The 144179-nt window shown below is 37.3% G+C and overlaps 4 protein-coding genes across 4 annotated transcripts; 2 read left to right on the top strand and 2 right to left on the bottom strand.

Moving 5' to 3' along the window:
• The first annotated feature begins 17239 nt into the window (after positions 1-17239).
• LOC140243988 (receptor-type tyrosine-protein phosphatase kappa-like) lies at positions 17240-28651 on the top strand. Its single transcript, XM_072323673.1, has 13 exons — positions 17240-17283; positions 18229-18292; positions 18671-18707; positions 22165-22264; positions 22836-22971; positions 23145-23294; positions 23635-23734; positions 24394-24474; positions 24927-25081; positions 25723-25848; positions 26885-27033; positions 27912-28047; positions 28547-28651. Exons 1-13 carry the CDS (start codon positions 17240-17242, stop codon positions 28649-28651), a joined length of 1383 nt encoding a protein of 460 aa, XP_072179774.1.
• A 5975-nt stretch (positions 28652-34626) lies between these two features.
• LOC140243878 (uncharacterized) lies at positions 34627-37983 on the bottom strand. Its single transcript, XM_072323586.1, has one exon. The coding sequence runs from the start codon at positions 37981-37983 to the stop codon at positions 34627-34629; it is 3357 nt and encodes a 1118-aa protein (XP_072179687.1).
• A 16459-nt stretch (positions 37984-54442) lies between these two features.
• Positions 54443-132134, bottom strand: LOC140243777 (receptor-type tyrosine-protein phosphatase T-like). The gene is made up of 28 exons (XM_072323478.1): positions 132116-132134; positions 130803-131108; positions 128576-128842; positions 127063-127197; positions 108647-108808; positions 107417-107551; positions 106327-106482; positions 104592-104876; positions 103267-103575; positions 101779-101846; positions 96251-96485; positions 94628-94849; positions 86578-87011; positions 79529-79616; positions 78689-78765; positions 78264-78300; positions 76870-76967; positions 76356-76478; positions 75732-75901; positions 72419-72554; positions 71444-71593; positions 71012-71111; positions 69524-69600; positions 64989-65123; positions 63173-63298; positions 56797-56945; positions 55471-55606; positions 54443-54547 (listed from the first exon to the last, which is right to left on the bottom strand). Exons 1-28 carry the CDS (start codon positions 132132-132134, stop codon positions 54443-54445), a joined length of 4440 nt encoding a protein of 1479 aa, XP_072179579.1.
• An 8620-nt stretch (positions 132135-140754) lies between these two features.
• LOC140243674 (uncharacterized) lies at positions 140755-141486 on the top strand. Its single transcript, XM_072323371.1, has one exon. It carries the CDS (start codon positions 140755-140757, stop codon positions 141484-141486), a length of 732 nt encoding a protein of 243 aa, XP_072179472.1.
• The last annotated feature ends 2693 nt before the right edge of the window (positions 141487-144179 follow it).

Below are 144179 nucleotides of genomic sequence, written 5' to 3'. Positions count from 1 at the left end.
AACTAAAAGTGTCATGACTGGCATCCAAACCATGCCAACCTGAAGAGCGTCAGTCAATTGAAAGCAATCAATTGTCATAATCAATTAATCAATATCTGATGCTACGTACTAGCAGCTTAATAGATTCATCCATTTTCAGCCCCTCAAATTGCAAATTATGTACATGAGTCATTTGTCCGAATTAATTTCACCTGAAACACAATAAATCAACCTTGCAGGCATCAGTGCCAATTTTCTCCACTAAGTAAGTTTAACATGATTATGATAATCTGCAAGTCCTTTGATGGCTGTTACAAACTATGCACCTATCAAGTAACTTTAAATATTTTGTTGACTTGTTGCCGAATGAAGTAAGGTTCTGTCTAGTATCTACACATGTACGTTTTATCATAAGGCATGGCCACAGCATGATTTGGCATGAATTAGCTGACCCAAGTCGTTCTGCTATATGTTGATTGAGTAGCAAGGTTCCATGACATTTGCCAGTTTGCTCCTGCGAAAAAGTACTCCCATGAAGTATCTGCACGCTAGCTAAACATAAATTCTACCCACAAACATAAGCCTAACCCTATGGATATCCTAATCTTCACGTCAAGCGAAACCTAAAACCCTATCACAACCCTTACCTTAACCCTATAAAAGTCCTTCGAGAAATTAAGACCGGAGCAATTGTTGCAGGAAGAGACGTCGCGTCACCGAGTGGCAATACTTGGAGATCTCCAGACTGGCTAGTGTAGAGAAAAAAATAAGTCTGATATAGCTTGCTCAAGCTTTTGATATAGAGATAATCTCGTAACTCAGAAGCCTTTTTAGACATGATTAATGATTAAATTGCTATTGTGTCTCAAGTGTTCTCAGACTATTTTTCTAAATAAAGTTGCCACCATGTAGATGATACTTCATGTTCACATTTAGTATATCATTCCCCCCCCAAAAAAAAAAAAAAAAATCTGAAGATTATGTTTATGAGTTGTACCCTTGTGTATTATTTTTTTCCATGTCAAATCATTGTCATATGTAATTCTTAATAATTTGATCCTTCTAATAATTTTCCAGGCACGCCCCAATGGAACAAAAAAGTGCAGCACTGGCTATACCAACTACACATTCCATTACACAACAGAAAACACACACTTCTCTGGATCAGAAATGCTGAATAATTCTGAGGTCACCCAGACAGAACTAGAACCATATCTACGGTACACCTTGACAGACCTAGAACCATATCTACAATACACCATCACCGTGACTGCTGTCAGAAACGATTAAGAAAGTGCAGCAAGCAGTGATGTAACTGTGAGGACACTAGAAGAAGGTAAGAAATGTTTATGGTTTTGTTTGTTATAATATGCCTAATGTCTTACAACATCCATGTATTCCAGCAGAATAAACCAAACATCATAACTTTGAATGCTCTCGTACATTTTCGCACTATTATAACATGTAAACTAAAACAAACAACACCGATGTATACAGCGCCCAGATAATGAACAAAAAAAAAATCTTACCCGTTACGTAACATGCTGTTCCTTTTTACATTCGCTTGAACGCAAATTGAAAGAATTCTTATTGAATAGATTTACACAGTATTGTTTCATATGACATTGTCGTATATTCAATGCTTGTCAACACGCTGATGCGCTCCAAAAGCACTGTAGCGTTGTAGCTAGAGTTTAAAAGGTTGTATAGTTTTGGTTGAGACCTAACTTTATGTTTCTAACACTTTTTGGTGAGAAAATGAGAAACCTAGTAAAATATGAAATGTATGTTATTTTTAAATGGCCGAGATATCCAAAACAGAGCAATCCATATAAAGGTGGGACCCACTTTTTTATTAGATCGCTTTATTTTACTTTATTTTAGGATGTCTCAGCCATTCCAAAACCGATTTTCATTCAATAAACTTTGAATTGGATGGCATACTCTACATATTTCATGGGTGGTTTGTCGGCATCTCGCCAAAATCCCACTCCTCATCTCCACTATTATACCAAAACGTCGGGCGCCTAATGGCTCCATAGTTGCCCATTCAACTGTGTGTGTGTGTGTGTGCGTGTACGCGCGCGAGCGCGCGTTTATGCTGAATACTTGTAGGTTCAGTAACAGTCCTTTGCAAGTCAAAGTAGACAGATATTACAAAAATCACATCCTATTTTGTATGCAAATGAAAATTTTCACAGTCGTTGTTCACCTTAAGTTTGAATTATTGGGATATTCCTCATTCTCTTTATATGGTACTACTATTTGCTCTGATCTAAACTTTCTTATATAATTATGCTCTGTTTTTATTCAAAACCACTGATAAGGGCAGGGCTCACAGCCAAACAAACTTGCGCCCCTAAAACTTCTTTAAATTGTAAATATGAACCAATATTGACCAGTATTATCAAAACTATTTCAATTTGTGAATACACGCACCGCGTACACACACATGTGTACATTATTATCTATACACACACATTCACACAGATATATAAATGTATATGAAGGTTTTGTTCAGTAACTATTGACAAAATACGACAATTAGCAGATTAGTTCTCACAATTTTCAATGTATAACCTGATATGAAGTATTAAGTAAATAAAAAATGAACTTGAATTGTGACATGCCATGCACTGTAAAGTTGAGACCACTATGCATAGTCTTCACCCTCACCTTGCTTTTAAATATCTACCCAGTATTTTCTACCTGGGTGTATTAAATTTCTTTTAAGACACTCTGAATATCTTTACTTGTTGTTTCTATCAGCTCCACCTGTACCAGTTAATGTAGATATATTCAACAGTACCCAGGATTCTCTCATTGTGACGTGGTCTGCAGCCACTCCTATACACCGTAATGGAGAAATTCGGGCGTACAAGCTGCAGTATCGCCGTACGGCACCAGAAATGGATGATTACTACATTCTCGCCAATGTCACTGAAGTACAGTTTGATATGAAGTATCAGATTCTTGATCTCTCAGCTGAGAGTATGTATTCAGTACAGGTATGTTTCGTGCCTAATTATTTGATTTTACTTGTCATAAACTCAAACAGAGAGAGCCTTCGTTCATTGTTTCACTCATAACAATCACAGATACAACCATGACTTTGTGAATTTGTCAAATGACCCTTTCTGAAAATGTTTTTAATATTGTACGAGCTAATACGGAATGGTACCACACTAAATACACAACGTCATTCATAAAGGCCTGAAATTATGTATTTTGGACTATTCATCGATATTTTGTGTTGGGTAATTTCATTTTATTTACAATGTTTTACTCTATTTCTAAATTCAGAATTTCAGTTAGAGATACGTTCACATGAATCAAGACAAGTACTGATTCAGTTTGTGTGTACTGTGCTTGTAGGTTTCATTCGATCCAATATGGCATTATGATTATGACACATTATGGTCTCGACATTAAAGGACAAAAAAGGGGGGATCGTTTCTCACCGTTAAGTTATTATAAGATTTCAAACACAACTCAACCGTATTTCTAAATACATGCATACTTTTAAAGTCAGTTTTTCTTCTTTGTAGATTTCGTTTTTTTTTTTCATTGTTAGATAGTGTGACAATAGCAATAAAACCCTCATAAAGTTTTAAGACAGTTGGCAACATCAATTTGATTTTGTGGGATAGCAACATCCGATTTTTATATGTTAGATTGTTATTGGTGTTGCTATGAGGTGTTGAACTGAATAATTTGTTTTACTCCTTGTTCCCACATGCGTTAACTCTGCCACTGCAGTGCCACAAATTAAATCATCTATGTTTGCAGGAGTGAAGCTTATAGAGCAATCAGATATCACGGACTCTGTATGAAGTCTATAAAACGGTAAGACAATATGTTGGCCTAGGAAACCAAGAAAAAATCGTAAGAAGTCCCAAGACTGTACTGTTCTACTGCAAGTAAGAATTCTGAAAACGATGAAGCAATGTAACAAGTTTTCATTCAGTAACAAACATAAGGAAATGGAAAGAATGGACCACTTATCGAGGCTTGTATGTCTCCTATAAACATGTACATTTCGTATTTATAAACTTTCTATTCCACAGGTTCGCACTGTCAATCGTGCCGGTGAAAGCGACTGGTCACCTATCGCCACTGGTGAAACAAAAAGTACGTTGCTAACAAACTTGCAGTTGGATTGATTTACATTGTAATATTATATTGATGTTTTTGTGCTGATTCATAGTGGATGCAGATGATAACACTGACACTTCATGACAATATGAAGGCAATTTATAATTTCTTGGAATTACACCCTGGTTTGGGAACTTTTAACACACAAAGTGCAATGTGCCAACGTCCTTTACCACAATGGCAATGAATTGTGCGTGCCTGTAATGTTTCAAACCTCGCATCACTAAGGTAGATTGCCATGAATACAGAGATTTACAGTAGAAAGTAAAGGCCCATATTATCATATAGTAACACATCAAGGAGACTTGTAAGGGATGTTTATTATATGTGTACTCGTAACCGTGTGGTTGTTGCAACTGTCTGCACAGAAGTACATTCCTGTATGCATAATGCATGCAAAGGGTTCATGGTGTAGTGTGAATGTGTGCATTATTCCCCTTGCACAAACTTACCTGCCACTTTGCAGTTATGTATACATGTATGTAATTGGTCCCATGTACATCACATCTCACTCTATTCTGTGTGTTAAATACAGGAGCACCTGCTGCGATTGGTGTTTTAGCTGGTGGTGTCGCTGCTGGTGGTGGTTTCATCATCATTATTGTGGGTGTGGTTGCAGGCTTCTTTTTCTGCAGAAGGTATGTTTTATCAGGAGTATGTTTTATGAAAGCCATCAATGCATTTTGCTTACTGCTGTAAAGTTGTGTGTTCTTCACATTATTTAACAGAGTAGACTCAGAGTGAAAGTATGCAACCAGTAATTTGATAACCATGCCACTTCAGAGTTAAGGTTTGCCAACCTAAAATTGCCTCTTAGCAACCAACACAACAGCATTAGGCACATTGTCACCAGTTAACTGTTCAATAAGTCTACAAACTTTCCGGACTACTTGTTTGTTGTTTATTTTTGAATGGTATATACAATTTCATATTTGTTCTTTAAATTTCAAGACATGTCATTATTGGTGCATTGATTAATAACAAATGATAACCACCAGGGTGTCTCATAATACGAATTGGCAATGAGTGATTGATTAAGGATTTGTAATTTTACAGTGAATTGTATTGTATTCTATTAAATTTTATTTCCCATCATACAAAAGATATACATACAAAGAAAGATATATTAGATGAAAATGGATACTTCGTTTAACCAAGGAGGTTTAAGAATTGGAGTTCCAACTGGCTGTAATTATTCAAACAGTTGTCAGATTTCTATTGATGTACAAAAGAATTTCACAGGTGCATTTGTGCCTTTGATGATCGATGTTCGAAGCCGCCGTCTTGCTGAGCAATCTGAAGATTCATTTTGAACGTTAACATAATATTGGCCATACTTTGCTTATTTATCTATTAAATGAAATGAAATTTCACTTAATGATAAAAGCATGTAAAACAAAAATCAATCCCGTGCAGAAATTTGTGCAAAAGTGTAAATCAGAGCTGTATCATGTGAAAATGTTTAAAACTGTACCATCCTGGAAAGCCGGTTTTATCACTTTTCCGCTTAATTCCGACAAATAAAACTGACCTGGAATAATCTTCAAATATAATTCTTTATTGATAGATATATCAAATTAGTGCCCGGGTATGCCCAGTCGAGTAATTTTCATCTTTATTTCAGCATTTTTTGCGCAATTTCTATTCGCACATCCTCGTGTCTGTACCACCTACCCCTTCAAGATATGTCGGTTCAAGTTACTGAGAATTGTACTGCTACTTTAAGGGAATTTGATGTTGTTACTGATGACACAGTGCTGGAAACTATCAAATTAACATCAAACTCTACATGTAATCTGGACCCTATCCCGACGTCTTTATTGAAAAGGTGTTCATCAGCCCTGCTTCCTATCTTAACAAATATGGTAAACGGTAGTCTCCAGGCAGGAGTTGTGCCAGAGAGCATGAAGCAGGCAATTGTAACACCCAGGCTGAAGAAGGACAACCTTCCTCGTAATGAACTCAGGAGTTACCGTCCCATATCGAACTTGAGCTTTGTCGCAAAGTTGGTTGAGAGAATAGCTGCAAGCCAGATCAAGGACTATCTGGCTATCAATAACCTTCTGCCAGATGTACAGTCAGCATACAGAGCCAATCATTCCGTGGAAACAGCTCTGATAAGGGTCCAGAATGACATTCTTCTGGCGCTGGACGGCCACCAGGAAGTTGTGCTTGTTCTCTTAGACTATAGTGCGGCTTTCGATACTATCGACCATCAAATCTTGCTCCGGAGGTTGGCTGAACGCTATGGATTTGGCGGTACAGTCCTCAACTGGTTTCAGTCATACCTGGCTAACAGATCCCATGTCGTGATGATCAACGGTTCATCTTCAAGCGTTTACAGCGACACGTGTGGTGTAGCACAGGGATCTGTAATGGGTCCACTTACCTACACACTCTATAGTGCTCCGATATATGATATTGTTAAAGCGCATGGATTGGATGTGATGATGTACGCTGACGACACCCGAATTTATTTGACTTTCCGATCAAGTGACAGGGCTCAATCACTCTCTCTTGTCAGTGAATGCCTTGCAGATGTCAAAGCTTGGTCTCACGAGAACATGCTTACACTGAATGATGCAAAAACTGAAATCGTTCATTTCTCATCGCGATTTCGGCATACAAAGTGTATGCCTGAACAGTTGTCCGTTGGAGTTGGAGATCTGGTGGTGGAAGCATCCCCATTCGGAAGGAATCTTGGTTGCATCATGGATCAACATCTCACAATGAAAGAACATGTCAGCTCTATCTGCCGTTCTGCCATGATAGCAATCCGAAGGATAGGACAGATTATACAGTATCTCACTACTCCAGCGACGTCGGCTTTAGTTCATGCATTTATAACCAGTAGACTTGATAACAATAACAGCCTCTTGTTTGGACTCCCACAATCCCTGATCAGCCAACTTCAGCGAATCCAGAACACTGCAGCCAGGATTATCCAGAGGGTTCCTAGGAAACATGATGTATCTAATACTCTTCAACAACTACACTGGTTACCCATCGATAAGCGCATTCTGTTCAAGATCCTAGTTATCACATTTAAGAGTCTTCAAGGAAAATCTCCCACATATATCTCTAGCATGATTTCTCCATATCAACCATCCCGCTCTCTACGATCAGCTGAACAGAATCTCCTAAAAGTCCCTAAGGTAGTCTCCCACACCCATGGTGACAGAGCCTTTTCAGTCGCCGCCCCTTCACTCTGGAATTCACTCCCCTTGAGCTTAAGAAATCAGCCATCCCTCAACAGTTTCAAAACTGCACTTAAGGCTTATCTTTTCCGTAATTAGTTGCTCAGGTAAATGTGACCAGCCTGTTGAGGGTATTGTGCTTTCATTGTAGTGTAAACCACCGTGTACTTATGCAATTATTATTATCATTGAAGTGATTAATTATTTGTGTTAATTGTAGTATTTTGGATCATGCAGTAGTTTATGTTTAGGTATATAGTATGTAAAGCGCTTAGAGAATTTCATTGATAAGCGCTATATAAATACTGAGTTATTATTATTATTATTATTATAAGAAGGGATAGCGAAAAGTAATTACCTTCACAAAGACATATCTTCCTTAGAAAGTGGCTGGTGATTATGCAATGAGACACGAGTCAATAGTCTTCCTATCTGCGTGGCAGATCCTGTTTGGCACATGCTTCAAATGTTTCTGAGCGGCGGCATCGAACATCTAGTAAAGGAAATAAGACAGTTGTGACTCTATTCTCTTGAACCTCCTTGGCTTAACGGACGTATAGCCCAACTATTACCCTGCTATCACAGAGCTGTTTTACAAAGTGGTCCCTCAGATGAGAAATATAAAGAAACAGAATATACATGATATATGATACATGATACATGATATGATAAAAAGGTACATACATTAAGATTTATATTTCAGATGAAAATTAAATACAATAATAATAATAAACGTCAATCATTAAAAGTAGCATATAAACCTACACAAACAAAAATACTCAGGAATACAGAAAGAAAATAAAAGCGGAATGTACTATTGTTACACAAACATTTACAAAATATCAGAAATACTATAACCGATCAATCTAAATACGAATGCGTTTTAATGCTTCCTATACGCCTAGACTCAAGGGATGTCTAATCTAACACAGAATGGATTTGTCAGTTACACACGATATTCGTAAGGATTTATTTTCATGATAACCTCCTAGCGGAATTTTGAAGAATTTGAATGGATTTGTATAGTTCTTATCACTTGAATCAAGTATATCAGTATAAGAGAAACAAAAATGGCGAGACAATGGACTGGTAGATTGCTTTTAGATTACTTTCATTGATTAATTGTTGAAATCTGCCTAAATATTTCACTAACTTCCCATTTTTTTTTTTTTTGCGTAGATTCTCGATAGGTGCTTTAACCCATTTCAGTTTGTTATCAACAATAAAGCCGAGGTATTTGATAAAATTCACCTGTTTCATTTAAATTTCACCACTTTTGAGTTATTTTGCAAACAGACAAATCAACACCGATGATCACTAACCTTCCTTATTTGGCGGAGGTAATATCACAGTCTAAAGACAGTAAATAAAATAGAATTACAAGGATTACATATGAATACATACCTTTAAAACCAAAATGCATGCGTCAAATGTATTCTAAAATGTAGGAGGCTCGAGTGGTCTGACTATGTATAGTTTCCTGTTTGCTTGGACAAATATATGCCAAGAACTTTCACTAATTGAAAAACAAGAGGCAAATGTCTATATCTACCGAACAGTCTAGATTTTGTTTTGTTTTGTTTCGGATCTTTCGATCTTCGTATGGTTCTGTTCATATCAACTGTTATGTTCTTCAAGGCTTCTCTGAAAACAGCCTGTCGACTGACCGAGCGCTTTTTAACACCGTGATTAAAATTAATAAAACAAACAAACAAACAAACAAACAAACAAACAAACAGCCACAGAAGAACATCTAGCATGTAGGGTCTACACTATTTTAGCTAGACTTTGAAATTTGTCAAGACTGAAAGTCTGGTGATCCGTTTAATTCGTAATATTATTCATAATATAGAGGGCAATTCAGCATTTCCTTTTTGAGATGTCCATGTTAATCGAAAAACAGTTTATATGAAGTTTTGATAGAACAGACTGGCAAAAAAAAAAAAAAACTCCATTGGCAGGCATTTAAGGCTTAGCTTAGATTAGGATGTTTGAGAACACACATACATTCACATACAAATATGACCAGGAAAATGTTGCACAAAAAATAGCAATACTCCATATCTATTTCTCCATTCCAGTTTTGCATATCGTCACACATCAATGTACTTTGATGTGTATAATTTATGTTTATGTGTTCAGGAACCAGGACCAAAAGCAGCTTAATGGCACAGATGGTGAGAAATATCTTCAACACAACTCTTCGTAGACGTATAATGCTTATTTCGTTGTACCAAAACGAAGTGTCTAAAAAGATAGATTTACCCCTGTACTAGTAAATTAAGCATACAAAAACAAAACAAAAACCCAAGTCATGTCAAGAAATCTGAAAAGGGGTATATAGCTGAAATGTAACAAAGTCGTAAAAGAGAAATAAATGAATAAAAACTATGCAACCTCACATTAGAAGGGGATGATTTTCCACAAATGTGGCATCAGTAACACAAATGACAGCTGATGAGTGAAAACCAAATTCGCAAATTTGCAAATGGTATTGTTTATCATATACTAATGATAATTTGTTTTACACTGTATTCCTGTTATCAAGTGGATGTTCAATACCATATCAAAGTTTGATACCAATATTGATTGTTAATCTGTCTAATCATTTCAGGAGGCAATTAGGCATAATTCCTTTTAATCAGCTTGACCAGTAGAACTGTCTTCGTGGCAATTTATGGTGATGACAGAATTTTAAAATGAACGGGTATCTGTTTCATTATTATTTTGAAAATTAGAGAAACATTTAGACACATAATTCACCCTAGAAATATTCTTTAACACAGCAGGAAACTAAAATTGATTGTAGATACAAGATAGCTTATCATCGAAGAACAGTGCCTTTCATTCCCGCCACTCCGTAAAGACGCTGACTTCATTTGTTATCTGACTTGAATTATATTGTAAGTAATATTCTGTGATGGAAATACTCAAGGATGACCCCTCCAATGTCTATCTATTCACCTGTTTTTTTTTTTTTTTTTTTTTTTTCTGTGTAACAGGCTATACATCTCCAAAATTGGAGATCAAACAATATAAGAATTCCACATCGGGCGATGTACATTTAAACGCTAACGTTCGAGACACAAGACTACAGATGAAATCAAACTTTGCTCCTTGACCACTTTTCTCAAATCGGAATTCTATCGTTTTTGGCCTTTCCATTACTTATTTTGGTGAACTGGAAACACCCCATTCTGATCAGTAAGTATCACTATTTACAAGATTTTGTCGATCTCCTTATTCTACTTTTGATTTTTAACTAAAAATCTTTTTGGGGACATTTTTTTTTTAATGTAAGGTCACAACTGTGATACATATTCTGTATTTGTTAATCCTGGTGTTCTCATCCATTTTTTAATCCTGTAATTATAGGTTCTGCCACAGATCAAGGCCAATATATTGTTTTGCGTGAAAATGTTAATGCTGGTGTACCAGAAGAACACCTGTATGAAGGATTTAAAGATGTTCCAGTCATTGAACTGACTGCAGCCTTCTCTAACCCGGAACGCAAAGAATCTCTGAATCCCAGGTACTACCCCAGCTACCGGATGTTTCAGAAGGATGAGGGTGGGAATAGAGAGATGAGTACCTTCAAGGGGTGTGGCTCCCCCAGTTGTAGCAAGAAATGCAGTGGTAGTCATGACAACCTTTATGAAGAGCCAATGATGAAGGAAAATAATGAGGATAATATCTACCAGGATCTTGCAGTTCCTGGTCCTATTGACCGATTCTGTGACGCGCTATGTGTATTTTTGGCATGGGCAGCGCCATTACTGCGGTGTCTCAGCCGACCCCCCCTCCTCTCTCCCCACCCCTCTTACGCGCGCAGAATGAAAAACTGATGCGTGGTTGTTTTAGCCAATGGGCATCTCGTACTGAGTGCGCGAATGCTTGCTTAGTGCGCGAACCTTTGTTACAAGTGCGCGATAAACATGTTGCCCGTGGGGTGGGGGAGAGCAGGGGGGGTCGGCTGAGACACCGCAATTTGAGCTCATGGCTGCGCCCAGTGCCATAAAATGTCTGCTGCCCTCAACGAACCCGAATCGGTCAATACCTGTCCATGAGCTCCAGGCGTACATTGAGCACAAAAAGGCAAAGGAAGGCAATGGACTCGTCCAGGAATACCAGGTAAATATTGCCATTGTGTGCACTTTATTTCCTCAACCGATGAACAATGTGTTTTTACAAGCCCTTCAGTACAGAAATCAATAGGCACCCTACTAGTACACTATATTTGCATACAAATTCAAGAAACAAACCGACTGTGGATAATTGATTGTACAAAGCAGACTATGCGCTCAATTAAAAGAAGATCGCTGAATAAAATGCCTGTGTGAATGAAGTATTATGAAATATAAATTACTGACATCCATTATCAAATTTGATCCAAAATTCTCATAAGTATCATATTTATATTGTATCAAGTTATGATCGCTGAATGATTTGTAAATATAAGATACATTGTATATCTGACTCTTTGTGGACTTCAAATTCTTTTTTTTCACACCAATTCTTTCAACCATTTTTTCTGTCCTAATTGTATTTTCGTTTACTTTAAAACTTTTTGTTGTTGCATTGATGCCGATTTTACCGATATGTTCATCGATTTTTTTTTTATTTATTTTTTTTTAGTGGGAGCACAAATGGATTATACATTGCATCTTAAAAAAAAAAAAAAAAAAAACCTGATGCTTAAGAGCAGCCAGCTCCACCCATGGAATATAGCATCAAAGGAACGGAACAAGGCCAAGAATCGCTTCAAGACCATCATAGCATGTGAGTCTCTCAAACAATTTCATGCTAATTAGCTAAAAATGTTCTATCTTTCATAGAAAGGATGATTATTTATAAAAGAATAGGCCTAGGCTGTTAGTGCATTTTTTCACTATTTAGATGCTAATTTGCTTGGACCTAAATTTGACTAAGCGTTTAGATCTTGCACTTGAGCATAGATTAATTTCCATGTGTTTCACATACATGTCTGATCTCGGTTACTGAAAGTATCAAGGTATTGGAATTAGTTACGAGTCTAGTTTGGTCAATGTAATGTCTATGTCTTAAGTGCCTCTAACTCCGGTACGGTTGAACACAACATGTTGACTTCCGCATACACTTGTTGTTTTGCAGCTACTTTTGAATTCAGAGATATTAACATTTGTTCAAAATGTGCCAAAACATTTTGAAATATTTGGCAGTTTATGTGAAATCACATGACATATAACACGAATTTTTTGTAAGTCTTGTTTGTTGTGCACTTGCATAAGTAGCGCCATTACGAGAAGAAAACACCGGACGATTCCAGGTACGGTTGTGGTGTACATTTATTACCGCAGCCAAGACGCTTAACACGATTGCCCACCGGAGGGCGTTAACATTATAAACAACAATGATAATAACATTAACAACAAACAAACATGCTGGCGTGACTACTTCTTTTCTCCTTTGCTTACAAAGCTCAATACAATACTTCTCTCTGAAAATCCAATTCGGCATGTCAAACAAGATTCTAAGTAATTCTTGGCAACATGTCTACTACACTGTATAAACAACATCAGTTTATACCTCCAATAAAATGGAGCAAACTATCCTACTCAAACACAAAGAGAGGAAGCTTTATTTATAACATCAACTGACCCTTAACCTAATAAAATATCATCACAATTGAGTAACACTTATAACGCATCATCTCTTTTGGCACTGTCAGCTTGATGTTACACATCAACTATCAAAGTCTGTCAAACTGCTGAGCAAGTCAAAAACCAGCTTGTAACAACGAAAAAAAGGAACCTATATACATACATAAGTCATAACATTCCCAAACAGGTATTACGAAAGGTCAAACAACAAATAACTTACATATCTACTTATCCTGCAAATATGCAAACATTACAATACTTTTATGCCCTTTTACATAACACATGAGCACTAAGATAAATCATAATAAATTTGTAACAATCACTTCAAACTCTATTAAACTTTTGTATCAAAATTAAACAACTGTACCACACCATCATTTAACATACATGTACATACCATCTTCACCACCTTCTCTCTTCAATTCCTTTATGAGAGTGTGAGATAATCGAGACAAAAAAACATAACAACCGCCAGAAGATGTGTTCTTCCATCCCTATAAAAATATCTATCTAACGCTTTAAATCATAGTACGTAGAGACTAAAATCTCCATTGACACACATCAAACACAATCAAACACAGTATACTTAAAATCCACCATCTTGTAGTTTTCAAAAATAAACATGATACACGTATGCATGGAAAGAATACACGAAGCTATGACATATGCATGCACTTCATATTACCCATAATACACATCAAAATCACTTCATTAAGCAATTATACACAGACAGCTCCCTGCATAAATGATACAATACTTATGCATATAAAAAATTTGCAATAACTACTTTATACTTCTACTACAGCATGGTATACTGTTAGTAAAAACACAGAGTCACACGTGGGAATGCTGGACAAGCATAAACACAGGGTCTATAACTATACTCATATATCAAACCAAATAATGGGTGACTTTAGCAAACTGTAACATAAGGATTGTTTTAAAAACCAAACCTAAAAATCTACACTCAAACAGTGACTTACTTGACTGTTGCATAGATATTATCTTCAAAATTATGCATATAACATTTGGAATACAATTACATGTAATATCAAACACAGAGCATATTTATGTAACAAGTGCTGCCCAGATCACTTCTTTCTGTTCACTGCAAATTGTAAACTAGAAGCACTCGCAATCGAGCACATGTATCCCCCGAACCCATCTCCCATACTCCATCTGGATTACTTTGTAGGCCACAATTTTGTACATGGCAACTGTTGCAGGATACAATAAAATCCAAATAGATGTAGGTGTATAAATTTGACTAAGATACATGTACATAAAATTTTTTTTAAAAGATCAGTCAAAAAACAAGGTAGGGTCGCACACACAAGCGGACCCTGTAGAATTTACCTTTTCATGTATAAAGACAGAACAAACGAAGGTGCCACCACCAAAAAAATATGAGCATCTTCATTTCACTATAAAGCACCTTTTTACCAAATTTGAAAAAAATCTTATAAAAAATGTGGCTGATAGAGCACACACAAGAAATAAGCATTGGCATCCAAAGTTGGAACACTGAGGGCGCCATTACCACAAACTGTTGTGTCCTTCATGTGGAATGATCACCCATACTTCTCCCTAGCAAGTCTGAATGAAATCTGTTGGGTAATAATCAAGTTACAGCAACAGAAGAGGCAATAATAAATCATAATATACACAATACTTTATCGACAAAAGGTATAAAACCTGTATAATCTGAAACTAAAACAAGTATTATACAGATCTTGCAGATCAAAATAATTATAGAGATCTGCATAAAACCTATGTAAAAAAATCCCATATGAGGAATCACTCAGATCTCAAATTTGAACAGAAAGTACAAATACCCGAATGAGGGTAAAGTGTAAGAAGTATAAAAACAGATTTGGTTTCCCATCCAAAACAGAGAAATGAAATTGGCTTTACCCAATGATGTAAAACCACACATCTTATAAAAGATAGAGAACCCTCTAAGAACACAACACACTTACATATGTACAAAGAGGACAGAGTCCAAAGGCTTGAGTATGACAGGGACAAACTTGCATTGCAGCAATGAAAGCGATCATAACACATGAGTACACCAACTACATTGGTGAAAAGCAAACAATAAGCTGAGGACATTACTGATAAACAGCAGTACAGTACAATTGTATCTATTCTCTCTCTTGTCTTTATTTGTTTGTTTTTTTTTAATGAAAACACAAAAATAATCAGGAAGACGTGTATCTATAAAAAGGGGGTACACCTGGTACAAATACTGACAACTGAAACATTACATTTACTTTCTGATGAAAAAACAAACAAACCAACAACCGTAAATGTTTAGAAAGAATGAAATACAATCGTACATGTATACCCGATAAAAAGGCATGTTAAACATCTTATTCATCTGTACATAAAAACACAAAAGAATGAGTTACTGCATGATTAACATGTCCATCAAAGTCTATTGTCTATACTCAATATACACAAAACAAAATGGGCCACACTATCCAGGTGCATAGGCAGCACAGATAGAAGAGGGGCATGACTTGGGGTAGGGAGTCATCAGGGTGTGGGCCAAAGAAGCCGCATGGAGCATGTAGGACATCAGTGGGCTGCTGGCATCAGGGGGGCGCGAATGGGAACAGGAAAGGAGCAACAAACTCATCCAGAGGGAAGGAGCTTGTACTGCCCGTAAGGGGATGGTGGACGGTGGCCGGCTGGAACCATCAGGGGGATGGTTGTCATCATACGCAAGGTAGGGGGCAGGAGCAGAAAGGGCAGGGACTGGCTGTACCAAAACTTGGCTAGTGACGAGAGGACAATGCTCGAGAACATCATCAGGCCACGGCTGGGGAGGCGTATCCCACCCCATGGGTGACATGTGGTGCACATCAGTCGAGCTGTCAGGAGGGAAACTGCTGGTGCTGGTACACAAAGGATATAGCAATACAGGACCAAGATGGGCATCAGAGGTATCCCGTACAGCGGTCAGGGAGCAGACATCACCATTGTGACAGGAAGTGCTAGGGACAACATTGAAGGGCACCCTTAGCTTGGGGTCAGGTGCACCCACGCGGGCACTACCGGGGTATTGCATCGCTGTTGGGAGACCAACGTCCATGGCTTCAGCCTCAGGGGGTGGACCATGTGCATGGGCAGGGCCTTCTCTGTCTTGGGGAGTCTGTGCGATGTCTATCATGACAGCAGATGGCGATGGGGTGCCAGAGCATGGGATTGATGAGGTGTGCGTTGGCAAGGCTGGGCACGTAGCAGCCAAGGGTGGAGGGTCATTCACGCCTTCCAGCTGGGAGCCGGACGGGGATGTAGTAGTAGGGCAATGAGGATCACAATTGACAGGATGGTGACAGTCATCAGAGCTAAGTCCATACTCAAGGTGGTGTTCCTGCTCTGTATGTAGAAGTCCAGCATGGGCGGCAGGCAAACGCTTGGTGCAAGAGCTAGACTCACACTGAGCTAAAAGCTGAAGGTGACTGGAATCAGGCGTGCTGTCAGCTGCTTTGCAAACAGATTGATGCTGGTTATCATAGTCACTTGCATGAATAGGCTGACAGGAAGGAGGATAATCACAATGCCAATTGTATGTGAACACAGAGTCATCGCTGAATGTGACTTCATGCTTTGAGGGGCGCACTGAGATGTCGTTTGTTTCCATGAAGGGGGCGCCGCCAATTATGTCCTTATCTGTGTTGTCATCACTCACGACGATGGCATCACACAACATCTGTAAGCCATTACAATAAATAGAGAAGCAGGTCAGGCCTACTATCTTTGTCAGCATGAGACTATCAGGCAGCTTGAGACTATCTCCAATAGACCAGTAATCATGAATTAAGTGATCATCATATCCATATGAATCAACCACAATATCCAACTCCAACTTCTCTGCCATTGACACTCTGATGATGTTCAGTGGTGTACCACTTCTCAAGTGGACGTCGACCTCCACGGGAGGGTAGAGACCAACAGTTCCGGGGAAGTAGGGGGTTGTGCACGATGTGTCAGCTGCCGTGGTTCCGACAGTAGTCACGGGGCACCGATGTGTCGGTGCGGGTGCGGGTGCCTTGGACTTGGCCGCTGCGGCGCATCGCTGCGTTGATGCATCACACATTTTCAATGTGTATGTATGGGACTACACACACAAAGGTGAAATCAGTACCTGGAACTATCACAGCGCTTTTGCTGAACGTCCGGCCCCTTTTATGTCGAGCGAGATCTCTCCCCGTTCGGATTCCTGTGGACGTTAAATCGGGCCTAAGATTCGGATCCCAAACGATGCCACCACGCCATTACGAGAAGAAAACACCGGACGATTCCAGGTACGGTTGTGGTGTAGATTTATTACCGCAGCCAAGACGCTTAACACGATTGCCCACCGGAGGGCGTTAACATTATAAACAACAATGATAATAACATTAACAACAAACAAACATGCTGGCGTAGGATTGATGTGTTTTATTTGTAATCAATGCTGTAGCAAACTGCTTGTATTTGTCACCGTGCAAAACAACTTCTTCCAACAATTGTCCTGTTTCCTGTTCTGGATTACTGTGTTTATGAATGCACTTATTAGTGTTGTGAATACAAAATATGTGTATAGACCTCAGTGTACCTACTCACTGAATGAGACTCAGTACAGTACAGATGGTATATTCTATATAATGTTTCAGCAGTCACAACATGGCGTTAGCTGTAGACCACTATTGACGGTATAATTTAAGACGTACTTAGAGAAATGGGTTTTGTGTTTCACACTTTTAATCTTAAATTGATTTCAATTTCAATTTCAAATTATTTTCTTATTTCTCTAAAAGATACATCACGTATAACAAAATTGAATTATAATTGATATCCAGCTAAGATACATAATATTGCAAAATGAAATAATACATGATATCGAGCTAGAGACATAAAAGACTATTGCAAACATATAGAACATAGTGGTCAATCTATGAAAGTTGGAATCTGAGAATGAATGCTAAAGAAATATGATGGAACCTACTTAGAAGCAAGCTTAGAAGCAAATTTGTTCTGAATGATGAAAATTTTATTAGCGGTAACCTTATCATGTATCAAAGTCATTTATTTTAAAATGCAAAATAAATCCTGCATTTGTCAGAAGAGAAAGATTTTGCATTTATTTGCAACAATGGAAGCCTGCAATGGCTATGTTGTATGACAAGTGATTATTTGCACATTGCCAGCAACGTACATCCTATAAAAACATGTTTATTTTGTGGTTGTTTGACAGACGATCATTCCAGAGTTGTTCTGAAGACTGTGGATGGTGATCCCCATTCAGATTATTACAATGCTAACTACATCCACGTGAGTATCATAATCATTCCATGACTAAAAATTTCTTCAAAGGTGTAGTATAGAGTGTGGTATCAAGCAAACATTAGAAGATATTCTCTGTGAAAGAGGAGAATGTTTGGATTACAATTATAAGTTATTTTAGGAGATATTTACAAAAGCCAGTGCTAGACCAGTAAGTGCTTTCGTTTGGTGCTTCAAGTTGTCACTCTGTAGCTCACTGCCTTCTCTCCAGTATGACTTACAAAATGAGCGATATGAGACAAATTAAATAAGATATCTTTCCGATAACATTTTCCCAATTTTATATGTTAAATGCAAACATTTACATCCTTTTGACAAAAATACACAGTCTCTTATGTTATGATCATGGACATTTCTTTGCAACAGAATTTCAGAGGAGAAAAGGTGATTATTGCATCTCAAGGTAAGAAACTACAAAATGTAAAGGATGCAATCATATGTGGTGTATGCGATTTCGTTTTTAGACTTGTTACTATTCCTCTGTTTCATATTGAGTTGTGTGCGTATGACATTTGTGTGACATGCAATGTTAAAGAAAGGAAACTGAAAAATTAGGGTAAAGATTAAAGTAGTGAGAATAGAATATGAGTGCTACCAATGTGCATATTCACATTTCTTAGTGATTTTTAGTGTTCTTCGCCCTGAAAATGATGTTGACAATAATAGACGAATGGATTCAACATATTTCTTGAAGTACTAGGTATCACCATTTCAAACAACTACAAATCTCTTTCCTATACCACTGCTGGGATCTCAAAAGCAGACCGCTTTGCAATTCAATATTGTTCTTATGTCACAATCTACCAAATTGAAAACATCAAAGACCTACAGAAATGGACATATTAGCCGTCATGTGTGTGTTCCACATACTGTATTTAGTAGACAGAAGTGTTTAAATTACTGGTACAAACTGTACTGAACAAAGCATTGTTTTGAAAGGAAAAGCAAGATGTAGGAGAAAATACCCAATCTTTAATGAATATCTATGAGCAAGGGCGCCGGAAGCGAGGGAGGGGGAGGGGGGGGGGGGGGGGGGCAGGGGTGGCACTTGCCCCCCCCCCCCCCAAACAAAATGTTGGGGGGGGGGCAAAACGAGTTTTTGCCCCCCCCCCCCAAGTGCCCCCTGTAACAAATAATTAATCACTGATTTAAAGACCAAAATGAACAATAAAGGCATATTTCTTGTCTAAATGTTGTAATTTCGTAACTGAAAATGCAAAAATTTTCGCCCCTAACGGGGCGAAAATTATAATACACTAACAACATACATTATTGTATCTATACACTAATAGTAACTTATAAGTAAATTTAGTGTATAGATGGTAGCCTCGTGTCCTCGAGTGTGCCCGCTGAAACATACCTTTAGTACATTTTTCATTTTCTTCTTTGCTTTCTAGCTGTATAAGAATATTTTTTTATTGTTCGAACGATGCGATCATGTTTAAGCTTTTAATGAGTACATTTCAGATAAATTGCAAAGTGAAAGTAGCTCGCTCGTTCTGCCCGTACTTATAGTAAAATGAAAAGTCTTCGTAAGTTATTATCATAGTCCTTCGCAGTGATTTCTTTTACTGGGTTTAATTCCTCAGAAATTTAATTTGAAATGCTGTATAAAAGCGACTTTTATACTCTGTTTTTACAAAAAGTCCCTACCGTGGGAGGGGGTATCCCCCCTCCACACCCTCCCGGCGCTCGGTCGCTTCGCTCCCTCGCCGAGGATCTCACACCATCACATTATTATGTACTCCCGAATGTAATAATCATAGCCCTTCGCACTGATTATTTTTCACTATGTTTAATTCCTTAGAACTTTGCTTTTAATGGTCTATAAACGCGACTTTTATACCCTGTTTTACAAAACCTCCCTACGGGGGGGGGGGGGGAGGTATCCCCCCTTTCCACCCCCCTCCCCCCCCCCCCCCCCGCTCGCTTCGCTCCCGCGCCGAGGATCTCACATCGTCACATAATGTGCCCCCGTGAGATTTTGCCCCCCCAAAACCAGAAGTGTTCCGGCGCGCTTGTCTATGAGTTATGATTTATCAGTTTTCTTTAAATGTTGATGCAAGACATGAGTAATGAAAGTACTGTCAACCTCCAGTACTAGTGTTAATATGAAACTGATTGCAGTTGATATGCGAGAACTTCAATTGCAATGTCTAAGTTATGTGTAAATGATGCAACGCGTGAAATGGAGATTTTTGACGTCATTTAATTTTTATACCAACCCTGCAATGTTGCGGGAATGTATTCTAAAAGTTGCAATCCTACCAATAATCATTGTGTCTGATAGCATGTTGAAGACGTTAGTATTTTGTTTTTGTTTGTTTATAGATAATGAAATCTTAATGCTTTGAAATTTCAGCCATCATCATCAAATGATCTGTTCGAACTTTGCGTTCTGTAAATTTTAGCTGAATGTGGATTGGGTGTTTTTTTTTTTGTGTGTGTGTCATATGTTAACTCAATACCACAATTTGATCATAATTATTCTAATGAAACAAGATATGATAGATTGTATGGGAAAGACTGGTAGGTTTTGACGCGTGATTTTTTTTTTTTTATCATAAGCAGCAGTTTTGAGTATGTTCCATTTCCATGAGAGTTACACCCTTGCAATCAATGTCTTCCCCCGTGCACATCCCCAATAAAAATAGTGTGGTTCTGGCAACACCACTTCATTCAGCTTTTGCACGGTATAATGTAACTGTGCGATATCTTTTTATTGCCTTCGATTACTTTGTTGTGTAGCACCAAACGAGGCATCACTGACTGATTTCTGGAGGATGATATGGCAGGAAAATGTTGAGACCGTTGTCATGGTGACAGCTTTGACTCAGAATGGAAAGGTATCACTTTCTTTTGAAAACAGTGTTCATCAATCAGATCAATAATGAAATGAGTGTACGGTTTGATCATTGATTGTCACCATGCATTACAAAAATGACCACAAAACTGCTTAAAAATCAACTGTTGCACCTTCTATACCTCTGCCACAGAATAATGTTGTATGGTACTTCAAAGTGACCTTGCAAGAGCCCAGACGATGGAACATTTTTTTGAATGGTTCACTGGCATTGTTAATGATAACTGATCAATCATATGGACTAGCCTGCTTGATACCTACTATGATAAACCTGTCTCTGAAATGTAAAGCATCTCTTTTTTTTAAGGACCAATGCACGCAATATTGGCCAGAGGAGTCACGATCCATCAACATTGGAAACTTTTCCATCTTCTTGTCTGAGGAAGACACATTCTCTGATCATGCCATCAGGGAGTTGGACGTTAAGATGGTGAGATGTATTCTCTTGAACTTGAAATCTGCATGTGAAAAATAGGTCTTCAATTAGAGATAACTAATAGCAAGCAAGTTACATCATCTTAAAGAACCCCGTCCCTCTCAAAAAAGTAATAGAGGACAGTCATTCGGTTAGAAGTTCATTTTGCTGCACAGTAGATATTTAGACTTTTTGGACAATCTGCAGTGCGCCCCTCCTCCCTCCCCACCCCCCAAGAAAATGTTGAAGTTCGCTTCGTATCGATTTGTTTGATTTTAATGAACTTATGGAATAAATAATACACCAACATCACAGAGTTACTGCGATTACAATGACTTAATAAATGCAAATTGCTGTGGCCCGCTTTGTTTTTAATTCTTAAAGGCTTGTTTCAATTTCAGATTTCAGCATCCCTCCGGCCTCCCCCCCCCCCCCCACCACCACCGGCACCAACACCTCCTGAAATGCAAACTACTAAAGTCCACTTTCACCAATTCATTGAATTTGCAGGGAAGAGGTGAAGAAAAACGAACAGTCACCCAGTTCCACTACATGTCCTGGTCTAAGAAGGAAGTCCCTGAGGACTGTACACAACTCTCCTTGACTTTGTTGAAGTTGTGCTTCGTCACCACACCACCATGCCTCTATCTAAAAGGAACAGACCAATGATTGTACATTGCAGGTTAGTATGAATAAACCTTTGCTCTGTCCTCTTCCCAAATTACTTTTAATTTCTGACTGTAGTCACTCTTTAATGGTGAATACAGGAAATGTGTTTAGCATGAAAAGAATATTTGGGCAGAAATATATAATTTCAATAAAAAGTGATTTTTTTTTGCTTATCCCAAAAACAAAGGAATAACAAGAGGCTTTTAATTTTTGATTTTGTAGTTCATCCAGTAACTGTATTTTCACTTTTTGATATCAAATACATGTCGACATTTAGAGGGTTTTGATGGATTAATCTCCCAAACACTCAATCGATTCAGTTTGAGAGCTTCAAAACTCTATTGTGTTGCCCTACAATTCACAAGTGGCTCATATTCTACGCTATTGACATAACTCTTGAATATTGTTGTACATTTCCCTCTTCAAATTCTTGAAAATTCTGGTTTCCTTTGCTGGGTTTGGAAAACTGCTAGCTTGCTTTTGATGGCCTACAGATTTGTCATTTGTTGAATATAATAGTGGCAGAATATGACATCATTGGCTTTTATGATGTCACTTGTCTTGTCTCTGTGTTTTTCCTGCAGCGCTGGAGCAGGAAGAACAGTCACCTTCCTCACCCTCTATAACATGCTATTTATGATGCGAGAGACTGGAAAGGTGGACATCTTTGGATTTGTCAACCAGATGAGGGAAAACCGTATCAAGATGGTACACACACAGGCAAGAACATGCGATTTATTTTGACCCTCCTATCCATCCCTCATTTTGTGTCACCCTGAAAGCTACTTTATGGACCAGGTTACAAGCCTTTTTTAATATTCTCTGATCATGTTGTTTAAAAAACACTCCTGGAAAGACAGCTAATCAGAATCTAAACCCTCCTCCTCTTTCAGGATCAGTATCTGTTCATCTACAATGCTCTTCTTGAGGTCTACTTGCTGGGCCAGACCAACATTCCTTTGGCACAGTTCAAGAAGAAGCTATCTACTCTGAACAGAGTGGACCCAAAGACAAAGAAAATCAACATTCAGCTTGAATACGAGGTAAGAAAAAGAGCAACACCAATGCCAGTGCACACAGCTAGACTTTAGGTCATGACTGGCTGAATACGATTTTGAAAAAGTATACAATATGTATTCTCTTTTACCTTGGAGAAAAAACCCAACGAAACATGGAAATGAGAGAAACATTCCTGCAAGATCTACCTCAAGGCAAATATGTTGTGAGATCAGCTGGCTTGGGAAAGGGCATCTATTGTCACAGTGATCACTTCACATTGCACTCACTAATGCCAAGGTAGATAAAGAATTACCCATTGCTTTTCTTCAGAGGACAATTTAGAGAGAGCTCTTTTAATATGTCGAAATGATTGATCTCTTACAGTTGCTCGACTCTCTGGCACCAGTTCCTCCTAGCAGCGCCTTTAAAGGAGGAAAGATGCCTCAGAACAAGAACAAAAACAGATTCCCAGACATCTTGCCCTGTGAGTCACTGCATCCAACTGATGGAACTTGCACTTCTAAATAAGAAAATTATCTAAATAATTTCTCCACTTATATTTCTCTCTTTCAGTATTGTTAGGAGAAAATAAATTCCTCTTCGAAGGGATGATGTCTAGGAGATGATGTCAATAAGACAGGGTTAAGAACAGGGCCGGGGCTGCATTTTTAAAAGTGGGGGAGGGAAGTTTATATTTTTTGTGCCACTTACAGTTTGATCAGCTGACAAGCAACAGAAAAAGTCTTACCTGCACTTTTCTCCTGCTACGGATTTCATAAGTTGACAAACAAACAAACAATTAAAAAAAACACAAACAAACAAAAGCCTTTTATGGCAATTATATTGATGGTACAGCTTCTGGGGGTTAATGGGCAAAAAAAGAAAAGGAAAAAAAGAGCTCAACCACAATTTCTGGTGCCACTTCCAGGAGAGAAAAGAAAAAAAGTGGGGCCCAAGTGGTTAGACCCTATGTATTCTGAAAAAAAAAATGTGTGTGTGTGTGTGGGGGGGGGGGAGGTCTGCCCCCCCCCCCCCCCGTGCCTGCCCTGCTTGAGTAGGGGGGGGGGGGGGGAGAGGGGTATCTTGTATTCTGCTCAATCATGCATTATTATAATACATAACACTTCTTCTTTGCACGTCAAGTGGAGACAAAGAGACCCTGTCTTGTCTCAGAGGGACTTGCAGATTCCATTGATTACATCAATGCATCGCTAATGGATTTGAGTATTGATGAATACATCATACTCGCTAGGAGTTCATTCAAAGTCATAGGTTCCCATGACGTGTTGAAAACAGACAAAATCAAATAGATGACAGAAAAGAGTTTAAAGAAATTATACACGACTTAAACATAATTTACTGCTTTGAAACCTCAAATTTAAATTATTAAAAAATGGTAACCTCCATCAAAGCCATGCTTTTTTAAATAAAAAATCATTGCAGTTGATGCTGTGTTCATCATATGATTAAGCACGGCCACTGAAAGATTCCCACTTCTTGAATGCTTCAACGGAGGAGGCAGAAACAAAACGTAGATTACTTTTACTAATACTCACTGCTGTCACTGCTGTTACTATACATGTACTGCTGTCAGTACTGCCTATTGTAATAGGTTACACTGTTATTTATTTCTTCTATTTTTATTTTACCACTGCAGCTATTACTCTGCTTCAAAGCTATTTTTTTTTCTTTGCAGACCTTCACAGAAGAGGGTGTCTTTGTAGTTACCCAGGCTCCCTTGCCCAATACAGTAGTGGACATATGGCGGCTTGTCTTTGACTGGAAGTGTCCTATCATTGTCATGGTCAATAAGCTTGACCCAACCGATGGGGTAAGTGGACACTCCGAAGAACCAGCATATACAACACGCCATGTGGTACATCTTACTTGTAAACGGTTGTTGACAAGATAGGGACCTGTATTTTTTTACAAACTTTCAACTCTACGTTCTGAGTGATTTCTTGATATATTTTATGACATTTTGGCTCACCTGGCGAAAGTGAGCAATTGCAATTATTAATTGTCCAGTGTGCGATGTGTGTTCCGGTGTGCTTCATGTGTTAACTCCTTAAATTTAGAGATGATAGATTTTCATTTCACTTGGCAGGTAGCATCCATAAATCATTGGATATTGCCTGGCCTCCTCTCCCCCAAATGCGAGCTGTCCTGACGACGATGGAGTGCTGGCGATGTCAGAATGTTCACTTCCGTGTCAGAATTTTGAAAATTTTAATGGGAAATTTAGCTCTCTTCCGAAGGTGCAAAAAAACCCGGGAATTATTTTATTTAATTGCCAGATTAACTAAATTTTCGTTCTGCATTTTGTCTGCACCTTGGTGGACACAAGCTTTCTAGAGAATCTCAAATTGTCGTATAAGCATTGTGAAGGGATCATCATGTTCCCTGAGGCAATGTGTTAACATTACCCATGAGTAATTTGTATCCCTTCATTGTTCTCTTCCTCTATTTCAGACATGTCCTCAGTACTGGCCCAATGAGGGCACTATTCAGATGGGATCTCTAAACATTGCACGAGTAGGATCTTCGAGTGGACCGCATTTTGCCCGCGACACCTTCACTGTCTCTAACAATGGAGAGGTTTGTGTAAACTTTGAAAACAAAACTAGATTTTACTGATACCGTACTTTCTCTTTTCTCATGCATAGCAGATCTATGCTGTTTGGGGAAACATGTCTGTTTCTATCTGTGTGTATGTGTGTGTATCCATTGCCAGTTAAAGGCATAATTTACCATTTGCAGAAGAAACAAAAACCCAGCATTAGTTCTTCAAAGTAGTTCCAAAATGTGAGTTGGGGATAGAAACAACCTACGTAAAAATTTCAATCCATATAATTGATGTTAAGTATTGTTAAATGCACAAAATGTAAACAATAGTTATAATAAAAATGTTTCCAGACTAAACGGTCTACAGTAACGGTTTAATGGGAAAAATACTGATATCTCCTTGTATTTCAGGCTTTATTGCAAAAAAAAAGAAGAAGCTATATGATAGGATGTTTTGTGATACAACAGACCTACACATATGCATCAAATGTCATATCTTGATTTTTTTAAATCATTGCTGCCAAAGGTAAACAATACCTTTAATGCACTGTGGAAGAGCTTAGAATGGCATTGGATTTTCGTGCGTAATTATGATTTTGTCAGTATCATATCAAAGAGACAAAGCTGCAAGTCCATTAATGCTCTAACTTAATGTGTGAGTGGATGGAGAAACGTATGGATGAATCAAAAGACTGAATTAAAAACCATGCGACTTTATAATGACATGGAAGTTTATGGTCTATTACTGCATTTTGCATAAACTCATTACACGGTAATTGACAGATGTTAAAATGATACAGCCATCATATCAACATATAAAATCCGAACTACCGAAACTCACTCTGGGCATGAATTATTAAGTTATTTTTGCACAAGGCAAGTCTTATCATCTTCAAAGATCACTATAATACAAAATGAACAGAAAGTAAAGAGTCTTGATCAATAAGATATAAAAATCAGTAACAGCAACATCAGTTTAGATTGGTGAGATGGGTGTGGTAGTAATTTAAGTTTAACCTTAAACAGATAGTAAGGATTTCTCAGCTGGCATTTTTTTGGTCACAACCAGAGTTTGACTGTGACACAATTCAGACTGTTTGGATGGAGTGCTGCAAGCAACAAGCTAAGATCTCCAATGTCTCTCATTCACCTTGTGAAGGCAGTACAGGAAGCGGTCAAGATCTCACACACCTCAGGTCCAGTCATCGTCCACTGCATGTGAGTATTACCACTAGTCTAACTTCTGACCAGGTACAGCATTGATGGTTCCAATAGAAAACTGTCTCTTTACTAAAATGGGATAGCTTCCGCGTTTAACCAGGTACAAACTTTTGTTTTCTTTCTTTCTTTCTTTTTTGTCAGCAGGCCATATTTCTGCCTAATATCTAAGTAACAAATGTATAATCAATGAAAAAAAATGTTTATTCATCAATGACATGACCTTTTTAAAATGATGTCCTTCTCAGAGCACAAATATGCCACGAGTTTCTCATTTGTCATAATACATGTATTACAAACCAAATACTCTACATTGGTAGGATGGATTGTTTGAAATTAATCTCTTTCGTACAATGCTGTATAGGTGTTTTTGAAGTCAAGTTTGAAAAATCTTTAATGGTGCAGAGAATACAGGACACCAGGCAGTTGGTATCTATGTATTAACTGACGCTATTTTCAAACAAATGCAGGAAGATTCTACATAGGAAAAAGTAATGAGAACTTTCTATTATTATATCATATAAAGTAGATAGGACTTGTCATGCTCCCCATTTTTTATGCATACACAGGTCTTTTGGACCGTGTGGCTAAATTTTGTTTCACCAAAAAAAAAAAAAAAGTTTTACAAACAGATGTGAAAAGTACAATCAGGCACTTCTTACCCACACACATCCTTCTGGATTCAATTTATGAAATTCAATGAACTTTCGACACAGTGGTCTTTCTGATATGAGCAAACATAACTAATGAAAGATAATGTCCAGAATAGGAACATATAAACCAATATTATTGGTCATACATCATCACTCACATTTTGCATGAATATTGCAAAACGGTATATAGTTTTTATTATGGCCATGACCTTTCATTTTTCATAGAAATGGAACAGGTTGGAGTGGAGTGCTCTGTGCTTTGTGGTCTGTAATTGACAAGTTCGAGAGAAAGAACACAGTAGACATCTTCCACGCAGTGAAGAATCTGCGTGCCAATAGACCCAACATGGTGGAATCACTTGTAAGTGTCTCATCAATTATGCATGTATAATATGACATTCTCTACAAGGTGTTGCAAGTGACGTGGCAAGTTTTATTTCGCTGGAAACTGTAATGGTTTGAAAGGTCTTCCTTTTGCATACATCCTAAGCTCATCAAAGTCCAGTACGCCTACATGGTTTCGAATGATATTTTCAATTTAGTTTTCATTTTGGCACCAGAGAGCGTTGCCAATCCATTTTTTTTTCTGTCTTAGAGAACATGGCGCCCAAGAAATAACTTAAGACACTACAAGATTTGGAGAGCTGAAATTGCATGCACTTGAGCTTCAAAATAACCCAAGCATATCCAGTGCTATGCATAGTATCCCATATCCCTCATACACAAACAACTTGTATTTATCCCGATGTTACATGTAGGTACCAGTGTTGGCGTTTTGTGCCTAAGATTTATGTATGGAATGATTTAGTTTTTAATGTAGTGTTGTCGTGGTTTTTTTCTCAATATTGTGTTATCTGCAGGACCAGTACAAACTGTGCTACGATGCCATGAGCAGATATCTAGAGAGTCAGCAGGAGAGTGCGTACATGAACATGGATACTTTAACTCGTCATGCGGAATGCTAGATTGAGGAAATGTAGTCAAACATCGCAATTTACAAGTTGCAGTACTAGTTCTATTTTTATGTACATGTATACTGAGTCTGTGCTTGATTGCATATTTTCTGTAACCAGAAATATCACTGCAATTCACTGCATTGATAGTAAAGATTTATGATGTTAAATCGACGAGAATGATGTAGGAATACTATTTTGTAATTTTGTATTTGTAGAAGGGGTCAGTAAGTTATGAATTCTGATTCTTAATTTATATGTGTACCTATGTGCCGTGCATGCGTCTTGTGTATGCATTGTACGTGTGTGCTTGATTAAATAACGCCAATGAAGTGTTATGATAGGTGCCTTGAGGGGATCATATTCAGCTTACAGTTCTGATAATGAGGGGGAAGTGAGCATTATCTTTGGTTACAAACCTTTATTCCACACTAGTACTGGTCAATACAAGGTGTAGTAGAATGATGGCCATCATTTTCATTTCATTTTTCATTTCATTTTATTTGGCAGAATATAAAACAATGTACAAGAAACAAGAAACAAATACATGCCAGGACTCCTAAGAAGCAAATTTATGCTTGTGGCTGGAGCCCTCAAACCAAAAAGGATAAAATACTGTACATACAATCACCAAGCACTTTTTGTGATATGGACTAATACACACAGAAGATTAGTCCAAATTAAAATAACACAATGTGTACTCAAGTCATCTGTTATTGACACAAAAACATATCTTTGCTTAATTTGTTGGCAGACATAGTACACACACGTACACACTCGCACATTCATCCATAGTATACAGAGAAAAAGAGATGAGAAAGAGAAAGGTAGAGGAAGAAAGGAGGTCTAGTCAGTCATGGATACCATCTGTCTAAATACACTCTGTTTATATAATACTTTAAATCTGGAAAATGTAGTACTAGATTTAAGGTCACCATCAATAGAATTCCATTCCTTGACACCTGTAAAATGTATGGATTGCAATCTTAGAGTGGAATAAGTAAAAGGTTTACGAAAATTGTAGCGGTACCGGGTGGGATATGAGTGGAATGAGGAATTCATATGGAACATGTTTCTGAACACATCGGGCAACATATTTTGGTGATACTTAAACACGAATAACAAAACATTCAGCTTGACCAGATCAAAATTGGAAGTATCCGAAATTGTACAAAGAGTGGTGAACTTGGACAAGTAAAATGACTATTGCTTATACTACGCAAAGCTCGTTTTTGAAGCATATATAATCTGTTAATGTGTACTCTGTATGTGTTTCCCCATACTTCATTGCAATAATCAAGATGAGGCAAAATTATTGCATCATAAATATTTACCAAGATATTAGAAGGCAATACACTTTTTAGTTTGGATAAAACACCTACATTTCTTGACAATTTAGAACAAATATTTTCAACGTGATACTTCCAGTCGAGGGATTCATGAATGAGTACGCCTAGAAAAAATATCGACTCAGTTCTCTCTATGGAAGTATTATCAATCATAACATTTTGGTCGTGAAACTCATAATTAGCAATTATTAGTTACTAATTAGCACTGTTGATGTTCTCCACAGAACATGCTTGAATGACTGTACCCATTGTCCATGGAAACCTCCTCGATTCGCAACTTCATGTGTAACTCATCAGAAATTAGATGAAAAAAGAAAGTGATGGAAAACGCAGCTTCTATGAATTTTCATTGAAAAAATTTTAGGATATGTTGTTGCGAGGTCAAATTTCCATTTGTCTGCCTTGACTTGCTCTTTACTTTGACTAGACTGTGCATTTAGAACCCCAAAGTAGTCATTAAGAACAGATTTTAAGAATATGTGTTATTTGAAGGTTTGATGGTGAAGTAGATGAGGGAGAAAGGTTTGTGGTAACACAATGTTACATGTAGTCCTTAACCGGATCGTTGCTTGGCAGAAGAAGAGCCTAGAAAGAGGAGAATTGAAGAAGGAAGCGACATATGGGGCTTGTAAGGAGGGCAAAAAGTGAAGAGTGGGGGACAGTAACGGGCTGAAAGTTGATTTCAAGGTTATTCTGAAACTTGCCACAGAATTTTAAATCAATTGACACATTCTAGCCATAATTTCATGTCTTAAAAGAAACTATTATTCTATACTTCCTTTTTTTAAGCCAAGTCACAGGATTCTGTTGTACTAAAAGTGCCAAGGCAAAATGGTATCTTCATATCTAAGTAAGATTATTAAGTAGTTAGATAACTCGTACTATTACAGACCATTGGTGGACATTTATTGGTTGGAAGTCATAATGCTTAGAAGTGGAGTACATACAGGAAAGAGCATACATTTCCGACTTATGGAATGCTGACAACCTATGGGGATAAAAAACAAACAAACTGGGAGATATGGAGGAAATTATTACCAGTTGTTTGGGAATCTATGTGAAGGTATACATGTACTGTAATGCTTATCGTATGTCACCTTAAGATCTGCACCAGTAGTTTAATGTATTCTACAATTTCTTTTCTAATGTTTTGTGTTCATTATCATTGTGTAGTCATTCTTAGTCTTTAGCTCTTTGTGCACTTTATGCGCAAATGTACCGGGCAATGAAATCACAAATCAATTTTCCTGTGAGATTTTGATACCAATTGGATGTCATAATTATACACATTATCTAGGTATGGTGGATAGGTGGACGATTTTAGAAATGATGCTGATTGCGGATAGATCCATATATCGCCCTCTTTTTTTCTTTTTTTTTTAGATATCTTTCCGAGTGTTGAAAGTGAACATAGAGATGTTACATACAGTATCCGCAGTTAGAATGTTTATATCATGTGGACCCTGTTTGTTCACGTCCACCATGATGAATGTCAGCTAAGTCGACGACTACTATTTTACTGAAACATACGAAACATACGACATATGAATGTCTTGAGTTGTCAGAACTAGCACAATTACACAAAAACAATATAGGGATATATTGTTGATGCATTCTCAGTTTGTAAAGTAGACAAAAAGATTTAATGTTTATGCATTCCCAGTTTGTGAAGTGAAGGATATTGACGCATTGTCTAGTTTAACTCTCTATTGTGAAGTCTTCCTTAAAAGCAGAGTAGTCCCATTAAGAACCACAAAGGCCTGCTTTACAAGAGAACCACGCGTCGATATCCAACGTTACATTACATGTGTGCGCACAATACAAAATGAGAATACAACAAAAATAAATATGTTACAGTCAACAAACAATTGGATGGTAAGAGCATAAAACACATGCGAAAGAGCATAAAAGAGCGGAGAAAATAAAACAAATAATACTATGATATCTAACTACTAAGCTGGTGCAAAGTGTTCATATCAAATGAGAGACTGATGTAGTCGTAGACGTTTCTTAAATAGTTGCAATGAGGTTGTGAAGTATATAGGAGAGACATCTTCGCTATGCTATATAGCATAACACATGTACAATGCTTACAACTGCTTTTTACATCACCATACAAAGGAATGCATAAGGTATCGCCACTTTTGTCCCCCACTTTTTTTTTTACCCCGAAAGTGCGTAAGTGACACTAGAAGTGAATAGATAGAAACCTTAACGTGTGAGCGCAGTAAGGCTTTGATTTTCAAGACCTTTTTTGTGTTTTTTTTTTACTTGTCGGCTGAAGAAACCCGGAAGTGAAAGATGAACTGAAGCCTTTGTTTGTGGACCCTTTGTTTTTGTTGTTGTTGTTTTGTTGTTTTGTTGGGGTTTTTTTTTTTTTGCTTGTCAGCTCGAAGAAACCCGGAAGTGGCATCAAAAGTTGCACTGAATGCTTTTTTTTTTTTGTGCTTGTTAGCTCAAGAAACCCGGAAGTGTCCCCCCCCCCCCCAACTTTTGAAAACGTGACGCCGGCGGTGATATCAACATGCAATTACAAATCTCCGTGCATAATCAAGATAGAGCTACATGACTCCATGGATGGACTGTCATTTATCTTGATGGTGTGTATATATCTGTGAACAACCGTGAGCGGTATTGCACAATTCACTAGAAACAATGACAGAGTGTCACCAGGATATCCTACACGGGTTACTTTAAAAATATTCTAGTCTTATAATAATCTAGTCTTCACTGTCAGAAGACATTTTGTGTTTCGAGTTTCCATTCAAATCATCTCTTTCCAAATTGTGTGTAGATGTAGAAACAGTAATCAATTTTCTAGTTAGGTAATATAAGAGCATGTGCTTAAGCTTAACTTTGTTAATGTTCAGCTTGTGATTTGTCTCGTACACTGTGGCTATGAGATCACCTCTCTTGAAGACATTTACTGTGTAATGTGTTACGGAAGGTTAACTTGGCCTAGCGAACCATCATAACCACCAAAATACCCAGACTCTCAAACAAGGTGTTTGGTCGATCTCGGTCATCTTGTCGAACTCTTTCTTTACATATTCCTCCGCGGAACAATCAAGTGCCCAGAAATGACAATACAATGTACCTGTATCCATAACACTTCCCCCCTAAAAGAGTGCATTTAACGTTTTAACACAAATGGACTCTATGTACGTTGGCACAACATTTTGGAACAGCATTGTACATTCCTCTTCCAATTCACTCTTATAACTCCATGAATTTACCATGGTTGCATCATTATAAGAACACATAAACGAAGTACGTAGTATGCTATGGCTACTAGTATATCATTATCACAACCTGTGATAAAACATGTATGACTTTAGTACCATTCAACGTGTACCAAACTAACACTCTCGTGAGTTATACTGCTGCTTGTGAGTTACAGCATACTGGAATTGCATGTAGTTGTGCAACACTGAATACTGCAATGTTAACTTTCTCAACACCTTAACCTTTATGCAATCATGTCATGCATACAGCACAAACAATACACTTGTACCAAAATCATGTGGTTTCCTCGTTAGAACACACATGCAACATGTCAATTTTTACACTGTCATTATTAAATGATTAACCTGTGTACAACGATTATAAAACACGTCATCTCTTCCACAAGCAACTGCATAAAATCCAACTGTTGTAATCATATACATCATATTACCTACAACCAAAACATCATATTCCATGATATGCGACTTACATATACCTGTACACGTTGTGTCAGCATCTATTGAAACGTTTAAACACCAACAAATGTCATATATCCTACTTATGTGTCTGAAAACTTTCCTGTCAACATACAAAACACCAAGAGTATGACCTGCCTGACAAAACATCAAATGAACCTGAATGAGATATACTTGATGACAACCTGTGTGTACACCTAAACTTAATAAGTGAGTGTATACCTGCCTGTATACATCCTGGTATAACACAGTTCGCTTAAATACATGCCTGTTGGTATGTTGGATCAACTGTGAAATACTGAATACCTTCGCCAAGGCAATGATTGAGGTATAATAATGAGCAAAAGCTATGTAAATATATAACTATATAATTGCTGTACCTAATACAGTATACTTATGCTAATTAAATCCAAAAGGCAACATCCAATACTTAGGGTGTATGCCACAACAAATTTAACCAATACCTGTACATGTACAAGTATGAAACTTCAAGTACCTGAACTGTACCTACATTACTCGATACACCACATTCTCTATACAAACAGCGACACTACCTGTTTGAAATCAATTTACCAACAACTCACATTCTTGACAACTGTTGATGGCTAGCATAACTTAAAACAGCCTTCATAGTGTATTCTTTTGTTGAGTGACTCAAGCACAATTATAGCTTGCTGTGTTTCCTTATTAACACAAACATGTCTGAAGATACTTCCATGTTGTTATTTACACATTCAAAGTGCCATTCATGCTGTTGGCATCACAATTATAGTGTATGCAAAATGCATACATGTACCACTCGTACATATACATGATGTACACACACTGTCCTGTGTACTTGCAAAACAAATTACACCTGTTTAAAGTGTTGCAAACATAAAATACATTTGCACAAATGTTGCATCTGGCAACAAGACAAAATATTGAGATGTCTCAATTAAGCACGAGAAAGGGCGTCTGCGACAATGTTTTCCTTTCCGCGAATGTGCTTAATGTCAAGGTTGTACTCCTGTAGGATTAAACTCCATCGCATCAGTCTTTGGTTTTTGTTTCTCATTCTGTTGACGAATGTCAGTGGGTTGTGATCAGTCCACACAACAACGGGTTGAGTTGTGCTGCCCACGTAGATATCAAAATGGCTGAGCGAAAGAATTAACGCTAGGGTCTCCTTCTCAACGGTAGAATACTTCCGCTGGTGCGCGTTGAACTTCTTTGAGAAGTAGCAGACCGGTCTGTCCACTCCATCGTCATCAGCTTGCATCAGCACGGCGCCTGCTCCGACATCGCTTGCATCGACAGCTAGGCTGAAGCCTTTCTTGAAGTCCGGCGCTGCCAATACAGGACCACTGGACAGGATTGCCTTCACTTGGTCAAACGCAGACTGGCATGCGGCTGACCACTGGAACTTCACGTTCTTCCGCAGGAGATCAGTCAAGGGTGCCACAACATCCGAGAAGTTATGGCAGAAGCGACGGTAGTATCTGGCCATGCCGATGAATCTCATCAGCTCCTTCCTCGTCTTGGGAACAGGAACATCTTGGACTGCTTGGACTTTAGCCGCTGCGGGACGAACTCGACCATGACCAACGACGTGACCAAGAAACTGCACTTCACTATGCCCAAACTCACTTTTCACCAGATTAACTGTGAGACTGGCCGCTGACAACCGCTTGAACAACTCCTTCACCGTTCTCACATGGTCATCCCAAGAATCGCTGTAAACCACCACATCATCGATGTATACCTCACAGCCATCCAATCCACAAATCAACTCATTCATCATGCGTTGGAATGTAGCCGGGGCGTTTTTCATCCCAAACGGCATCACGGTATACTGGAAAAGGCCCTTTGAAGTTACAAACGCAGAAATCTCCTTTGCTCTCTGTGTTAAAGGTATCTGCCAATACCCTTTCAGTAGGTCAAACTTGCTTACATAGCTCGCTTTTCCAATACGATCGATGCAGTCATCAACTCTTGGAATAGGGAAGCAGTCCGATTTGGTACATGAATTCACCTTCCTATAATCCGTGCAAAAGCGATATGAGCCATCCGGCTTGGGAACTAATACACATGGTGAACTCCATGCACTAGTGCTTGGCTCTACAATGTTATGTTCTAACATGTACTCCACCTCACTCTGCAAATGTTGCATCTTCTCTGGGTTAGCACGATAAGGGTGCTGCTTGATGGGATCTGTCTCCCCAACATCCACATCATGTTGCACCACACTTGTGCGACCAGGAACATCTGAAAACAACTCAGGAAAATCTGCAATGATCTGTTTCACATCATCTCTCTCACCATGGGACAAATGACCCAATTTCCTGTCAAGATCACGAAGTGCATCCGAGTTCTTAAGCTTCACACTTGAACACTTCCTTTCTAGTTCAGCACACTGATCATCTGTTGTGTGATTCAACTCTTCTCCAACCACACACATGAATGGCTTCACACTCTCACCTGCACTTCTCTCAACATCAGTTTCATCTACAGGCTGAGACTCATCTCCTACCTCATGTGATTTTGACGCTGCGTTTCTACTTACTTCTACATCATCCATCTGACAGAAGAAACTCCCTTCTAGACCGATATCCCCTGGACTAGCCTTCATTTCAGACTCCTCTGATTTTCTAGACATGGAACGTGTGACTACACAAGCTGGGAAAACTTCAGGGAATTCCTGAACCAATGCAGCTGTCTCATTTCCTTCTTTATCCAAAGGGACTGCACTGACCACTGGAATAGTCACTTTGTCTCCTGCAAGATCATTGCCTAATATCAATGCTACACCATCCATAGGAAGTGACTTCCTAACACCAAGGCTCACCCTTCCTGAAACTAGGCCTGACTGCAAATCGACTGTGTGAAGAGGGGCTTCAACGTAACCTCCTTCTACTCCTTGTAACAGTACACTTGTGCCTGTGGACGACGTTTGCCCAAAAGGTAAAACACTGTCAAGAATCAATGACTGGGATGCACCAGTATCTCGCAGGATGGTAACCTTTCTAGCTTCATCACACCCTACCAATGACACATAGCCTACAGAAGTGAATGGTTCATACTGAGACTTAATCTTGTCTTGATCAGCTGATTTAATCACACTCTGAACTTGTTCACACCTATCACCTGTCGATTCAACCGAACGACTCACCAATCCATTGGGATGAGACTTCTTTTCTTTGTCTTTTTCCTGTTTTTTCTTGTTCAGAATGGGACAATTAGACTTCACATGCCCTGGTTGCCTACAATGGAAACACACAATAGGCTTCTCAGTGTTCCTACCTTTCTTGTCAGTCTCATTTTCTACCACTAGACCAACCTTCACATCTGTCTTACTGCTAGAATTTGTCTTGCCAACACTTTGACGACTTGGAGCTGCATATTTGCTTCCTACATACCTGTTTCCATGACTACGGGACAGAGTATACTCGTCAGCCATTGTACTAGCTACCAACAAAGTTTTCGCTTTTTGTTCCTCGATATGCGAACGCACCTCTTGAGGTAGCGAACTCTTAAACTCCTCTAGTAGCACAAGTTCCCGCAAATCATCAACAGTAGCCACGCCTACTGATTGCAGCCAACGAGTGAAGGCAATTTCCTTCACTTTTGCAAACTCTCTGAATGACTGTGACTCTAGTTTTCTACTATTCCTGAATTTCTGTCTGTACGCTTCAGGAACTAAGGCGTACGCGTTCATGATTGCCTTTTTTACTGTTGCATAATCCTGAGCTTCTTCGCGCGAAAGTGAAGTATAAGCATCACATGCCTTTCCCTTTAACTTAGTCTGCAAGAGATGAGGCCATTTTTCTTTCGGCCACTCCATGCTATCCGCCACCTGTTCGAAGTGCAGGAAATATCTATCCACATCTCCTTCATCGAACTCAGGGACCATTCTGACATTTTTGGCGATATCAAAATGCCCACCACTGACGCTTACACCATACTCTCTCTCACCGACTTGACGAGCCCTTTCTAGAGAAACCCTCTCTCTCTCTAACTCAATTCTCGCTTTCTCAAGTTCAAGCTCTTTCAGACGTACTTCTACACTCCCTTGCACATCACCAGGGGGACTACCTGATATGCTACGCAATGCCTGGAGGGGAAATACTTCTTCATCTACAAGAAATTTGATTGTGTGCTGTGTAATCTGTGACTTTTTCATTGTACTCTTCACAGCAGGAACCTTGTAGTTTTCTACAACACGCAACAAATCAACCTTTTTCAAGGTTAGCAACTCCTCAACTGTGGGTGAATCCACAAACTTCTCAATGGAAAACCCTTGATCTTTCTCCATTCTGCACCAGTAATGTACAATTAGTAGTGCTACCAGAAAACCTGACTATCACCAGCCAGCCAGCTGAAAAACTCTTTTCAACTGAAGAAAACCAGTCACACTATAAACAATAACCCGTATGCTATACCACACACGACCCGACTGGGAATAACCCGTATGCTACACCACATACGAACCGACTTGAAATAACGCGTGTGCTCATCAACCACACACGAACAACAATGGCATTACCTGTGTGCTAAACCACACACAAACCACCGTGGAATAACCCGTGTGCTATACCACACACGAACAACCGTGAAATCACCTGTATGCTAAACCACATACAAACCACCGTGGAATAACCCGTGTGCTAAACCACACACGAACCACCGTGAAATCACCTGTATGCTAAACCACATACAAACCACCGTGGAATAACCCGTGTGCTAAACCACACACGAACCACCGTGAAATCACCTGTATGCTAAACCACATACAAACCACCGTGGAATAACCCGTGTGCTAAACCACACAAGAACCACCGTGAAATCACCTGTATGCTAAACCACATACAGCTGTACAAACCGCCGTGGAATAACCCGTATGCTTAACCACATACGAACCGCCGTAGAATAACCCGTATGCTGAACCACACACGAACCACCACGTACGGGACCAACGACCAACGCTTGACCAACGTTTCCACGCACACACTACACACGCGCAGCGTATAACTGGACTAAACCATCCTCAACACTACGCACGTGCCAAATTAACCCTTTCGATCCCGAAAGAAATACGACCGTGAGCGAGCTTCCCTCACGCAGACACAGAGAGACGACCGATTTACATCAAAATGTATAACATATCACTCCGCGTCCACACACACACTACGCCATAAACGCATCATGCTTTCTCAAATCGTAACACCTGCACATACAGTAAACTGTAACAATCACGATGCAAACTACATACAGTACTGTACGTAGTTGCGCGACGCGACGTAAACTGTATCGCGATCGCCCATGTCCACGACATAGCATAGAGTGCTACACCACGCTACTCACCGAAATTCATCGGCCAAGCGAGAACGAAAAAAACACTCCTGGGATCATATCAAGCCCGACCAAATCACCTAAGTCCGCAGAAACCCTGCCGAACTCCTGTGTCGTGCCCCCAATTTGTTACGGAAGGTTAACTTGGCCTAGCGAACCATCATAACCACCAAAATACCCAGACTCTCAAACAAGGTGTTTGGTCGATCTCGGTCATCTTGTCGAACTCTTTCTTTACATATTCCTCCGCGGAACAATCAAGTGCCCAGAAATGACAATACAATGTACCTGTATCCATAACAAATGTTTGTAGATTCACACTGCAATGTACTTATGGAATGGCAAATAAAGCAACACAATTATAGCATCACGTCCCTCTTGTGTGCATCCTGATTCCTTTGTCACTGATGGTCAATCCACTGAATGGATTATGTAGGAAGCCATGTTACTTGTATATAGTCAGTCTGCGTTTGCAGAACTTATTAACCATTGATCTTAGTCTGTCATGATAAGTTTAATTTAAAACAATGTATTTTGGCATGCTTCAATAATCTCTATGTAGATAGGAGATAGGCACAGCTCCATTTTATGAAGCTGTTAGCTGAAGGCTGATCGGATAGTTTTATATCTCCATATAATTATGTCATCATGCATACAGTTCTATTACTCATAATTTTGCATTGAGTGTCATTGGCTTTTCACATGGTATTTAATTTTGTGTGTGTGTGTGTGTGTGTGTGTATTTATTATTATTATTTTTTTTTTTTTTTACATGAAGAATGAAATAAGTCAAACGCATTAATATACTCTTGCATCTGGTTTCGGTGTTGCCAAGAAAAAGGACATTCTTTACTGTAAAACAGTTTCAAGTAGAATACTTGAAGGGAAGGACTAATAGCACATGGTTTTATAAGAATCTATCCAAAATATCATATTTACATGCTACAGAGAGTAGAACACCTCTTTGCCACTGCATGCATGTCAAGAAAGAACCATAAAGTTCATAGTGTTCCTCTGCCTTTTGACGAGACTGCTACTATTTGATTATGTTTGTCTGATTTAATCCATGCAGTATTAATAAAGCCAGCAATGCAGCGTGGAACTTATACATAAAAAAAAAAACACATAACAATACACACGCACAAGGAAAGTGCTGACATACACTGTCATGTAGGAGAGTGGATCGTATCACCAGACACTTTTTTTTTTCCGTGGCTCTGAATTTCGTATTTGAAATTTCGGCAAAAAGCAGTATCAATTGATATTCAGAAAGTCCTGAAAAATACAAATTCAGCAAAATTGTGAAAATTATTCGCTCTGATTTTTGGAAAATAGACTTCAAATATACCCCTCTCCAAAAAAGTTGTCCCTTTGCGCGGTGTAAAATGGCATTATAATTCCGGACACGATTTTCGTAATGGAATAATCGACGTCTTTCGCACCTTGTCGTTACACCAGAATCACAATTCATACCAGCGATTCACCGTACACATTCTTACCGAGCGGACGACAAAGAAAAAATCGGCAAATGACTCTCAAATTTCGTATTTTACAGTAAAATGTTTAACTTGTACATTTCGAACAGTTCACGCCATTAAACCTTGTGATAAATCAACATTTTCTTCTAAATCTGAGGTGAAATGTGAATTTCTCATTGTTAGTGCATTTTCTTGTCACTTTTTTTTTTTTTTTTGGGGGGGGGGGGCAATTTCGGTTCATACAACGCTCTGTGAGGCTAATCAATCTACGAAGTCCTGTGCGTATTAATAGGGAGCTTTAGATTTTGACGCGCGGACGTTTGAGACGACGCTTGCGCTGGACGTTCTCCTCTCCCCTGCGTCGTGCTGAAAAGTAGCTTTAGATAACGCTGGGACGCAACGTATAAAAAATAAAATGGCGCCCCCATATGATCGGTGCATGAAGTAGTTCTCTACGTTGCAAACTGTGCGGACGTAAAAATAGCCCGGTACGCGTAGTGAAAAACTCAGGCGACGCAAGCTAAAAATAGATTGACTTGACGCGCGATTCTGCTCATCATGCTCAGAATATGTTGTTGTTATTTTTTTTCCTCTGAACGTTCCCGTCGCGAAAATCTAAAGCTCCCTAATATGACATTAGTAGCCTACGCAAAAATGTGCGCGTCCGGAATAACCATGCTGTCAGGTAATACCATACCTGTGTATATACTTCGAGAAAGTGCAGACGGATTCAATTATACTCTCGTTCAATCAAAACTGAAGAGGTCAAACCAACTGTTGATGAGTTGTATGATGTGATCTTGGTGATATTCATCATTCTGATCGCTTTTTAATCCTAAAATAAAATATGGTCCTTTTTTTCAAAATACGCAAAAAGTCTGTATACCTATATAGTCTAGATGTTAATCGTTAATTCGAAAGTGAAAAAATGAGGTTCTTTAATCCCAACATTTATTATGCATGGCGTTATTCCGAAGGTTCGTTATTCCAAAGATTCTGTAATTCTTAAAATGACACAAGGTTCGTTACTCTAAAGGTTCGCTGATTTGAAAATGAAAAAGATGTTCGTTAATGAGTCCAAACAAGAATGAATAAAGGTGCACACTACAGAACCGTTAGAATTAAAGGGATGGTACAGCATTGGTGGAGATGAGATTTGGGCTTTTAAGTTTTTGCGAGATACCGAGAAAACACTTATGATATAGTACAGAGCATACCATTTTAAGAGGAATTCAAAGTTTATTTGATGAAAATCGGGTTTGGCATGACTAAAACATCCAAAAACAAAGTAAAACAAAGCGATCGTACTCCCACACTTTATTAGAATCCCTCTTTTTTTGGATATCTCGGCCATTTCAAAACCAATTTTCATCCAATTAACGTTGAATTCCTCATAGAACAACATGCTCTTTCATATTCCATACGAGGTTTCTCATTATCTCACCTAAAAATATTAGAAACCTGAAATTAGGTCTCAACCAAAACTATACGGTCCCTTTAAGAACTTTATTTCATTTTCTGGATTAACGAACCTTTGTAATAATGAATCGTATATTCATTTTCGGATAAAGAGACCTTCGGAATAACAAACTTTATTTTATTTTTTGATCAACGAACCTTTGGAAGACGAACCTTATTTTTCATCTTCGGATTAACAAACCTTCGGAATAACGAAATTTATTTCATTTTCGGATTAACAAACCTTCGGAAAAACGAATTTCCTCATCTCATTTTCAGAATTACGAAACTTCGGAATAATGAACCGTCGGAATAGCGTCACTAAAGTTCGGATTAACGAACTTTCGGAATGACGAATATCACCCGACACAGCATGCATGGTTTGGGGATTGTCTCTTATACATTTTGACTTAAAATACTGCTCCGGCGCAAAACCACATTTTGAAGTTCAAATCTCCATATTAATCATTTCTAGTTTGGCAAAACATGAGGGTGAAGGGTGTTCCACCATAATGTAACTATAATTATCAGGATTCATTCATATGCAGTGTTTAAATGATATGTTTTCACCAGTGTACTTTAACAAATATTACAGTATTAAAGTGTAGTGTCAGCATACAATTACACTGATAGAAATTGATAATAATGTAAACAAGTAAGTGTGAGTCACTATTTAAGGCATTGTGATACATGTACAAGGATACCGCATTTCCTCCCCAAATAGGTCTTACATGATTCAACTGTATACTGTAGTTTGAGAGGGAAAATCATGAATTCACATTTTGGTTTGATGACGCAAGACAGTTTCATGAGATGTGAATGTGTTGTGAATGAAGATGGATCAGGGAGTGGGACATATTTCCGTGTACAAGAGTTATATTGGTGTCGCAATAAGTGACCAACCTCTAGAATTATGAAAAAAAAAAATATCAGACACTCTTCTTTCTATTTACATGGCAGCACATAGTGCATGACATCCACTATCTTATTTGGCAAAATGACCCCTGAATGTTCCAGCGATTGATAGATAAAATTTTAGTCATGGGCCAAGTTAGTCAACCTTTACCTTACCAAATATATTTCTAATACCAAATCATCTTCTTCGCAAGTAACTGTAAAAGTACGATGGGCTTTAGGCATGCTATTGTGTACCTGTACCACCAGGTAGGATCAGCGTAATGGTAAATGCATGATACTATACACACTTATTATCTTGTGGTATCAAATACCTTGTAACCACGCATCTTATACTCACAATGAATTTGCAAGATTAGTTAGGCCTTATAGGATTACAAAAAAGGAAAATTCTTATCTACGTCCACATTCATTTCATGCAGAAAGTGAAGTGGAATCCAGACTGAATACATGCTCTAGCTTCTTTCCCTTTATCCACTTAAGACCTGAAAATTAATTGTTTCTATTAAAAATATTGAAACTATAAACAATCAAACGGTATTGGCTATCAACAATTGATGACAATTATTCAAAGTTGCAAAGTTCATTGATGGAAAACATTACCAAGGGATGCAAGTTACGGAGTATTCTAGTGCATTGCAATCCCTATGTGACCCTTTAGGGAATATCTTGAGACAATTTAAGCACCTTACTATTTAATGTTGTGCAGATGGTACGATTTAGATGCAATAAACACAATTTCAAAACCAAGCTGATGACTTTATGGTGTAAAAAAAAGAGTGACTGTCATAAACTAACCATTACACACTAAATACATTATTATTTCTGGGCATCTGTGGATGTGCATAAAAGTCATTATGCTCCCCCTCCCCGCTATTGTTTAATCATGCGTACAAGTGTGATGCGCCTTGAACAAGGCTAATACCAATAAAGAGGTCCGCAGCAAGTTATCGCTCTCAGATCAAGACATGGCTTCCCAATCGTGGTCTTTTTGCAACGTTGTTGTGATGGTTTGGGTGCGATCTGCCAGGAATGGAGCGGAACATTTGATTGTCATGATGTGGTGATTGGATTGAGTCGTGACAAATTGGGACCTTGTCCGGGAAAATGAACAGACAAGCCGTTTTCTTTCGCATGTTCCATGCGGATCGTGGTGAGGACTCTCACGTCTGGTTGTACACGTGTGCTGTAAGTACGTAGTGTATAGCGTCGATGGTGTATAGGCTCATGTCGTATCGGGCCTATGTACCTGCTTGCATGTAGGTTCTGTTAGGCCTCATGCTTTGTGGTGAGGATTCTCACGTTTGGCTGTACACGTTTGTTTTTAGTATGCAGACAAGTGTATAGCGTCGATGACAGGCTTATGTATTGGGCCTGCATTGTTTGCATGTTGGTTTTGACAGGCCACATGCGTTTTGGTGAAGATTTTCACGTTTGGTTGTGCACATTATTGTGTATAACATTTTTATGCTGCGTAGGCTTTGGCAGTCATTGACTGTGTTTGTAGTTTTTAGGCTACATTTTGTGTGAAGGCCTAGTGCAGATTTTGGTGAGGATTCTCAAGTTTGGTTGTGCACGTTGTGTATAACATTTATGCTGCGTAGGCTTTGGCGGTCATTGACTGTGTTTGTAGTTTTCAGACTACATTTTGTGTGAAGGCCTAGTGCAGATTTTGGTGAGGATTCTCACGTTTGGACGTTTGTCGTTTTTGCATGAAGGTCTTCTGTAGACCGATTTGGGTGAGGATTCTCACGTTCAGTTGTGTGCGTATATAGTGCATAGCGTGGGTATTGCGCATTGGGCTCGCACGTGTTTTGTAGTCGCAGACGGTCGGTCTAGCGCGTCGTGTGTAGGGCTAGTGCAGTTTGTGAGTGTGCGTATGCTGGATGTGTATGTGTGGGGGCTTGCGTACACATTGGCTACGGGTCACGCCGAATTTTCTGGAAGATTAGCCTCGGTTAAAGGCTTTGATATATTTTCCTTAGTTTGCACAATCGTGCTATGTGGTCGTTTGTAGTGAGTGTGTATACTCATTCTATGTCCTTAGATCACATGCTAATGTGATGCCGTGGTGTTCTGATTGTATGCCTGATTCGAAGGCTTAGGGATTTTGATGTTTTCTGCTTATCGTAGAAAATTTTTGCCTGTTCTGCGCGTGTGACTGGGTTCATGCATACATGTGTACTCATATGCAGTGCATTTCTTTTGTTAAGGCTTTGTAGTTTTGTGAGGATTTGTGACTTCTTGCAAGTTTTGATTTTGATATTCCCACAATGGCTGATGTAGTGCAGAGCTTTGTTGATGAACCCACTCAGGAAGGTTTTAATAACCTGAGGAAGGCAGAACTGGTGGAAGTTGCTCGAATTTTAGAAATCCCGATCAAAACATCGGATCGAAAAGCAGAGATCAAGGACACAATTTCGGAGTTTTTTACCAATACTGGTATTTGGCCTGCCTCTTTGTCAGAGGATGAAGCAGGGACAGATGATGGTGAAATTATCACACCTTTGGTAACCCCTGCAGAAAGTGAATTGAAGAAAATTGAGATCCAGCTTCGGATGAAGCAGCTGGAAGTCGAGGCAAAGAAAATAGAACTCGAAATCAAGTCAATCGATGCAAAATCGAATGAACCTTCTTCCGGCAGTTCAGCAAAGTCATCAAAATTTGATGCATTAAGGCAATCTCAGTTGGTGCCGAAATTTCGTGAAGACCGGGTAGAAGAGTTTTTCCAGCACTTTGAAAAAGTGGCTGTGAGTTTAGAATGGCCCAAGGAAGTGTGGCCGACATTGATACAGAGCTCGCTGGTAGGGAAGGCCCAAGAGGTCTATGCGTCTCTCACTATCCAAGAGTGTTCTGACTATGAGAATTTGAAGAGTTCCGTGTTAAGGGCATACGAGTTGGTGCCGGAAGCCCACAGGCAACTGTTTCGGAATTATAGGAGAAGGGATGATCAGACATTCGTTGATTTTGTGCAACACAAGCAGACCCATTTTGAACACTGGTTAAGGTCGTCTGGTGTTGATGATTTCCACAAACTGAAAGAGTTGGTGTTGTTAGAGGAGGTGAAGAGGTGTGTTCAGCCAGATCAGCGGCAGTACCTGGAGGAAAGGGAAGTGAATGGTGCCAGGAGAGCTGCTGTCCTCCTTGATGAGTATGTGCTTACCCACAAGGGTACTTTCAAACTTTCTTCAAGCAAGAAAGGAGGCCAGGGTGTGCCAAGAAAAGGAGCTGTTGCTCCAAGCATTCCCAAGCCCGATCTTGATCAAAAGCCGAACAAGGCTTGCTTCTATTGCAAGAAGGATGGACATGTGATGTCAGCTTGCTGGAAGTTGAAGAAGAAGCGAGAAAAAGAGGGGATTAGCAACCCCAAAGCATTGCCAGATGCTTTTGCTATCACTCGCACAGAGCATCTGCCATCGTTTGAACGGGTGGCAGAGAATTACAAACCTTTCATATCTTCAGGGTATGTTAGTTTGACGCCTGATAGTGAGCAGGTTCAGGTTCACATTTTGAGGGATACAGGAGCATCACAGAGTCTCCTGTGTGCAAATACATTGCCATTTTCGGTTGAATCTTCTGTGGATTCAGAAGTGTTTGTGAGGGGAGTTGAAGGTGGGAGTGTCCGAGTGCCTCTTCATAATATCGAATTGAAGAGCGATCTTGTCAGTGGCTCAGTTGTAGTAGGTATTTTGCCTACATTGCCAGTCGAAGGTGTCACCTTATTGCTCGGCAATGATATCGCTGGAGAGAAGGTTTTGCCTCACTTTCTCCCAAGTAAGACACCCGTGGTTGACGAAGCCACAGAGAAATTGGTTCAGGATATGCCTGATGTGTTTCCCTCATGTGCTGTTACCAGGTCAATGGCTCGTGAACTGGAGAAAGAGGAGCAAGAGGATATCTTGGCTGATACTTTCTTCTCTAGACTTGAAGAGTCTAACAGCAGTGATGATGCACATATGGACCATGGTCAAATGTCAGAGATTTTTCGTCAGAGTCTGGTTGAATTGCAGGGCAAAGACCCTGAAATAGTGCGTCTTGCACAGTCACTTGTACCTGATAGGAGGAAGAGGAGAAGACTCTGTCATGTCAACATGCTAAAGGAGTATGTTGAAAATGTAGAAGAGGCTAATGAAAAGCCTGTTGCTACGGTTGGAATCGGTTGTGAAGTGGATGGTGAAGACAGTGAGAGTGATGATGTGGAAATTCCGCAGTTGATGTTGAAGAATTCTGAGGTGTTAGCAAATCTATCTGACACATTATCTCATCTTCCAGGAGTAGAGAGAGCTCAGGTGATGGATGTAGTCCATGAGTATGAACACCTTTTCAGTGATGTACCAGGTCGTACTAGTGTGGTGGTGCATGATGTTGATGTGGGGGACTCCTCCCCTGTCAAGCAACACCCATATCGTGTGAATCCATTGAAAATGGATGTTCTGAGGAAGGAAGTTCAATACATGCTTGAACATGACCTTATTGAGCCCAGTAAGAGTGGATGGAGTTCTCCCTGTGTGTTGGTTCCAAAGCAGGATGGTTCTTTGCGTTTCTGTACGGATTACAGGTTGCTCAATTCGAAAACAAAGTCAGACTCGTACCCTTTGCCCCGCATCGATGATTGTATTGATCGCGTAGGGAATGCCAAATACGTCAGTAAGTTTGACCTTTTGAAGGGGTACTGGCAGGTTCCCCTCAGTGAAAGAGCGAAAGAACTGTCTGCATTCGTGACTCCTGACGGATTCTTCCAATACAAAGTGATGCCGTTCGGGATGAAGAACGCGCCCGCTACATTCCAGAGACTCATCAACACCGTCACGTCTGGCTTGGTGGGATGCGAGGCGTATCTCGACGACATCATAGTGTACAGCCATACATGGGAGGACCACCTTCTGAGAGTCAGAGCACTGTTTGACCGCTTGACCAGTGCCAACCTTACGGTGAACTTGAGGAAATGTGAGTTCGCCCGAGCAAAAGTCGTGTTCCTGGGTCACATTGTGGGACATGGTTCCGTCAAGCCTGTTGAAGCAAAGGTGGAGACGATCCTGAACTTTCCCCGCCCACAGAGTAAGCGAGAGCTGAGACGATTTCTGGGCATGACTGGCTATTATCGGAAGTTCTGCCATAATTTCGCTGATGCTGCAACACCGCTCACCAACATGTTGCGGAAAGATTCGCAGTTCGAGTGGTCAGATGACTGTCAAGTTGCTTTCAACCGGCTGAAGGCAATGCTAGCGAGTTCTCCGGTTCTTGCAGCGCCGAACTTCGACAAGCAGTTCATTCTTATGGTGGACGCGAGTGACACAGGAGGAGGAGGAGCCCTGATGCAGAAGGACGACAACGGAGTTGACCATCCCGTCGCGTACATGTCCAGAAAATTCAACAAACATCAGCGACGGTACTCCACTGTCGAGAAGGAGACGTTAGCGCTCGTCATGGCTCTTCGTCATTTTGACGTGTACCTGAACACTACAAAGTATCCAGTGCTGGTGTACACAGACCACAATCCGCTTGTGTTCCTGTCGCGAATGAGGAACAAATGGACGCCTAACCAGATGGGCGCTAGTGCTACAGGAGTACAACCTCGTGATACAGCACGTACGTGGAAAAGACAATGTCATTGCAGACGCTTTGTCCCGTGGATAAGATAGAAGTACGCATATTTCCACGGATAGGACAAAAGGACACAGATGTGCTTATTATCCATAGATAATAAGACTGGTAATGACTTGGAAACATGAACAATACGAGACAAAAGAAATGTGTTTCCATGCATTTGTAAGAAAATTATATTTCTCATGTTGAAAAAAAAAGAGTGTTATTGATTGCTTTGAAATGATGACACAAACATTGTGTACACTACTTTAATTTATTCGTTTTGTTCTTGTCTGCAGGGAAAAAGACAGCATGTTTTCCAAATTGTCGTGATTTTTGCACCAAAACAGGGCAAAATCATTTCCAGTGATATAGCATGAGTTTTGCTATGTTTTATGCTTTATATGGTGAAGAAAGGGGTTTTCAGTTATATAGCATATTTTGATACAGTGTATAATGTAGACATTGTATTAATTGGAATTGCAAATTAAGTTGCATTGCTGTTTGTAGAAAGCACACACAAACACACAAAAGCTGTTGTTGCTTCTCTTTAAATGCTTAATTTGTAAGAGTTGAAAAATTTGTGGCATCACAGAATTTACCAACTATACACATTTTTCATAGCATAGATATCGATTGAGTGAAATTATGACATTATGATATTCATGATATTGTGAATGTGTAAGGTTCATGAGACCATACTGGTATACAGTCATAACCAGGTTATATTCATGTGATATCTTTTTTTTCAGAAACAGGGAGTATAGCAGGTGTTCACAATTGCATTGTTTTGCTGTACTCTAGTGTACTTATTGTACATTTGTCTTGATGAACAAGGCTTTACAGTACTTGAACAGAAGTGTCAAGAAATCAGAAATGTAGAGATGTTTGTCAGACCAAACAGTTGAGCTGAACGCATTGTTATGTCAGTTTTCATCAAAGGTCAGATTGCTACAAGCTCACCATATAAAAATGGTTACTAAGTATAGTGAATGGAAGATTACTTCTATTATTGGTGACATATAATCACAACAAAAATGTGTGAAGTTCATTATGCAAATTGCATGATTATCAGTGTATGCAGGTTATTCAGTGGTATGTGTAGCGGTTTTTTCTCAAGCATATGCACATCAAGCTAAGATAGAAGTTTGATCTGTCCATACTTATGGTATATTGTTTCATGATACAAGTACAGTGTATTCTGTTTTGAACCAGCAGCATTTCTAGACTTCGACTAGGTGTTGAAATGTTTGGCCATTTAATACTCATAAGCATTTCAGGAAAGCTAAAGAAAATACATGCTTCATGATTTATGACCAAGCAGAGAAAAAAAAAAAAAAGAAAAGAAAAGAAGGAATGTTGTGGTTGTAAAGTTTTGCGCGTATACGCACATGCTTGTTCCGAGCAGGTAGTGGGTCTATATTTAGACAGTTAGCCTACGCTCAAGAAAGGTTTTAATAAGGCTCATAAGTCTGAGCTTGTTTATGTGAAGAATCCACGAACACACAACTGTGCATTCTTACGTATTGTGTTTCGGAACATGTTTGTAACGACTGTTTGCAGTTTGACTGGAAAGTTCTTCCATAACTTCCCGTCTTAAGGGGGGAGATGTGATGCGCCTTGAACAAGGCTAATACCAATAAAGAGGTCCGCAGCAAGTTATCGCTCTCAGATCAAGACATGGCTTCCCAATCGTGGTCTTTTTGCAACGTTGTTGTGATGGTTTGGGTGCGATCTGCCAGGAATGGAGCGGAACATTTGATTGTCATGATGTGGTGATTGGATTGAGTCGTGACACAAGACACATCGGTTACAATTCAATGTTCTGAATGTTCATTGTTCAAAGAGGGTTCATAATTCCAAAGTTTGATTAATCCAAAAACTAAATAAGGTTTGTTATTCCAAAGTTTTCTTCATGTGAAAATAAAATGAGGTTCATTATTCTTAATTCGAAAATGGAATGTATAAGGTTTATAATATCTACATCTACATTCAGAGTTTAAGCATGCCTTCATATACTGCTTTAAATTACACTCACAGTGAGAGACTAACATCAGTAAGGTCTGAAAACACAGACTGGAAACACAGGTCTGGAAAAACACACAAACTGACTACCATTGACCTGCATAATGCATTTACTTGACCATCAGTAATAAAGGAGTCACGATGCGCACATGAGTGACGTGATGCGACTTGTACTTTTTTATTTGCCATTTTATTAGTGCGGTATGAATCTACATACATTACACAGAAATGTCTCCGACTGAGGTGTTCTCATAGCCATTTATGCGGCAAGCTACAAGCTGAAATTCACAAAATTAAGTTTAAGAACATACTCTTACATGTACTTGAAAAAAAAAAAATTGATCACTGAATTCTACATCTACATAGAATCAGGAAAGAGCTGATTTGAATGGATACCCGGAACACAAAATTATTTCTGACCACTTCCAACCATCTATAAAATGTAGTGAAGACTAGAGTGGTCTGTAAGAAATACCCAGAACAGGTTTAAAGCAACATATAAGATATCCTAATAACATACACTCATTGTTTCTAGTGACTTGTGCAAAATTACTCAGCACTGTTCACAGATGTGCACGTCATCAAGAGCCTACTGCTTGTCAATCCATGGGCACATGCAAATCTATCCAACTCTACGCATCAGCATTAAATCTCCTTAACAAACTAAGAATGCAAAAACATTAAATCTTTTTGTTTACTTCACAAACTAAGAATGCAAAAATATTAAATCTTTTCGTCTACTTCACAAACTGAAATGGCATGAACATTTAATCCTTTTGTTAACTTCACAAACTGGGAATGCATCAATATTAATTTTTTTTGTCCACTTCACAAACTGAAATTGCATAACCATTACATCTTTTTGTCTACTTCACAAAGTGAGAACGCATTAACATTAGTTTTTTTTTTTTTGTCTGCGTCACAGAGTAAAAAAGGTGTCAGCATTAAATATTTTTAACCTTCATTTCAAACTGAGAAGGCATCAGTATTAAATCTTTTTGTCTACTTCACAAATTGGAATTGCATCAACATTAAATGTTTTTATCTACTTCAAAAACTGGAAATGAACGAGCATTAAATCTTACTGTCTGCTTCACAAATTGAGAATGCAGTAACAAGAAATGTTTTTTGTCCACTTCAAAAACTGCATTAATTCATTTTGTCTGCTTCACAAACTGAGATTGTATCAACATTAAATCTTTTTATACTTAAAAAACTGAAAATGAGCCGGCATTAAATCTTACTGTCTACTTCACATATTGAGAATGCAGTAACATTAAATCTTTTTGTCTATTACAGAAACTGGGAATGCATCCATACTAAATCTTATGTCTACTTCGCAAACTGAGAATGCAAAAACATTAATCTTTTTGTAGTGCTTATCTACTTCATAAACTGAAAATTATTCAGCATTAAATCTTGTTTGTCAACTTCACAAATTGAGAAGGCATCAACATGAAATCTTTTTGTCCACTTCAGAAACTGAGAATACATCAACATTAAATATTTCGTCTACTTCACAAACTAAAAGTGCATCAATATTAAATATTTTTGTCTCCTTCACAAACTAAGGATACAAAAAAATTCTCTTGCCATGTTTGTCTACTTCACAAACTGAAAATGAATCAGCATTAAATCTTTTTGTCTACTTCACAAATGAGAATGCATCAACATTATAAGTGAATCTTTTTGACTTAATCCTTAGTGCTTGTCTTCTTCATGAACTGAAACTGGGCGCACGAGTATGTGTGTATGTATGAATATACTATTGTGTGTGTGTGTGTTTTTTATTCTTCTCCATCATTTATTTGTTCTGTACACAGGGCTCAGCGAAAGGTGTATGGATGAAGTTGTAACATTGTAATATTAGTCGGAACTTTTTTTTTGTTTTTACTTAATGACTACTGTTTATAATGATGTTGTTTACTGACACATTACTATACGTTTTGAGCGATCGATCCACGTATTACAAGCCAGGCTTTTTAGTGGATCATTCGTTTCGGATCCTTTTAGTTAACCCTTCAAAATATGCATTGATGTTCTCAGTTATTTTACTTTGTTCTATATTGCATATCTTATCATAGCTTAAGATTCATGTTGCGTTATGAATTTCCTTTTTGAAAGTGATCAAATAATGTGATCGTTTTATGCATACTTGTATTTTGTTGTACTTTTAGTTGGAAGTCGGATGGAAAATAAATGAAACTAAACTGAAATGAACTGAACTGAACATTAAATCTTTTTATCTGCTTCACAAATTGAGAATGTGTCAGCATTAAATATTTTTGTGTACGTCACAAACTAAGAATTAAAAAAAAAACATTAAATAGTTCGTCTTCTTCACAAACTAAAAATGCATCAACATTAAGTATTTTTGTCAACTTTACAAACTGAGAATGCATCAACATTGAATATTTCTGTGTACGTCACAACAAACTGAGAACGCATCAAAATCTTATCATTTTGTCTACTTTATAAACTGCAAATGCATCAACGTAAATCTGTTCTACCTTACAATTTGCGAATGCGTCAACATTTTTTTTTTTTTGGCCAATTTTGTAGACTGAGAGTTTGTCAACATTAAACATTATGTCTACTTTACAAACTGAGAATGCATCAGCTTTGATTTTTTCGTCTCCTTCACAGAGAAAGCAAAAACATTAAATCTTTCGTCTACTTCACAATCTAAAAATGCACCAACATTAAGTATTTTGTCAACTTTACAAGGTAAGAATGCATCAACATTCAATATTTGTGTGTACGTCACAAACTAAGAATGCATCAAAATTTAGTCTTTTTGTCTATTTTATATACTGCAAATACATCAACATGATAACCTTTTGTCTACTGTTCAAACTGAGAATTCATCAATGTTAAATTTTTCGTCTACTTCACAAATTGAGAATGCATCATCATTATCTATTTTTTGTCTTCCACACAAACTGAGAATGCATCATTATTAAATACTTCTCCTACTTAACAAATTGAGAATGCGTAATCTTTAAACTTTTCTGTCTACTTTACAAACTGAGAATGCATCATCATTAAATCTTTTTGTCTACTTCAGAAATTGAGAGTGCATCAATCAACGTTAAATCTTTACTTGCTTGTGTAATTGTGCTAATTCTGACAACTTCAACACATTAATCAATGCTTTTGTTTGTGAATGTAAGAGTCAGTGAAATCTTATTGGTTCCATTAGCTGTCGACTATAAAGTCTTGAACTATTGAAATAGGCATGCGTTATGGTGGGGGTGACCAAAGAAGAGTCCACATGATATTCCAACGGCAATTATTGCTTCATTCTGTGGACACTGAATGTCCTAGCTCTCTGTCCGCTTTCAGCCCTTGTATAAAAAAAAGAGAAAAATCTGGAAACAAATTAGAGAGGGATATGTGCATGTATCTACCCATAACCTGTGATCTTACTTAGATATACAAAAGACATCATTTTGCAATGTCACTTCTAGTACAACAGAATCCTGTGACTGACTGTGCAGCGCTAATTAGCAAGTAATGATTGCAAACTACAAGTTGAGGGACATCAGTCTACCAATTACCAGTACTGGGGTAAAAGAATGTTTGTAACCCCAGGGAATGTTAACTTCATCTTTATTATCAAAGCTGTAAGCTGAATATGATCCCCTCATGGTACCTACCATAACACTTCATATTCAATCAAACACACTCATGCAGTGCATTCACACAACACATAAAGGACACATACTCGTTATACACAAAAACACAGAATCACAAACTACTGATCCCTGTCAACAAATCTACTTGATCATTCCTACATCATTAATAATAATTTAATTGTCAAGCGAATTTCATACTATCAATTCGGACTTGAAATAGTACTTCTGCACAAAAAAAGGTACAATGTCAAGTTCAGAATGCATTATTTCACAGTTTCTACTGTAACCTGGGACTTGTTATGTTTGACTAGGTTTCCTCAATCTAGCATTCAGCATGACCAGTAAAAGTATCCATGTTCATGTATGCACTCTCCTGTTGACTCTCTAGATATTTGCTCATGGCATCGTAGCACAGTTTGTACTGGTCCTGCAGATAACACAATATTGAAAAAAAAAACAACATTCAAACTATATCATCCCATGCATAAATGTTAGGCACAAACTGCTATACTTGTACCTACATGTAACATCAGGATGGATGTTCCAAACTGTTTGTCAAGAAGGGATCAGGGAGATTCTTTAACGTGCCAATTGAAGTGGATTAGAATTGAAAAAGGATTATTTTGAGCTGCACAACATACAGCTCTCAGGTCTACAACTCCTACAGTCTGTTCAATTATTGCTTGGTTGAAAAATTCTCCAAGACAGAAAGAATTGTACTGGCAATGTCACGATCTATCACATGAGCTGTATGTACTATTTGAGTTTATGTAAAGAGCACAATATAATAAAGTCACGTACATTAACAATATTTCCAGGAAACAGATAATTGCGTAAACAGAGAAAGTGAAATTGAAATGGACCTTGTTGAATAACGGCATCTTTGTATAAAGAGTGAGAGGGTTTAAAAAAAAAATATACATTGAAGACAAAATTTTCATACCATATTTAATCTAGATATCCTTTTCTAAACAATTTCCCCTTGCTTTTGTTTTGTATATGTTTATGACTGTAAATGGTTACAATGACAGAATGGCTCTCATAAGTGTTACATCATCATTATCATGGTTTTGCATTGTGCCAGCAATTACCAGATTTTCGTCACACAGTAGGCCTATGTGAAATCACATATAAGTAGCCTGTGTTGTGGCGTGCTACATACTGCCGGAATAAGAACAAAATTTTAAGTATTATTTGAAACCTTATATATTGTACTGGAATTATATGCGACAGGGAGACGTTTCAAACCATCACGGTTTTTAGTGTAATGAGATCTTTCACGTCACATAGGCACCTTTTACAGAGAATGTCATATTGACATAATACATGCATCCTTGATAAGACACTTACAAGTGATTCCACCATGTTGGGTCTGTTGGCACGCAGATTCATCACTGCGTGGAAGATGTCTACTGTGTTCTTTCTCTGGCATTTGTCAATTACAGACCACAAAGCACAGAACACTCCACTCCAACCCGTCCCATTTCTGTGAAGGATGAAAGGTCATAGCCATATAAAACCATGACCATTTTCCAATTCATGTAAAATGTGAGCAATGATGTAAATTATATCGGTTGTATATTTTTTTAAATACATAGGTGTGATGGGCGTTATCTTGCATTCGTTACATTTTCTCATATAACCGCAGTATCGAAAGTTAAGTGAATTTCATGAATTAAATCCAAAGGGATATGTGTGGGTAAGAAGTGCCTGCTTGTACTCTTCACATCTGTTTGTGGAACCAGCATGATACTAGTAAGCCACTAGACTTGACACCATACAATCACAGTAAAATCTAGCTAGATTGCTAAAAAGATCTGTATATATGCAGTGAGGAGGAAGGGGGGGGGGGCATGAAAAGTCTGAAGTGTAATGAAATATCTACTTATATTACACAATACAGTATTAGAAAGTTCTCATTTTTCCCATGCAAAATCTTCCAGCGTTTGTTATGACACTAGCATCTTAAAATACATGGAAACCAATCGCCTGGTGTCCTGTATTGTTTGCACCATAACAGAAGTTTCAAATTTGACTTTTTTATTAACACTTACAGCACTATATGACAGTGGGTCATTCCGAATGATCCATCCTATCTATGCAGGTAATCTTGGCTCCGTTGCTAGAAAACTCGACTTACGATTGAAAACTCAACTTTACATCAATCGCAAGTTTATGAATTATCGCCAGCAAATTGACAAATTGAAGTTTGATCCCTGCGTTCCGTTGATAAAAGATATTTGTGTATGAAATCAAACGCAAGTCCTTTGCGCAACGCACTTGCGTGCCATTTGGGGGACTTGCGTTTGAATTTTTTTTTCGAGTTTCGAGTTTAAAACTTTCTTTATCAACGGGGCCCTGGTTTGTAATGACATGACAGGGAAATGAGAAATTCATGTCGTATTTGTGCTCTAAGAAGGGTCGTATTTAATAGAAGGTCGGTTCATTGATGACTTTTTTCTCTGATTGTACACTTGCTACATAGATATTTGGCAGAATTATTGGAAATTACTATCAAAGCAAAAAGAAAACCAAACAAACAAGTACAAATTTTGTGGTTGATCAAACATGGAGGTCATCTAATTTTGGCAAAGAGGCAGCTGTTGGGCAATATTGGAGCTGTCAAATGGTGTAGCGGTTCCAAGTCATAAGTTAAAGACTAATGGTAATACTCACATGCAGCTAACGATAACTGGGCCTGAGGTGTAGACAGTCTTGACCGCTTCCTGTACTGCCCTCACAAGGTGGATGAGAGACATTGGAGATCTTAGCTTGTTGCTCGCAGCACTCCATCCAAACAGTCTGAATTGGGTCAGAGTCAAACTCTGGTTGTGACGAAAAAAAATGGCAATAAAGAAATCCTTAGTAATAAGGTCAAAGTTCTACACCATCCCCATCTTATAGCAATCTCAACTGATGTTGCTGTAACTGATTTTTATAATTGCATGATCATGGCTGTTTACTTTCCTTTCATTGTTTATTGTAGTAGTATTATAAAATGACAAGACTTGTCTTTAGCAAAAATCATTTTACAGCTCATGCCTGTCCGGAGTTCATGTGATGGTATGATAGTTGCATCATTCACATCTGTCAATTACCTCGTAATAATTTATGAAAAGTGAGTTAATAACTGTTACCTCCATTTCAGTAGATCATAAAGCACAAGCGTATCTTTTTTTTTTTATTTAGTCTCTCCAAGGAGGTTTGATACATTGGAGTTCCAACTGGCTGCAATTGTTCAAACGGTTGTCAGATTTCTATTGATGTACAAAAGAATTCCACAGGTGCACTTGTGCCTTTGATGATCGATGTTCCAAGCCGCCGTCTTGCTGAGCAATCTGAAGATTCATTTTGAACGTTATCATAATGTTGGCCATATTTTGCTTATTTATTTATTAAATGAAATGAAATTTTACGTAATGATAAAGCACGTAAAACAAAAGTCAATTCCGTCCAGAAATTTGCGCAAAAGTGTAAATGAGAGCTGTATCATGTGAAAATGTTTAAAACTGTACCATCATGGAAAGCTGCTTTTATCACTTTTCCGCTTAATTTCCACAAATGAAACTAATATGGAATAATCTTCAAGTATAATTCTTTATTGATAGATATATCAGATTAGTGCCCGGGTATGCCCAGTCGAGTAATTTTCATCTCTATTTCAGCACTTTTTGCGCAATTTCTATTCGCACATCCTCGTGTCTGTACCACCTACCTTGTATAAGAAGGGATAGCGAAAAGTAATTACTATCACAAAGACATATCTTCCTTAGAAAGTGGCTGGTGATTATGCAACGAGACACGAGTCAATTGTCTTCCTATCTATTCCTATTGACCGATTCTGTGACGCGCTATGTGTAATTTTGGCATGGGCAGCGCCATTACTGGGTGTCCCCCCCCCCCCACCCACTCCCCACCCTCTCCCTACATTAGCACGCGCGCAGAATGAAAAACTGCTTTAGCCAATAGGCGTCTCGTACTGAGTGCGCGAATGCTTGCTTAGTGCGCGAACCTTTGTTACAAGTGCGTGATAAACATGTTGCCCGGGGTGGGGGAGAGCAGGGGGGGGGGGGGTGGGGGGAGAGGGGTCGGCTGAGACACCCACTATGGCTGCGCCCAGTGCCATGAAATGTCTGCTGCCCTCAACGAACCCGAATCGGTCAATACACAAAAATCGAATGTCATTGTAAGTTCTCCAACATTGCATTAACTATCAGTGGAAATGAACACACACCCACCCACACACACATACACACACACACACAAAGTTTCTTCCCTATGCATAGGAAATGGCCGATGTATTTAATGATTACTTTGTTAACTTAAGACCTGATCTTGCTAGCAAAATACCAAATACCCAGACAACTTTTCATTCTTTTTTAAAAGACAGGAATGTACAAACCATGTTTTTAATTCCTATTGTTGAAGAAGAAATCAAAGAAATTGTTGATAACCTAAATATTAAGAAAAGTATAGGTAATGATGTTATTTCGGCTTTTCTTCTGAAGAATATAATAAATGCAATAATTTCTCCACTCACTTATATTTTCAATCAATCTTTATCTAGTGGCAAAGTCCCAGATGATATGAAAATCGCTCGAGTTGTTCCCATATACAAAAAGGGTCCAAAAGAATTTGTGAGTAATTACCGCCCGATATCTCTCCTAACCTCAGTCTCAAAAATTCTTGAAAGGCTTGTTTATAAACGAACTCTTAGATTTCTTGTTAATTGCAATATTCTTTCTAATTTCCAATTTGGATTCAGAAAACAGCATAGCACAACTCACGCATTATTAGCCTTCATTGATAAAGTAGCTCATGCTTTAGATGATGCTTCCCACACCATCGGTGTTTTTCTCGATTTTTCGAAGGCTTTTGATACCATTGACCATCAAATTTTGCATTATAAGTTAAGCCATTACGGTATCCGCGGGAGGGCTTTAGAGTGGTTTAAAGACTATCTCACAAACAGAAAACAATTTGTTTACATAAATGGCTATGAGTCAGGTATGACGTCAACTTCTTGCGGTGTCCCTCAGGGTTCTCTTCTTGGCCCACTTTTATTCATCCTGTACATCAACGATCTCCAAAATTCGTCACAGATTCTTTCTTTTATTTGTTTCGCTGATGATACAAATCTATTTCTGTCTCACCGCAATCCCAATACCCTTATAAGTATAATGAATAATGAATTGAAATCTGTTCAGTCCTGGATTTACGCTAACAAGTTATCATTAAATGTTGATAAAACACATTATATGTTATTTAGCAATTCCTTGCAAGTTATTCCTGATGATGTTAAGATTAATGATATTAACCTAACCCGAGTAGATAGTACAAAGTTTTTAGGACTTTACATCGATAGTGACCTTTCCTGGAAAACTCACTTTAATTTTTTAAGCAAAATTTTGTCACGAAATACAGGAATCCTAAACAAACTGAAACATTTTTTGCCCAACCATATCTTGCAGATTGTATATTCAACCATGATTTCCCCATATCTTAATTATGGAATAATATTTATTCTTGCGTGGGGTAACGCATCTAAATACTTACTGGATTCACTTTTTCTTCTTCAAAAGCGAGCGATCAGAATTATTAACCATGCTGGGTATTTATCTCACACTAACGCCTTATTTCAGAAAAATAAGATTTTAAAACTGATAGATTTGTTTGGATATAATTTAGGTATTTTTATGTATAAATTTTCCTCAAAAGATCTTCCTGGTGTCTTTTTACAGATGTTCATAAGAAACAATTCTGTCCACCGCTATCCAACTCGCCAGAGTGACGCTTATCACCTTCCACGAACTCGAGCAGTTTTCGCTAAAAACACAATTATGTATACAGGTCCTAAATATTGGAATGATCTCCCAACAGAGGTTAAAAGCTGTCTGTCATTATCATCCTTTATTACACACAAAGCGTAAACTCAGACAGCATGTATTGAATAGCTACAACACACAAGTGCACTAAAAATCCTTTTTATGATGCTGATGGCTGCTCTGTTATACTATACTCGGTTGTTGCCATGTGAACAGACTCATGCATATACATTTTGGTTGCATGCTCTCTCAAATTCCTTCCCATCGGTGTTTTTCCTTCCACTTCTAGTAAGACCTTGGTCGTGTCGCATAGTTTTCCCCTCATTTCTTTCCTTCCTTTCTTTTATGCATCATTGCAGCTGGTTGGTATATCACATATAGGACTTGCAATTGATTCATGTTCTCCATTTTTCAAATCTTTCCCCGTGTCTATGGAAGCCGGAATGTTTAAACCCTAATAGTACTTAAGTATTCACGTCATTATCACTCCCATGTCTAAATTGCGATTTATTTATTCCGTCATATTTAAACAGGGTAGTCCCCTCAGTTTCACAACTGCTTTCCAGGGGAGCCCTGTGTACATATACATGATAAAAACATTGGATTACAATAGACTTCATTAAAAAAAAAAAACATATACAAGTATAACACATATACACAAAACAATACAAACTTTAAAAGATACTTTAGACCATGGAGACTGACTTAAAATATATTCTGAATTCGGCATAAACAAAATATATTATTTAAAAAAAAAAAAAAACCCGTGTAATAGAAATTACTGTAATGACACACCAAAAATATAAAACTGAGTTTAAAATACCATAATAGGGGTTAATGGAACCAAAGAAGAAATCATAAAAAAAAACCAATACAAACAGTAAAAAAAAAAATGCAAAATTGTTAAAACATTCAAAAAATAATCATTATACCATAATCAATATTTATTTAAAACGTGTAACTCAATTGACGGCATAATTTTCTAAATCTTTCAAAAGAGGGGCAAGTTTGTAAGAATACTGGTAAGGTGTTGAATATTGCACTTCCCTGGTAAGAAAAAGATGTTCGCATGTATTCTGTCCGTGGTGTAGGCACAAAGAGGGGGCTGTTGACTGCGTATCTTGTGAGGTAGTACACTGGTCTAATGGCAATGAGTGGTTTTAGGTAAGCAGGCACTCTGTCATTTAAGATCTTGTAAACCATTATACATTGTTGGTATTTAAGTCTTTGTTCGATTGATTGCCACCGAAGCGTTTTCAATAGAGGAGAAGAAGAGGAAAATTTGTCGGCATTTAAGGCCAGCCGAGCAAACTTATTCTGGCATCTCTGCAATCGTTGCGTACATGTTTTAGTCTTGTTGCCCCAGACCGTACAGCAATAATCCAGATAAGGAACAACTAAAGAAAAATACAAATCAATTGATATTTTCTGGTTAACATAGGGCTTGATTTTCAGAAGACATGCATATGTTTTAGATACTTTTTTTACAATGTTATCCACGTGACTAGACCAACTTAAATAAGGGTCTAAAATTACACCTAAATACTTTATCGTTACCACTCTTTCCAAACTCTCATTTTCACAAATGATATTAAGTTGTTTATTTCTTACTTTATTTCTCGCCCCAAACAGCATAACCTTTGTTTTACCAACATTAATAAACATATCATTAGCATACAGCCAGTTAACAATGTGATTAAATTGGCTTTGTAACGAAGATTCTATTTCTTGTAATGACTTTCCCCTGTTGAACATAACCGTGTCATCAGAATACAGTGATAGTTTGGTGGATGAAGAAAAAAACTCCGCCTCCTGTTCTTTCTACACGGTCATATCTTTCCAGATGGTATCCGTCAACAACAAGGGAAGCAGAGGGATAATCTGCATTCAACCATGTCTCCGACATCGTGAATATATCATATGGATTGTTTTTCAGGAAAATGCGTAATTCGTCAAACTTGTTACGAATACTACGTACATAAAGATGGGCTATTTTTAACCCCTTTTGTTTAGGGAAGTGAACAGTTGCTGATCTATCCTCGGCTATTTCAGTTTGTGAACTTATGCACACATTGTCATCAATCTCATCATTATTTACTGATTCTTCGGAGTGAAATGGTAGTTCAGATATTATACATTTCCAGCAAATCCAGTTAACGTTTGAATAAAAAATATCATCAGAAACTTCACCACATTTAACATGCGCCCATTTATCACAGTTAGTACATAGTATAGATTTTTGATTCCTCTTAACAGATTTTGCACAATATATGCATGGGTATTTATAGTTCATAATTATTGAAACAGTCTAACATATCAAACTACTGCTATTTACTTCTTAGTCAAATTTTTCAATGTCTCTTTCACTGTTAATGTGTACCTTCTTCTTTGATTTCAGGAAAGCCGTGATGCGACCGTCGTTTGTCCAGACTTTGAGAACTTGGGCCGATCGTCGTGTTTTGTTGAGAAGTTCTTGTCGTGATTTGGTCAGGTCCTCGTGAACGTAGATGTTTGTACCTTTCAGTTTTGATCGACTGTCGTAGATTTCCTGGCGCACATTGTAGCTGTTGAATTTGATGATGATGGGTCTCGGTTTCTTCCGGTCAGCTGATCCGGATCGTGGAGAGATGCGGTGACTTCGGTCAATGTTGGATGGCGTCAGTTGAATGCTCAATTCGTCAGCTACCACTTTCCGTACAAGATCATCGGTGTTCTCGTTCGTCGTCTCGGGAATGCCGTGAAAACGTAAGCAGTTCCTCCTCGAGTATTGCTCTTGTTCCTCACATTTTTTGCTATAGTGCGCAGCATGTGGTTACTTGTTCTCATTTATCACACACATAAATGCATGTGAGAAAAATCTTCTGAGCCCCGAGTAATAGTCATTCTCTTTTGTTTATCCTTACTTTGGTCTTAATTGTACCCGTGCTCCTCATCCTGTTCCCCTTACTAGGCTTTTGTTGGGACCTACACTCAACAAGCTTTGCTTTTTAGTAGGTTCCATCGTATTTCTCTTCGCATCCTTTACTTTGATTGAAAATGACACATCGACCGTTATGTATTACTTTTGTATTCCTATTTATTCATGTATATATCCAAGCTGGACATTCTGTATTATATTTTGTTATATACCATGTATTTTCCATCGAGAAATACGAAAATAAATTGAAATTGAAATTGAAAATTGAGTAACACTGAAATCTAGTTCTGCTTTCAAAGTATACACAAACCTCTCCCTTGCTTGAGACAGTGAATGTGTCGCGGGCAAAGTGCGGTCCACTCGAAGATCCTACTTGTGCAATGTTTAGAGATCCCATCTGAATGGTGCCTTCACTTGGCCAGTACTGAGGACATGTCTGAAATAGTGGAGGAGAAATGAAGGGATAAGAATTAAACATGGGTTATGTTAAGACATTGCTTCATTGAACATGATGAATCATTGATAATGAATATAACAATTGAAGATTCTCTAAAACCTGGCGTTCACAAGGGCATGATTGAAAGGCAGAACTAAAAAAAAAAAAAAAAAGTAAATCCGTATTTATTTGGCAACCTCTGCACGTGTTCCTGAAAAATTCTGTTCACTGTCTTTAGGGTTCCTAAACACTTCCGATTTTTCTGCTCCTTTAGAAGAGAGCTGAATGGTCACATTGAAATTTTCATCGAGACAAAAATCCTGACGTAGAAACGAACGTCACGACTCCTTCAGCACTCATCTGCATGGTCGTGAGGACATTGTCAGGACATCTCGGCTTTCTGTAACTCTTCCTCTTCTACCCAAATGCTTCTGAAAGCCACAATGGTGCAGGCAGCTCCGGGAAGACAAACAGTTATCACCAAGAATGTTTCCGGAAAACATATCTATATCTATAAACGAGTGTGTGCAAAGCCATTGCTGACATTTGCTGTCAAGACACTGAAGAATCCACAGGTTGCAAAGTGTAGGCTGTTAAAGTAATGACAAGTCCACCTTCATATACATAAGGTTGAAGTGAATGCAGCAATATTAGTAGAACACATCAGTGGAGGTTTGGGGGAAAGTCGTACAATTCGTTCAAAAGTTATGATTTTTTAAGTATCTGCGCAGTCACTCCTAGACGAGAAGACTAATACAGTGTGTGATGTCACATGCGTGGAACGATATAATGAAAATCTAAAGAGAATTTCACAAAATGTCATTTTTTAAAGAAAAAAAAATGCATATTTCCTCGACCTGTCACTGAGGTATGTTAAGGGTAATATAGTTCCCCTGTCTTCTGAAAGAGGCAAGTCAAGTGTTCTTTTGTAATGCGAGAAAAGTGAAAACATGTCGACTTTTCTGTATATTTTCTTTAAATCGTTCTACACATGTGACATCACATGCTGTAGTAGTCTTCTCATCGAGCAGTGAGCGAGCAGAAACTTCAAAAATTCATAACTTTTGAATGGATTGTCTGATTTTCCTCAAACTTGCACCGACGTGTTCTAATAATATTGTTGCATTCACTCAATCCACATGTCTGTGAAGGTGAACTTGTCCTGAAATCATTGACTTCAGTTTTACACCTATGAAATACAAGGCAGAGAAAGGAGGCAAGGATCCCATCCCACTGCCGACCATCTCTTGCTCTGAGGATGAAGCAGTGAAAGTCAACATTCCCCAGGGTCCAAGCAGGATGAAGGCAAAGTTTGCAAGAAAGTGTTTACGAAAGAATAAGGAAAATGATTGGAAAGCATTACATATAATGTTATGTCATATTTTACAATGATAACAATTCAGGTAACTAGCTGCAACAAGAATTGAATAAACCATGAATTGAATCGACTGGAAGGGAATTTAATTGACAAACTCCGCATGCCGGACGATTATTAACTACAATTGCTCACTTCAGCCTTTGGCTCAGGTGAGCTTAAAGTTATAGGGTATATCAGGAAATCACTCAGATCATAGAGTTGAAAGTTTATAGAAAAGATACATGTCCCTACCCTGTCAATAAATGTTTACAAGTATATCACAAGATGCATTGCATTGGATGTTGTGTGCTGTTCTTTGGAGTTGCCACTCACCCCATCGGATGGGTCAAGCTCATTGAGCATGACAATCACAGGGCACTTCCAGTCAAAGACAAGCCGCCACATATCCACCACTGTATTGGGCAAGGGAGCCTGGGTAACTACAAAGACACCCTCTTCTGTGAAGGTCTGAAAAGAAAAATGCCCAGCAGCAAATATTAAAGCAGAGTAATGGTTGCAGTGCTAAAAGCAAACTCAGAAGATAAAAATATTGATTACAGCTTAACTTCACGCACCAGGTACTGCTGGTAGAGAAGTAGTGGTTACAGAAGTGACAGTAGGTAGTAGTTGAAGTAGTAGAAGTAGTAAAAAAAATGGAAGTTTTGATGGGGTTACCTTTTTTTTAATCTGAATTTAAGGCCAATTATGTATTATGTATGTATTGTCTAGTTTATGTAAACTTTTTAAAAACTCCTTATCTTATCACAAAATGATACAAACCTGAAGTTAGGTCTCAACCAAAACTATACGATTCCTCAAAATTTCTCCAGAACCTTTAACAAAAGTCAGCACTTAGCTTTGACATTGATTATTGATTAGTGTTAAATAATGTGTCAAATAATAATTGTGTCAAATTAGTGTCAAATAATAATTGACACTCGATTATGAAAAGCCACAAACACGTGATTTTCTAAATACCATGGTATCATCCTTTTTCACTCCTTGTATTACCAAAGCAACAAGATTATGTGGAGCTTCCGCAACACTGATTGATAAAGTATATTCAAACAATCACACTTATGGTGATCAATGTATTGTTGTAACAGACATATCAGATCATTTCCCCGTTATAGTTTCTACCAATCCTGTTATACCTGAATCACAGAAACAAAAGATGTGTAATAATTCATCGCAAACAAGAATATTTTCTTATTATAATATTCAGCTGTTTAAACATATTTTATCCTTAATGGAATGGAATGAAGTTTTTGATTCCATTGACCCGAATGATGCGTACGATAGATTTATGAACACTTTGTTACCCTTATTTCACTCACATTTTCCATTGAGATATCAAAGAGGAAATAAAACAGTTCCACGTTCACCTTGGATAACAAAAGCCTTACTTAGATCCATAAACAAGAAAAATACTCTGTTTTACAGATATAAATCACATAACACAGCTTTGAATAAATCAAAGTACATCAAGTATCGAAATACCCTTACATCCCTGTTACGTAAAGCGAAAAAGGATTATTCTTGTTCTTTGTTTGAACAGCATAAGTCAGATGTAAAATCTACTTGGTGTATAATTAATAATGTAATTCATAAACATGAAAATAAAAGAGTAATTGATAAGATTGTCTATGAAGGCAATAATATAACAGATGATGGAGAAATTGCGGAAGCATTTAATTCTTTTTTTTGTTAACATTGGTCCAAATTTGGCACGCAACATTTCGTCTGCACACAGACCTTTCCACTCATATCTACTAAATTCCAATCCTCAGTCTTTATTTTTTCTCCCTGCATTTGAAGCAGAGGTCTTAGATATTATTAATTCTCTTTCCCCCAAGAAGAGTGCATGTCACGATGGATTTTCTAATCATCTCATAAAATGTATTATAAATGAAATTCTTTCACCATTAGTCCACATTTTGAATTTGTCTTTACTTACTGGCATTGTGCCCGCTCAAATGAAAATTGCCAAAGTTTTACCAATCTATAAGAAGGGTAGAGAGGATGAGTTGGGAAATTATCGACCAATATCATTACTGTCTTCTTTTTCTAAAATACTCGAGAAGGTGGTTTATAATCGTTTACTTAAATTCTTAAATGAATGTGATATTTTAGCTGATAATCAATTCGGATTCCGGAAAAAAACATGCAACCACTCATGCTATATTATTATTTGTAGAGAAAGTTGCGAAAGCTATAGACTCAAAGTCGCATACAGTCGGCTTGTTTCTGGACTACTCCAAGGCCTTTGACACAATACACCACGAAATACTTTTGTACAAATTAAATCATTACGGCATTCGTGGAAAGGCCTTGGAGTGGTTCAGAAGTTATCTTACCGAAAGAACTCAGTTTGTTACCGTGAATAACCACGACTCAGAAATTGGTTCGATTTGCTGTGGCGTTCCACAGGGCTCCCTCTTAGGTCCTCTTTTATTTATTCTTTATATTAATGACTTCCGCAACTCATCCTCTCTGCTGTCTGTTCTTCTGTTTGCGGATGACACAAGTCTTTTTTATTCTCACTCAGATCCTTATGTGTTGCTTGATTCTGTGAATAACGAACTGCAACTGGTATTTGAATGGATACAGGCGAATGAATTATCGCTCAATATAAACAAGACTAATTATATGGTTTTTAGTAATACAATAAAATTTCTTCCAGGTTCAGTATTAGTGAATGGTTTGCAGTTAAATCAAATAGATTCAACTAAATTTTTAGGTATTTATATTGATAGTAATCTTTCTTGGAAGGTTCATGTTGATTATTTATGTAAGTTGTTGTGTAAAAACGTTGGAGTTATTCACAAATTGAAGTACCTTTTCCCCAAGCCAATATTGCATTCCCTCCATTCAACTCTATTATTACCTTACTTAGATTACGGAATATTGGCCTGGGGTAATTGCTCTAAGACTAAAATCGATTCGTTATTTTTGATTCAGAAAAAGGCCTTGCGGATTATAAATCGTGCACATTTTTTGGATCATACAGATGAATTGTTTGTTTCCAGTAAATTACTAAAAGTTTCTGATTTGTATTTGTATCACGTTGGAATTTCGTCGCCGGTCACACGAACCGACGAATCACTCGATTTTGGGTCAAATTTTCGATTTTGAGATTTTCAATCATTTCGATAGTAGACATTCCATACTACATATTCTGAAATTCTCAGTGTGTAATTCGGTGTATTTTTTAATACGTAGTTATCACTTTTGTAGAAGTATGTTATTCCATTTGTGAAAATTATTTGTTTTCCCCATAGACGCGTGTGTTAAACAATCAGGCGATTCGACGGTTCGGTGACCGCGCGTACTAGTACGCGCGGTCACCGAACCGACGAATCAGTGCGCATTGACTTGCGTGTTGTTTTTGAGATTCAACAGTTCACTGAGCGCGCGCATAGTGCGCGTACTATGTAATACATGTGTTGACAATGACAATGCTCAATGTACATGTACACGGTACATATGGACACACATGGAAAATGACAACGTTTTTTGCAGACCGAAAATACATGCATGCAGCTCTTCGACGATTTCCCGCTTATTTGTTAACAATACAATTCGGTAAAAACTTCACAAGTTAGAGCAAGAATTGAAGTCTGGTGTACTACAAAAATAATTGGAAATTATAGACATGAAAGTGTCGCAACCATAAGTCAAAAATGGGCTAACTTCAAACGCGTTTTTCTCGAATTGTCATTCTTACGCAAACCTGAGTGATTCGTCGGTTCGTGTGACCGGCAACGATTTGTATGTATAAGTTGAGCATTGGCGATCTTCCTAGTTTATTTTCCTCAATGTTTGTTAAAAACAGTGAAATTCATAATTACCCTACAAGACAAAGTGGATCATATCACTTTTCCCCCGGTCGTACAGTTCTAGCCCTTAAGACAATTACTTCTACCGGTCCTTCTTTCTGGAATGAGTTAGATTCTGTTCGGCTGAAATCAAGTTCTCTAAGTTCCTTTAAGCAAAATCTAAAAGCCAATTTTTTAAAGATCTTATGTATAGTTACTTGCTGTGACCATTTTGATATATCTGTTCTTATTCTCAATGATGCCTCGCTCGGGTGTCTTCATTTGACTTCATTTGACTACATTTCTTTGACCAACAGTGCAATTTTATGGAGCATTGAATCCCTGAGTTTTACCTTGAACATCATAAACTATTTTGTACATTCTGTACAGTTTATTATTATCTCGACATACCGATTTTCGCTTGTGTTTCGTCATCTTTCGTAATTAGCATGTTGTACTAAACGCTTAACGAGAATTGTTTCTTTGGAACCTACATCCTACAAGCATTGCTTTTTAGTAGGTTCCTCATATTTACACATCATTTATTACATGTCCTCATACATTTGTGAAATTATGTCTAAAATTGAATGTTGTGTTATACATATTTTACTCCGAAATCAAATGGAATATGAAGCCTGAATATGGAATGTGGAATATGGAACTTGAATAAAAAAAAAAAAAAAAATATATATATATATATATATATATATATATGTGACACAATTATAAATGGATTGCTGATGAGTGTATCGAATGTTTGGTCTGGCTGATAATTCCATCATAGTAGTTGCAATGAAACTGTGAGTCCTCCATTCCAGCTATTGAAGAGATCACTGTGCAAATGAAAAGTCACTATATAATCCAGCTTTTTTTGAGACACAAACGAATCTTCTTACGTGCAGAGTGGGCAAAAACGTCAGCAACTCTAAACATACAGGTCAGTTTTAAACGGTGATGACATTTTCTTCATATTCTCCATTTTTTTCTTCTGAGTTCTGTAATTGAATAAACACCTAGCAAAGGTGCGTGAGGACATCACTCAATACTCACATTCATTAGCGATGCATTGATGTAATTAGTAGAATCTTCAAGTCCCTCTGAGAAAAGACAAGGTCTCTTGGTCTCCACTCGAGGTGCAAAGAAGACATACGGCACATGATGATGTATATTATATGTATATGAGCAGAATGCAGGTTATTCTCCCTCTTTCTCTATGCATCCATCCCATGTTATCACCAACAAAAATGCTTCAGACATCTATGTCAGCAGTACAGGAGTCAGAAGGATATCTATGCTGAATAGCATCGGTGAATTTCCTTTGCAGAAGAACTGTTGATTATCTAACATGATACCATATGTCATACTGTACTTCGGGGTAAAAAAGAGACGTGTACCAGTGGCAGTTGTGTCATGGACTACAGTGATCTGTTCACAATTTGTAATTTTGAGAACGTACATTTTAGAATATCTTGCTTTCTTTAACGTGATAAAACAAATTTTTACCCCCATCGATTGTCATTTCACATTTCATATCTGTAAATGATCAAACTACACCATTCAATATATAAGGTTACAAGAGAAGAAGGACGAGATATACCTGAGAAAAAGGAATATAGCGCACACTATGTCTTTGTCTTAAAATTCATCTGAAGCTGTTAATGTGAAATTATGTAGTTCTTAATTGTGACAGTGCACCTCAAAACGAACATAAAGTCGCACACATTAATTTTGCGTGAGGACTGAAAATAAGTGAAATGGGTCAACCTAGCCGAACTTGACTTTTTCATATTTTCTGAAAGAGCGGGTCTTCTTATACATTATGCTAAAATTTGGTATCATAAAACGGGCAGAAAAGTGTGTGTTTTTTATTCAAGCAGTTTATCTCGAACATTTTTGGTAGAATAGTGTGATCAGGTGTGTCTCTAGAATCCCTTTTTCACTTCTGAAAAACCTTGTCCACACTCTTCACTTTCAACTCTAATAACTTTTGAAAGGATAGTGCTACTGCTTTGAAAGTTGGCATTAATTATGGACAGAATGTGTTAATGAGGCATGTTTGATTTCAGTTTAATCTAATAATTCCCTCATTGTTGTTACTCTGGTGGTTTACTTCCTATTTTTTTGTCCCATTCATCGCACAGCCAGCACGGTTTGGTAAAGATTAAGCGCTTGAATAGACACTGTAATTCAGAGCCTCTTTTCTCAGTTCACACTTTTCCTGAGTTTGTGCTTTCTTTCCAATATTTAGATAGGTTAGGAGAGTCCATTTGATTTGAGTTATACATCATCTTAAAGCTTAAAGTCTGCTCTTTTAGAATATGGTTTTAACTAAATATTCATGTCTGGCGACTTTTTGTTTGTTTTGAGGTGCAGGGTCACAATTTGTCTTGCTGACATCATTTCTTTGAAGGGGAATTTCTCTTCTGTCACCAATACCGAGACATAACAAGACAGAAATATAAGTGCCGTAATAATTCAAATTATTTTCCAACACTTCCAATACTTCAGAACTTCCAACACTTAGCTGCATTGACTCACACGGCAAGATGTCTGGGAATCTGTTCTTGTTCTTGTTCTGAGGCATCTCTCCTCCTCTGAAGGCGTTGATAGGAGGAACTGGTGTCAGAGAGTCAAGTAACTGTAAGAGATAAATTATTGTGTCAGGTTAAAAGAGCTCTCTCTAAATTGTCCTTTGAAGAAATACAAATGGTGTTTTTTTTTATGTAACATGGCATTTGTGAGTGCAACATTAAGTGATCTCTGTGACAATAAATGCCTTTTGTCAGGTCAGCCAATCACTGTATATCATGTTTATGCAACATTCCACAACAGATTTGCATTGAGGTAGACCTTACAGGAATGTTTCTTTTATTTCCCCAAGGTAAAATAAAATATTTTTCCCCTAGATTTTTAACAGCAAGTCATGAACAAAAGTCTAGCTGTGTGCACTGGTGTTGCTCTTTTTCTTACCTCGTATTCAAGCTGAATGTTGATTTTCTTTGTCTTTGGGTCCACTCTGTTCAGAGTAGATAGCTTCTTCTTGAACTGTGCCACAGGAATGTTGGTCTGGCCCAGCAAGTAGACTTCAAGAAGAACATTGTAGATGAACAGATACTGATCCTGAAAAGGGAGGGTTGAAATTGTAATGAACTAGTGGTTGCAATTTTTTTCAGCTTCTTGTTCCACAGCAGATTTTCCAAATCATATTCAAAACAAGAGTTGAGAAACCTGCCATTTTCTACAAAGATAATGATGTAGCTGAGTTAACATGATATATGAGTGTATATTTTCTTTTTACAATTGACTTTTTATATCGTCAGAGTGTGTTTGAGAAAATTTCACATCGAACAAAGCAGTGTTTGAAATAGGTATCTTTCCTCCAAAATCAACAGCATATTTTGAAAAATTCAGCATTTTCATTTCATAAATTCAAGTGACTGAAGATCACGAAAACGTTGATGTCTTTGGTACTTGTGTTATATTTCCTAAAACTTATATTAACTGCAGGCGCTGTAGCAATTCATGCATAGGAAAATTCACACATTTCCTGAAAGCTATTATGTTCAGTTTTCTCCAAACACTATATGTATAATAATCACGTTTGTGAACGTAGGAATCGATTAATGAATTTCTTACTTTTTCTGGAATTACTTTTTAATGTACTGACAATCGTGTTCAAATATCATTTCTGTTGTACATACTCTATGATCACACTTTTGCACATGAGTTTAATTTGAAAGCTCTCGAAATATGAAGAACATGCCATATTCAGGTTCAGATTATTGTATGTATCATTTGAATATGTATCTCAATGATAATACCGCGGTCATCTAAGGGCAATTAATCTGCCTGAAGAGAATATCAAGGAAGGCTTGAAAGCTGGCCTGCGTAGGTATTTTTTAGGGTCGGGGTTAGGAGAAGTCAAAATGAATCGCATGTTCTTGCCCGTGTGTCTACCATCTTGATACGGTTTTCCCTCATCTGGTTGACAAATCCAAAGATGTCCACCTTTCCAGTCTCTCGCATCATAAATAGCATGTTATAGAGGGTGAGGAAGGTGCCTGTTCTTCCTGCTCCAGTGCTGCAGGAAAAACACGGAGACAAGACAAGTAACATCATAAAGCAAATGATGCCATATTCAGCCATTCAGCAAATGACAAATCTGTAGGCCATCAACCTAGCAGTCTTCCAAACAAAGCAAAGGAAGACAGAATTTTCAAGAGCTTTTACATGAAAATACACAAAAACAATAAGTCATGTCAGTACAAAAGAACATGAGCCACTTGTAAGTTGTAGGCAACACAATCGAGTTCTAAAGCTCTCAACCGAGCTGATCAGGTATTTGGGAAATTAATGCAAGTTTTCTCAAATCTATTACAAGCTTTTTTCAGTCTACAGCAGTATTTGATGAATTAAGATGTGAAAACGCAATTCTTGGATAAACTACAAGAAACCCTCTTGTGATTCATTGCAAAATGATAAGATTCCCTGCCTCCTACCCCTATGAAAGAACATTAGACACATACGCAAATCAAATGTCAGAGAACAATTAAGATGCAAAACCCAGTGATTCCGCAACAGTTCAGTACTGTATCTTATTGATTTGTTGAATTCTTTTTAATCAGGTTGATAATGTTATATTATTTGCATGGTATATTGTAGAAATTAAGTTGCAGATTGGTTGTATGTTACATACTTTATATCTTGTTGTTCGGTTGCATTATCTATGAGGCATTATGTCAATGGGCGTTTATACCCCTCTCGCTCTCTCCTATCTCTCTCCTAGCTCTCTCTCACCCTCGCTTCTTTCTTCCTATATCTTTTTCTCTCTCCCTCACTTGAAACTACGTTTCAAAACGTTTCAAAACGTAGCGAAAAACGTTGCGAAATAGCGCAACGTTTTGTAAATTACCATCCAAATAACGTTGTCAGGGGTGTTCAGAGTTTATTGGTTATCATTAGAGATTCATTTGCAATATTTATACTTCTACATCAAAAGAGTATACCAAGCAACATGTCTGTTTGATACGGTTTCATGGGGCGCCCTCCCCGTTCATCAGTGGTCATAATAATAATGTGATTGAAATTTAGCAAGCCACACTTTTGCAATATTCCTGTTGTGCAATAATTATTCCTGAATGTTATGATACTGCAATATTTTATGTGAGTTTTTTGGAACGTTTCTCTTTTCTGATCCATATATTTTGTGTGCATTTCACATCTGCATTCATAAGATTGATATTTTATATTTACTATACGATTCATAGTGACAACTATACATATATATATATTATTAAGATGGTGCAATTTTTATAACACACATATCTTTTTTTTATATAATAAAGATAATGAGTTGAATTGAGATTATTGTGTGATTTTCATTGAGCTTATGTATTCAGATCATTATCAGAAAATAATCTTAATTGTTATATGAGAATAACTGAAATGTGAAATATAAATTTCAATTCAATTTCAATTTATTTTCGTATTTTTCGATGGAAAATAGATGGTATATAACAAAACATAATACAGAATGTCCAGCTTGGATATATACATGAAGAAATAGGAATACAAAAGTAATACATAACGGTCGATGTGTCATTTTCAATCAAAGTAAAGGATGCGAAGAGAAATACGATGGAACCTACTAAAAAGCAAAGCTTGTTGAGTGTAGGTCCCAACAAAGCCTAGTAAGGGGAACAGGATGAAGAGCACGGGTACAATTAAGACCAAAAGTAAGGATAAATAAAAGAGAATGACTATTACTCGGGGCTCAGAAGATTCTTCTCACATGTATTTGTGTGTGTGATAAAAAGAGAACAAGTAACCACATGCTGCACACTATAGCAGTTGCTCTAAAAGCAATTTTGACATGGGAGTGATAATGACGTGAATACTTAAGTACTATATAATTTTAGGGTTTAAACATTCCGGCTTCCATAGACACGGGGAAAGATTTGAAAAATGAAGAACATGAATCAATTGCAATTCCCATCTGTGATATACAAGCCAGCTGCAATGATGCATAAAAGAAAGGAAAGAAAGAAAGGAGGGGAAACTATGCGACACGACCAAGGTCTTACTAGAAGTGGAAGGAAAAACACCGATGGGAAGGAATTTGAGAGAGCATGCAACTAAAATGTATATGCATGAGTCTGTTCACATGGCAACAATCGAGTCGTATAACAGAGCAGCCATCAGCATAATAAAAAGGAATTTTAGTGCACTTGTGTGTTGTAGCTATTCAATACATGCTGTCTGAAATGAATGTTGTTATGTTTGTAAGCTTATTGTATATGCGTGGGTACCCCCCCCCCCTTCCATGCCTTCTCTATAAGGTATTTCGGTTTTTGTATAATTTTGATCATTAATGATATATAATATTGTTAAAAAGATAGTAATGTTAAAAGATTATATGGATTGAAAAAATGATTTTAAAAGAAATATAAGGTTAAAAAAATAGATTTATTATTCTATATCTCTTTGCACATCTTATTCCAAGTATTCTCTTTTCTCTCTCTATTGTATCTCTCTTGCTATCTCCTTCCTATCCCTTCTGTGTTCCTCTCACAAGTGTTCGATATCTCTTATGTTATCACTGCCCGCCTGATTTTTCTTCAGTGGATGTATAAAAAAAAAAAAAAATTGAAAGTTGTTGGAGAAGTACTAGTGTAAGGAATTGTGTATTTTTTATATATTTTAGTCTATAAGTTTGTGTATGTATATGTGATGGTGACATGAAGATTAGGCATATTTTTTTTCGCAGCTTTCTCAATGTGTATGTATAAGTGTATTTGATTAATTTTGCTATCTTGGTCATCAGGTGTTTTATTTATATGTTATAATTGTGTAGTTTTATATTCTAATCGTAGACTGATTGTATGATTATGTATGTTATCATAAAATGAAATATGATATTGTACAACATTCTGCAATTCAGCCATCTTCACGGCTGCAAATGAATTTTTAGATAAACCATTACCATTACCATTACCAAAAGAAATACTGAAAAAGGGAAAATTATACTTTTGTTCACTGCATTATTTTTCATTGTATATCCAAAAGTAAAAAAAAAAAATACTTTGTTCAGTGAAGTAATGCATTCATGCCCAATTATTCTTCTTGCACGCTAAACGCATCTCTTATTCAACATTGTCTTATACCTTAAAAGAGGCACCATCTAAAAAGAGAGCCTGGGATGGTTGCTGACGAGTAAAAAAAAGTAAGCTGTGAAGAGGACAGGTGGATGCATACTAACCTACAGTGTACAAGCATTGGTCTGGCCCTTTTTGATAGAGGCATTGTGGTGTGGTGACGGAGAACAGTTTCAACAAAGTCAAGGAGAGTGGTGTAGTCCTCAGGAACTTCCTTCTTAGACCAGGACATATAGTGGAATTGGGTGACCGTTCTGTTTTCTTCACCTCTTCTCTGCAAATTCAATCAATTGGTGAAAGTGGACTTTATAGTTTGCATCTCGGGAGGTGGTGCTGGTAGTGGGGGAGGAGGGAGGTTGATATTCGAAATCAAGCAAGCCTTTTTAAACACATAGTCCCAGACTATTTGCAATTTTCAGGTGATTGTAGTAACAATAACTCGGTGATGCTGTTATAATTTCTTAATGCTAAAAGTTCATTAGATAAAAGGAGACTTGTATTTCCACATATTTATTGTATTGTTTTTCGGGGGGGGGGGGAGGGAATAGAACTGTGAAGGGTCTCCAGATTGTGAAAACAGCCTTTAGCTATACTGTGCATCAAAATGAACTCCTAACCGACCTACTGTCCTCTATTAATTTTTTTTTTGTTCTTAAAATGATGTTAGTAATCTAATCGAAGATCTATTTCTCACATGCAGATTTCAAGTTCAAGAGAATACATCTTACCATCTTAACTCCCAACTTCCTGATGGCATGATCAGAGAATGTGTGTTCCTCAGACAAGAAGATGGAGAAGTTTCCAATGTTGATGGATCGTGACTTCTCAGGCCAATATTGCGTGCATTTGTCCTTTGTAAGATAATGGAAGTTTGAAAAAAAAGGTACTTTACATTTCAGTTCCCAGAGACAGCTTTATCATATCAGTTTGATTTCAAACAGAACATACCGCCCATGAAAGACCAGTTATCATTAACGCTGCAAATTAACCACACAAAGATGTGTTATATCTGAGCTCCCATGCGACTTTAAAGTCACAAAAAGACTGCAATATACCGTACGAAGTATAAAAACAAAAGAAAAGGCTTGTGACTGAGGCAGGGGAGTCGAACAGTAAGTTTTGATTTTTTTTTCATTGATTGTCTATAGAATATGATTTATAAGCAGTTTGTGTTCATATACACATATTATACACATTCATTTGATAGTCTTGACTATTGTTTCAAACGCAAGTGGTACAGACCTTTCCATTCTGGGTCAAAGCTGTCACCATGACAACGGTCTCAACATTTTCCTGCCATATCATCCTCCAGAAATCAGTCAGCAATGCTTCATTTGGTGCTACACAACAAACGAAAAAAAAAAGTGATCACACAGATGTCATAGCCACATTTTTTTTTTGGGGGGGGGGGGTAATAATTATGTAATTGAAAATTGATGGAAGTGAAACTTATTCAAAAACTGGTGATTTTTTTCTTCATTTTTTTTTAAATGGTGCTTGATTCAATTTGCCTATGAGGACTTATCGAGTGTAAAGAAAAGATATATATAAAATGTTCCCATTAATAAATCCTATATACAGCTTGCTTGATTGCATGATCAAACTGTGGTTTTAAGTCCACACCCCACATAGAAAAATAATTACACATTTCAGCTAACATTTACTGGAAGCAAATTCTTGCAAATCAATAGATGATGATAGTTGAGATATCTAAAAATAATGATACCTTAACCTTCAGAACACTTACATCTTGAACATAATATGAGACACAATTGAAAGGGATTGCAACTTTTAGAATGGATTCCTGTAGCATGGAATGATTAGTTTAAAACTTAAATGGTATCAGTAAGTCATGTCATAAGTGTTGCACCATTTACAAATATAATTATATGAGGTCGCATTTCAACTTCATTATTGATTATGATTATATTAACTACAATCAGTCTCACAAATACTGGAAATTTGACCCAGTACTACCATTTATAGGCATGTCTTGCATCAACAAAGAAATGAATAAATCATGTCTGACAGATATTCCTTTCATTCGATATTCCTTTATGTGTTTATGTGTTTTCTCCTACTTCTTTTTTTCCCTTAAAACAATGTTAATTTAGTACCGGTCGTTTCAAATATACTGACGTACTTTTTTTTAACATTTGTCGAACACATCTAATGACTAGTTCGCCCTATTCTGCATGGTAAACTATGACAAAACATAAATGGGAAATTACAGAGTGGTCCACTTTTGAGATATCAGCTGTGGTATTATAGGGAAAAAAGATTTGTGGTTGTTTGTCATGGTGATACAGTATACTATCTAGACATGCTAAAAAAGTTGTATCCGTATCATACTTATATGAACACCAGTTCCATGGGTCGGAACAATATAAATCACTAAGAAATGTGAATGTACATATTGGTAGCACACATATTTTACTTGTCGTTACACTAATCTTTACTTTAATTTTTCAGTGCTAATCTTTACTCTAATTTTTCAGTGACACTTTCTGTAACAGTACATGTCGTACAAATGTCATGTGCTCACAATTCAATAAAAAAGGAGTAAAGTAATAAATCTAAAATCACAGTTGCATACAGTATAATGATTGTGTCCCGTGAATTTTGTAGTTTCTCACCTTGTGATGCGATAATCCCCCTTTCTCCTCTGTGATTCTGTTGCAAAAAGAAATATGAATTATATGAAAGACATATATTGGCTTGTCCGTGAAGACATAAAAGGCTCTATGCTTTTTGTTTTAATAGAAGGATCTAAATATCTGTTTTAACATTTAAACTGTCTTTAACTTTCCAGGGGAAATCCTATCAGAAAAATACATTGCATCTGTTTTCATTTGTCTCATTTTAATCATTTCATAAGCCAATTTGGCGAGAAGGCGGCATGAAGCACCAGACACGGGCTGTGATGGGTCTAGAACAAGTTTTTTGTAGGTATTTTCTGAAATAACATTATTGTTATCCAAACATTCTCCTCTTTCACAGGAAATATCTCATAATGTCTACTTGGTAACAAACCCAGTCATGGAATGACTATGATACTTACATGGATGTAGTTTGCATTGTAATAATCTGAGTGGGGATCACCATTCACAATCTCCAGAACAACTCTGGAATGATCGTCTGTCAAACAACCACAAAATAGACATGTTTTTAAAGTAGGGTGCACGTTTTTGGCAATGTTTAAAAACTCTCCAATGTTGTATACAATATCATCATTGTAGGCTGCCATTGTTGCACAGAATCATGTACAAGCCATCTCGTCTTACAGGTGTTGGATTCTTTTGTTTTGAATACATAACTTTAACATGGTAAAAAATACAGTTTAATATGGCGTTCATAAGAAAAAAAAAAAGGTACCAAGCTTAGTTATTCACTACACAACAAACAAAACTTACAAACGAATGTTTCTGTCACTTGGTTTCACATAAAACTGCCAAATGGATACATTTTCAGAAAATTTTGACACAATCTTGATAAAGCATAAATATCTCTGAACATAAACACAGCTGCAAAACAATAACAAGTGTACGCAAAAGTTAACATATTGTATATTGATGCAATTACTGTATTGGAGCAAGCGACTCTAGACGTAGACATAGTGTATAACAAATTGGACTCTAATTAGTTCCGATATACCCCTCGACATTTTCATTAACCTAGATGAAACATGTTTGTGAAGCACATGAAATTAGTCTATGCGCAACCACAAGATCTGAACACTTAAGTTAAAATAGGATCGGGGCAATTTAGTTTCAAATGGTAAAAAAAAAAAACCACACACACAAACAACGTCAGCCTTTCTTTAAGAAATTAAGAAAAGAAACATGCTTTCTATGACAGCTCATATTTAACACATTGGCATGTAATTGTTTGAGAGGCTCACATGCTATGATGTTCTTGAAGCGATTCTTGGACTTGTTCTCTTCCTTTGACGCTACAATCCATGAATGAAGCTGGCTGCTCTTCAGCATCTGAAAAAAATTCAACTTTTTATCTTTTCTTTTTTATATGCAATGTATAATCTGTGTCTCTAAAGCCACTTGTGCTCAAACTGGATCTATTATACAGTATAACATGTAGTAAAAGCAGGGAGCTCTAACACGTGAACATGGTAGGGATGGTGCCTTAACTATAATGCCAATCTCGTCGTCACTGTTATACTGGCATTCACTCATGTAATGAGCTTTCAGCCCTCGACACGTTCATCAGACGTATACGATGTGTGTGTAACAATGACAATATTGCAGTCCACAAATCAATCATAGTTTATTTCCATCAACGAAGATCAAAAAACATAATACAATACAAAGTATACATGTCATGAAATGATATTGTCCAAACGTTTACAAAAGATTCATGTAGTATATGAAATAAATTATACATAACAACATATGTACAATAATTACGGGGAACAATGCACGTATACTGCGCGAGAAAATAACTTCAATCATGGAAAATAGCGATCCACAAAAAAGCAAAGACGTGGATCGCTAGATAAATAATGAGTAAACAATATATTATTCAAGGTTCTCTTTTTACAGTTATTGTATTAAATATAGATTACTTAAGTCATTTGTAAAAATATAGTTATTTTGAGATATGCTGGCTTCGGCAGTAATAAGAAATAAGAATGGAGTATCAATGCTAATGCCCAGACAGTGTTCGTGTCACATTGAAAATGCATTTCCAGGTTGTTTCATGTACATCACCTATCGGTCATTCAACTAGACAAACATGTTTACGCGTTGGGATGACGAGACAAAGAGTGCGAGTGAGTGAGCGAGAGAGAAAGCGAGAGTGAGAGAGAGAAAGTGCTAGGACAGGTGTAAATGTTTTACAAGTCGCGCCATCGATGACCAAGAGGAGTTCATTTATTTTTTGCATGTCAATTAATGTAGAAAGAAAAGACAGGAAATAGCTCCAGTTCCGGGAGAGTGCGGTATAGGTGTTTTCGTTCAAGTCCTTTTAGTTGTATCAAATATTCCAAATGCCTCGAAAAGGAGTGTCGTAGTCGAGTAGCAATTTAACAGAAGAGTTGGGTCTTTTCGGGGCAGACACCATTTTGTTTTCACCGAGAGAACATTGAGTTAGCTCCGTGATGGCAGGAAACAAACCTGCCACACCCAGGCGCCAGTTGGCAAGATAATTTCGTGTCTAAGCCCAATTTCGTTTGCGGCCAGGAGCCGTCCGTCCACCTTACCGTCAGCCTGTGTACTGGCTGAGTAGAGTTCAGATTTTGTTTGCTGCCAGAAGGCGTATTCCAACAGCCTTTGCAGCCTTCCAGTAGACAAGAAGAAGAGGCATTTTGGTTATATTACACCGGTCATTGGTAAGTTAAATTGCGATTTGATTTCTGCTTTGTCGTGTACAAGGATGTGAATGTGTTTCAGGGCACCACATATAGCCCCGGAGAACCCCGTGAAAAAGTAATAAAGTATATTATAATGGTGTACAGTTTCTGAAAACGATGCGGTGATGTTTGATAAGCTATGCACTGTTATATTCCCAATGTCTGAAACATTTCATTATGTGAATTTTGTATGCAGTTCTCAAATTTTCACTGTGATGTCAGGATTTTAAGCTGATAATCTTTGTGTGTGTGTGGTTAGAACACACCCCATTGGTATATGTTGCATTTAAATAATTTTGTAGATGGCGCCAAGGCCGAGGTCAAGTTTACTCCCAGGCAGACGCATTCCCAGCCGAGTGACTGTGTCCGCCCCTCGCTAGGGAGAAACTTGGACGCCAGTGAATACGGAACGCGGGTCCTCGCGACACTTTGGAGCTAAAATAGCAACCTCGCATACAAGGACGCTCCACCCACGAATCAGTTATGTTCTGGAAGCGAATAGCTTGACAATTAAGGTGACTCTGTGGACAACGCAGGTGAGCGATGAACCTGGCGGGTGCACGACACCCTGTAAATATAATTGATTATGACGTGGAAGTGTCGCTGAAGTAGGGAGATGAAGGTCATGTTAAATTGGTAAAAAGACGAAAATAATGTGCACATAATTCGAAGACTGGTATTTATACACTTCATGATAATTGCGGGTTAGCACAGAACCCGGATGTAAACGGAAGCAGTGTAATTGAAGACAAGTGTTCTAACCGCGGTAAACCGTCGTGCGTGCAGGCTGGTCATCTCAGGATCAGCACTACGGTGGTGTGAACCAAATAGTGTTGCGCTTGATAGCAGATAGTGTATTGTCAGGGACAACGAATTGATAGTGAAGCTGTTATAATCATTCTGAACAAGTGTTAAGCCAAAATTACAGGTGGAACCGGACCAAGGCAGGGTCCCGTCCACATGGTTGCCGAATATAAGAGTATTGTAATTTAATTTATCTCACTCAGGAGTTTGATTCTGCATTTTATGTTGGTCACAACTCCTCGATTTCAGTCCTGTAAATATTCCACAAATGCTTATATTAAATTGTACATTAAAGTGAATGGCACGAGTGTGATTGCGTATTATTTAAGTCCGCCCATGTGACAGTTCGTCTGACACTATGTGTCATGGAATGATACAATACACTACGAGTCTCAAAATTAGGGTGTGAATTATAGACTGTTAGCAAAGAGTTCCGGTCAGTCGTTCCACAAGAGCAGCAGTTTGCTCAGCAGTTGGCCACAGCAGTTTGCTTAGAGTTTGGGTTTCTTGGACAATCTGACGAAGTCCAACAATCCAAGGTATGTCAAAAATCGTTCTTTTATGATTTGTGCACCATTTAAGGAACAAACAAAGTTTCCATGGTCAGGGAGTTAAGAGGAAAAACCGTAAATGAGAAATAAGTTTAAGTATGTTCAAGGTCAAGGTCAAGGTCATCGCCGTATATTAGTACGCTGTATAGTAGAGGGTACTAGGTCTCGCGCAGGGACCTAATGATCGCGCATAGCGTAACTGCGTATAGCAAGCGATATTACGCGTAGGACTAAGCGCAAAATTTGCCGATACGCCCATGGAATAAACATACCTGACTTACGGCTCAACATGAAAAGGAAGCAGGTAAGAAATTTTGATTTCCAACAAATTTTCCACTAAATTTCCAATTTTTTACCTTGTACTTAAACCTACCTTCCCTTAAAATCTGTTCTAAGGATGTTGTAGCCTAGACGTGTCGTCTCGCTTGTCTCGTTCGTAGTCGATAGAATTCATAATTTGTTCGATCGATCGTTTACCACGTGACGTCATCATACACAAGAACAATGTATGCTGCCAGCTACGCTGAAATACTGTTTAATGTTGTTTTAAGTCAAATTTTAACACAACGATTATAATATTACAAAGGTATAAATATTTCAGTCTATCGAAGTTGAAGTGTGATTTCAATTTGAATTTGTTTGTGATTTCTTGCGCTAACTTGTGATATAGAACATTCTATTTGTGACAGGGGAGGGCCATAATGATACTGAAGAAAACAAATAAGATGAGAGTGTGACAAATGGGTGACGAAAATGAGAGGGTGACGAAATGGGTAAGCACACACACAAACACACACACACACACACACACAAAAAAAAAATATATGTTCATATTACTTTTTTCCATTTTATATTATGTGTATAGTAGCCCTACTACATATCGACCACCCTTATTGAAACCGACCGCGTATAATTCGCGCACTGAACACTTAGTACGCACTTCTCTGCGCGCAAAGCACATAAAAATGGATTGGCTTTGAATGTAGATTAGGATGGTGTGGGAAAACGCGATAATTCACTGTTCATTAATGGTTTTAATCAAGGACAAAATTTCGAATGAATATTTTCACCGAATCGTAATGACAGCACAATGTAATGTCTATGGAAGTTTCTAAAAGGCTTCTAAAAAGCTTCGTACAACACGGTGTTCAATACAACTCGGTTTGCATGCATTGTCAATGCAAAATCAGCGGTCGATCCTAAAAACGCGATTTACCGCGGGGAGCTGAAACGAGGCCACGCAAGTTCGTCGGCGATATTTTTGCACTGAAACTTCGAATCGAAAAGGGAACAACGGCATTTGATAGAGCTGGATTTTCTCAATCACGTAGGTCAAGTTTTGTACGTGAATTTCAGTGTTAAATATTCTTATCAAGCAAATAAACATTAGGCGGTCGATTAGTAGTAGGTCCAACCCTATATTATTGGTTAAAGTGATTAGAAATAATGGAAGAAAACTTTATAGAGTCTAAATGAAATTTTTTAACGATTATGAAAATATCAATGATAAAAATAATGATAATAATAATGAAAATGATAATGATGATGATGATTATGATGATCGATGATGGTGGTGATAATAGTAATAATGATAATAATAATAATAACAATAATAAGGATAATAATAATAATAATAATAATAACACATATAATAATAATAACAATAATATACACAAGTTAGGTAAAACTGTTGTTGCTTAACAGGGACAAATTTAATAACAAGTGAAAAAATATTCTACGAAAGCCGGAGCACGTTGCTCGCCAGCGGCAGAGGGGCAGACACTTTCACGCATGAAACTACAGAGGGCAGCTGCGCGATCTTTACATACCCCTAGAAATTGAACGCATAAAAAAAAAGTCCGACATACAAACGGCGACAGCGCACTACTCCGTCATCGTATCATCAGGAGATTCTGGGAGGTGATTTTTCTGCATTTTCGTGATATTGAGAAATTCAGGTACGATTATGGAATAACTTCTATCATAAGAGCATTTCACATTTTCGTGCGCGATATCTAGACCCCTCAACCATACTACGTATTAGCGTCTATTGTTCCGTGCATTGTTCAATTGCATTAACGTTCAGTTTAGCGTGCGTGGTGCATGGTCCGCGGTGTGGAAAGTGTTAATGAGAATACGTTGAACGTTTTGGACGGTCTTTGTAAAGACCTCTCCCTATCGGAGAACGGTCCGAAATGATAGTATTGTGAATGTGAATCCGTGGAGTTTCAAACGGGTTTTCTGGTATTATGTATTGCTCACGTTAAAACGTAAAAGTTGGATTATATCTTTTCGCGTATGTATATCATTAAGGTATTTGTGTTAGGAACGCTCCACGCACGAAGTTCATGCACGCGGAGGGATATCAAAGTTGAAGTTATAGTGATATGTCTAGCCGTAGATTCTTTGATAGTCTCATTTAAGACCTCAAAAAGGGTTGCTAGGGAGAGTCTAAAAAACAATGCTCGTTGTTATTAATGCACCATTTGCGACAAGACGTCTTATAGTGACATTGTTGTGAGATGTGGCATTGAGCGTTTACAATCATAAGATTCAAGATATATATTGATTGTGTTAAATAGGTTTATTAACCGACGATGATTTGTCTAACTTAGACAGAATATTGAAAGTTCATTATGTTTACTCTGCATGTAGATTACACCAGATACATAACGGCAATACTCATGATGATAGTTAACACAGTCACCCTCATGAGTTAGTTAGAATAGATATAAACGTTGTTTAAATATTCTGGCCAAAATTGCTTCTTTAAGAAAAGAAAGAAAGAAAATATTCATTATCGTCTTACTATTTCTGTGTAGAGTTGAAATAGAGTACTAGTATACTGATTTGTATGGCGTGTTATTATGAATAATTTTCTTCTTGTTTGTATCTTACAGGAACCACTTATTCCAACACAGTTGTTGAATATATATATAAATATATCACACTAGCAAGCGCAAGTTTGCAGTATGCACAGTTACACATCGCCGATACATGCTGTGTAACAGAATAAAGAACCCACATCACGTTAAACCGAGGATTTCTTTGTTCTTTATTGCAACAACGTGTCCATCTGAAGAGATTGCATACGAATCCATCACACAATGTTTCATGACAATTTAAGGATAATTTACACACATGACTATGATTCTGCACATATGATTATACACAAATGACTTTATTCAACTCGTTTTGATTCACGTCATTCAATTCAGTATCCATCAATACTTTTTTAAATCTCTCTTCTGCATGTTATACCATTCAACAGCTATTAAACATACAGTCATTATAAGGTTGTCGTCAAACATTGTACATCTTGGGGGGACAGAGGCCCGAAGGCTAACTAACGGGTTAATGTTGGTACAATGACATCCACTGGTGTCCATTTCGGTTGTTATATAGACAAGTGAATCTTCTGTTGTTGTTGTTTTTTTTTTTTACATTTTCTGAAAGGAAAACATAATTCTTGGGTTTGAGATCATACACAAATTAGAAATCGAGTCGTTGCAGTTTTCCTAGAATACCTTTTTTGTAGAAAAATTCGACTAAGTATGTATTAGAGGCCACATTTCATTTCTAATAAACCCTGTAAATACTCTTCACTTTTATAACTTTTGAAAGGATAAGGTTACTGCTATAAACGCTGGTATTAGCCATGGAAAGAATGTACTGACAAAGTGTACAGCATCCCAGCACAATCTCATTAGTGTAGTTTTACATCCTGTCTTTTGTCATATTATTCATTGCTCAGAACACAGCTTGGTGAGGTTAAGCACTTGAATAAACCTTAACTTCAAAGCCTCCTTTCTCACGAAACTCCTTTTCCAAGTGTGCACATTCTGTCCATCATTTAGATTATAGTTTGTAAATGAGTTTATAAATTCAATTTGCATTTGCAGTCTGCTCCATTTGAATCTTTTCTTAACCAAAATTCCATGTTTTGAATTGCGGGGTCATTACATGAAAATTTGGATAAAATGTCATAGTAAAAGTTAGTGAATCATAATCATGTATTGCCTCCCAACAACATTAATTATTCAGCTGCCTTTGTGAAGTTATCAACGTTTGAATTGAGCTAACAATCTGTTTTGTCTATAATTATAATCATTCACGGTTAGTTTGTTTCTTGAATATGGACTTGTGCACTAAACATGGGGATGGAAAAAGACACCGTTTGTCTGTTGTGGAAATTATGTGCACACAATGCAAGTACAGTGTACTTACCTGATATTCCAGGATGAGTCCATTGCCTTTCTCTGCCTTCTTGTGCTTAATGTACGCCTGGAGCTCATGAACAGGTATAGGACCAGGAGCTGCAAGATTCTGGTACATGTTATTCCCGTTTCTCTCCTCCATCTCTGGTTCATCTAGGTTGTCATGACTACCACTCCATTTCTTGCTACTGCTGAGGGAGTCACAACCCTTGAAGGTAGTCATCTCTATATTCCTACTCTCATCCTTCTGAACCACCAGGTATTTGGGGTAGCACCTACTTGGATTCAGAGATTCTGATTTGCGTTCTGGGTTAGAGGAGGATGCAGTCAGTTCAATGACTGGAACATCTTTTATATCTTCATACGGGTTCGCATCTGCCATATCAGCGTCAGCATTTTCACACACAATATGTTGGCTTTGCTCTGTGACAGAACCTGTAATTCCTGGATAAAAGGCGAAAGCAAAAGGAGCGCTTAATGCACAATAGAAGGATACACATCACAATTATAAACTTATATCACCCCCCCCCCCCCACACACACACACACAATATCACCAAAAATGCTTTAGTTGAAAGTCAAACGGTGAAATATGAATATCATGAGTTGTATTAAACGACTATCTTAAACTGTATTTCCTTTATAATTAAAAATGAGCTGCATTAATTTCGTATGCATATACAAATGTTATAATCATTGTACTTAACACTTCTGTTGGAAATGAAATTAAATGAAATGAGATATTATTGGTCAGTATGTTCCCAGCTAATCAAAATAAGTAATGGAAAAGCAAACATGCAGGAATATGTGAGAAAAATAGTCAAGGAACAGAGTCTGAATTAATCTCTAACCTTGTTTCTCCAATGATTGTTCCTTTAAGGAGACCTCCGGATGATTTTCAGATTTTTACATTTGAACAACTATAGGTTAGTTATACTGAGGACAGAGTTTCAGAATTTGTGATAATTGGGATAAAGAATAAGATTATTTTCAAAATTTAGAACAAATTGCAATGAACAAGGATGATGACATGGCAGAGTCACCATAAGAATGTATGAGATGGGGCTCAAGGAAGCAGAACAAAAGAAGAAGGCATGCATAGATTATTAAAAGAAAACTGTACTGACATTTTCTAATTGTCTGATAATTCTAATCTACATTTTTGATGCCTACTACTGGAAAGAGAAGATTGTAAAACCCAGGATAAGCCTGTAATGATTTTTTGAAAAAAATGAAAACGAGCAAGCCATGGAACGATCCACGTAATTTGGCCTACGTCACAGGTGCTCTTTGTGCACAACTCCGACATTAGCAAGACGAACTACATAATGCCAATTTACTGATGAAATCTAACACGAAGCATTCCAAAAGCTGTTATTTAGTATAATTGCAATATGGAGCTATAATAAATATGTTAAACAATATCTATTAATCTTTTAAAGCAAGCTCTTCAAAAGCTTTTTATTTAGATAAAACTTGTGGGGAAATTCCAGATATGCAAAATGAAATTGGCATCGTTATCCAAACGTGCTGCCCATAGAAGACCGTGTGTAAGTAACGTTACGCGCATGATCATGATCGAGCGATGGTTCGCCAGTGCAGTTCAAACTATCTAACGTAGATGAGGGCTGAGTGAATCTAGATCCAAATGTAGATAGACTCTCTTCAACGGCACGCACGATTTACGCTTAGTGAGATGAAAACGGTACCCAGTACACATAGACCCTGAAATACTAGAACTAGGACTAGGACTACTGAGCAGTCAAGGAGTAGGTTCTACGTGGCAGTCCAAGTTTTGATGAGTAGGCCCTACACTCACTCACCGTCGACATTGCAGCTGTAGGCCCTATGTGCACAACGCTAATAAGGCACAGCGTAACGTTACATACCCTGCTGCCAGAACTTGAAGAAAGTCCAGACGAAAGTCCAGACTCCAGATCTAGATCTGGACCCTTGTCCTGCAGGCACTGTTGTTCCTGTGCTGAATTTTTCAGGTAAGGTATCTGCTTTATGGATTTCCGATGTTTTGAAGTCGAGTAAATCTCATATTGGTGTTCTTTACACCAACGACTACTGTTTGATCTAACAGTTTGTTTCAGTAGGCCTACTGTACTACTCACTAGGACCCATATCTCGGAAGAGTGGCCTGACCACGTAGATTCTAACACAGTGTCGCCGCTTCGCGATCCCAGCGCCGGTGTAGGTATAGTGCTAGCGTACTTCCGTATCCATGTAGATATCTCAAAATTCACCTTGCCAAATGGCACCAAACTCACAGGAAATACTTTATGATTCATATCCAACAGCTCACGTTAATTGGAAACAAATCACATGTCGGGAAGCGTAAGTGTAGATGTCGACTTTCCTGTCGGCGTCGCTAAAAATAATCTGCTCTAACTCGTTACGACTAACATGAGTGATTGCGGCCAGGCCCTACCTAGAGTGTCTATCTGCTGCGCACGCACAGACTGAAGTTAGCCATTTAATATCATGAGACAACTCTTTCAAGTAATCGGGGGCAATAAATAAATTTACAAATTATTTGTGGTAAGTTGAATGAAAAATGTAGTTCCTATATCACACAAGTCGCAAAAATCATTACACTTTTAAATTTAGTTCTCGCGTAAATTCCCCGTTCGCACAGTACTAGTCGGCTAACTTCATTTCTAGATTGTGCATCTTGCGATCGCAAAGATCTCTCGCGAAGAGTGATTTTTTTTTGAGTGACGACTTGAAAGTCGGCGTCAATATTGATACTTCTCGATTACTGATTTCGTTCAAATACAAGAGAATACTTCGAAATATGCTATGAAGTATATCCTGTAATTTTGGTGCGATTTGGTGCAGTGAAATATGAGATATCTACATGGATAGAACAGTACACAAGCGCCGCCTGCTAGCTAAATTAGGCCTAAGCGTCGTCTGCTACTCGATACGAATTAACGCACGCGTATGCAAGCAGTAATAGTGAGAGCTGCTGTGACATCATAACATCCGGGCTCGTCAGCTCATTAGCATAATTCTCACCTAAAAAGTTCCATTTTTAACATTAAATTACGGACTTAATCGTTATGAAATTTTGATTCTGTTTGCACCGCTGGGTCTTTTAGAATTAAAAGAACAACATATAAAAAAATAAAAAACCGGTAAAATGCCCTTTTAACAGGTGAACTCGCAAGCAAGCGGTATTGTAATGGAATTACACTACAATATAGTACTACATTTCTGAAATATGTGAACCTCCTATGTCATCATCCTTGTTCAGTGTAATTTGTTTAAGGTTTTTCAAAGTATTCTTTCTCTGCTCAAGAACCACAATAAATTTCTCAAATCAATACATGGAGTTGTCGATTTATGTACTACAGTGTACATGATGTGAAATTTTGAAAATCGCCTGGAATGTCCCTTTAAGTGTGCATTGCTGGAAGCAGAATTCTAGGCAAATTGCTGGGTCTCACTTTGGTGACGTATAATTTGTTACACAGAAGGAAACAATGAATAGAAAGACCATTTGCAGACACAGGACAACTGAAAGCAATTTCTTCATCTGATATACTGTAGACAGACTCTGTTCTTCAATTTAGCTCTGTTGTATATAAGATCCATTTAGGTTCTCGCTGTGTTTAAATGAACCCGTTTATGGTAAAATTTTGTGGCCAGACATTATTTTCCCCAACGTTCACAAAAATAATCAGCGATACCCATCATTTCATATTCATTCATGACGCTAAGTGCAACAAAAACAGTTCTACTAGTCAGGCTGATTAAAGTGATATATTCCTAAGCGCTTCCTGAAATGCTTAAAGATATTCGCAATCAAATATTATTACCCATTATCTTAAGCAAGGTATTGGCTATCTCAGTAATACAGTGTAAATGAGTCATCTGTAGGTTATGATAATTTTTTTTTTTTTTTATATGGCACCCATCACCCATCAGCTGCCATTTGTGCAACTGATGCTGCATCAATTGAGGTGAGAAATATTTTCTCTCAGACTGACCTTTTCCATTTCAAAGGAGATAGAGCACATATATTTTTGCAGAGAATTGTGGTTGTTGTTATTATCAAGACTGGATTGTGCCATAAAGGGTGTTTTGCCACACGCAGTTCTGAAGACAACTAGTATCTTCAACACTGGTTTTCACTTATTTTTAAGTGGTTCTTATCAGGATTATCACCGTCAAGACTGGGCTGCTTGCTTTAGAATAAGGGCGGAAGTGCTTATTTCTTGTCGTAGGTCTTATCTATATTGGGTGTACAGCGTGAATTTGTAAAAGGACTTATCCATATTGGGTGTACAGGGCTGATTTGTGAAAGGTCTTATCCATATCATGCATATTGGGTGTACAGGGTGAATTTGTAAAATTTCATTTCATTTCTTTTTTTTTTTGTATTTCCACGTAGAAAGTATGTAACAAAAGTGACATTTCAAAATCGTCTTATTCTCATCTGAAATTTGGCTAGTATCTATGTATTCATTTTTTTTTTTTAGCGAATTTGCCTATTTCATTTATATTACTCCCTCAAAATTCTTGAAAAGACTTTATGATTTCTTGGGCATGAGTAATCCAAAAGTATCAGAGTGAATGCAGGTTTAATTACGAAAAAAAAAAGTCCTTTATGAATCATTTTCGTTTGCCCGGCAGTTTCATGAGATTATAATGTGGGTTATAGGGAATTAATGATATCAAAAGTGAAATCTCAGTTGTTCTCACTTGCTTGTCGTCAGAGTCAAGGTTACATTTAACCGCTTGATACACTGTCATTTTTGTACATTGAAAATAAATAGCATTCTGTGCCTACATTGAGTTGGGTTCAAGATGTTACTCACCATCTGTGCCATCAAGCTCATTTTGACGCTGGTTCCTGTGCAAAGAAACATTTTGATTTTACATCAATTACATCCATATGTGGAAATCTGCAAAACTGAAATCAAAATATGTTTCTGGAGTTCCTTGTCGTGTTTCTAATTTCATATGGCTTGAAGGTGAAATAACTGAAACTTTCTCCTTTGAACAACAGCCTGAATCGAAAACACAACTTTGGGCTTTCAATATGTTGATATCCAGTGATGCAAGCTATTCATCCTGAAACGTAGTGTTTGCAAGCACATAAAAACATGTGCTTATTTTTTTTTTTAATGTTCATGCATTTTACCCTTCGCCATGAATTCAGACTAGCAGTGCCCAGGGCAATCCATCGAGAATTATTAACAAAGCATTCATGTGCCTTGGAGCAAGAGTCCAGAAGCCGAGTCAGCAGAGTTCTGAAAAGATGGTATTCGGGGTATCCATGTCTATTGTTTAGGGACATTATAAGCACACACTCACATACACATCATTTGTTCTGATGTAAAGTTAAATTTTGTACAGAGGACTGGGTTCAAACTTGACCGAAATCTGGAAATGAACTTTACAATTAATCATAGATTTAACGAAACTGATTTATGCTCTCATATTCAAATCACCTTCAACTAAATTGTACACTATTTAGCTATTACTCATGTCAATGATATTGTGTTTTGATGTATAGTTTTCGAACTATTAAGGATCAAAAGTGGGAAATATTTTTGTAACATCTAGTACAAAGAACATACAACTTTTTTACAGCAGAATGATTAAAGTGAGTTGATGGCCTTGGTTCCTGAAAAACGTACCTTCGGCAGAAAGTAAAGCACAAAATCAAACCCACAATAATGAAGATGATGAAAACACCACCACCAGCAATACCTCCAGCTAAAGCATCAATTGCAGCAGACTGGCCTGTAACACACAAAGTAAAAGTGAGCTGCGACCGTAACATAGGATCAATTGCGCATGTACAAAACACACGACTACAAAGCGGTAGATGAGTCTGTGTAAGGAGTACCATGCACACATTCGCATTACAGTATAAACCCTTTACATGCAAATGCACGTGTTCTTTTGCGCAAACATATACAACAAACGGACAGACACAATTGAACACACAAACTACACCGCACCAGGGAGGTAGAAATCACTTTCAAGTCTTCTTGAAGTATGTTGCAAATTGCGTTTTTGATTTAAAAAAAAGTATCCTCCAGTGATTGGATGAAAGAGCTTCAGGTCATTGATATTTTCAGTTATATCAGTGTTGGCACGTTTGGCACTCCATAAAGTGCTATCTGCAAAATGACGTCAATCCTATGACGAAATTTTGCAAATAGAACACTATTTATAACAAGATATAACAAAGCATTTCTGAGATTGTGCGCAGCTTTGCACGTTCACTCTGTGAAATGTAAGAAGTTTTTAAAAACAATTGTAACGTCACAAAGCAGCACTGACATCGCGCACCCCATGCGTCGTACTGTTCCAATCTTGGTTCCAATGCAACAATGCGTTTGCTAAAAATTAAAAAGAAAAACAATAGTGACGTCACAAATCAATTTTGACATTGCATGCTGCTCGTAACGTCAGTCCGTTCGATGTACGTTATGTATCAATTTCTTGTAAAGCAATTGTGACGTCATAGAGCAATTCCGACAATGCACAATGCGTCACTGTGTGAAATGTGACATTTTTCAACAAAACAATAACCATCACAATGCAGCCTGATATCGTGCGCTGCTTGCTAGAGTCCCTTCACAACATCGCATCCACCACTACGACACTTCTCGCTTCGCATTTTCCCCATTATCCCCTTTTTTGTTTAAATTTGTTATCATGAACATAAGACAAATATAATCATATTTTGCCTAATTGCGACTTTCTGGTCGGTCAAAATCATAGGTCTCGGTGTCTCCAAAAGAACTATTCATTTCGGGCTGCGCTCCTCAGTAAGTAGTTCTTTTGGATTCACCTCTGCCTATAGTTTTAACCAGAAACTCCCAAGGGCAAGTATATTTGTATAATATATTCTTCAATGTTTACACCTGTATTCATGACAATCTAACGTTGTGATGCAAAATTTAAAAGATTTTAGACAAGTACAGATCACTACGATTGTGCCGAAGGGCATCGCAGGATTACACATTGCGTGCTAAAAGTTTCCAAACCAGAGCTTCCGTATTCCATGAAGCAGTAAATTGCCTTCATACAGTGCAAGTTGGTCTTGTAATCTTCATCAGGTGGGAATCAGCACAAAAACATTCATATGTAACAAATGTAAATCAATCCAACTGTAAGTTAGTTAACAACGTACTTGTTTCACCAGTGATTACAGTTGACCATTCGCTTTCACCGACACGATTGACAGTGCGAACCTGTGAAATAGAAAGTTTATAAAGATAAAATGTACACGTTTATAAGAGACATACAAGCCTTGATAAGTGTGGTCTATTCTTTCTCTCTCCTTGTATGTATTAGGCCTACTGAATGAAAATTTCTTACATAGCATCATCATTATCACAATTATTACTTTGCAGTGAACCAGTACAGTTTCTTAGGAGTTCTCACGGCTTTCTTTTTTCTTGGTGTCCTTATTGGCCAACACATACTGTCCTACGGTCTTATGGGCTACACACACTGAGTTCCTGACAGCTGGCATCTTCAGCCCAGGGCTGGGTGTATATATCATCGTAGAAAGGAAGTTACGGAGAGTGCATAAATGAACTAGGGGAATAGTACCTTTGTTTTGGTTTTTCTTGTGTGTTTTTTTTTTCAAAATTGTAAAGTGTGTTCTTACGCCTTTGGTTTGTTTTGTCTGGTCTTTGGTAATATTTAGTGTTTCTATTGAAGGCTATTTTTTCTTTTTTTTCTTTTCCCTCGTTTTCTGTGTACACAATTCAAGAGTCATTGGTGTTAACGTGTGTTAGAGAGCATAGTCCAAAGAAGGATCAGGCTCCTGGTAATTTTACTATCATTGAATGCTATCAAATGTTTGTTTTGTGATGTCAAAAATGTATATGTCATATAAGTTATGAAAAAGTATAATATTTTTGATCTGATCAATAAAATCCAGAAATATATATATATAACGGAAGTGAAGCAATGGACTAAGATACTTTCTGTTTACAGCATAGATAAAGGTTAACTAGGAGTTTGTGAAGAGTAAAATCAAATAACTATTGACGAAACATACCTGTATAGAATACATACTTCCAGGTGAGAGTTCAAGAATCTGGCATTTCATCTCATGCTGCACTTCATTGACTGTCCTGATAATGTAGTAATCATCCATCACTGGTGATATACGGCTATACCGCAACATGTATTTCAGTATTTTTCCATTTAAGTGTACAGGAGTGGCTGCAGACCACGTCACAATGAGAGAATCCTGGGTACTGTCTGGTATTGATACATTAACTGGTTTGGGTGGAGCTGTTAGGAAAAAAAAAACAGACACGGACAATTAGGAGAGTTTTCAAAGAAATGTAAGTAATACATCCATTATATACAAAATACTACTTGAAAAGGAGTCAGGGTGAAGAGTATGTGTAGTGCGAGAAATTGGTCTCTTTGAGCAAAAGGGATAAAAGTGTGGATAGTGGTTCATAGATTCAGTAGGGTTTGATTTTGGCGGTCTGTATATTTCACCTACATTAATGCCTTTTCGATTTAGACCCTGATTTCGATGAAATACTTTCGATTACTTCTGAGGTGTTTTTGTTAGTTAAATTCATCTCGGAGATCATAGTGCAAATTCTGCGTATAACGTAAACTTCACTCTACTGTCTTTTTACTGATCCTGTTGTTTATTAATAATGTAAAACCGTCAATGGTTTATATAGGAGAACCTGATGTTTATTAGATTAAGATGAGATGATGAAATTATGTATGTCTTCAAAGTGGTATTAAGTGGATTGCATTTGTGTAGCAAGTGCAAGTGTATAGGAGTGGCTGCAGAGCACGTCACAATGAGAGAATCCTGGGTACTCTCTGGTATTGCTACATTAACTTGTTTGGGTGGAGCTGTTAGGAATACAAAGCAGGCACTGATAATTAGGAGAGTTTTCAAAGAAATGTAAGTAATACATCCACATACAAATGCTTGAAAGGGAGTCAGAGTGAGGAGTATGTTTAGTGCGAGAAATTGGTCTCCCTGAGCAAAAGGGATGAAAGTGTGGATAGTAGTTCATAAATTCAGTAGGGTTTGATTTTTGCGGTCTGTTTATTTCATCTTCATTAATGCCTCTTCTATTTAGACCCTGATTTCGATGAAATACTTTCGATAACTTCTGAGGTCTTTTTTTTAGTTAAATTCATCTCGGAGATCGTAGTACAAATTCTGCGTATAACGTAAACTCCACTCTACTGCCTTTTTACTGATCATGTTGTTTATTAATAGTGTAAAACCGTCAAAGAATGATTTGCAAATAGAAATATTTCACTCCGAACATGCTAGCAAAAAACAACAACAAATAAACACCATAAGCAGGCAAAGGTACTAGAATGACCGATTGTTATGTTTGTTTGTTTTTGTTTTTGTGATTTTTTACTCTGAAAAACGAGCAACACATTTGAGAGGCAGAGTACGTACAGATATTGCCAGTAGAGAAGTCACTTGAACTATTGATATCAAAACATAAAGAACACTTAGATTATATAGGCCTACTGGCGTCAATAGCTTGTGTTAACATCTAATCTGCTGTTATACATACTACACTCAATGCATACGGAAGCATACTTGACAGAGCAAGGTGTTTGGTTTGGCATATATCTGTAATGCATAAAAGTTGGTAGAAGGCATAATATTACAACAACACCACAAACATATCTTACCTTCTTCTAGTGTCATCACAGTTACCTCAGTGCTCGTTGCACTTTCTGAATCGTTTCTGACAGCAGTCACTGTGATGGTGTACAGTAGATATGGTTGTAAGTCTGTGAGGGTGACCTCAGAACTATTAATTGTTTCTGGTGATTCAGATCCAGAGAAGCGTGAGAGTTCTGTTGTATAGTGGAGCATGTAGTTCGTACAGTCAGCTCTGCACTTTGCTGTTGCATTTGGGTGTGCCTGGAATATTATTCGAGTAATCAAATCATTAAAAAAATGTGCATGGCAATGAACTGCCTGGAAAAAAAGACTGTGCGTGTGGTCACAACTCTCAATCGCATTTCTCAAAAATTATTATTTGGATGATGTACAAAAGGTGAACATTAACTGTCATCTACAGGATGGTACTTTCATCATGAAAACTGCAGTTTTAAATCATTTCAAACATAACATAAATTTAATCATCTCATTGTGTTTTGAAATGTTTCTGAGGTACTTCTTTTCATTAAAGGTTGGGGTAACAACATCACAATTATTATCATTATTATCATTATTTTTTTTTTACATCAGTCAGAGTCACAGAGATCTACTGTATAAGTTGACCAACATCCAGCAGAACTCGGGCTAGCTTATCTTTGCCCGATTATGCTGTGGCCATGCCTCATGGTAAAATCTCAACACTGGACAGAAGTCTCCTCCATTCGGCAATTAGGGTATGAAATGCCATCCCAGACACCGTAGTAGGAAAAGAATTTTAGTCTCCGATCTATTAAACAGCATGTAAACAAACATAAAATATCACTTGATAGATACATACCAGCACAAGCGAAGGAAATGAGTAAGAATTGTATTTCTTTATAAATTTTAAAATGCCACTAAATCTAAACACGCAGAACACGTATTATCCAATTACTTAATTCGAAAGATTTAACATTCAAGTGCTAAACCTGGCGAACAATGTTCTGCACAAATGTGCGCAAGATGGTTATATATCAACCCTTTTTATGAGATACTAATAACATTTTAATATTGTGGACTTATTAATTTTAGTATTGTCTAATTGGAGATATATGGATCAAACAAGTAATTCTTTACAGCAGCACCAGAAGACGTCAGAGAATGACTAAGAATACATTTGTAGTTTTCCAATTAAAAGAGCAATGCTAAATTTATAAAATTTATCCCTTTAATTACATGTAAGTATTGTATGTATTTTTTTCTTCAAAATAAAATATGAGTTATCATGGCAGGGGGAGAAGACATCGGAAGGGTTCATTTACATAGAAACAATCAATCTACGTGTGTGCCTAATTTTGGGCTTGTAGTCCAAACTGTTGCTTATATTATATATATATATGTATATATATATATGTATATATATATATATATATATATATATATATATATATACACATATATATATACAGAGCTATACATATATATATATATACCGCTGGACTACATATGTTTTGCTTGACGAGTCCTTGTCTCTAAAATGTTGAAGTGGGTCATTCAAAAAAAAAAATACAGCACATCTTTGTTTTCAAATGTGGGACAGAGAGGTAAACATTAAAATCATAATAAAAATATGCAAATGCCCAGAGATATGATTTACTCATTAATTAATCTTAAAAACATGAATTAATCTAAGTCTTATGTCAATGTCTTTCTTTATTTCCATAGTATCTTCACTGATTTTTGTTCGTTTAATGACTATAGGTATTCTATTAAACGTTTTTATTTTACTTTCACAATTTTGATTAATCATTTAAACAAGTGCATTTTTTTGTGACAGCACATTAATTTTGCCTTATATTAGTTATGGTGTACCTGCATTGGACAAGTCTAATAAAACTCAGTTAGGCAAGTTGTTTGTGGTTGAAAACAGAGTTATATGAATAATATGTAATGTTAATTTCGTGCTCATACCAATCTTACTTTTTATGATAACCAAACCTTAAATTTAAAAGATGTTTATTATGTGCAATTGGGTTCATTAATGTGTAATCTTAATTCAGGTGTTCTACCTATGGTTTTAGCCAAATTATACTTACGAAAAATAATCAAATTCATAATCATGCCATGAGACAGGCTTTTGCATACCACATACCTCATGCAAGGACAATATTTACTTCCAGAACTTTACTTTGTAGGCCCTACTGGTCCCGGTTTCTGGAATTCTTTAGATTCTAGCATTACATTAATGCTTTCAGTATATTTGTCTTTAGATATAATCTCAAGTTGTACTTATTAAGTAATTATTTGGTTGACTCGTAAACTTGCACTTTGAATGCCTATACTGCTATTATTGATTATGGCACTCTAAATTGTTCCTTATCTTGTTAATGCATAACCTATGTACACAGAACTGCAAACTTTCTTTAGTCTCCACAATTGATTGTAACCAACTTATCTTTTTTCTGCCTCATTGATGACAGGTGAATTATATCATTTTACTTGCTTTTGTTTCTTTCTCCGTTTTCCTTTTCATTTCTTATCTTACTGATTGTTTTTGTTCTATGTCCCTTTTGTAAATAGTTCTTTTTATCCATTCCCCTTGATTGCTTTAGTTGTCAAATATGTTTTAAAGTTTGTTCCAGAAATATCTAATCAGTTGTTGAGTACTATGAGTATTATGAGGACCCTTAATTTTGAAAGCTTTGGTGTTTTTTTTTTAGGGTCTCCTCGTCTTCTCCTTTTCTCTTGGTTTACCCTGGGTAAATAAGACCTTATTATTATATTATTAAATTATTATTATTATTATTGTTATTATTATTACTATTATTAATCAGTGTATTGCAAGTTAGTTTATTTGCTTGTTCTTCTTATGTTAACTGACACTTGCCATTCAAATGTATTATCGTGTACAAAAGGAAGAAAGATAAATAAAGTTAATACTTGTGAGACAATATAAGTTTGATAGTCATTTAATGATATCAACAAGTGCGCTGGATAATTCTGTTATGGATTGTCAATGTTTTCCATAACGGTAGGCCTTACTGTATTATCTCGAAATACAAAATTTACCCTTCATGTCAATGAAACTAATATATTGGAATGTACTAGCTCTTATTCAGGACATTGCTATTGACAGGTAAATTCATATGAAAGTAAGGACAAAGATTTGCTCAAGAAATCTTTGACGAACATTGAGTTAGTTTATTGAACCAGTGCAAACAATTCCTTAATTTATGTGACCGTGCATCACAAAACCAACAAACAGGCGCCAGAAATGGATTTTTAGTTAAAAGCTAATTCTGAAAGAACAGACTCTAAGCTTTATGAAATGATGTATATCTCAATTCAAATGGACTCCCTTAACCTATCCCTAAATACTGGAAAGAAAGCACACACTCTGGAAAAGTGTGAACTGAGAAGAGAGGCTCTGAAGTACAGGGTCTATTCAAGCGCTTAATCTTTCACCAATCCGCGCTAGCTGTGCGATGAAAGGGACAAAACACAGGATGTCAACCACCGGAGCAACAAAAATGAAGAGATTATCAAATTAGGCTGAAATTAAGCATGTTCTATGAACAAATTCTGTCCATGATTAATGTCAACCTTCAAAGCAGTAGCCTTATCATTTCAAAAGTTATTGGACTTGAAAGTGAAGAGTGTACAAAGGATTTCAAGAAATGAAAAGGGGCCTCTAATACATACCTGATCATTCTACTATCCCCTAAAAAGAGGTAGTAGAAAAACTCCGGAAAACACAATTTCCCATTCGTGTTATGATCCCAAACTAAAGAATATTGTAGAAGAATGATAGCTCTTTCAGAAAATATGAAAAACTCAAAATTGACTTATTTGACCCATTTCACCTGTTTTTAGCCCAATCCTCACATAAAATCAAGAGGTGCGACTTTTTGTTTGTTTTGTGATGCACGGTCACATATATTTTCAAAAACCTAATAAAAAACGTAGATGGACCCGTCAAATTCGAAATATATGTGTTTACAGAGATATTGGTATACTTGAGAGTCAGTATGCTAGGAGAAGCAACAGTATACTTTAGTGAGAAGTACAGCAAGTAATTTTTTTTTTGAAGTTAAAGGTTACATTTTTTTTTTCTTGAAACACTGGTGATTATCTATGGGTTTTGAATAAACATAAACATCAGCAAACTGCAGAATACATATTTACATGAAATACTCTTCAACTATCAAAAATGTGACCGTGCATCACAAAACAAACAAAAAAGTTGCACACTCGGATTTCACGTGAGGACTCAAAACTAAGTACAACGGGTCAACCTAGTCAATCTTAACTTCTCATATATTCTGAAAGAGCACGTCTACATTGTTCTAAAGTTTGGGATTATAAAACGAATGGGAAATTGTGTTTTTGCAGTTTTTCTAGAACACATTTTTGTAGAATATCGTGATAAGGTAAGTCTTATAGGCCACTTTTAATTACAAGTTCACCTTCATAAACATAAGGATTGAGAGAATGCAGCAATATTAGTGGAACACATCAGTGAAAGTTTGAGGAAAATTGGACAATCGATATAAAAGTTATGAATTTTTAAAATTTTTGTGTTGGAACCGCTGGATGAGGAGACTACTAAAGGCTCGTGATGTCATATGAGTACAACAGTATAAAGAAAATATAAAGAAAAATCCACATATTTTCACTTGTTTCGCATAATAAAAGAGCACTTGACTTGCCTCTTTCTAAAGGCAATGGGAATAATATTACCCATACCATAATTATATCAGTAACGAGTCAAGGGAATGCGTACTTAGTACTTTTTTCAAAAGATGAAATTTTGTGAAATTCTCCTTATATTTTCCTTATAATTTGTTGTACGCATGTGACATCATACACTGCAGTAATCTTCTCATCCAGCAGTGACTGCACAAAAACTTCAAAAATTCATAACTTTTGAACGGATTGTCCTATTTTCCTCAAACTTTCAATGATGTGTTCTACTAATATTGCTACATTCTCTCGATCCTTATGTTAATGAAGGTGAACTTGTCATCTAATTTTTTGAAAACCTTTTAGACACTCTTCACTTCCGACTCTAGTAACTTTGATCTTGCTACTGCATAGAAAGCTGGTGTTTAATCAATAGAATGTGTTGGCACATTGTGTATTTTTCCCCAGCTTAATCTGACAATCTACTCATTGTGGCTATTAGGGAGTTTTACTTCCTATTTTTTTATTGTCCCATTTACTGCACAGAGCACAACATGGTGCAAGATAACGCACTTGAATAAGTCCTAAACTTCACGAGCCCCTTTTCTCAGGAAACTCTTCTCCAGAGTATGTACTTTCTTTCTTTTTCCGATAGAAAGTTTTGGGAAGTCAATTTTACTGAGTTATACATCATTTTAAAGCTTAGAGCCTACTATTGCATAGAATCTACCCTTAACTTAAAATCCATGTCTGGCAAATTTTCGATTGTTTTGTGATGCAGTGTCACAAATTACCATTTACACAATGTAGAAAGATTAAAATTGCCTCCATCATATTGAATACGTTTGTTAGCCTTTCCTTTAAATGGTAAGGCACAGTATAAATCACATACCTGCCATGTCACAGTGATTTGTCTGGGAATACTTGCTGTTGTAGAGACAATGATTGGAGCGCTAAGATCTGAACATAAACGAACAGAGAAGAATGAACTTGGGGGAAAATGACTTATGTAGGCATAATCTGCAATTTGAGGGATTGACGATGGAAAAATCCATTAACCTGAAGTTGGCATAATCAGATTTTGACTATTATAAATATGGCAATTAATTGCTTTTTATTGACAGACACTCTGCAAGATGGCTTGGTTGAGTCTCGGTCATGTCACTGGTAGTGACTAATACTTCTTGAAGCTGTCGCCAGGACCACAAAATGCAGTTAATCTCTCAGACATACTAATAAAAGCAAATCGCACGCACAAGTAACTTAAGCTTCCCTCATCAAACGACAAAAGGCAAAAAGAATATGCTCGATCTTTTCAAACAGTCCAAGAATAATAATAAAAAGAAAATCTCCCTTAGATGAGAATATGGTCACATGATCAAGGAAAACTATGATAAGTCCCTATTACCTTACATCATAACTGAATTCATTACTAATTTATTCAAATGGTAATAATATGTAACTTTCTTAATATTTCACTGTAGTTGACACTTATACTAGTGCACTGTTGCTCATGTCTCACTACTTTCAATATTCTTTTATTCTGTCCTTCACAGATTACTGTCTTCGAATTGATTAATAATTACACTGGCATTCAATATTGAACGTCAATATACCAAGTAAGATATGTCTAAAAAAGATCTTGGCATTTGGTACTCGTGGAATTTTTATATTTAACTTCAATTTTATTCCTGACTCTGATTCAGTTACACTTTCATAAATCTTATGAGCGATGTGGTCTTTTATCCTTCATACATGACCTAGGTTCAATGAAATGTTCAGTGACTTCTGAAGTTTTGCATTGTGTAAAATCTGAATCCCAATCTTCAATGTTATAACTTCAACCACTGTAAAAAAGACAAACAGAAAAAAAAAACCCTGCATAATTCCTGAAGGTCATTGTGAGGAATTGTTGCTCCCAAGTATGTATAATGACACCTTAAAAACTTTGATGAATCAAATCAGTTTTACAATTCTTTTTTCTTGTTAGTGATATTTTCTGTCTTACCAGAGTTTGATAGTAGCCAAATAAAGCTCTAATCTCAGATGTCTTTGAGGAAGAGCTTTATGAGGTCACACAATCTTTCAGGCTTGAAAAAGATATGTGCAATGGAATGATGATTGCATTACTAGATATACTGTGCATGGATTTATGAAATAAAATGTCAAATGATATCGATAGTATGAGTAAAACATTATCGTAGTTATGACCTTATCACTTCATAATGTGAGCAATACCAGGGAGGTTTTGTCTCAGATGCTCCTTGGTAATACACAGCAGCAAGAAACTTCATTCTAGAAACTGTGTTACTCTATACAATTTTGGTAGTACAATGTATTTACTGAACGAAGCATAAGATTTCTGACCACAAGATCTTACTTGCACACTTCGTCACTACTGTTAGCGAGTCAGATTTCGGTCCGGTCCCACCTGGGCCTTCCCTGACCGCTGCTACACTGACTTCGTACTTGGTGTCTGGATCTAGACCACTTAATACAGCAGATGTCACCGAAGCTGCTACTTTTGGTCCATCAATCCAGGTTCCATTAGGAATCCTGAAGTAGGTGACATATTCTGTTAAGGGTTTTTCTCCAACACCAGTCTGCTCATTCCAAGCCATCCACTCGATGGTAAGAGAGGTTGATGTTGATGCCTTCACTTTTGGGACAGCTTCCATTACAGGCAAAACTATGAAAGACATAATTATCGTCAAAATGAGAAAAGGAATTAACCAAAATACCAGTAATAAACTTCGTATGTCGCGATGTGCATACGTGTATGCATCTTGCATGTTTAGTTCTAAATGTAAAGCCGGCATAAATGATACACGAGCTACAAAACAGATTTGTGGTTTTAATGTAACCTAAGATAGACAAATCCTGCTGCAGCTCTAATGTCCAAACGGAATCTGGCAACTTCATAAAACATTAACCAGTTACACAATCACCAGTATCACTTGTTAGGGGATGATATCAAAATATTCTAATTGACTGAATGCAGTAATGTAAGAAGACACCAGTAAAGGTTGAGGAAAGTCCGACAATTTGTTAAGAAGTTATGGGTGTTTGAAGTTATGATGCTGTCATTGCTAAGACACTGATGTGTTTTACTAATGTTGCTGCTTTCACTCACTTCGCATTTCTCTTTGGGTTTGAGTTCCCTTTAAACGAACATACCCTTTTCATTTATCCATCCCCAGCAATAATCTGGTCAAATCTCAGAAACAATCTAACGACAAACCTACGTGGGACATTCCTTGACAAACTTTGATTCTGTGACACTTACACATTCCTGTCACCAACTATTCTGGTTGTCGAGAAGGAAGCATTTGTATTCAGCGTATGTTTTTATGCTTTACCTAATTCCTGGAACCCCTGAGGCTTAAGACCCATAACTGGGATTTCTATTGTGGGGACAAAATTGAAAATATTGGACTTTCCTGAAAGGGCCGAGCAGGATAACATCTGTGAGAGGTGTAGTTTTGGTTACAGGCCGAGTCGCAATAGCACCCATTCGTGAAACCTCACATCTCATTGTCCTATGGTTGAGTCTTTCAAAATTTATATGAACAAACACTGGTATCTTACCAAGCTTTTGGCTCAAATGAGCGGCAAATGTCAGCATAACACATCGCATTGGCTACAATGATGATGCACATCCAACCATATTTGACATAGATAATTATCTAAGAACGTTTGCCTTACCATAAGTCACTGCATCAATATGGAGATTAGCTCTGTCTCCATATAAAACACATTCATATTTTACAGAGGTCACGTGATCTACTTTGAAGACTATGGAACGCTTTTCTCCAGATGCAGCCAAAGAACTCTGATTGCGAGTGATACCAGAATCATCACGCACACCATCCATGAGCCGGTAGAGGCTGACATCTGTTGCATTAGGTGGTGGGTCTCCTTCAACAACACAGGTGAAGGATGAAGTCTGATTTGGATTTCCTTTGGAATTCATGGAGACATAAGTAATTCCTGAAAGGAAATACATTAAAGTGCTACATTCACATGACAATGCATTACTCACAATCTCCTTTTGAATCAGGGTTTAGATTAACAATATACTCATAACCGTGTCGTAAAATAGCATGTTCTATTAAAAAGTCATTGGAGTAGTCTTTTATACAACAACTGATATCAAAGCTTCTCAACTACTTCCCTTCACAAAAATATGAAAAAAATGACATAATAAGCCGCAATGGACCTTGAACAGATGACAGTTTGTTCCTTTCCACAAAATTCAATTTAAAGAATTCATCATCAAGACCAAGTCGAAATGTTCATATTGTTGAGCAATACTTTTTTATCAATAAAAGTAATACATCACATTTTTATAATGATTATCAACTGGTTCAATTCTCTCACTATTTGTAATGCTGATGATAATGATAATAAAATAATGATGGTATGATACTGATGTAAATAGAGTTGTAAGAATATTTTGTTATCATTAACCCAGGGATACCTCTTTAGTATTGCTACGGCTCTACCAGAACGCCCGACATTATCATTATTATCCTGGCACTGCCAGGTACCCATGTAAAACAACAGAGTCAAGAGCAGCATTGAGAAAAAACAAAACAAACAAAAACATCTTGTTCAACGATAAATGCAGTAGGTTAGATTCAAACTAGGGATCTAACGTGACAAATCTAGAGAAAAGCTCTAAAGAAACTCATTAAAAACTTCCATGAAAACAAATTAATTAAAGCTGCATTCCATGCACTACCTGTTTGACAGTCACTCTCCACCCAGTTTGGTAGACATTGTCCTCTACAGATTCCCGACACTTTGTCACAGGCGCTTTCATGACAGTGGCACGACTCTGCACACCTAAGGCCATAGAATGCTCCATGACACTCTGGCGGATCACGCAAAAAAAAAACACCACAAAACAAACCCTAATAACGACAGTGGATCCACTAATATCCGAAACTAATCACAAACTTAGAACAGTGAAAGAAGCTTACCCTACAAACAATACTGCATGGATGATGCATTGATAACTATCCATATAGGCCTAGTTAAAAGGGGTTTTGCAACAAATCAAATAGATACTATGTCACATTATGCATTTACGATAGTCAAAATATATTTGTCTGTATTGACTTCTTTATAAAGTCATTCTCAAGAGGGAGCAGATGGGATACATGGCTGTCGTAATGAAGTTGCAAAAACGCCACAAGCGAAAGCAGAGGGAAACAACACATGTCACACTGAAAACTAAAAGGCAAATAATGCTACAGATTCCGCAGTTTAACAAGATGAAACCGTGTAGTCTCTTGATTACAGAAAAAAAAAAAACACACGCTGTCTCTGTATATGATAAAGTATGTAACGTTGATGAATGGGTCTCATGTAATAGCTTCAGAAAAGTAAGAGTAAACTTATAAAAAAAAATCATGAGAGCACATTATGTAATCACCTTGACAGTTCACTTCGTCATCATAGATGTTGAAGTAGAGGGCGCATCTTTGATTTGGACACTCTCCTGTTATCTTGTCACATGGTGCATCATTTAAACAGTGGCATTTATCTTTGCAGTCAGGTCCGTAGTAACCGATATCACAGATATCTGGGACTGAATCAGATGAAAGAATCGATAAAATGGAACACAAACATATCAAATCATCTTGGCTCTAAATACACATTTGTTGACAGTACACTAGTGATTATGGACTCAGATCTTTCCTGTTCTGAAGAACTATGCCACCTATTACTATAAGCCCTTATTTACTCTTCAAGGTGAACAAACTTTGTAAAACAGTGGCCTCCGCTTTCTAAGGAGCTTGTGTTGAAGTTTGTTCATAAATTTCAGTATATTTTTCCTTTTTAATGCAGATGGTTGTTTAGTTTATTTAATTGGTTCTCACAGCACTAGTGCATATCAGTTAAGCGTCTTTGTTGAATTCCCTTAGTCATTCACCTGCTAAAGTATCGAAAATCCTTCCAAAAATCCATAAACTTTTACGGATCACTCCCAAAAATGTAATCGTCTGTTCCTTGTGTCATTCTCAAACTTCCCTGCAATTTTCATCCAAATCCGTGCAAAACTTTTTGAGTTATTTTGCACACTGACAAACAAACTAGCAATCTAACTAACAAACAAACCAACGGTAATGAAAACATAACCTCCTCCCTTGGCGGAGGTAACAAATGTGGACATATTCTCTTATGGGAATATGTTTCTACTGGTATAAGCTATAAATAAAATAACAGTTTTCGGAATTTCATACATCAAATATGAAAAATTATGAGGGCATGACATCATCAACTCCCCTCATTAGAATATTCATACGGACTGATCAAGAAATGTTTTCAGAAAAAAAAAATTCAATATGTAAAAGGTTCGTTATTTTTTAACCTAATTTTGTCATTTTTGAAACGTTCTGTAGGGAAATTTTTCTCTTTCCTTTGGAGTATTTTTTGTTTGTTTGGTGAATTATCTCTTTAACACTAGGTTGTGGATTCTAATGAGACTACAAATAAAAGGCAGAGGAACTTTCAGTACTCACTCTGACAATTGTCACCAGACCAGCCTGTCTCACAATCAGAAGATTCTGTACAGACTCCAGAATATCTGTCACAAAGGCCGGACTGACAGTGACATGTTTGACTGCATCCAGCTCCATAGGTTCCGCTGGCACAATCTTTATTGATAAAGTCATACGATGGAATATCATTTAGAGAAATGAAAGATTCATTTTCAATTAACTGAATTGAATAGAGAGCGCTGCTCTTGTGGCTACCAGGAATTTTTACCTCTTGTCCCCTTTTTCAACATTTATTATGTTATTTTTCATCTTCAGAGATTGATTTCGACTTCTCATCTGCGTCAGCGTGATTAATGTAAAGTGGTGATTATGTTTGTCAAATTTATAAACGTCGTGAGGGTCTGTTTCGTACTATTTCTGGATGTTTTATCCCCAGCTCAATCCTACAACATAATTATGACTATAAAACGTATACTACATAAGCTCGCAGAAGCCATGGCGTCGCGTGGGGTGTCACCCCCATGGATTTGTCTGCATGGGTATACTAACAAGAAATGACTCTTAGACGGAGCAACCGGATCAGCGTAGAAACGGACGCCGTGGTAGGTCCGAGTTCCGGGAGATGTCAGTATATTCTTTGTTTCACCAAAACCTCGCTATCCTATCGTGAGTTGAGGGGAGGGGGCTGAGACTGGAATGAAACTGGAAGTTTACGCTCTGATTATAATGCCAGCCGAGTCTTTTTTTGTCCTGCTTTTATGAGATGTTTTTCTTCCAATTCGCTTGTTTGTTTGTGTGTTTAGTTTTGTTTTGTTTTTGTACCTACAGGTATTTATATATGATGTACTATTTAGTATTCTCGATTTTTGTAACAATCATTCATGTATGTAGAAATCCCGCACTCAATTTCCAGTGATATTTTTGTTGGACGTTCTAAATGAATTGCATTGCAATGAAATTACTATGACGGTCTTGTAATGAGCTGTTACTGCTCTGTTCAACATGTGCATTTCATCAAAAAATATGTCACATCAACCAGTTGATAACAGTATTCTGAATTTATCATCTAATTCTCAGTCTTTGATATTCATCAATCAAATTACCTTCAATTATGAAATATTTTACATTAAACAAGTAGCCTAAGTTGTAATGTAGAGTTTAATGTACAGTGGGGAGACCAATACTAATAAATACAGGCTTGCTAATTGCAGCCTTAATAGACTCAAAGGAGAATGGTTCCTAACTTCCTACCTGTATCACAGTTGATTCCTTGAGTTCCTGTATCACATGAACAGCCGAATGGATCAGGCAGGCAAAACTGATAAGGACTACACTGGGCAGGTGGATCACCAAGGTATGTACACCTGAACTCACAGTTTGGTCCAAATCGATTTCCACCATTGGTTCTGCAGACTAAGAAGAAATCAGCAACGCACCAATAAATTTTATAGCTATTTAGAACACTTTCCCAACGTTCATGATTCGATAAATATTGAGTTGAAACAACTGTCGCTAAACCCATCTAGAACCACTGGTGCCCACTCTGTGATATATATGTTTGCATTCACTTGAGTCTGATGGTAAAGTTAGCAAATGTATCTGCAAAGATGTATACTTCAGGATCAGCCATATGCACGATGTACTGTCCAACGAATACCAGTCAATTCAATTCAATTTTCAATTTAATCTTATTCAACTATTCAGTAAAAACATACATGTACGAATACACATGCAAACAAAAAAATGTCTGTAATAATATCGGAAAGAGCAATGTCCGTATGATAGACATGGAAACAAACAATCAAAATTTCGCTTCCCAAATTCACATTTTGTTGAATATTATCCTTTTACATAATACTTTAAAACTTGACAAAATTGAGCATGCTTTTATATTCTAATTTGAATCATTCCATATGTTTATTCCTGCGTACCGAAATGATTTTAATGTTTGAGTCGTGTGTATACTATTGGCTTATGTAACAATAGTTTTTGAATTGTATTATAAGTATGAAGAGATGAGTTTCACTTAAACATATTCTCAAATATGCTAGGAACATTGCCAATATGAAAATTATACCTAAAAGTATGGACGTATTAGATATAAAATCAATTCCTGAAGTTGAAGATTTTTTTTCTTTCAAAAATGGGAGTGTTGGAGCATCACGGACAGAGTGCGTTATAATTTGAATAGCTCTTTTCTAAAGCATTACAAGTTCAGATAAATGAGACGAGTATGAATTACCCTATACAACATTACATATACCGGGTGTCCCAAAAAAAGCGGAACGGTGGATTCTCAGTACCTTGCGTTGTAAAAGTGATATATTTTTTGACATCATTAGAAAGAACATCTTCCGCAGAAGACAATGATACCAAAATCATTAAATTTGGTTCAGTACTTTTTATTCTACGCCAATTTCTGAAAATGCAGTCATTGTCAAATTTCGCCGGATTTTTGCGACTTATGAGATAATAATTTGAGTGCGACACGCGATCCATGCGGTGAATATTGTGTAAGCTCGGTGATCCATGTCAACAAAAGATACAGCTTTCACATTGGGTACGGGCCAGGAAAAAACAGTGTGTGTGTCTGTGTGTGTGTGTGTGTCTCTGTGTGTGCGCGCGCCAAATATGAAAGCGTTATCTTTTGTTGACATGGATCAGCGAGCTTACACAATTCACCGTATGGAACGCGTGTCGCACCCAAATTATTATCTCAGAAGTCGCAAAAAATTGAAAATGACTGCATTTACAGAAATTGGCGTAGAATAAAAAGTACTGAACCAAATTTAATGATTTTGGTATCATGGTCTTCTACGAAATATGCTCTCTCTAATGATGTCAAGAAATATATCACTTTTAGAACGCAAGGTACTGAAAATCTACCGTTCCGCTTTTTTTGGGACACCCGGTATAACACAATTATGCGGTGATATTATAGAATTAACTGTAAATTGCACGGGAATTGAATTGGAAATTTTCTAGCCAATCAACAATTTGCTCACGTTTGAAATACTTGTGTTTAGCAGAATACATCTCACCTTCAATATTATGTTTTTACTACGTAATATATTGCCAATTTCACTGCATGTCATTTTCATATTTCCTGATATTTCTGAAAAATGTTATAAAAACACTGTGTTGAATTGTTCTTACATGCAGTGTACTTACAGAAAGATAACAAATTAGGGACATGGAGGAATGACTTGTAAAGACGAGTCTTCTTTCTTATAACCTGTATAGGAGTCTAGCTTTTGTAGTGCAGGGTTTTCGTCTTCTATATTTTGGCTTTGTTTCTCTAACACGAGGCAAACACTCATCATACAAGGAAATATAAACCTCCGTAAAATAACTATAACATTCATTCACATCATCGCTCTCATAATGAGATGACAAGTCAGTTTTATCATTTTTTTTTTTTGTGTGTGGTAATTCTTCAATCCATCATAATTGGTCTTCTTTGTGCTCTAATGTTGTTCCTGAGATATTTTGTATCGTCTTCCTTGGTATCCGTAAATATCAAACAAAAAAAAAAAAACGGGAAAGTCGTCTGATATATCAGTGTATAATTAACCAGGGCCCCGTTTTATCAAAAGATAAAATCGATTTTAAATTTCTTAAACACACAGGCTGGCATAAACTTATCACAGAAATAAACTTTATAATCAATTTCAACTCTTTATAGAACAGGACTTTTTCATGAAAAGTATTAAGAATAATATAATCAATCAAAGTACAAGATTTCGACGTGATCCGTGATGGTTTTGAAATAAGGGGATAAAGATTATAAGCAGACATATTTTGTATAAAATCACTTGTATGATCTTTATGACAGTGATGATTAAACAAATGTATATTGCAATCACCCAACAAATACACTTTTTTCTCCATTTCATATAGATCTAGACATAATTCAATTTTCTCATTAAAACATAACACATTGGTATTTTGAGGTATATAAACACAATTAACTACTTCAACTTTATTTGATGACTCTTTAATTTCTATAAAAATAGACTCCATTTCTGTCGAACAAAAAGATGTATCATTACGTAATACATCTTGAATGTTATTTGTAACATAAAAAGCAACACCGCCTCCCATTCTATCACGTCTACACAATTGAATTGAAGCAGGAGTTAACCTTCTATTTTACACACGTTTTTAGGGGAAATGGTATTCAATCAAGTTTCAGTTCTATTGTTCCAATAATGCCAAGATTGTAACTCTCAGTTAACAAAATATTTGTAAACTATCAAAATTTTCACATAAACTTCTCACATTTTATAAGAATAACTGAAAAACAATCTTGAACCTGTTCACACTTCATATCAAAATCTTCAGGAAAAATAAAATTACTGTCACCAAGTAACATTTGTGTATTATCAGCATTATGTGTATTATTTAAGATAAGGAGGCTTCGCTTTGCCGGCCACTGCTTCAGGAGCAATGAATGTGTTTCCAAACGGTTCGGTGTAAATGGCAGAGGTAACAATGGCAGAGGTAAAAATGGCAGAGGTAAAAATGGCAGGGGTAAAAACGGCAGAGGTAAAAATGGCAGAGGTAAAAATGGCAGGGGTAAAAATGGCAGGGGTAAAAATGGCAGAGGTAAAAATGGCAGAGGTGAAAATGGCAAAGGTAAAAATGGCAGAGGTAAAAATGACAGAGGTAAAAATGGCGAGGTAAAAATGGCAGAGGTACAAATGACAGAGGTAAAAATGGCGAGGTAAAAATGGCAGAGGTACAAATGACAGAGGTAAAAATGGCAGGGGTAAAAATGGCAGGGGTAAAAATGGCAGGGGTAAAAATGGCAGAGGTAAAAATGGCAGAGGTAAAAATGGCAGAGGTAATAATATCAGAGGGAAATAATTATCATGTCAGTGGTAAAAATGTCAGAGGTAAAGTTGTCAGTGGTCGTAATGTCAGTGGTCAAAATGCCGGACATAAATATGTCATTGATAAAAATTTAGTCGTAGAAATGCAAGAGGACGAGGTAAAAGTGACAGAGATTTTTTTTTTTTCTTCATGTTTCTGACACTTTTCTCGCAATACGCGCTTTTCGTGCCTTCTCCTGAAATAAAGCACGGGGGAGACCGGGGATCGAGAAATATGGGACACTCATGTAACTTGAAAAATGCTCGGCCAGTCAACAATCCAATTATATCAGTGAAAAGATGAGCCTCGGTACACCTGAAAATGGACATATTAACCACTATACAGCTCTACAGGTATCTTGTCAGTAAAATATCAAACTTACTATAGATCTGGTAGGTCCTACAGGTATGTTAATAAGTGTGCAAACTTCTGAAAATAACATTGCTTGATAACAAACATGCAGGTATGAAAAATTCGCAAGGGTCTTTTACTGTTTCAGTTACCACTGGGAGAAATTTAATAGTGCAGTGTTACATTTCTCCCCGCGGCACATGTAAATCCTACTTTGGTCATGATGGTTATCCAATTTCTCTCCAGGTTGTCTCATTTCTCCCAGCTTGATGTCCCATTTCCCCCATAATTAGGGGCTAAACAAATCATTGATTACACGAAAATGTTTTTAAATATGTATAAGGGTATCACTAAGTACTCTACTATAAATTTCAGAACCTATACTACATAATTATGATTATGACCTAGTTTGACAAAATATTTTAAAATTTACAAGGAATCTTTCGTGATGATGCAAAAATGTGCCATTTCTTCCCGGTCTCCCCTGCAATTTCCTGCCTTTTTTTTTTTCTCACCGATAACCTCTGCGTTTTAATGGAAAGGACCAAACCTCCCACTCAGCCGCCAACGTCTCTAAACTATTGCAAATGGAGCATGTACAAAAATTGTCCAGAATGAAAACTGTATTCCTTAACGACCAGTAGGGCCTACGTACATGTACAAAATATTTCCCTCGTTTTCCTCACTTACAGGTAGAATGCATATCGCATCACCTGGCCTCTTTCTGGTTTATTCGAAACATTTTCATCGGGTTATGAGATAAGAGTGCATAAACCGTTACGTAAATGATGTACGTTATCATAAACATTAAAACGACAAAAAAGTATACATGTGCATAATGATCACAATCGATCTTTCTCAAGGCAGCACAAAAAGAAGAACTTATTCACATTCATAGACAGTGTGCGTGTTTGCATGATAAATACGGGGTTGGTTCATGCAGAAAAGAAATTAGGCGTATACTTTGTCATGCACCCGGGGTTGAATTGTTTAACTGTTGGCTTCATTTTCACTGTGTTATTACTACATTAAATTTAGGATGACTCCAAAGTCTTCAAAATAAAAAAATTCATGCACAACACCAGATCGTAATACCCATGTTAATTCAAACGAGGGAGGGGTAATTACCCCATCCAATGAAGACTTTAGACTAACATAGTGACAGCGAACTGCCTGCAAACAGGTTTTCTTTACATGGTTATTTTATGTTATTTTCTGTGACCCACGTGTATCAAAGGATATCCTTTTTGTGAGAAATTTGTCATTTGTGTAATAATTCTCGCTATCGCCAATGACGTAAAAAGTACCCGGCTGTTGATTTTAGCGTCATTTACGGTGCATTATGGACAGTCCGGTAGCAAAGTCACTTCCGTTCGTACGCGCGTGATACGTGACTAATGCTATTTACACACACAACCGACCGTATTCTACGTGTACTTCCTGTTTTCTCGACTTGAATCACAGCTTTAATATGATTTGACATTTCTCCATTCTTAAGAAATTGCTGTTAATACGACTATTGGTTGTTGCTGCGAAGCTGCCATGTGTTGTTCGCACGACAATAAATGAAAAAAAATCTGCAGAAATAGGACCCTTACTGGCATGCGAGACGTGACGTGGCCGCGTGGGTGAAGTTTGCGGGTGACTCCACAGCGCAGTACGTGCACGCGCGACTTACTAGCAGTGCAGTGGTAGTAGTAGCATAGCACTAGGTAGTAGGCCTATACTAGTGCCTACGTACATTGTACGTACTGTACTTACTTGGGAGAAGTTGCTTCGGAGACAGGATAAGTACGAGATCACTGTTCGTTCCCGATTGTGTTCGCGACATTTCGACAGAGAACAAATAAAAAAAAAAAAGATGGGCATTCTATGACGATATCCAGGTGGGTGAATATTTTCCAGCATATTTTCAGCGTATGCAGAGATGACTGATCTGTGATGTGCACATCGATCGCATGATCAAGCGGTACGCTGTACCGGTATGTGTTAGCTTATGCGCTGCGTGCAGTAGTGCATGCTAATGCAAGGCCGGCCAGCGGCGGCGGGGACTCGACTACAAGTAACAGTGTACGAGTATGACAGGCCTGGCCTGGCCGGCCACTCGCTGGCTCGGGCGGTACAGCCGCCTACTGTACTAGTATCCGTGGTCGGCGCGTACACGTACGCACACGCTACGGTTGTGCAAATTATGCCCTTGCTACCAAGTGCACTAAATCTTGACGAAAAAGCCACATCCGGGTACTTTTTACGTCATTGGCGATAGCGAGAATTATATTTAAGAAGCCTTATTTTAATCAATAATGAAAAAATAGCTTTAATTCATTTTCCATGATTGCTTCTCATGCAGCAAAATTGTTGTAATCGATCTCATAATATTCAATTCAATTCAATTCATTTTATTTTCAATTCATTTTATTTTCATACTTCTCATTTATGAACATTACAACAGAAACCAGACAAGTTCTTTTACCTTGTGAACAATGTGCAGAAAACAAACAATATACAAGGTGATAACACAGTAATTACATGTAATGATAACTGGTCAAAATCGAAATCGAAATGGGGTTGATCAAAGAGAAGTATGACGGGACCTACATGAAAGCTAGCTTGTTTGGCTGTAAGCCCCGAGTAATCAGTGTTTGTGAAAAAGAAACGGAGAACGGATAGAAGATAAGACCAGAAAGATGATGTAAGGTTGCCAAATTTTATGTAATAAAAAAGAAGAAGAAAAAGAAGAAGAAGAAAAACAAACAAACTATATCGATGCAGGACAGAGCTCTGAATTTGCTACACGAGCAAACCCCGGAAATGACTATTCAAACTTATCTGCTAATAAAATAAAGACTTCTCCACCAAATTGATTCTGATGTTATTTCAATGAAGAATGGATCCTCCACCCAACAAGCTAAAATACTATCGCATTTTATCCCAGCAAAGTCCTAAAAACCTGCTGTTCAAATTTTCGGGGCCACCCTGTATAGTGTAAGCTCACCGTGATATTGTCGTTTATATATTTGCATCTAATCATCAAAGTGCTACAGTTTTCGTAGCTCTGTGGTCTTTCAAAGCAAGTGCAAATGGTCCTATATAATGTAAAGTACAAACTCTGCCAAATTTAGCGACTTCCCGTGAAAACGAGTAGCATTAGTTCTCACCTTTAAACTGACATGGTGCAATCTGTATAGTCACTGTAAACAGTTTTTGAATGCATACATTATAAATCAAAATCTGGAAGTCAATCACGAGCCCCGAATGTTCTTACACTCCTGTGCTACATACTACTTAACTACCCTGATCCCGAAAAAAAAGTATGTTTGTGAATCTAATGATACGTTTTTAACGATCAGAATGGTAAAATCTTCGTTTGACACCTGGGCATATCCATATTTTTGCTAAAGAATATTAACGAATTTTGAGCCTGTATATTTTTGTTACTCCCCTTTTGTAATTTCAGCTGAAAGATTCGTTTTACTTTTTCGTGAAGTTTTCTTGTTGTTGTTGTATAACGAGGAAACAACGTCATTTTCGGAGGCTGAATCTACCAATCTTCACCAACACACCATGTTGATAAATTTATTACGTTAATCATAATGGAATCTGACTTTGGAGCAACAGCTAAGTTTGAAAGACATCAAACATTTACATTTTTTTTTTTTTTTTGGCCTGCGGATTCGTTCAACAATGATTGAAAGAGATCCCTTGGCAAACTATCGGTTTTTACTCTCACTAGAACAGTTTATTGCTAATGATCGTCTCCAGTTTTAATAGGCATACGTTTGTAAAGTGACCACAAAGTATTCATTAAACTTCAAGATATTTGTTTTTGCGTCATGTGATTCTTGAACAATGTAATAAAATATTTTGCAAGAGCTTACTTATGTCTACCGTTACATCTGCTGTAGTTTGTTTTTTGCGTTTTGTATGTTTGCTTCTACATTATGTCGTGATCAGGCCTTTTGAGATAAATAGGTTCCTATGAAACCTCAATGTGAGAAAATAACATAGAACAGGTGAAAAATTAGCGGTTTGCTTCGACTATGTCTCCTTCACTTCTTTACACTAAACAGTTAAAAAATGGAAAATAATGACAATATACTAGCCTGGACGTGAGCGGAATTTGTTTGTGTAAGAGCGTGTATGCGAGAGTATGTATATCTGCGTATAGAAGTATATGTTTATACCAAAAGTAGGTTCCTGCGTGTGTGTGTGTGTGTGTGTGTATGTGTGTACGTGTGTGATAACTTCATTGGGCGAAACAACGTAGGATTATACTGTTTAAGGGGTTTGCAGCATTGTTGGAACCTCCCTTATAATGGTAAATACCAGTAATAATAATATCAATAATAATGATAATAATGATAATAATAATGATAATAATTATAATTATAATAATGTTCATTACCTCTGACATAATTACCTCTGCCATTTTTACCTCTGCCATTTTTACCTCTGCCATTTTTACCCCTGCCATTTTTACCCCTGCCATTTTTACCTCTGCCATTTTTACCTCTGCCATTTTTACCTCTGCCATTTGTACCCCTGCCATTTTTACCTCTGCCATTTTTACTCCTGCCATTTTTACCTCTGCCATTTTTACCTCTGCCATTTTTACCTCTGCCATTTTTTCCTCTGCCATTTTTACCTCTGCCATATTTACCTCTGCCATTTTTACCTCTGCCATTTTTACCTCTGCCATTTTAACCTCTGCCATTTTTACCTCTGCCATTTTTTCCTCTGCCATTTTTACCTCTGCCATTTTTACCTGGCACCTTCCAAACTGATACACTGGATGCCCAAGCATGGGAGCAGGAAACCAGGCAGACCAGTGATCACCTTTTTGTTGACATGCTTAAGAGAGACACTGGTCTAGACACCAACGAGATAAAAACCGCAATACTGGACAGACAAACTTGGAGTGCCGTTGTGGATCGAGAACACCACTCGAATTAAGCAAGTAAGCAAGTAAGCATTATCAGCAGTATCAAATATATCATACTAAAATGTCTTACCAATGTCATTGATATCAAATGGGTTCATTTTCAAAATGTTAAATCTCCGCTCATTGATATTTTCATTCAGATGAAAGAAACAAACAATACATGATTGAGAAAATAAAACTCAAAATCATCATTGTAATGATTGGAAGAGAAAATGTGCGCTGAGCATTTAACGCTTATAAACTGAGAATTTGTAGAAGATTGAAAATTGAGATTACTGTAGTGGTAACAACTTTCACTCATTTGACCCACCCTGGGCACACCCGATAAAATCACGATACAGCACAAAAAAAAAATTGTGCAAAAATGCACACTTTGGGAACGGATTTACATAAAACATCGGAAACTTCTGAATATGAGCAGTGATGAATACTTGACATGAATGTTATTACGATCAGCTTTTAAGAAGTATTACTAAAACATTGCAAGAATTGGGACAAACACATTTCAAACGGAGGTCAGGTCAGAGAGTCCTGCGATGAGTCTACGCAGGATAACATGGCACTATCATTATTTTGTTTAATTTGTACATCCAGACTGACAAATCTAATGCATAGTGCGCTCGTAATACAATTTTCAATAGTCTTTGTATCACTAATGTTGCCTTTTAGATTGCATACTTTTATGCATTGTTATGTGACCTGACATATTGGAGGGCAGATTTTATGTTCATTGCAAGTGTGCACATTCCATAAATGAATGTAGTGGATACACAGAAAAGTCAGTCAGTTACCTGTGCCTGTGCTTGTGCAATATCCTCCATTTTTTTTTCTAGAAATTTTGAAGATATTTGTCAGAACCTGTTTTGCCATGACAAAACACAGCATAGCTCTGGATTTGACTTTTGAAGGAATCTTTTCGTAGGATTTTTGTATGGAGACATTGTTGTATTAACCTGTGACAAACAGAATAATATACATTGTAGTATAGCTCTTTATATGCCAAGCAATGATACCATTAGTTAGTCTGATTTTATTCAACCGCTGGGCTGTAAAAGTCTAACGAGTGGACACATATTGAAAGTTCATCCATTATTATTATGTTGTCATTATACCCATCTTTTGTTTAAGTTTTAGATAACCTTTGCTGGCTATTGCAGAGGCCGCAGAACCGAGGGGGCTGCAGCCTCTCTCCCCCCACACACTTTTGGTTCGTCTAAAAACATGGAAAAATGAAACAAAATCGGGGCAAAAAATCAAAACACCCATGAATTTGAATTTCCAAAGAATCCGCACTTACATTCTTCTCGTCTGTTACGGCTAAGAATTGTTGCCCCGACTAAAATTGTCGTCCCAGGTTCGGGGCGACTCTTTGTGACCCTGCACCACAAAACAAACAAAAAGTCGCCAGACATGAATTTTTAGTTAAGACCATCAACATGAAAGAGCAGACTTTCAGCTTTAAAATGATGTATAACTCCAAATCAAATGGACTCTCCTAACCTATATAAATATTAGAAAGAAAGCACAAACTCAGAAGAAGGGTGAACTGAGAAAAGAGGCTCTGAAGTACAGTGTCTATTCAAGCGCTGTACAGTACTGGTTGAGGTGGGGATTCATGTTTTGAACATTCCTAATTGAGATAATGAGAAATTTCTTATGAAATATGAAAGAGCATGTAATTTAAAGAAGGATTCAACGTTTATTTCATGAAAATCGGTATTGAAATGGCTGAGATATCCAAAAAAGTGATAATAATAAAAGGCGACAGGCCACGCCTTTTATTAGGATCTCTTTGTTTTACCTTGTTTTTGGATATCTCAGCCATTTCAAAACCGATTTTCATCATATAAATTTTTGATACCCCTCAGAATTGCATGCTCTTTGACATCTCATAGAGTGGTTTCTGAATATCTCGCAAAACATTAAAAGCTAAATCCTCACCTCAACCAGAACTGTACACACCCTTTAATCTTTACCAAACCGTGCTGGCTGTGCGATGAATGGGACAGAAAACAGGAAGTAAACCACCCGAGTAACAACAATGAAGGGATTATTAGATTAATGTGAAATTAAGCTTGCCTCATTAACACATTCTTTCCATAATTTATGCCAACTTTCAAAGCAGTAGCACATCCTTTCAAAAATTATTAGAGTTGAAAGTGAAGAGTGTGAACAAGGTTTTTCAGAAATGAAAAAGGCACTCTAAAGACACACCCAATCACACTATTCTACCAAATATGTTCGAGATAAACTGCTAAAAAACACACTTTCCTACCCGTTTTATGATCCCAAATTTTAGCATAAGGTAAAAGAAGACTTGCTCTTTCAGAAAATATGAAAAAGTCAAGATTGGCTAGGTTGACCCATTTCACTTATTTTCAGTCCTCACGCAAAATCAGTGTGTGCGACTTTTTGTTCGTTTTGTGATGCACGGTCACATTTGTGCAGGAGTTGACGGCACAAATTGTCGCCTCTGCATAATTTGTGCTGCTTGTGCAGTTCCCAATTTTGGACCTCGATGGCGACAACTGTGCAGGCAAAATGAAAAGTATACCAGTACAAATTGTCGTCGGCCATGCACTGTGAATTGTGTGGTTGGGGTGATTGCTCTGGTGATATGCTTGGGTGGGATGGGTATGACTGGTAAATTATGCGTATGTGTGTGTGTGTGGGGGGGGGGAGGGGGGCTGCATGGTATGTGTTGTATATGATTTGTATGTGCGGACCATAAACGAACATTCTAATTAGATATTAATCTACCTGAAAATATTAGATATTAATCTACCTGGAGTCCATGGGGCATACAATGATCTTTGTATTTCAACTGAATTTTAGCTAAAACATAGCACAATGTACTAGTATTCTGTGCACTCGACCCGTTGTGCGCTCTGTACGATAGGTGCACCTCCCTGGTGGGTGCGCTTCCCGCTATGGTGTTGTTTTTGTTTTAGTTGCTTGTTTCCCAACTTCGCGACTTTGGCGGGTGAGATGTCCCAATCCTGCGGACGCTGCTTATGATGATCGATGATTGAGCAAAAAAGTCAATACCATTTTTTGTTTCACTGATCTCATCTCGTTCTCATTCTCTCTGCAAACTTGAAATGAATATAAAAAAATAAACACTTATGTATATATGGAATAATCTTCTATTACGTTAAGCGGATAATTTATTTCATTCTCTTCAATTTAACTTTAATTGATGTGTTGTAATGGTAGGGATGGGGTTGAAGAAAGCTTACGATGAGGTGATATCCGGGAAAGCTGATAGTATCAATCAGTTATACGCTTATTGTCTAAACTCTCTTATGAGACGTTCTGTATTTGTTATTTGTTTTTCTTTGTTCTTCTCTGATTTCTTTTCCATTTTTCTCCTTCATGACATTCCCAGCGAACAAATATTCAGAATTGATTTCTACATCGTAGTTTGTCTATCATGACTTGTGAAGATATGACACTTATTGTTTTATTATGGCCAATAGGCACTTACTGTTAATATCAGAAACTACAGTGTAGGTGTATACAGTAAACATCAAAGTTCTATTCGTGTCTCCCTTCGTCTCTCTCCTTCTCTCCTGATCCCCAAATAACTTATAAAAATTTATATTGATAGTTTGAATTATGCACGTGAATATATCTCGTATGAAAATGATATTTTTTGAATATCAAGGGAGCTCACTCACTCAAATGCAGTCTGTTGTTAAATCCATGCTGATATTATTGCTTATGCCTCGTTTTGTATTGGCAGAGCAGACACAGGCCACGGACGTGTGTGCCCAATTTGATATCATCGGCTAGGTCTTGTCTGCGTCCTTGTTGTTTCTCGTGTCTTGTGTGTGTCTCATGTCTATGCTTCATGTATGTGTTTCTTGTATGTGTTTCATGTTTGTGTATATGCGTTTCTCTTTCTCTTCTTCCAGGTCTGTACATTCCCACATAACTACAATCTCCAGGTCTAGGTCTAAGTGGAACTTTTGTCGATTCCGGTGTGATTTTCGTTATACTTATGGCTAATCCAACATTTGTTTTCAACTCTGTGAACGATGATGAATTTTATGATACAGTTGGGCGCTCTTTTACGTCCGCGCAGGAAAACAAAACTTCCACCTTATATGAAGCACACATATCGAACAAACTTAATGCTTCAGCACAAGAATTTGAATATAATTTTGATCCTGAAGATCCTGTGCAAAGTTCATCATGTGTTTATCTGACTCTAAATCAGTATAAACAATATGTTATGAATAGTGATGATGACAATCTTTTGTTAGCTCATTTGAATATACGAAGCATAAGTAGAAATTTTGATAAGTTGGGATTATCTTTAGAAAACTCTGGTAATAACTGTTCTGTTATAGGTCTGACCGAAACATGGTTGACTCCCAATATAAGTCATTTATTTTCTATATCCGGCTTTCATTTCGTGTACAGAAATAGAAAAGAAAGAATGGGTGGTGGCATGGGTTTATACATCCCCAACAAATTTGAATATTCTATCCACGAAGAATTGAATGTCATGACTGATGTAGTTGAATCTCTTTTTGTTGAAATGGTAAACCCGAATGGGAAAAACATACTGATTGGAGTTGTTTACAGACCCCCTGGATCGAATCCGAATGATTTTTTGCTGTATATACAAAATCTAATGCAGAACTCTATTTTTACAAATAAACATGTATATTTAATGGGTGATTTCAATATTGATCTTATGAAATGTAACTCCCAACATACTTCGCAAGAATTTGTAGAAACCTGAATGTCTGTTTCTTTATTACCGTTAATTTCTAAGCCGACCCGTGTTACTGACCGATCTGCCACTTTGATTGATAATATTTTTTGTAATATTCTCCCAATTCCTGAGTCTGGTATTGTTTTATCTGACATCTCTGATCATTATCCAATCTTTACACAAGTGCCAATTAAGTTATCTCCTAGGCAAAATAATTATCAGAGACGTCGTAAGATTACGGCCAATAATCTTATTAATTTGCAAAATAGTTTAAAAGATATTGATTGGTTTTTTGTATACAACAATACCGATCTTGATTTGTGTTATGATTATTTTATGAAAACTATCACTTCTAAAATTGATGAACATATTCCGTTTTGCACAAGGAAAAGTTCTTATAAAAGAACTCCAAGACTCCCGTGGATAACTCAATCACTTTTAAGATCGATTAATAGAAAAAAATAATTTGTTTTATAAATATAGGAGTAACCCTACGGATAAAAAAAGACAAAAATATGCGACTTATAAAAACACGCTTACTAATTTATTGCGTTTACAAAAGAGAAAATCTTATGTCAACCAGATAATGAAATATAAAAATGATATTAAGAATACTTGGAAAACAATAAAAGATGTTATGAATACATCTAATGATGTATCTAGTATTTCAGAAGTACGATGGGGTAATACCTCAAGCAATTTACCTGCTGGTATGGCCGAAATTTTTAATGATTTTTCTGCATCGATTGGGAAAAATTTATCACAAAGTATCCCTTCATCTAATAAAGTGTTTTATGATTTTTTAGATATACCTAATCCTAAAACTATATTTTTGGACCCTACGTATAATGAAGAAGTTATTGATATTATTCATAATTTGAAAGAAGGGAAAAGCCCAGGTTGTGATGGAATCGATAATTATTTGTTGAAAAATATAATTCTTCAAATAATAGATCCTTTAGTATATATTATCAATTTATCACTTAGTACTGGGCTTGTACCAAGTCAAATGAAGACTGCCAAAGTTATACCTATATATAAGAAAGGGGAGAAAAATGATGTCAATAATTACAGACCAATATCGTTATTAACTTCAATTTCTAACATTTTGGAAAGAATAGTATATATCCGAACTGTAAAATTTTTCAATATGAGTAATATATTTACGAATTTTCAATTTGGATTCTGAGAAAATCACAACACCACCCACGCTTTACATACCTTTGTGGAAAAGATTACACATGCACTTGATACATTTTCGCATACAATAGGCATCTTCCTGGACTTTTCAAAGGCTTTTGATACGATTAATCACGGTATACTTCTTTCTAAGTTATCCCATTATGGTATTCGCGGAAAAGCCTTGCAATGGTTTACGAGTTATTTATCTGACAGATTTCAATATGTACATGTGAACAGTTTTGATTCTTCTATGAAGAAAATAGAATGTGGTGTTCCGCAAGGAAGTTTGTTAGGCCCACTGTTATTTATAGTTTACATTAATGATTTTTATAGATCTTCAGATAAACTGTCTTTCATATTATTCGCGGACGATTCCAATCTTTTTTATTCCCACCCTGACCCTAATACTTTGATTAGTACAGTGAATGATGAATTGAAGAATGTCTCACAATGGATATATGCAAATAAATTGTCACTGAATATTGAGAAGACAAAGTATATGTTTTTCAGTAATTCTTTAGATAGATTACCAGGTAATGTTATATTTGACACTACTCCTCTAGAAGAGGTTTCGTCTATTAAATTCTTAGGTGTTTGTGTTGATAATAAGTTATCATGGAAGTGTCACATAAACAATATTTGTAAAGTAATTGCACGTAACATAGGCATAATGAATAGATTGGAATATTATCTTCCTTCTTCGGCTTTGATTACGCTTTATTCAAGTTTGGTATTGCCGTACTTGAATTACGGAATTCTTGCTTGGGGGAATACATATTCGACATTGTTAGATAAACTTTTTCTTCTGCAAAAGATGGCGCTCAGAATCGTTTTTAACCTTCATATCCGAGCACATACTGACAAGCTTTTCCTTGAGCACAAAATTCTGAAAATAAAAGAGTTGTATTTGTTTCAACTTGGTCAATTTATGTTTAATTACAACTGCAATCATCTACCCAAAATATTTTATTCTGTATTTCACCGTAACAGCCACGTACATAATTATCCCACTAGACAATTTAAAGAATTTGTTTATACCGGACCCAGATTTTGGAATAGCTTAGATAATGATCTAAAAGAATCTGTGAAGTTAATTACATTTAAGTATAAACTCAAAAAACATTTGTTTTCTAAATATACCAGTTAATTCTGTTCAATGAAAAAACCCGTCATGTTTCACTTTTCCTTGAGATTTTGTAGTGTGTCCACAGACCTTTTCCATCCCTCTCCTTTTCCTTCTCTATTCTTCCCTGCTCCTTTTTCCTCGTTCTTCGTTGTCCAGTATCTGTCAGAGTACATTTCCTCAAATTCTGTTATTTCTGTGTATTGTGTTATTGTTGTTGTTGTTGTTGTCGTCGTTATGTTTTTTTTTTTTTTTTGTGGCCGATTGCATATCTTCCTTTCCGTTCAATTTTCCTGGCACACCTGGCCCCATAGTGTCTGTGCCACAAATGTGATATGTTACATAGTTTATACGTTTGCATCCTAAAATCCTAGTAAGTATTGTTCATAGTATCAACATCATTATATCAATGAGTAAAATGTACAATAGTATATAGAAGAATTTAAAATGAATATGTCTTATTGGTATAACAAATTGGTGCTGTTGTTGTTTTGTTCCAGTGTTCCACGTTTTACAAGCGTGGCTTTTTTAGTGGAACACTGTTTTCCATCATTGTGATTATTTACTATTTTTGTTGCCATGACAAAGTGCATTGTTTCTTTTTTACGACATCATTCGTGTATAATATACTTTATATTGTATTTAAAAAATCCTTTATCGGACGAGTGTAAGAGAAATGGAAAAAAAATTGTATCACTTTGGATTATGTCAACTTTTTCTTTTCTTTTCTTTGTGACAATGGAAATAAAAACTATTGAAAAGACATTCTTACCACATTAATCTTTAGCAGCAGGCAGGAGCAAAAGTCTCTTCTCAATTGTTAGTTGATTTTTTAGCACTAACGAACTGCTAATTTGCACACCTCAAATACTTAAGCACTTACAAACACTCAAACAAATCTTCATAATGCATATAAACCACCTCCCCACACATTCTTCCATAATATGCAATAACACACAAACACACACACATATCACACGAACGGACACTCAATTATCATGTGCGCGCGCACATACGCACTTCCTTGAAACCTCACCGTGACTTTCTACATGGCTTGTTTAAAAGGACGTAGCAATGTAAGTTATGTGTTGGTATTTCAATGACTATGTCAAGAATGATATTACCCCCCAGAATGTGCTTCGAGGGCGGGCGACAATTTGTGCCGTCAGCCCTCTGCACAAATTGTCGCCAGACGACAAATTGTGCAGGGGCGACAAATTGTGCATGGAACTGACGGCACAAACTGTCGCCCCTGAACAATTTGTCGTCTGTTTCAGGGGGCAACAATTTGTGTCGCAACATCTGTCTAAGCGGGTGGGGCGGGGAGAAGGGGGGGGGGGGGAAATCAAGGTCAAGACCACCACCCGTCCCGCATCTACCCCCCCCCCCCACATACACACTGAAAAACGTTCCGCGGCCCCTGTATTGTTTGCAACTTCTATTATCAAGACACATGTACATCGCATCTGATTGCAGATTATATTGTTCACCCCGTGAGCTGATGAAGTTACAAATGAAAGGCAAACCATCTGTGTATTCATACATTTTCACAATTATTTTTGCAATCCCAAAAGTCATCATTCCAGCTGGTTTCAGCTTCTACATGAATTGGAATATAAAAAAAAAAGGAATTGATATCATGGGCGGATAAATTCCGTAAAGAGCGGTGCCTTTCCCCAAAATTAAAGGGGGTGCACGCCACCTCCCCCCTTTCTCTTTGCCTTTTTTTTTTGACCAAAAACAAAATAAATAAAAGGAGGCGCGTTGTTGCATTGTTGAGGAGAATTCTGCATTTCTAAATAGACTTTACAAGGTGGGTATTGTCCATCGAAAAAAAAAAAACAACATTTATAATCATGCAACTATTTGCCATCTGAGTTTAACATATTTTTATGAAAGACTATATCAATCAAAATCATATTTTCAAACGAGACTTAGTAAACATGTAATCATCTTATTTTCTCTCATTTTGATTGATAGGCCCATATTCTAAACTCGTTATTCATGTGAATTCACTAAATACAGCACTTAATTTCCTTCTTATTGTTGTCATTGGTGTATTATAACTCTAAATATGTTTCATGTGATGCATGAAATCTTTTCAATCATATTGTAGTCACTTCAAAAAGAAAATTCAATGAAAAATCCAGCTTTGTGCAAGCAAATAACCAATGTAATGATTCGTCACTTATATGAATATCAGTGCTAGGTGAAAGCTTGATTCCTTAAGATTCCATTAGTAAATCTCCTTTGCACAGTTAAAATGAATGTAATGGTTTGTTTTATTATCTGATTCTATCATTAAAAAGTCATTATGCCATAGAATTTGCTTCAACCCAGACACAAAATTTATTCTTAAGGTATCATCAGCATTGTCCATTTACGTGTTAAGTCCAAACTTAAGTCATATCTTCCATACAGTGTATGTATTTTATCTTATCTTACTGAGGTGTATACCATACACTTACTTTGTAAGCAATTTGGTCCCTTGAAATTGTTTGGACATACACATCTGCCATTATGGTCATCACAAACTCCACCATTGTAGCATTTGTCACAGATTCTAACGCAGTTAGGGGGCCCCCATTTACCAGCTGGACAATCTACATAGAAGAGAGAGAGGAAAAAATAATTATGCATGTCCCATCAGCATATAGCTTTGTTCTATTGAATTACATACGAATATCCTTGTCACAGTATACGATGTAATAAGTTCGAGAAATGTCACCAAATGCTTTAAATTCATTATAATTTTTCGACTGTTCATCGTTAGAACTTTCTCTAATTAAACGGACGGATTTCCCTATCATGGTGTATCTTTGTTCGCTGGTCTTTTTCTGTTGTTGTTGTTGTTGTTGTTGTTGTTGTTGTTGTAGTCGATGTTAGAAAGGCAGTCAGATAAATTCGGTTCGTCCATTGTGTTACACCACAATGTGAAACTCGGCTTCCCTTTTGGCTATAACGAGATGAACATATGAAGAGTTTATTTGCAAAATGGGCTAGATCCACTTTTAGTACTTTAGAGAAAAATTGGTTCGTTTGTGAGAATTTGTACACACGTGTATGGAAAATCAAAATCTAAGTTTGCGATAATTTCTATTCAAATGGTTATCTGGAGTTGAAAATTTCACTGTAACTAACTCAATTGGAATGCTGTGCAGTGATGCTAATAATAAATTTTCATTGAAAATGGATCTAGCCCCTTTTGCAAATAAGCTCTTCATATAGTCCATTGTACTGGAATTTCGTGCATTTAGGGATCGGCAATGTTAATTGAGATGAAACTGATCTTGGAATCGGAGATGATTATTCTTGTAACGTACCTCAACATGGTTAAGCCTCAAGCGGCCATCAAGGCAAAGAATCACATGCAAACATACCATATGTTTGAAATCTTATTGGTTTCGGTCTCTAATGGCGGAACAAAACACAAGCAACAATACATGGACGACAAACGTATGGCTATACTAGACTAATAGACTGATTGGCATCATGCCAAACAAGTACTGATACATTTTTGATATAATGGTATTGATGATTTGTAATTTAGTCCAAAGTTAAGATTATAATTCATTATTTAAGTACTTATCACTGCAGTTACACAGAACAAGGCCCAAACATGTTAAACTTCAGACTTTTTTCGATTTCCCATTTTACACACATTACATTTAGAACAAATAAGTCAGTGTCCATTCAAATGCGCTTGTCAGTATTTCTAAAGAAATTGATATACATAGAAGAAAGGGAGTTTTTCTGTTCTTCAGATATGCATGAAACTGGAGTCGCAGGTACTGTGTAATAATGTGCATTTTGAACATATACCATATCTATATTCTGAACCAAACAGTAACAGGGTTAGTTCCGATACAGAAGCAGATAGATCAAGAATCATTGAAAATCTATTAAACATTTAATATCTATTATTTTCTAGTGTGATATTTCTTCTATGCACAAAAACCTATCCTTGCTTCAATGACTTACCTCGAACTATTAATCTGTACAAGGCTCCCCTTCCTTGACTTCGCATGCCACTGTAGTGAATTTCATAGATGCCTTCATCCTCAGCCACGATTGGATCAGTAAACATGAACGTGTTGGTTGTCTGTCCGGTCACGGGGTCTCCTCCATCTTTTCTCCACACAGGCTTTTCAAGAGTACTGTTACTGGTAGCTCTCATTTCAATCATCACTCCTGTGTCATTTACATTCACTGTACGGGTGAATTTCCCATCCACGGGCTCAAAGCAGGCTAAATGCACAGACATTGATAAGAACGTATCATATGTCATGATAAGAATAATCTTTTGAAGGCATCTGCAGTACTGGCATGATTATATCTCGTTTCCCCCCCCCCCCCCCCAGTTTTGTGAGATTTGCATTCGAATTGACGGTGAGATCATTCAGTTTCGAGCAAACATTTTTATTTTTTTTTTCTCACAGAGATCAACATTCAGAAAGCTTACCAGCTTATTTTTATCCATTTTCATCAGAATGCAATTTCATGATTTCCTCACATAAACATGAAGAAAGTGTGTTTGAATAAATATGCACAGGAGACCAGCAATATGCACTGATGAACATTGGGGAATTCAAATTCACGAACAGGGGGGCATCTTCATCATCAGAGCAGTGTTTTTCGTGACTGTGTATGTTCGCTATGGCTTTTCATACGTTTGAAATAAATTTTGCAAACTTAAATAATAGACCATCAAATTGGACCCTTCTATTACATTCAGATATCTCATTCCTCTGAAACAATCCATCATGCAACTCATCCATTTAAACGCCTACTGTGGTGGCCCGAGGAGAGTACGCCCTATATATGAATATATCGAATACGGACAGAGCTTGCTGTCTGAAGCATCTGACAACCATCAAGACTACCTATAACTGTATATAGACATGCCTTGAAAAACACAGGCCTCCGGATTTGGTCGATTGCGGCAGCGTATAATATAGACATGGAGAGGGTCCAAAAGTTATACCAGATTTCAATAATGCAGGTGCATAATGTAGAAAAAAAAAAGACAAAATCAATATGACCATTCTGCTAGTGGTATAGACATTCTGTACTCGCACACAATTATCAGCCTTTCTCTGATGAGCGGCTGTTTTCCAGATTCCTTCAAACATGCACAAGTTGATCCTCTTAAGCCAGGTTTAGATTAGAAATTATTGGGAAATTACAGACCAATAGCAATTAAGCTTAGATTTGATACAAAGTTGGTAGAGCGAGCATGTGAAAATCAGACTGACACATGCATGTCTGGAATCAAATGGGATGTCTGGCAGAACACAATCAGCATTCAGGTGAAATCACAATGTTGAGACAGCTAATGACCGACTTCTTGCAGCGGACAGGGGCAAGGAGACACTGCTGGTGATGATAGATTACTCATGTGCATTTGACATTATTGACCATAACATCATGCTTTATCGTCTGTCATTAACTTATGAAATTGCTGGTACTGCATTTGATTGGTTTCAGTCTTATTTTAGCAACCGAATGCAGAGTGTGTCAATCAATGGTACTGCATCTGCCCCTTATGTTCTCAGACAATGGGTTCCTCAGGGTTCTGTCTTGGGGCCACTGTGTTTCAAAATGTACACAGCTCCATTAGAGGATGTAATTGACAAGTGTGGCATAGGTAAAAAATTACATGTGCTGATGATACTCAGATTTATCTTTCATTGCCAAAAAGCACCAATTTTTATGCAGCAATATTGGTCAGATTGAATCATGCTTAGGTAAAATTCAAGATTGCTCTCTGCATAATGGTTTGAAATTGAATCTTGAGAAATCTTAAGTTGTGCATGTAAGATCTCAACAAGTCCTCAACAACTTTGTCCGTCAATGTTTGCGATATTCCTGTGCTGCCAATTTCTAAGGCACATGACATTGGTGCCATTGTCAAAGAAGATCTTAGTATGAAAACTCACATCAATAACGTATACAAATCTGCAGCCATAGGTTTACACAGGATTGGAAAATTGAGACACGTTCTCGATAAAGCAACTACAAGAAAACTGGTGCATGCGTTTACTTTTAGTCATTTGGATAATAATAATGGTTTCAAATAATGCTTATGGATCGTAACCTTAAACCAATATTCAATTTGCCGGTTTTATGGTAGCTGGCTATCTATATTGTCAGCTGTAGGCCTACATGGACGATACTGTATATAGCTATCATTACGATTTATTAATACCGTCACTTCTTTTGAAGAATGATGATATTGTTTGGTCGTCATATCCTTCTTGTGAACCACGGCAGTAAAATGCTCCGAATCCATGCACATTCCACTCGTGTGAAAACCGTACAAGTTTGATATCCCTCTCATAAGATTCAGCTGCAGGTGGGTCAGGCCAAGTGTCACTGGGGGTTGGTGCTGTCCTGCCAAATTCACGGGAGGCGGCTGAGAATGGAGAGCTTCTGTAGCACTGCAGCTGGGTATTACTTGCACTCTCAATGTTTGGAAATCCACCTGAAAGAACTGTGATGTGCACCCGTTCACCTGGATATCGTACAATTACACAGAGTAGGATTTGAATTAGATAAGTATCACAAAACACAGCTTTAATGTTCCTACACGTACGCTACAGCGTTCAAACAGGCCCTTTATCATACGTTCCTATTCATATTTCCACATTGTTAAATCTATTGAACAGTTATTATGTCATTTCATCACCTATTGCGAACATAATGATAAGATGGAAGCGTTTTTGGAAAAGATGATATCGCATCTTTGAAAAATATTAAATAATTTAATATTAGTTGCATATAGATATAGATATAATAGAGGGCTATCCGGAATATGATCGATTTTGAAAAGTAAAATAAGCATTGCAACAGGAGAAATAAATTGGGAAAACTGTATAAAAATTGTTCAGTTGACAGAAGTCTGAAAGCACATACTTTTTCTCGAAAAAAATGCAGGTGACCGGCTTGTGACAAATACGTCATCTATAATTGCGTGCTGTAATTTTCTTATTTCACACTCAATTGAAGTTGTCTTTGATACAAAACAGGAGAATAACACTAACTGAACAATGGAAATAGTATCAAAATTTGTGTTTTCACTTAACAGTAATCAACTGCATACAACTCTATGATGACAAGACCTCTCACCAGGAAAAAAAAAATCACGAATTTTCAGGAACAAAACAAAGTCATTTTACAGCAAATAAAAAAAAAAAACAACCCACCAAATATACTGTAAATATCATTGTTGATATCGAATCTAGAAAAAAATGATTTGGATGACAATGACAACACTGTTTAAAAACTCGGATAAGTTTTGGTGTTAAAATTGAGCTAGTAAGACCTTTTCTGTTTTGTTTTGTTTAGTCTATATAGTTTTGTTCTTGTTTTCGCTAATTCTTATACAAGGTCTTGTCACCCCAAGGGTAATATGCATATCATCTGACAAATTGAACTTAAATCTCGGTTGGTGCACAATCTTATAAATTTCGTAATTTTACTTTGCCTTAGAAAATAAAATCATCAATTCTTTTAAGTCACCATCACTAAGAGAATTCATGTGAAGGTTGTATTTTTCTTTACTTGTTCACGTCAAAAGCAATTTTCAGTGAACATTTATTTGTACGTCGAGAACTGTCAAATTACAATATGTGCTTCCTGCTTATGACACTTTTTAATATTATGCAAAATTTCACCACAGTGATTTTTAAATTCATGTTCCATATTCCACATGTCATATTCAGGTTTTTTATTCCATTTCATTTCGAAAAAAAAAATTAACACAACCGTGAATTTGAGATATAATTGCACAAAAGTATAAGAACATTATGGATTATAATGATATGTACTATGAGGAACCTACTATACAGCAAAGCTTATAAAGATGTAGGTTCAAAAGCTACAATATAAGCGTTTAGTACAACTATTATGAAAGACGACGAAATATGCAATGATTCAATATGTCGAGATTATGATGAAATCTGCCTAATGTAAAAAATAGTATATGATATTCATGATAAAACTCAAGATATCAATGCTAAATAAAGTAGCAATTTTGATTGAGCAAATATAAGCATCATTTCGAATAAGCACAGAATACAATAGCAACCCTAATCACGGCAAATAATCAAATATTGGATTTTGGAAAAAAATGTTTTTTAGATTGTGCTTAAAGGAACTCAAAGAACTTGATTGCAACCGAACAGAATCTAACTCATTCCAGAAAGAAGGGCCGGTAGAAGTAAAAACTGTACAAAGGGAGGAAAAGTGGTATGATTCATTGTGTCTTATAGGATAATAAAATTGTGGATTTCACTGTTGTTAAAAAACATTGAGAAAAAAAAACACTGGGAAGATAATACATTAAAATTCAAACGTGATACAAAAACAAATCAGAAATTTTCACCATAAAAACAAATAATTCGTTTGTATGATCCCAAAAATGTGCACGACCTTTTTCTGAATCAAAAATAACGAATCAATTTTAGTCTTTGAGCAATTCCCCCAGGCCAATATTCTGTAAAGCAAGTACGGTAATAATAGAGTTGAATAGAGAGAATGCAATACTAGCTTTGGGAAGAAATATTTCAATTTGTGAATTACTTCAACATTCTTACACAACTTACATACATAAATAATCATCATGAACTTTTCAAGAAAGATTGCTATCAATAAAAACACCTAAAAATTCTATTGAATCTATTTGATATAGCTGCAATCCATTCACTATTACTAAACCTGGAAGAGACTTTATCCTGTTACTGAAAACCATAATTATAGTCTTATTCATATTAAGCGATAATTCATTCGCCTGAATCAATTCAAATACCAGTTGCAGTTCATTATTCACGAAATCGAGCAATACAAAAGGATCTGAGTGAGAATAAAATAGAAAAGACTTGTGTAATCTGCGAACAGATTAAAAGACAGCAGAGAGGGTGAGTTGTGGAAGTCATTGATATAATATAGAACGAGAAATGCACTCTCAGAGCGCAGACCTCCGCCAAGCAGCTACTTTTCCACCGATCTTGCTCTTCCCAAAGAGATTTTTCTCCTCTCCACCACTGGGGAAAAGCTCTATGGGCTCTTCCATAGAGATCAGTGATTTCCACCCATAGGTATACATCCTGAAAAATCGCCCGATTACCCTATATAGAAGCCTTTGTGACGTCATAAACCCTCAGGTGCGCGGCGCGTCTCGCCCTAGCTGAAATTCTAGAGCACGCACATTAGTGCGCGTTTGAAAACCTCAAAAATACGCAGCTTGAACTCCCAAGTACATTGACCCTACCTGTCAAAGTATTAAAAATCGTTCATAAATTCAAAAAAAAAAAAAAAAAAATCTTGGATCAATACCAAAATTCAATGTGTTACTTGTGTCATTCTCAACCTTTCCTGTAAGTTTCATCTAAATCCGTCAACTACTTTTTGAGTTATTTTGCACACGGACAAACAAACAATCCAACGGTAACGAAAACCACTGACGAAAACATAACCTCCTCCCTTGGCGGAGGTAACAAATAAAAGAGGACCTAAGAGGGAGCCTGTGGAACACCACAGCAAATCGAGTTTATTTCAGAGTCATAATTATTCATCGAAACAGATTTAGTTCTTCCAGTAAAATAACTTCTGATCCACTCCAAGGTCTTTACACGAATACCGTAATGTTTTATTTTTCTACAAAAATATTTCGTGGTTTATTGTGTCAAAGGTTTTGGAGTAGTCCAGAAACAGACCGACTGTACGCGACTTTGTGTCTATAGCAAAGATAGTAAGCGTCTTTGGTCTATAGTGGAAGTCGCTTCACAGTTCTAGATGATGAGGTGACGGCGAAGCTGCAGCCTGACGTCGACATGGATCTGAAGCTGGAGAAAGCTGTTACTTATGCAGTGGCCACAGCGACAGGAGTGCCCCCTGAGGTAAAGACCAAACCCCCAACCGGTCCTCCCGATGAGGATGCTACGAGAGATCTGGTGGCGGAAGTGGTTGGAAAGGTCCTGGCAACCCTTCAGCCCGTCATAGTACACGTAGTAACAGCAGCTGTATCAACGGCGATGACTTCATTGATGGACCAGCTGGTGGAGAAGATCGACCATCGAGGAGGAGAGAGAGCAGATCTTGGTCAGATGAAGCGAACCATTCAGATCAACCATTTCGAGAATGAAATGTTGGAGGAGTACACCAGAAAAGAAAATGTCAAAATTTACGGCGTGAAGGAAGCGGAGAAGGTCGTCGTTGAGCTGGACAAGGAGATCGGCGTCAAACTGTCCACTTCTGATCTGAGTATTTGTCATCGCCTCGGGAGCGGCCCGAAGGGAAAGCGCACTATCATCGCGCTCTTCGCAAGGAGAGAGGCCAAGGCCTCTCTGATGAAGAGCAAGAAAATCTTGAGGAAAAAATCATCTCACAAGGAGGTCTATATCAACGATGACCTGACGAGAATGCGCAGCAAGGTGGTGCAAGAGATGAAGAAGGACACTGACATTCTGAAAGTATGGACAATTGACGGGAAAATTCACTTCATCTCTAAGAGGGACGAGAAGACTGTAAAGGTAATTGACTTTCTCGATAGAGCCATGATGCAACTTGGGTGGGATGAGCGCAAAATGAGAGAGCTTAGTATTTACCTTGATCTATAGGAACTCGAGGCACGTGCCTGTCCAAGTTCAAGGACATCTTGCGTTACAGGACCATAATTATTGCAATTTTTCTACAATCAGTCTTTGAATATTAGGTCTGAACTTATGCAGTCTCAAGATAAAGTATGATTACGGAATTTTTACAAAATACATAAAGAATTTTCATATAGTCTGTTTATTCGAAACTAGAACTGTCTGGGTTTACTTCCCTGACTTCCATTGTATTACCGCAAAGAAAAAAAATTGAAAAGTTCCCGTGCTCTTGGTGGTGTTCATGGTCTCGCAATAATCATTTCAGATAGATATAAGAGTAACTATGAGATATTGGATGAAACAAATTCAGATTCAGTTTTATGGATAAAACTTGTTTTACCTGGTTTTTCAGCTCTAATAGGGGCAGTTTATATTCCGCATGAAAATTCAAAGTGTTTTGATAGTGATGTATTTGATACCATTATAAATGATTGCATCAATATCCAAGCCAAGTATGATATTCCTTTGCTGTTGGTGGTGACTTCAATTCTAGGACGGCTTGTCTCCAAGATTTTGTTACTATTGAGGATAAAATCCAAAATGAAACTGGTTTGCATTTTATGAATGATTCGATTTTCAATGCAAGAAATGAGCTTGAATCTCTTGGTATTTGCACCGACAGATACAATATGGATCACATAACCAATAACAATGGATTTAAATTGATCGAACTGTGTAAATGTTTACCCCTACATATTGTCAACGGTAGAGTTGGTGATGATAAAGGTAAAGGTAGCATTACTAGAGATTTTTTATCGTGGCTACTACCAAAACACTGATCAATTCAGTGCTTATTAACGTCGATTTCGGACAATTTGTCATTCAGTTGCAAAGCTTTCAAAGAACTGTTTTCTTGATTTCCACAAAAAAAAAAATGGACTCAGTGTAAGGAATGCAGTACCTGTGAATAGATGTGACATTGAAGGAGAGGGAGAGAAAGGAACCCTCTGACTGGTGTAACCAATAGAAAGCTATAAGATCGGACTTAGGGGAAAATGGAAAGGAGTCCCACCTTCAAGTTCATAAATAACAAGGCAACAATAAGTATGTATGGGAAAGGCACTAGATTTGGTTTGAGCTGAAGATACATCGGTAGATACGTTTCAGTGCTTAATACACAGGCCTAACAAGTCGCATGATGCGTGACACCGGAGACTTCGAAATATCAAAGCTGAAGTACAATGATCTCGACAATGTCGATTTCTTTAATAAATGGTTTGTTCTATTTTGGTATTTGATCTAGCTCAATTTTGGAATACCTACTTAAGAATGTGGTGTGATATCGTACTTTAAAGAATTTTTTTTTTTAAAATATCTTTGCTCATAATATATTTGTATAGAGTACTTACACTGCAATATATCTTAAGGTCAGAACAAATGTTCATCAATAGCTTTTTGCCTTCAATTGCCCTCTGTACCAAGCTGAATGAATGAGTACTTCGGTAGTACTTGGGTATACTTATAAGAGTACCTGCTGCAAAAGCATTGTCAACAATGGTCACATTACATTCGATAAATATAGGACCAGATTATATTTTTGACAAACTTCTCAAAGATAAAGCATGTTATTCCTCCAACAACATCTACAGGCCTCAGGAACTCTTATATTTCAGTTTCATCTTATTTGAATTTTGTTCATAACTGATAACGCGGAATGCGACAGAAACGGAAACAGACACCTTTAGCATTTCTGTTTGAAGCGATGAATCATGATCTGTCTCACTGGAGATGTCACAGTGAGCCTCGCGACTATTCAGTCATCGTAACTAGTGCGACTAAAGAAAAAAAAAAATTGCTTGCGCCCCAACCAAGAAGGCGACTCCATGGAGTCTTGATCCGACACATTTCCACAAAAGGTGATAATTTATTCACCCGCAAGTCGCCGAGACGTCACCGACTTCGCGACGTCTTCGGTAGGTTGCTAATGAGTCTCCGCAAGCGTGCAAGATCACGGAGACGTCTCCGAAACGTTTCGGAGACCAGTTGGAGACTGGAAAAAGTCTCCGAAGACTAAAACCGAACTTGTTCGATAACAATAATAATGTTCGATTCTCCCAAGAGACTCGGCCAGATTGCAGGAGATGTCGTGGAGACGTCGTAGAGACGTCTCGGAGACTAGGGACACTCGAGTGCCAGCCCAATAAGATACCCACTGAAGCAACATAACGCGCCCAACCACCACGGAAACAGTCATCAACCCCGGTGACCACCAATTAAACGACTCAAAATGCAATGTCCTCTCAGTAAGCCACAAATTTCCCGTTTCGAAAAGTCCCTTTTCCACCCTTTTCCAATATCATCCACTAGGTAGAGAAGCCAACCTTCGCTTTCTCACCAAATCCGCAGCTGACAACATCCGACCTTTAGTTGCCAAGGCTCTATCGGACGCTTCTTCACCAAAATCCACCATCAAAGGAGAACTTGCCATCATCGAAAGATTCGCATAACCAAGACATCCACAACCTACTAGCCGACAATTCTAAAAAGCAACGCCACCGTGAACAGACAAATCTACGACATTAAGATTCAAGACCTACTCAACGATGCCCAGACCTATAATCTCAACTCAAATATAAAAGACCACCCCAGCCTTGGGAAGAAAGATCAACCAGAAACTTCTCCCTTTCTCTCCGTCGATTCGACGCTCTACCCAAACATTTGAACTTTCAACTCTGATCTTCTCCTGACGCTGTGTAATGTTCATCGGTCAACCCAAGATACACAAGCCCCTCACCCCGCTCTAGCTGCCCAATCATCTGCCAACATAGTCAGTGTCGACGAAGTTTCCCCTCTTCTTCAGCGTTCCTGTTACCTACACTGTAAGCATACGACATCATCAAACAGCACCTCTTCTGACCCGAATCTACAATCTTGAACCAAACTAACTACTAATTATAAAACACAAGCAGTTGCTAGTTTTTATGCATCTTTAGAGGCTAGGTTCAAGAGCGCTCCTGAAGGGGTTCAAATATCTGAATATAGCGCTCCGGAAGTAACATGCCGTGCACACTATATAGTGCATATACAGTTTGTACGCTAGAGGTTCCTGCACACTTGAAGGTCACCATGACAGTTATGCACCTCTAGGCACATCGAGTGGGGTCTCGGTGATCAGCGATTTTCTGTATGAACAGACACAGAGGGACATGTATAGTAAATGGAGTATAAGCTATAGTGCAATGTGTCTGTTCGTGTGTTCGCAACAGAAACATCTGGCGGGCACTCTCCGCCACTTGAGTTGTCTGACAGTCGTCAATCCTGAAGCATGGGTTGTACAATCTTCGAGAGTAGGAACACAAAATTTCCACCTCCCTGTATTGTAACGAGTATATTTTCTGTGCCACAGAATGGTCCCCTCCACTTTGTTATTTGTTTGTTTATTTCCATCTGCCAAGATGGCTGGAAAGCCCATATTCAGCTACGTTAAGCTGGTCTTCCATGTGGTCCAGTTGGATGTGAGGTGGGGTCACTTCATCGGGTTAGACACCCTGCTCTTTGCGATGAATGAATGAAGCGGGATCTTTTACGTGCAGGAGATATTACTCTCTCATACACGGGACCTCCATTTTATGTCCTATCCGAGGGACAGAGTGTTTTGCCTCTTGCTAGAGGGGACGGTATGTTTACACATGTAGGTATTGTGGTGCGGGCCAAAATGATGAAATACCTAACTAAATAATTACTCACCGAGTGGCTAACGGGACTTGAAGCTGAAGGCACCACCAGCAGGAATGGTAGGCGACCGTATCAGTAGAGGAATGCACTAGGGCACCAGAAAAGGTGTAAAGTGTCCTTGTAGGTTGTATTGCTCTTCCCGAAATAATATGGACTAACTCCGAATGCACTAAGGGTGTCCGAAGACGACAGTGTCCCATAGAAGTATGTACAAAAGACCCAGCAGCAGCGTGGAGTATCCTCCGAGTGCCGCGGCTAGCACAAGCGAGGGTAGAGTCGATCCACAGCTGGAGCGCTTGATAGAAGAACTGCACGGTCCCTAGCTGGTTGTGGTAGAGTCTGCACACCACAGACCACGCGCTAGCAGGACAGAAGCAGCTAGCGATGTGATGGGACGCAAATCGCGTTGAATGCAACGATGTAACGAGGCGCCGATCGCGTTCAGATCGCGTTGAATGCAGCGATGTAACGAGGCGCCGGTCGCGTTGAATGTAGCGATGTTAAGATCCCCAGGTTGGAGTGTAGCCTGAAGAAAGGGCGAGTCGCGATGAAAAGTAGCGAATGCCGCGAAGTACGAAATCCGGGAAAGTGTAATAATCCGTATTGTATAATCCGTATGAAGTGCCAGTCCACGGCGCGAGGTATCGTCAGCGCGAGAAGACGTGTGAAGTATACGGACGTAGTATGCGGACGTGAGTGACTCCAACGATTAGGACGTGCTCTCGGAATGAAAGCTAATCGTGAAGTGAGGAAGCGTGGAAAATGAAACAGCGTGGTCGGAGAAAAGATGTCACGGACAGGAGCTTTGAGAGTGGTAATTGGCTGGTGAGAATGCACAGCTCGCCACTAATTGGTAGCTTGTTTCCGTGACAGCAAAACAAGGGGTGCGTTTATGAAAATCCGACTACTGTTGGAATGTGAAATACGCGTACCTCGGCACGATGACAAAAGCGAAGAATGTAGTGCGCACCTGTCGTGTGTCGGCGCACAAAGAAAGCTCGCGTGGATGTTGACAGAATGCTGGGTTGTCAGACAGCATAATTGACAGCAGCCAGACAGTAAAAATACCGAGATATTGGAAACCGCTACACACACATTGCTCAGTCCAGACTCGGGTTCGAGCCTGGGCCGCGTGATCGTGAGGCAGACGCGCTACCGACTGAGCCAACTCACCGCCCAGTTGAAATAGTTCGATTGTTAAAACACTTTCTTCATAGCTAGACCGCCGGTTATTATTTCACATATGGGACTGCTGATAGAATATAAGCAAATACAAATAGAGATTTTGAATCCTTTTTCCAGTTCAGGGGATGAAAATGGAGATCAAAACATCAAAGGCACCATCCTCATTGTTGCATGTTTAAAATAGCCAGTCAAAAAGAAGAAGAAGAAGAAGAAAACGAATTAAGCAAAAATCTTATAAGATACCTATGAATTGGTGCTTGGTGCTTGGTGCCTGGTGCTTGTGCTTGTTGCTTATTTTCCTGCTTTTAACTCCCAGCCAGACGACCATGATCTGATACAGGTTGAAAACCTTGGAGGAAACAAGTCACTAATGAAGCAGGAGGACTTTTGTGAAGTATAAGAAGGTACAAGAAGAGATATTTGCATTTTATTTTTTGCTCCTCAAGCCAAGATTTGAACCACCAAACTCATATAGTCCCAGATATCCACATCGAGTGCGGGTTTCTTCATTTGATTGAAGCATCTCATTCTCCAAGTGCAGACAGGATAGTCTAGCTATTGTGTTCGTCCAGCTGAACAGTGCCTTACTCCAGGACAAAGGTGTCACTCTTTCAAAGGAAAGTGTTCAGTGGAGTTAAGCCTTCCTCAATGGCCCTCAATTCACCACCTTCAACCCGACAGTCATCAGCTCTTGTTTGCAGTGTGATAAAGGAACTTCTGAAGAATGGCGACTACATTGAGATGCTCGATGCTGCCATCAGCAAAGCTATGGACAAGGCTTTTGTCAAGCTCAATGACCGAATTGAAGCTCTTGAAAGTCAGATGCATGACCTTCAAACAGTCTGTGACAACAAAGCCCACCAAATAACTGTCCTAAAGAAAGAGATGAGTAAGCAAGCTGACCGCATTGGCACTTTGGTTCAAGCACAGTGGGACATGGAACAATACTCCCGGAGAAACTGCATCCGCATATTTGGAGTGAGAGAAAGAGAAGGGGAAAGCACTGATGACATTCTTTGTGACATCGCCAAGAAAGACCTGGGGCTTGCCATCAATCCTGAAAAGGACATCGACCGTAGCCATCGCACGGGAAGAAAGAAGGCAGATACAGCTGCACCCAGGCCCATCATAGTCAAGCTGACCTCCTACAGAAAGCGACAAGAGATCTTGAAAAGAAAAAGACATTTGAAAGGAAGCGGAGTTTCAATCCATGAGGACCTCACAAAGCGAAACGTTGACCTGTTACGCAAGGCGTCCCAGCACGCGAAAGTGAAGGCTGCATGGTCCTCAGATGGCCGCATCATCGCAGAAATACCAGCGACAAACGGAAGGACAGTAAAGAAACTGATCACATGTGAAAGTGACTTAAAGAACTTGTGATCTACAGTTAATTTCATTCACTAGTGGCCCCAGAATGTAAACTTTTGATTGTAAACATGTAAACACTGTGTTGCATTGATATGTATCTTCTTTTGCTTCTATGCATTGTAATACAGTATTATCACTGCTGAATTCCTCCTAAAGGTAATAATACATTGTAATCAGGCAATGACTTGTTTCTAAATCTGTTGTTATCAGAAATATTATTTGGTTATTTTTTTTTTCTTTTGCTCGTTCTAAATTTCAGTGTATAATTGAGATAAGTTATTGTGATAATTGTATGTGAATATATGTTCTCTTTTATGTTTTATATGTTATATCTTTGGATACATGTCTGTAAATAGTAAGTGTGCATTATGTAACAACCAACTACTGCGAGATGGCATTTGTTATACGTGTAAAACCAGTAAGTTAAATCAGAATATGCAAAACACGTTAGATGAGGAATGTGTGACAACTATACGATATTACCTTCCAAGTGAATTTAAGAATGAAATGAAACAATATAATACTCCTGCTGTGATGACTTGTGTTCATTTTAATTGTAGAAGCCTTAAAGGAAATTATGATAATTTCGTTTCTTGTTAGATTTAGATTTGTCTGTTATTGGAGTGTCGGAAACGTGGATGCAGGACAATGATAATGTGTTATTTTCGTTACCTCATTACAATTTTGTTGGAAATGGGAGGTCAAATAGGAGAGGTGGAGGTGTTGGCCTTTTTGTACATAGTAAATATAGATTTAAACAACGTTTTGATTTTGATGTTTTCAATGAATGTATTGAGTCTGTGTTTATTGAAATAGCCAACTCTCAAAATAATCTTATTCTAGCTACTGTTTATAGACCCCCTAATCAACCAATTCAGTCTTTTATTGATATGCTACAACCTGTATTCCACAAAATATCTCAAGAAAGGAAACAATGTATTATAGTAGGTGATTTTAATGTTGATCTGTTGGTTGATAACAATGTGACACATCAATTTTTAGATTTATTCATTTCATCTTCTTTTTCTCCTATGATATTCAAGCCGACAAGAATAACGAACTCGTCAGCTAGCTTACTCGATGTTTTTATCAACCGCTCAGAAAATGTTGTCACAGCTGGTATTCTCATTTCAGATGTCAGTGATCACTTATCTCCTTTTATTGTGTATAATGGTAGTCGAGTATATAACGATGATGATAAGCATATATACAGAAGAGTTATTAATGAGGTAAATATAGTGAAATTTCTTGGTTTGTTACAGTCTGTTAAATGGAATAATCTTGGGAAAGTTCCTACGGTTAATGAGAAATATAAATATTTTATGCGCACATTTTTAGATACGTATAATGAATGTTTTGTTTTTAAAAAAGTAAATATCAAGAAAAATAATAATTGTCAAACTTGGTTTACTAAAGAACTGAAAAAGATGTGTCATAAAAAGTATATATTGTATAAAAAATATTTGAAAAATCCCACTCAATATCGTAAACACATTTACAAGCAACATAGAAATACTGTTAACAATATGATCCGTGCAGCTAAACGTGCCTATTATCAAAATGTCTTTGACAAAGTGAAGAGTGATTTAAAAGGTACATGGAGAGTAATCAATAATTTGTTGAATAAGAATTGTAAGAAAGATAGTTGTGATTACATTGAGCATAATGGTGTAGCAATTGATGATAAGAAATGTATTGCTGATACATTTAATGATTATTTCAGTAGTATTGGAACTAAGTTAATGAATAATTTGCCGCATTCTTCTTTAGATAAAGATTTCTCACATTTTATGAAAGATAATTTTTCTCAATCTATGTTTTTTACACTAATTAGTGAAGGAGATATTGCATCTGTTATTATGAGTTTAAGTGCCAACAAATCTCCTGGCCATGATGGCGTTGATTCTTCTGTTTTTAAAACGATGTGCCCATCTTATCTCTTTTCCCTTGTCGCATATTTTTAATACTTCAGTTGAACAAGGTATATATCCCACAGATTTAAAATTAGCAAAAGTGATACCCGTATATAAAAAGGGAGATAAATATTCATGTTCAAATTATAGACCTATTTCAATTTTGTCAGTTTTTTCTAAAATATTTGAAAAACTTGTTCATAAGAGATTGACAGCTTTTTTAGATAAAAACAATATTTTGTATAATAAACAATTTGGTTTTAGAGAAGGTTTTAGTACAGATATGGCACTTTTAGAGTTTGTTAATAATGTATCTACAGCATTTGAAGAAAAGAAAATAATTCTGGGTTTGTTTTTAGATTTATCAAAGGCTTTTGATTCTATTAATATTTTGATTCTTTTAAAGAAGATGTATCATTATGGAATCAGGGGAAATGTTTTACAGTGGTTTGAAAGTTACTTAACAGACAGACAACAATATGTATTTATTGATAATCATTACTCGAAATATAATTTTATAAATGTTGGTGTTCCTCAAGGTTCTGTATTAGTACCATTGCTTTTTCTGATATATGTAAATTATCTGTGTTTTGTGAGTGATATTTTAAACCCAATTATGTTTGCAGATGACACCAATTTATTTTTATCTGGCAAAAATATACATGATATGACAGCATTGTTGAATATGCTCAAAGTAAATGATGTTTATTTGATTCAAGTAGCCAGTTTTATGTATAAACACTCTAGAGGTTATTTATCTCAAATTTTCAGCTCTTACTTTGCATTTAATAG

This window comes from Diadema setosum, chromosome 1 (genome assembly GCF_964275005.1).
Source record: "Diadema setosum chromosome 1, eeDiaSeto1, whole genome shotgun sequence".
NCBI classification, from domain to species: domain Eukaryota; kingdom Metazoa; phylum Echinodermata; class Echinoidea; order Diadematoida; family Diadematidae; genus Diadema; species Diadema setosum.
Note: the sequence above shows the minus strand (reverse complement) of the source record. Positions and strands in the feature narration are given on the sequence as shown.

Coding starts and splice junctions, on each gene's coding strand:
- LOC140243988 (XM_072323673.1), top strand. CDS start 17,240: ATGCCACCACGCCATTACGAGAAGAAAACACCGGACGATTCCAG. Junction 25,082..25,722: donor AGCTTGACCCAACCGATGGG/GTAAGTGGACAC, acceptor CCTCTATTTCAG/ACATGTCCTCAGTACTGGCC. Junction 28,048..28,546: donor CCAACATGGTGGAATCACTT/GTAAGTGTCTCA, acceptor TGTTATCTGCAG/GACCAGTACAAACTGTGCTA.
- LOC140243878 (XM_072323586.1), bottom strand. CDS start 37,983: ATGGAGAAAGATCAAGGGTTTTCCATTGAGAAGTTTGTGGATTCACCC.
- LOC140243777 (XM_072323478.1), bottom strand. Junction 128,843..130,802: donor ATTCTTCAAAAGAAGTGACG/GTATTAATAAAT, acceptor CTGTGCATTTAG/CCTGCTTTGAGCCCGTGGAT. Junction 96,486..101,778: donor AAATCACTGTGACATGGCAG/GTATGTGATTTA, acceptor ATAATATTCCAG/GCACACCCAAATGCAACAGC.
- LOC140243674 (XM_072323371.1), top strand. CDS start 140,755: ATGGCCCTCAATTCACCACCTTCAACCCGACAGTCATCAGCTCTTGTT.